Source organism: Pelobates fuscus, chromosome 7, assembly GCF_036172605.1.
Source record: "Pelobates fuscus isolate aPelFus1 chromosome 7, aPelFus1.pri, whole genome shotgun sequence".
Classification (NCBI taxonomy): Eukaryota; Metazoa; Chordata; class Amphibia; order Anura; family Pelobatidae; genus Pelobates; species Pelobates fuscus.
Window position 1 is genome coordinate 173,006,678 of NC_086323.1, and position 144,179 is coordinate 173,150,856.

The window sequence follows — 144,179 nt, forward strand, 5'->3', positions numbered from 1 at the left end:
CACTTTCGATGATGTCAGTGTACACTGGGTATAGCGTAACGTCACCGATGGTGATACGAGAGTCGTGGGGTACCTTGATCAGTGATACAGGTGCTGGTAAGGCAATTACTTTATTAGTCACCTGGTCCCTGCGAAAAACACTCATGTTTTTAAGACACGTGCTTACCAACCATTTATCTTTTACTAAGATAGCATGTACTAACGCATTACTGTCGGTTTTTGACATAGTCACTTGACATGTTTCAGAGCCATGTTTAAGGTACTCGATCCCACACACAGGAATGGTAGAATCGTACACAAAAGGTTTTCCATCACATTGGAAATTATTGTCTTTGAATTTTTCACAGTCATTCAAAATGGGTATTGAATACCAATCTGGTACCCACGTTTGAAAAGCCAAAACATCTGGGGTTTGGACTTTTACATGTATATTTTCCTTCCATGTACCATGTAAATTGTTTTCATTTGAAAAATGTTTTTAGGAGTTACATATGGTATGGCCAATAAAAAGCAAATCTCCATACGTTCCGGATCAATTAAGAGAGGTATAGCGCTCACCATCTCAAAGGCCAGACTTAATTGCATAGGCTCAATTGTTTCTCCATCCACATTGGCAAACATCGCATAAACAATATCCTTGGATAAAAAATACAGAGGTATACGTCCCCCTGCCAATTCGATCATTCCAGTTTGCACTTCGTCAAGAAAAGCAAGTGTGTGGAACAATATCGGGTCATGCAGAAATAGAAGTTCACGCTTAAATAAGTCATGACTTTGGTGCAACTCAGTGGATTTGGCAATTAACTCAGAATGCAAATTTGTTGTGACAACTGTGTCTTGCACAATAGTTAACACGTCTTGGAGAAGTGTTCTTTGCTGTTTTATCACCTGATGAATATCGTTAATGCGTTGCTTTAGCGCATAGATTTCCATATCCAGCTTTTGGACAGTAATAGAGTTGGCTGCAGACATTCCAGTTGCGACAACTGCACCGACAGTGGTACAAACTAATGCAACAATTATAGCGGTGAGGAACCTTTTGGGTCAGTTACTCATCGAAATAGAACTGGATACAAATGGTTTCCGGGCTTGCTCCAAGATGTGTCGCACACGGTCCTGTGCTCTTTGGAGGTGCATCTGGTACCAAGTCTGTAAGTCAGGAAGCTGCATCGATGAAATGTTGTACGCCTTCTCGATCGAAATCTTGGGGTCCAAGCTGACGAACACACGTCGGGTAAGGATCCTCTTCTCTGTTAAGATGAACCCTGGTGTCTCTTGAATCAGGATGCCGGAGGATGGTCCCATCTCTGCGATCGGGTTGGTCCGTAGCTCTTGGCACAGGAGCAGTACGATCCAGAAACACGCCACATCCTTCTTGGACATCTTTCGACAGTCACGGATCAGGAACTCGTTTCAGACTTATCTACTAATGATTCAAGGTTTGTTAAGTATACAAACTTATAACAGTATGACATCACTTGGCCTAGGACAACACATTATTACGATTTATCAATATATGTATTCTCTCTAATTCTATTTTTATAACTTCATCCCTCACTACATTTATTACTGACTCCTCAGCAATATGCCTATAGCAGTTAAACAAGCTAGTAACCTGCTTAGAAAATGTAGTTATTGGATGGCAAGGAAATGGTTAATGACATGAACATACATGAGATCATGGCACATCACAACATTTCACATCATACGATACCACGTGAATCAAGCATTCATCCAGGTTAGTCGTTCATCCTTCTGCATCCGAATCCACACCTACAATCCTTAATTGAGATTTAGGATGACAAGCACGCAACTGGTTAATGTGAACCCACTTTCCAATAAAATCACCATCCTTAGGAATTTTTATCTTGTACGCTACTGGGGAAATTTTGTCAATGATGACATATGGCCCTTTCCAAGAAGGTAAAAATGTATTTTCCTTGACTTGATTTCACGCAAAATTATACAGATAGACTTGATCTGTTATCTCATATTCCTTTTTCGTGGTTTTTAAATCGTAATAGGTCTTAACCCCTGTCGCTGCTTTTTCTAGATTATTTTGGGCAAAAGCAAACGCATGCTGTAAATGCTTGCGCAAATCTTCGATATACTGATGCGTAGTGGCAGCATTGATCAAATTATGATCCGAAGTACGATATAGTAAATGCTGTGGTAAAACCATCTTTCTACCTGTCATCAATTCAAAAGGTGACAATTTGGTAGCAGTGCTAGGTGTAGCTCTAATCGCCATTAAAACTAGGGGCAATTTAATGTCCCAGTCTTTACCAGACTCCTTAACGTACTTTTTCAGAATATTAACGATAGACTGGTTATATCGCTCAACCCCCCCCCCCCACTAGACACAGCGCGGTATGCAATATGTAGCTTTCGTTTAACACCTAGAATGTTCCACATCTTAGCCATCACTTCGCTGGTAAAATGACTACCTCTGTCTGACTCAATTCTTTGGGGCAGACCGAACCTGGAAAAGACATGGTTAATCAAAAAAGTGGCGCACACGGTACTCGTGTTCTATTTACAAGAAAAACATTCTATCCACTTTGTGTACATACATGTAACGGTTAACATGTATTTGTTACCTCTTGAAGATCTTGTTACAGGACCTATAAAGTCAATTTGGATATCAGACCAGGGTAATGACACCCCCCTCTTCTGAAGTGGTGCACGATGGGTTGGACCATGGGGTTGATATTGCAGACAAATCAAGCATCCCTGACAGTATGTCTTAACATCTCTTAACATGTGTGGCCAATATGCATAATCACGCAATATCTCATATGTGATCTTATCACCACGATGCCCAGATGTAGGTGCATCATGTGCGTGTTGGAGCATTAACCCTCGGTATACAGTCGGGACTACCCATTGTTGAATACCATGTTTAGAAGTTCTGACCAGCAACCCATCCATGATACTAAATTGGACTTTATATCTCATCAAGATTCGTAAATCTTCATTATCTTTGCAATCCTCATCTGTGATGGGATTGGCAGTAGGGTCTTCTATATGTTTACAGAATATACCTATGACAGGATCGTTCTTCTGACTGGTAATCAGGTCCTCACTAGGAGCTTCTTGACTCCATTGCATGACATTTAAGTCGGCATTATCAGGCATTTAAGTCTAGCCTGTCATCTAGTTATGGCTTCAACATGAATTGAACCCATAAGATCATTAATGTTTAGGGTTTCACCATTGATGGCTGCTTGTTTTGCTAGTGAATCGGCTAAGTCATTACCATCCTTGTCAATACCTTCTATTTTAGAATGGCCTTTGGTTTTCTTCCAATATATGGTTAAACCATGTTTCTTAACCAACTCATCAATTTTACAAAACAATTTCCCATGTTTAACAGGTTTGTTATTGCTTTTCAGCATTTGGTTACATTTCCAGCTAGGCAGATATTCAACGAAACTGTTGCGAACATAGTTGGAATCAGTTATAATAACAAATTCTTTGATACCATATTCTATTGCCATTTGAATGGTCTTATATACTGCACAGAGTTCGGCTATCTGACTGCTTTTGGGACCAATACTGTATCCTATAGATACATTGGGATAATCACCTATTGTCATGGCCGTTACTTGCACTGCCTGTCTCTTCCGGGTTGACGGACTGTAGCCACACCCCCCTCTGACGCGGTCTCATTGCGCTACATAATGCGACCGCGCCAGGCAACAGACGCTGGATTAATGAACAGCGTACCGCGGAATCATACCGGCTGCAACTTTTCTCTTCAAACTTACCTGTGTACCGAACCGGACTCGTAAACGACTATCCTCCTTCTCCTTCCTCGACCACGGCTAGCACTTGACTCCTCTCAACCTCTCTCCACGGAACCTCTCCGGAAGGCACTCTGGAACCAACTACAACTCCTCTGGAAGCTAAGTTACCTCGCTGTATTATACAAACTTTCCCTGACTACTGAGCTCAAGCTCATCCTGCTCACACATGCTCCTATCGTTATAGGAGTAATTCCTAATTATTTACCTTTCTACCTCCATATGAGTTGTTTTCTATCAATTAAGCTAAAACGAATCTCTGCAAGTTAAAGCTACATTGCTTCCTTCATATTATTGCTTCAATTCAATTGTATAAATTAATCTAAGAATCCACTCAACAACTTGAACCATTTAAAGATACAGTACCTGTGTTTATTCAATCAAGATTATTAAAGACACAGTATCAGTTAACTCCCTGGTGAACTGTCATCTCTTTATTCTCTCAACTCCTCACATTCACATCTAATTAATCAGAAATCTGCAGTTGAGCTCCTTCAAACTCTATGTGAACGTGACAGATTAATCCAGCCCTGTAATGGATCCAGCAGATTTCGATTCAAAATTGACGATGCTGAATCAAAGAGTCGATACACTTGCTCAAGGCATGCAAGATCTACAGGTTACAAATGAACGGATTCTTACTTATGTCAGAGACTTACAAACCCACACTCCTCATGCTGTTATGCACTCAGCCAGTGAACCTGCTGTCTGTAATCCGGAGAAGTTTTCTGGAGATAGATCAAAATATAGGGAGTTCCTAAACTCCTGCAAACTATTGATTGCTCTAAAACCCTGATCTTATCCCACAGAAAGATCTAAGGTTTGTTCAGTTATCTCCTTCCTAAGAGGTGAACCTATGGCCTGGGCCCACTCCTTCTTGGAAAATGATGATCCCATCTTAGACTCATTGGACGAGTTCTTTGAAGCTATGTCTCTCCTTTACGAAGATCCTAATAAACAGTCTACAGCTGATTTAACCATCCGAACCCTCCAGCAAAAGCATAGACCTGTTGAGGATTACATAGCTGAGTTCAAGAGATGGGCAATAGAAACTCAATGGAACGATATAACCCTGCGCAACCAATTTCAAATTGGATTATCCGAAGGAGTAAAAGATGAACTTTCTCAAACTGAACTCCCTGCTACATTAAACGCTCTTATTCAACTATCTATCAGTATTGACAGACGGCTTAGGGAAAGAAAGGCTGAAAGAGCTCTCTCAGGTTCATCAATTAGGAAACCAGCTGCTCCTCCAAAACCAGCTGAAAAACCTTCATTGCCTAACGAACCTATGGAAATTGGCACTATAAGAGGTCCTCTCACACTAGAAGAAAAATCTAGAAGACGACTACTTAACCTTTGTATGTACTGTGCCTCACAAGACCACTTAATCCCGGACTGCCCTCTATTGAAAAGACCACGGAGTGGTAAGCATGCTCATACCACTTCTATACTGAGTGCACTCCCTCCTAAATCATCCACTCAATTTTTCTCCATTTCTCTCATATTACAGTGGGACAAAGAAAGAATAACGACTGAAGCCATCGTTGACTCTGGGGCTAACAGAGTTACATAGTTAGATAGCTGAAAAGAGACTTGCGTCCATCAAGTTCAGCCTTCCTCACACCTGTTTTTTGCTGTTGATCCAAAAGGCAAAAAAAAAAAAAAAAAAACCCAGTTTGAAGCACAATTTTGCAACAAGCTAGGACAAAAAATTCCTTCTTGACCCCAGAATGGCAGTCAGATTTATCCTTGAATCAAGCAGTTATTACCCTACATTGAAAGATTATATCCTTGAATATTCTGTCTTTGCAAGTATGCATCTAGTAGCTATTTGAACATCTGTATGGACTCTGATAAAACCACTTCTTCAGGCAGAGAATTCCACATCCTGATTGTTCTTACAGTAAAAAAACCTTTCCTTTGCCTTAGACAAAATCTTCTTTCTTCCAGTCTAAACGCATGGCCTCGTGTCCTATGTAAAGTCCGGTTTGTGAATAGATTTCCACACAATGGTTTGTATTGGCCCCGAATATATTTGTATAATGTTATCATATCCCCTCTCAGGCGACGTTTTTCTAAACTAAATAGGTTTAAATTTGTTAACCTTTCTTCATAGCTGATATGTTCCATTCCTTTTATTAATTTTGTAGCCCGCCTCTGCACTTTTTTCTAGTGCCATGATGTCCTTCTTTAGAACAGGTGACCAAAATTGCACAGCATATTCAATATGTGGTCTTACCAGTGATTTATAGAGAGGCAAAATGATATTCTCGTCCCGAGAATGAATGCCCTTTTTCATGCATGACAATACCTTACTGGCCTTGGCCACTGCTGATTGACATTGCACATTGTTGCATAGTTTGTTGTCTATAACAATTCCCAAGTCCTTTTCGTGTGTTGTTATCCCTAATTCACTTCCATTAAGGGTATACGTTGCTTGTGTATTCTTTACGCCGAAGTGCATAACTTTGCATTTTTCAACATTAAATTTCATCTGCCATTTGAGTGCCCAGTCCTCCAGTCTATCTAAATCCTTCTGCAGCAAAGTAATATCTTGCTCACATTGTATTATTTTACAAAGTTTTGTGTCATCTGCAAACACTGAAACATGACTTTCAATGCTGTCTTCAAGATCAAGAGTGTTCATCGATTCATCCTTTGTAATCAAAAATAAAATTCCTTGTGTCCGTAAAAGCACTTCTGTCTCTGTCAGAGTAATTGATGGCTCCCTCATAGCCGCGGGTCCTATCACAAAAGAAACTATTCCTATACGAACAACTTCACTTAACACTCATACCGAATACCTCATTTTCGATGTTATCTCTTCTCCCCTTTATCCGGTCATCCTAGGGATCAATTGGCTAAGGGACCACGACCCTCAAATTACCTGGTCTCCCTTTTCTCTCGCTTTCAACTCTGTGTACTGTAAGGAAACGTGCTTACAACATATTCCACTCCTCCAAACTATCGAAGAACCATCTATACCTTCTTGCTATTCAGAATTCTCTGATGTATTCAGTAAAAAGGAAGCTGAGACACTTCCACCTCATCATCCCTACGACTGCCCTATCGACCTCATACCTGGTGCCCCCATACCTTTTGGGCACATATACCCTCTCTCTGAATCAGAATTAAAAATCCTCAAGGAATACTTGGAGGAAAACCTCCGTAAGGGGTTCATTAGACCTTCCAGCTCACCTGCGGCCTCCAGTATGTTTTTTTGTGAGGAATAAGGACCAGACCATCCGTCCCATCATTGATTACAGAGCTTTAAATAAGATAACAGTCAAAAATCGTTATCCTCTTCCCCTGATAAACGAGCTAATTGAAAGGTTAAAAACAGCCACTATCTATATTAAGCTTGACCTCCGTGGGGCATACAATCTCGTTAGAATCAAAGCCAACGATGAATGGAAAACTGCCTTCAGAACTAGATATGGTCTCTACGAGTATCTTGTGATGCCTTTTGGCCTCTGCAATGCCCCTGCCACCTTTCAACATTTCATAAATGACATCTTCAGGGATCTTCTGGACGTCTGTGTTATCATTTACTTAGATGACATTCTTATATACTCCAATACACCTGAAGAACACAAAAAACACGTGAGATGGGTGTTATCCAGACTGCGAACTCATAAATTATACGCTAAACTAGAAAAATGTCTCTTTAATGTCAACGAAATAACCTTCTTAGGTTACGTTATCACTCCTCATTCAATTGGAATGGATAACTCAAAAATCAGTTGTATCCTCAACTGGCCCATTCCTTCTAACGTAAAAGAATTACAAAGGTTCTTGGGCTTTGCTAACTTCTACAGGAAATTCATTAAAAATTACTCTGATGTAACTCATTCACTTAATTCACTTAACAGCAAAAAACATGCTTTCAATTTGAATGAAAAGGCCCAAAAGGCTTTCGATGAATTGAAAAGAAGGTTTACAACTGCTCCTATCCTTCAACTCCCTGATCCCACATGTCTATATGTCCTTGAAACAGATGCTTCAGAAACTGCTCTCGGAGCTGTCCTTTCCCAACACAAAACTCCTCAAGATCCTCTTCACCCTGTTGCCTTCTTTTCCCGTTCCATGTCTCCGGCTGAAAAGAATTACCCTATAGGAGAAAAAGAATTATTAAGCATAAAATTCGCTTTAGAAAACTGGAGACATCTTCTAGAAGGAACCCAAACTCCTATAATAGTTTATACTGACCATAAAAACCTTGAATATCTTCACTCCAACAAAACTCTGTCTGCGAGACAAGTAAGATGGAACCTCTTCTTCTCCCGGTTTAATTTTCAAATCGTTTTTAGACCTGGGGCAAGGAACTCTCCAGAATTCATCAAGAACCTGAAGTAGAAAACCCCCATACAGTCATCGGAATTGTCACATCCCTAATAGATGACATAAAAGGTCTTCATCCAGATGCTCTTGACCTTCCTAAATCAACTAAATTATCACTGAAGGACGGTCTCTATTATTTTCATGATAGAATTTACATTCCTCCCCCGTTTAGGGATAAAATACTTGAATTCATTCATGACTCTCCTCTGGCAGGTCATCCAGGTATTAAAAAGACCCTCGAATTATCCAAAAGATATTATTGGTGGCCGCGTCAGGACAGCACCATCGAATCCTACGTGAAAAACTGTTCAACCTGTCAAAGATCCAAATCTGACCATCATCAACCCTTTGGTCAGTTGATGAACCTACCAGTTCCAGAGAGACCTTGGCAATCCATCTCTATGGATTTCCTGGTGGAACTTCCCCCTTCTCAACACCATTCTACCATTTTAGTAGTAGTAGACCGATTCACAAAGATGTCCCATTTCATTCCTTTGAAGAAATTACCCTCATCATCAGAACTTTCAAAAACATTTCTCGATAACATTGTGAAACTTCATGGACTCCCAGATGAAATCATATCGGACCGCGGAACCCAGTTTACCTCCAAATTCTGGAATGCATTATGTACTTCCCTTCGTATCCAACGTAAACTATCTTCCGCTTATCATCCTCAAACCAACGGGCAGACTGAACGAGTTAATCAATGCCTGGAACAGTATTTACGTTGTTATTGTTCCCACCTACAGGATGATTGGATAACGTGGTTACCTATGGCCGAATTTGCTTATAACAACTCAGTTCATACAAGTAGCAAAATGACTCCATTCTTCTCCAATTACGGATTTCATCCCTCCTCATTTCCTTCTCAAATCATTCCCTCATCTAACCCCACTGTCTCGGATCAAATCTCTCATATGTCCTCCTTATTTCGACAATTACATGAAAATCTTGAAGTGGCATCTTCTAACCAGAAGAAGTTTTATGATGCTAAGAGACAACCTTCCCTTTCTTACAAAGTTGGCGATTTTGTCTGGCTCTCCTCAAAGAACATCTCCACCAACCGTCCCTCGAAGAAGTTGAGTTCCCTATTTCTTGGCCCTTTTCAAATAACGTCTATCATAAACTCTAATGTTGTGAAATTGAAGCTTCCACCTACTTTTAAGCTTCACCCTGTCTTTCATGTGTCCTTGCTCAAGCCCTATCATCCTGATCCTTTTCAAAGAAATGTAATCACTTCTCCTGATCCTATCTTGGTACATGGTACTGAGGAATACGAGGTCCACAAAATTCTTGATTCAAGGATCCATCGTGGCTCTCTACAGTATCTCGTTAGATGGAAGGGTTATGGAGTTGATGAAGATTCATGGGAAGATTCCTCTGAGATTCATGCTGATAGGCTGCATACAGCTTTCTACAAACGTTATCCATCCAAACCACGTGGATAGCACCCGGTGGGTGCTCGTTACAGGGGGGATACTGTCATGGCCGTTACTTGCACTGCCTGTCTCTTCCGGGTTGACGGACTGTAGCCACACCCCCCTCTGACGCGGTCTCATTGCGCTACATAATGCGACCGCGCCAGGCAACAGACGCTGGATTAATGAACAGCGTACCGCGGAATCATACCGGCTGCAACTTTTCTCTTCAAACTTACCTGTGTACCGAACCGGACTCGTAAACGACTATCCTCCTTCTCCTTCCTCGACCACGGCTAGCACTTGACTCCTCTCGACCTCTCTCCACGGAACCTCTCCGGAAGGCACTCTGGAACCAACTACAACTCCTCTGGAAGCTAAGTTACCTCGCTGTATTATACGAACTTTCCCTGACTACTGAGCTCAAGCTCAGCCTGCTCACACATGCTCCTATCGTTATAGGAGTAATTCCTAATTATTTACCTTTCTACCTCCATATGAGTTGTTTTCTATCAATTAAGCTAAAACGAATCTCTGCAAGTTAAAGCTACATTGCTTCCTTCATATTATTGCTTCAATTCAATTGTATAAATTAATCTAAGAATCCACTCAACAACTTGAACCATTTAAAGATACAGTACCTGTGTTTATTCAATCAAGATTATTAAAGACACAGTATCAGTTAACTCCCTGGTGAACTGTCATCTCTTTATTCTCTCAACTCCTCACATTCACATCTAATTAATCAGAAATCTGCAGTTGAGCTCCTTCAAACTCTATGTGAACGTGACACCTATCCAGGCGATTCCGATACCTGCAACTAACTTCCGTTCAGCACCAGCGACGTGGTGATATGAACAACCATCAATGTATACCCACGGTAGTGGTTGACAGTATTCCTCGTCATAAACTTTATAAGGGGATAACAATTGCTCTTCTAGGAAGTCATCTCCGGTGTCGTTATCATCCAGAGATGGAGCAGTACAATCATGTAATTCTGCTAAACCTTGGGCAACTGGGCTTCTCTTATTATGTTTATAACGGACTTCTAACGTCCATCCCTGTAAGGATAGAGTCCATGCAGTAATCCGACTGTTAGAGATATTACCGTCTCTAATTCTTTCACTCTGCAGATACTGTAGAGGTTGGTGAGCTGTTTCTACAATTATTTTCTCACCTTGGATATAGCTACGAAAATTTTGTAGTGCCCAGACAGTCGACAATAACGCCTTCTCACACGTGTTGAATTTAACTTCAACAGGTGACAAAGTCTTGCTAGCATATGCAATAACTTTGTTTAAACTGTCCTGCTTCTGATACAGAACAGCACTTATGCTTAAATCGGTATATCCTGTCTCCAGATAGAAGGGTTTACCCCCCTCTGGGTATGCTAAACAGGGTGCCTGAGTGAGCTTCCTCCTCAGTTCACTTACCGCTAGGTCCTGAGGATCCCCCCAGTTCCAGGTAGTTTCCTTTTTAAGCAGGTGTAAGAGTGGTTTTGTTATTTCTGCATACTTATCTATAAACTTACAGGAGTAGTTAGTCATACCAAGGAACGATCTTAATTCCCTGATGTTTGAAGGTGTTTTAGCCTTAAGTACAGCTTCAACCTTCTTCCTCTGGGGATTTAATCCTTCAGAGGTTACCTCATGTCCGAGGAAATTGACATGGGTGCGACACCATTGCGCCTTTTGTAAAGACAGTTTAATCCCTGCCTCTTTTAACTGAGTGAGAACATGTCTAATCTCTATGAAATGCTTATCAAAGGAAGTGCTTTTCAGCAAGACATCGTCGACATATGATAACGTTCCTCTCTCGAGTGTGTCAGGCATAGCTTTATGCATGAACACAGCGAATTCATGACCAGAGTTTATGTAACCGAAGGGCATACGGGTCCAGGTATACTGCTGCTTTCCAAATGTGAAGGCCAATTTGTATTGGTCTTCATTATGGACTGGTACAGTCCAATATCCCTGCGCACAGTCAATGGCAGTGAATATTTTGGATCCCTGCATTTGTACCAAACATTGGTCTATGTATGGCACTGGCCAACCAGACATATAGACGCATTTATTTAGCTGTCGTAAGTCAGCGCATAAACGCCATTGTCCATTAGGTTTCAGAATCCCCAAGATCGAATTATTATACGAACTGTGCACTGGACGTATAATGCCCCTTTCCTTTAAATTCTGAATGATGTCTTGTAGACCATCATATGACGCTAATGGGAGTCTATATTGTTTGATAAATACAGGTGGTAAATTTGGATCAATTTGTATTCTGGCTACGTGGAGGTTAGTTAACCCACAGTCGTAGGAATCTTTGGCAAAAATATCTTGGAATTCCAAAAGGATTTCCTTTAGCTGCTGTCGCTCAGCATCGTTGGAGCAACCGTCAGCTAAAGATATTTGCTCTTCTAGCCTTTCCTGAAATCCTGGAAAGATTTCAGGCTGGCCTATCTCATAAGCTTCTTCAAGCCTAGAAGTTAGGTCAGTTCAGTGTTTACTTACCTTTTATCTTTGGTCGTGATACTCTTGTGATTCCTGCTCATTGAGCAGATGATCGAAGGTGATTGATGCTTCTTCGATTTTACACGAGCCGTCTTCGATGTTAAAGGGATATACAGATAGGATATTCCATAATCCTTCTGGAGAGGAATGGAATATTTGATCGACAATTTCGTCCTCAGTTAAGTATTCTTCAGGGATGAGGCCTATAATTTGGTCTTGGAACCCAAATGTATAGTACTCAGCATCCAATGCTAGACCTAATAATGTTCCTTTTGGTAAAGTAACACTATTGGGTGTAACATTGTTGACCATTATATAGGTGGGATGCGTTACCACCATCCCTAATTGTTGTATCCTGTTGGATAAACAGATTAGGGCATCAGAGTTTTCTAATCTCTGACCCTCCTTGACCTGTAGGGGTAAAAGAAAATTACTTGTCCCTTGTGGAATGGTTATGTCATCAGGTACTTGGATACTTACCGCATATGGTAGTATTTGTCCTGATTTCAGGGTGTTTTCCTCGTGAAAGTATCCGCAAGGATTACCTTTTAACCTTGTCCACAAGTTGGAATTAATCAGGTCAAGGTGTATGGCAAAGCGATGTATGACATCATTGCCAATGTAAACCTGATAGCGAGGTTCGTCTATCACTAGGAATAAATGTTTAACTGTCTTATTTCCAATGTAAATATATAGTAAACATTTTGCTATCACATTGTGACTCTCTGATTCGCCATCCAGGTTCTGGATCCACCTGTCATGTGGGGAAGCGTACCTGATCATTTTAGGATTAGCGATCTGCTTTAACAGACTTCTGCTAATATAGCTGTTCTCACTCTGTAAGTCCAGCTTTGCATTCCTATTTCTTCCTAAGTCATTTATCTGAATAGGAAAGAATAAGTTATTATTAACCCTTTCAATTCTGACAAGGAATTGAGCATGACCTGCCAGATCAACAGATTCAACATAGTCCCTGTGGAGAGAAATGGTTAAAACATCACCTTCCAGAGAGACATTCTGGATCCTTTCTGGAGCAATTCTTACGGTATGCTCATCTACAGGTGCGATTGCATCATTCACCTGTAGGATAGTAACGTCAGGTGACTGACTATTCCTAAAATGTACCTCTATCGAGTCAGGTCTTTCTTCTATTACATGGCAGTTACGTTCAGATTGTACATGTGATTTCTCATAGGTTATTGGAACCTTAGCTTGTGACCATACAATTCCATTCACACAGTCAATAATTGTGTTAAGTCTTCTGAGTATGTCTATACCCAGAATCAGTCGGTTATAGGGGAGATCTACCACTATCACCGGGTGTCTAAAGGTTTTGTTACCTATTTTAAACTTTAACCAGGTATTGCCAATAACATGAAGTGCATTTCCTCCAACACTTAACAGAGCATTGGGGAAATCTCTTAGCTTCGGCTTATCCGTTGCTAAGTCCATTACCTGCTGGAAGTAGATATTGGATAAGATTGTGGCTTGTGAACCAGTATCTATTAACCCTTTGAAAGGCTGGGGTAGCGAATCCTGTATTTCTACAGACATGTAGTACCTTCCTTCATGTTCTTCTAATTCACATAAGAATTTAGAATGTGTCAACATATTACTTGTTTTCCATACATTACCGGTCACGGCAGTAGTTTCTACCTGTACTGAGGAATGCTCAGTCTTACCCACAGGCCCATCCTTTTTAGGAATATCTTGAACTGTCAAGCGGGAGCTAGTGGTCGGCATCTCATCAGTTAACCCTTTCAGGGCTGGATCCTTGAAACTAGTGGCTGCTGGGGCTATTTTAGCCTTTGGCTGAAATGAAACAACAGAGGAACACGTTGCGCCTCCTTCACCCGGAAGTGAAGTGACGGGATAGGCAATAGGTTTCCTAACACAACTATCGTTTATTTGACTGTTAGTACCTGGAAAGGAAACAGGGTTAGGCATTACATCTATTGACAACCTAGCCTGTTTAGTCACTGTAGCTATATTTGCTGCGGCACTTGTTGTTGCTGCTGCAGTTGCACAGGTGGCTCTGCAATTGGAGCTGTCCTTAAAAAAGGATTGATAGCAAAGACTCGGTTAATCTTTGTTATTTCCTCCATTAATTTGCCCATCTGGTCTGTCAATTGACCAACCTGATGACGCAAATTATTTCCCCCATTGCCGTTTTGTCTTTGCCCATTAGAATTTGGCTGGGATGGCTGAGACTGTTGGGAGTTATTGGAAGCAGATTGGTTGTTTCCCTGAGGATTCCTTCTCCATTGGGAATTGCCTTGGTTCTTATTAACCCAGGGGCATTTATTCCCATTGGTATTGGATTTTTCAGAGTTATTAGAGGAATTTGCCGAATTGCTTCTGGCGTTTTCCTGTTTCTGAGGTTTTGGTGAATCAAAACCTCAGAATAGGTCCTCTTTTTCTGTTGGGTTTCTAAACCTAACTGAATTTTAGTCTCTGACACCATTTTATCACCAGGTTTCTTAACCTTTGGCTGATTTTCGTCATGTGCATGGTGTATAGTATACAATTTCATGCACTGACTGACTAGCCATTCTAACGGTAACTTGCAATCATAATCTCTTGCGAGATTCATTTGTATTTTTACTGGCATGGCATGAAAATACAGATCTTTGAAATCTGTGCTTTCATACCTGGGTTTTCTTTGGGCCACGGAGTATGCATTTTTAAGAATTATTAAAAATTCCCTGGGGCTTTGATCTGGACGGCACTTTAAGTTATAAAGCGCCTTCTTTGCAGAAGCAATGGTTTTATACTTACCATATTCCATGATTATTTCATATTTCATCTTGGACCAGGGCCCGTACAACAGTGCAGATGACATATTAGTCACATGGTCTTCAGAGTGGACAGTGCAATCACTTTCACTCCCATCACTCTGAGCTTCTCGTTCACTGTCACAATTCTGATCGGCATCAGAATCCTGCCAGTGTACAGAACCATGTCTGTTTTCATTCCTATCAACCTGAGTCTGATTCCCTCTGTCAAGTTTGGCCAGGACAGTCTTTTCAAACTGTTCTGCCCAAGATTGCCAAGAATCTACAGGTGTTTTCCCAGAATTACTCACATCTTTTCTTAGGGACTGTTTTATGAAAACCTGGTTTGGTGTGTGAATATCAGGGAATTGAGAAGAATTACCTGTTTTTTTTCCCAGTAATTTTTCACTTTCCTTTTGATATTCATGTAACTGCTTCTGTATCTGTTTTATCTGTTGATCATAAGCATCCACCATTTTGCTCATTCCTTCCAGTCTATTTGAAAGGTCAGAATTTTGAGCTTGAAGGACATTATTTTCATCAGACAAAGTGTTGAACCTTCTTTGTTCGAGCATCAGGTCTTTCTGACACTCGTCCAATTTAAGTTCAATCTCATTATGCCTTTTTAATATGATTGAATAACCCAATATGAAAAACGGGCATGATTTGGTAACAGATCGCATTGAAGATTCTTCGTCTATGTTGCTAAAATATTTAACCATAGGTGAATCAGCCGATCTATCATGAATCGAATCATCAACCTGTTTTTTTATTTGGAGTATCCACTCTGGATAATCAATTTTAATATTTAGATGCTGGTATAAGATGCTTAAAGGAAAACCTTGTATTTCCGCTACCTTCTTCCCATTCTCTGATTGAGATGAAGCGCTAGATTCAGCCATATTTCTATATACTGATTTAATCTTAATACAAAACTATTTTCTATATCAAGATTAATATTTGCATGAATTACAAATATTATTATTTGTATATGGAATATAATTTCAACTTAAACGATCTCAGCAGTGCCTCCAATTTGTGGGGATATTTATGGGATAATAATAGTAAACAGAGAGAATTACCCACTATTTTAATTCTCAGATCCCAAAGATCGTATCGTGTAAGTGAAATGTATATCATATAATTAAAATCACAAATTGTTTATAAAAATAGATGCATTTTTATTTTTAACAATTTAAATAATAATAATGAGTAACATGCATGACAATAATCAATGAATATTCAGTATAATATGAATATGCAATACAATATGGTAATATAAACTTCCACTGGTTAATACAGTATAGAATCTACTACATAGCTGTCAAGACAGATTTACGATTGTCTTTCACAGAGACAAAGAAAACGTTTCACGGAGAGAAGAGAATTCCTTAGAGTGCAGCGTTAAGTCGTAAAAGCTTTAGCTGATAGAATAACCCTTTCAATGCTGGCTAGACCTCTTCTAGGCATTTAAGATCTACTCTTATGTAATTTTAAAATAAAATAACATTTAACCAGTCATTAGTCATTTCCTGGATCCATCCAATGAGAAATCTACATAATTCTACAAGCTGATATCTTATTAATTTGTCTAAACAGATATTTAATCTTATTTTATAGCAAATCAATACTGCTGTATAAATATCACATTAATACATACTTATCCCAATTCCATCTGCAGCATGGAATGGTTATAAATATATATATTTCTTAGTTAATTAAGATTTCTGAATATCGAAATCTGATCGTGATTTTATCCAGTCATATATCATGCTACTAGAAAATATTAATTAATGTAAATTAATTAATTGAAGCCAATATATTTACCAGTTAATAGATATTCTCACCAGATGTTCTCAGGTAGCTAAGTGTCCAGGAATGTTTCTCTGTCTTTTCTTTCTTAGCCTGCTTCCGACTCTTTTGCCTTGATCTTTGATTGCTCTGATTGGCGATTGCCTGATTGCCCTGATTCTCTGAATCTTTGAATGCCCCTCTCTTCCCTTTGTCTTAACTTTTAAAGGGACAGATTCACTTTTCGTCAGTGGCTAATACCCAAGGAGAACACTGGGGGTGTGGTTCCCTTCTAGATAATAAATTTAGTATTTGGACTATAGATGGCAGTCTTGTCCCACTAAACATACCTATCCAGGAAAGAGTTAACTTTTCCTGGTGGCTATTTTGACGTCATTTTGGCTTATCTATATAGTGCCATCATTTTATATTTTCTGTCAGATCAAGGGGTTTTCTTCAGACTAAGTGTCTCCATTTTCTGTAGTAACTTCTAATATGACAGTTCTTAACTAAAAATGACCTCAAAACTTACAATGGGACTTTGTACATATAGAAAGTAAAATTAAATTATTTAATCTTCTCTGTCACCTATGTCTGGGTTTAGAATTTATTCTATTCCATTAGCATTTAGACAGTCTCTTATCACTTGCTTTGTTTATACTATACATTCCATTAGCTCTGGCAAGTGGTCAGTTTTACAGAAGGGATTGAAATCTTGTGTCTTTTGTTAACTTGAAAATAATAAAATGGAGTCTGGTCTGTTCAAATTGACTCAGAATATACACTTTTAATTTCTATCATAGCACAAAATGTCTGCTGATATAAATACCCTGAAAGTTTCCCTCCCAAACTCCTCTGGGGCATCCCATCTAACAAATGTCTGCCCTAGGGTATCAGTCGGGGAATCGGGTCTTACCTGGGTCTCAGTAGCAGGTGGGCTGGTTCCAGCAGCACAGGTCTGAGCCTGGGTAGTCACTGGGTTGACATCAGCAGGTCCCATTGGAGCATAAGCAGAAACCAAAGGGGCCAGGTCATTCCCGAGCAAAACATCAGCAGGCAAGTCTTTAATAACCCCCACATTCACATGTCCAGAGCCCATTCCCCAATCCAAATGAACCCGGGCAACAGGTAGACGGAACACGGCGCCTCCTGCTACCCTCACTGCCACAGTATTTCCAGTATGCTGGTGTTCGTAAACAAGGTTCTTTTGGAGCAGGGTCATAGTGGCTCCGGTGTCTCTCAGACCAGTGACCACTTTGCCATTTAGTTTAACGGTCTGTCTGTGCTGCTGACGGTTGTCCTGCTGGGCTGCTTGCACTGGGTCTGCCTCGTGTAGTATTCCCCAAAATTCCTCCTGCTCAAAACAGTGAGCGGAAGGCTGGGGTGGCTGCTGATTTCCGCTGGCTGGTCTTCTCCATGACTGAGCTTGGTTGGCATTGTTCAATGGGCACTCCGGTCTCTTGTGCCCCAATTGTTTGCACTCGTAGCACCGGATAGGCTGGGAGTAATCCCGGGCATTGAACTGGGCTGGCTGAACATAATTGTTCGCTGGTGGTATTGTGGAGGGGCGTTGCACTGGGGGTGATATACAGTAGTGGTTGGAGGTGCTGCTGGTTTGTACTCCACTCGGGTAGGGACCTTGGCTGCTGTCTGGTCTAGCCTCCGTGCATCTGTGTACTCATCGGCCAGATGAGCAGCTTCAGGTAAGGTAGCGGGTTTGCGGTCCCTAACCCACTCTCTGACTCCTGCAGGTAAACGATCAAAGCAGTGCTCCAACAAAAATACTTGCAGCACCTCTTCCCCAGTTACCGCTTGGCACCCTGCCATCCAGTGGGCTGCTGTGCGGTGTACTCTGCATGCCCACTCCACATAGGAATCGCCATCCTGCTTGTTAATGTCCCGGAATCGCCGCCGGTACGCCTCAGGGGTGACAGCGTATCTGGCCAAAAGGGCATCCTTCACTGCCCGGTAACTTGTAATCTCCTCCTCTGGGATGGCCCGAAATGCCTCACTGGCCCGGACGGATAACTTCCCAGAGAGGATGGTGACCCATTCCTCTGTGGGTACCTGGTGTAAGGCACATTGCCTTTCAAAATCGGCCAGGAACCCGTCAATCTCTCCCTCTTTTTCGATAACATTTCTAAAAGCAGCAAATGGTACCTTTCTCCGACCAATATTATTACGGGGTACCTCTGCTGCTGCAGCTCCTCTTCCCTGGAGCGCCTGTTGTGCCGCCACTGCTGCTTGCACTTGAACCACAATATCTGCTGTAGGGTTGGGGCCAAATTGTGCCAGCCTTATCTGGACTGCCCGGTTAAATTGTATCTCCTCGGGTGTTAAATCCAGTATGCCAGGCACATTAGCTCTCTCCATTCCCTGTGCTGCATCCATCTCCAATAATATAGCAATAATCTCTCTTTTCTTGAGATTACTCGCTGATCGTCCTCTGCGTTCCAATATATCTTTAAGGGTAGCACGCCTTAATTCCTCATACTGCATTTCCACCCTGGGATTTGTAGCTGGCCTTCTGGGCGGTGGGATTCATCCCGTCGCTTGCCACCAATTGTTACGACACTCACCGCCAGGTAGATAAAGCCGCCGTTTAGTGAATAACCCCCTTCTCCAGAAATGCAGTTTTAATCCAGCTGATCATTAAACTCCCGAACGGAGCATACGAATGCGGCAACTCCCGATCAGCAATTCAGTCGAACTCCTTCCACAGCTAGAAATAACGAAAATACTGTCCCAATAATAAATCCCTCCACAAACGAGACCAAATTCCGTCTTGAAGGTCAAACAGGAATGTGTTTAATGGAGGCTACCTGCCCGGTATTTATGCGGGTCTCCACAAGGTGGACACTCCCCTAGGGGACCTTGTGGAAGACTGTAAGACATATTGGACAGTAGCCAATCGCAGTGGCTTCAATATAAGTCCTTCCCATCTTACCCATAAATCCTTCTTCTCTATCCCGGAGATAATTAGGAAGAAACCTAATTATCTCCCAGGATAGAGACAAACGCCATTTTTAAACACAATTAGAAAAATACAATAAAATACCGTATTTTTCGCTCCATAAGACGCACCTGACCATAAGACGCACCTAGTTTTTTGAGGAGGAAAACAAGAAAAAAAAATTCTGAATCAAATGTTGTACTAAACTATTTAATAAACTACCAGTATAAACTACCAGTATATCAGAATAATATTTCAACCATGTAAAGTGAACAGTGGCATTAAGTCAACAGTGGTATTAAGAACCATCATCACTGTCATTAACAAATGAAGAGAGACTTTAAGGTTTGAGTACTCTTCTAGTCTTCTGTGAACCCCAAGAACTCATCATTGCTAGAGTCAGAATTTAGGAAGCTCAGTTGCTCACAATCACTGACATCACTTTCTTCGCTATCTTCATATAAGATATCATCTTCATTTCCATCCAAAGCATTGCTAATGCCACATTTTTTGAATGACTGGACAACGATTTCCTCCTTCACAGAGTGCCATGAAGTTTTCACCCATTCACAAACTTGAGTGATAGTGGGCTTCTTCATTCGTCCAGCAGGTGTCAGATCATGATTGCCAGCAGCCATCCATTTGTTCCACTCTTCTCGCATAAAGACCTTAAATGGTTTGTTGATGGAAACGTCGAGAGGTTGCAACTGGCTGGTAAGACCTCCAGGAATTACAGCTAGATGAGTCTTCACTTCTTTAAAGCACTTTTTTGTAGTTTCACTAATATGTGCTCTAAACTGGTCAAGTACTAATAAGGCAGGTTTTTTCAGAAGCCCTCCAGGACGTTTGGACCACACTTTTTCAATCCATACTCTCATTCCATTTTCGTCCATCCATCCTTTCTCATGAACATGAACAACAACTCCTCTTGGAATCGCTTCTTTTGGAAACGTTTTCCTTTTGAAAATCAACATGGGTGGCAATTTGGTGCCGTCTGCACAGCAAGACAACACAACCGTGTAATGGGTTTTCTCATGTCCGGAGGTTTTCACGGTGATTGTTTTGGCACCTTTCAGATCAACAGTCCTATTAGATGGCACATCAAAGGTATCGGGACTTCATCTATATTCCCAATCTGGCCAATTTCATACCCATTTTTCTTCCTAGCATCAATGACAAATTTATGAAAAGAAAGAATCTTAGATTCATATTCTTTTGGCATTTTTGCGCAATTCTGGTTTTGGTGCGCATAGCAAGGCCACATCGCTTCATAAATCTGTAGCACCACGATGGTGATCCAATAAAATCGTGAATGCCTTTCTCTACAGCAATGCGTTTGGCTTCATATATTATAATTTTTGTAGAGACTGAGAAGCCATTATTCCGGTGATTTGTGATCCATTCTTTCATGGCCACGTCTAACTGTGGCCACTTTGCAGCATGTACACGAAGAGTGTGCTTACTTTTATCCACTTTTTGCAGCTGATCCTCCTGTTTCCTCCACTCTCTTATCATTTTTTCAGTTGGAGGTGGCCCAAAATGTCTCTCCGCTGCTCTGTTTCCATGCTCCTTAGCATACTTTACTACCTCTAGTTTAAAAGGAATCTTATATGCTAGTCTTTTCTGCTTGCTCATCCTTGTATGTAGAATGGGGGAAGGTTTCTGCAAGAAAATACAGTGATGAAGGAACTGTCAGTAATGTACCGTATCTCCAATGTGTACCACTGAGTGCTCACCGTACCTTTAAATAATGGCATCAGAGCAAACATACGTAGTACCGTAAGTGATATCTATAAAATTCCACAAGGAAAATAAATGTGCAAATTCAACTTGCACTTTTCAGAGAACTGCCTCATTAATCTGATCCCTGACAATTTAAATAAAATTAATATTATATTCAATATATATTAATGTACGGTAATTACCGTACATGTTGTAATATGTTGTAATATATTACAACATTTTGTGGGAATATAACAGTGTTTAACCCCTTAAGGACACATGACGTGTGTGACACGTCATGATTCCCTTTTATTCCAGAAGTTTGGTCCTTAAGGGGTTAATCAGCTATGGGTTTTGATCACTGCTAACAGTGCTGTTTAAGTGAGGAAAGCTAGGTGGCGATAGAGCTCTTACCTCAAATCCCAGCAAGACCACTGCTGTTGAAGTGAGGGAAGCTAGGTGGCGATAGATCCCAGCAAGACCACTGCTGTTCAAGTGAGGTAAGCTAGGTGGCGGTAGATCCCAGCTACGAGGGAGTGGGGAAGAAGCACGGTGCTGGACAGACGCAATACCGGAACCCCAGGAGCCTCCTCTCTGCCGCACGGAACCCCAGAAGCCTCTTCTCTTCCGCACGGAACCCCAGAAGCCTCTTCTCTTCCGCACGGAACCCCAGGAGCCTCCTCTCTGCAGCACGGAACCCCATGAGCCTCCTCTCAGCCGCACAGGAACCCCAGGAGCCTCCTCTCTGCCGCACGATCCACATTTCATCCCTGCACTCCGGCGTTTTGACTCAAGGTACCACACATTCGCTCCATAAGACGCACATACATACAAAAAAAGTGCGTCTTATGGAGCGAAAAATACGGTACATAATTTCAGAAATACCGAATGCATATGGTTCGTGTAATGTATCCCCAGATAGCTTGGATCTGAGTGCATATTTCTACTGAATAGCGCTCAGATCCAATGTACCTAGTTCAATCGCCATGGAGTCAAAGTCTTTCACAAGTCCTTCGGTATACGAATGACTCCATGGGACGGCTATCTGGGTAAAGTCCATACGAATGGTAGAAACTCCCGAACTGACCGGTGTTCGTACGCCTCGACGAAATAGAAGGCGGGCGATGACTTCCAGCGGTGTTCGGCAGATAAAGTATCCGTTTTTAGTTCCATAGGATTTGCACCGAACACCGCTGATTCTCCTCGTGTCCCAAAATGGCCGCCGCCTCCTGGTCGGCATACGAACGACGACCACCGTACGAATGGAATGAAGAGGTGTCTGCGGTTAGCTGCAACGTTCTAATTGAGGCCAATAGGTTAACCAGCAGCACACTCCTCTCCTGGGTGGCCGTTCGTTCGGTAGTTTCAATCGGTATTTGGGGAATCACACGAACAGGGGCATACGGACAGGAAATCCAGCGAAATTAAGGCAAACAGACGAACCAGCAATATAAGTCTATACAGATGGATCTGTCACAGGACTTTCCCATAACTTTTTAACCCCTGAACTGATTGCCCTGATTTTTGAGTATGTGTATATTTCAAACATGCTGATTCTGAAAATGTTTTATGTGTATGTTTATGTTTTTATATGGATTGATTGGTTGTTCTGTAAAACCCTGTGGGCAGTACTAAGTTTGTGGATTGGGAATAAAAGAGGCTGTATGTGCCAGTACAGTCAGTTCTGCTTGACCTCAAAACGAAGTGTTGTCTCGTTATTGGTGGAATTGGATTGTATGCTGATTGCCAGGAGTGTAAGCTGATTCAGCTGTTTACAGCATTCTAATGCTTGAGAGCATTCATATGCTTCTCCGGTTCGGTGGTTGTGGTGTCTGCTGCAGTGCTTGGAGTCCTCAGGAAGCGCTAGGAGCATCCATCAACAGAGGTACCCAGTCGGGGTGCCCGTCGATCCGTTACATTGGTGGAAAGTGGTGGGATGGCATCCTAGTGCGAGGTAAAGCAGCTCGAAGACACCGTTCGTGGAGTTACAAATTGAGGGCAACGCTAGCACTTGTGCAGCGCCCCTGGGAGCAGACGTATCCAGCGACTTGGAGCAGACAAGTATGGAAGTATGGAAGTCTGTGTGTGACTGTCTGTGTGACTGCCCACCTGTGTGCGTGACTGTCTGACTGCCTGTGTGTGACTGCCTGTGTGTGTGTGTGTGTGTGACTGCCTGTGTGTGTGTGACTGTCTACCTGTGTATGTGTGACTGTCTGCCTGTGTGTGACTCCAATTGTGTGTGTCGTTGTGTGTTTGTAGCTGTACCGTTGTGTGTGCCTGTGCCTGTATGTGCGACTATCTGCCTTAAACTGAGCGTGTGTGGGTGTCTGCATGTCTGTAACCAAGTGTGTAACTGTCTGCTTGTAATTAAGTATGTGTGACTGTCTGCTTTTAAATGTGTGCCTCTAACTGTGTGTGTGACTGTGTGACTGTGTGCCTGTAACTGTTTGTAAAAAGAAACAAAGATATAATTCCTGGCGAACCAGAAAAAATAAATGGGTGGATTGGCGCTATTCAAAGAGGATGCAGCTACTCCCAAGTGCTACAGAATCACCAAAAAAGCACAATAGACATACATAGAAAATAGCAAATTGGATTTTTGGGAGGTGCAACAGAAAATAAATAATAAACAGATTATACTTATATTCAGTGAATCCTGTTTTTGACCTGGAATTCAAGAAAAAAGCATAGTATAATACTGTTACATTTAATAAGCAGAGTGAAAACAAAGGTAATGGGTCACTCACAATCTGGAGAGCCTTAGAAAGCAGGCTCTGACTGTAAAGGCTTGTGAATAATGAGCTTATTCAGGCTATCTCCATTGGTTCTTGGTGATAAGGCACTTTCTCTCCCCACAAAGGACAACAGCAGAATAAAGTAAAGTAAAAAAGGTTTTACTGGTTAAAAATCAATAAGAGCAAAGGCACAACGCGTTTCGACCGTGACAGGTCTTCCTCAGGTGCATAAACCATAAGTTACATTTCATTCTGTTTTATACACATGAATTAATGAGACAATCCTAAACACATGATTAGTTGGAGGACCATATATGGTCTTTCCGACTCGCCTCCGCCATATTGGGAAGGTCAAATTAATACAAATTCATACATTCTACTAAAAACATTATTATTCACATTATAAACCTAATTGTGCATCATAAACTATATAAACATTTACATCAAAAGAATAAAAATACTTTGAGAGTCCCCAGTTCTCTTCAAATTTTTCGAAGTTTTCAGCACATTTTTCCTCATCCGGGATTCCAAGATGGCGATCGGGTGTCTGTAACTGTTTGTGATTGTGTGCCTGTAACTGTGTGTGACTGTCTGCCTTTAACTGTGTGTTTGGCTCTGTGACTGCCTGTAACTGATCATGTGTGACTGTCTGCTTGTAACTGTTTTGTGACTGTCTGCCTGTGCCTGTGTGTGTGTGACTGTATACAGGCTACTTGGACGGGTGGGGGGGGGGCACTGTGAAGACTTTTTCACACAGGGCGCCCTCCTGTCATTACTAAAATTAAGATTATAAGAACATTCAGTTAAAATAATCTACAATTTTATCACATGACAGCATGCTTCATATTTTGCATTTTTAGTGCTAAGGCAGTAAGGCAAAAGAAGCAGGACGAAAGGTATCTTCCCAGGACCAATCCGCGGGACGTATGATGTCTACAAGAGATGTACCCGGCGAGAAAGTTTGAGATGCAGTCGCATCCCATATAGAATGGACATCGAAATAGGAGTCCACTCTGACCAATGTCAGAAGCCAACTAACCGATCTCAATAGAGTAAAAGTCGGCACAGGGTTGTGTGGCTTGACATGAGAAATGAGCAGCTGACTGGTCGGTCAACAACATAGAGGAGAGGTAACCTTCACATAGGGCAATAATGTATTAACCAGGCAAATCAGAGGAGTCATTCGAAAAAAAGGGTAGAAAACCATCAAAGTATTTGTCTTAGTACGTCGCCAGACTGTAAAGGATGCCCCATCTTGTATAAAAGACAAAGCGTCCATGTCAGAAGCCCACATGTTCGTCACGTGAAACTGATACCGGAGAAACTGACGGAAGCCAAGCACAGAGAGATGGACACAGGTTTCTTCAGGAAGGAAGAGATTCTTTATTCGGTTCACCGATCGGGACTCAGAGGGACTAATGTCACCAAAATACAGCAAGTTCTGAGCCCCGGACAATAGTGCAGGCTCCTTATATAGGCACATAACTCCTCCCATATTAAGCTCCACCCGCACATTCTCTTGACCAATCAATACAAATAAGAATTAACTTCCTGCTTGACCGCATGGCCTGTCCAGCACAATGGAGGAGGGGAATACTACATCCTGTATTCTTGCACATGCTCCGTACACTACTGATCGTATCTTGCCACGTGCAACTAACTGATCGATACGTCAGCATATGCACGTACACATGCCACGTGGTAATCTCGGCCTACTAAATTTATTTTTACCGAGATTCCACCACATTCCCCTCTTTGATGCCTCTTGATATTTCACAATTACTTGAGGCATCACTTAACCTTGGTTTGCATACACCGCAAGTTACCATGAACCAGACCAGACTTGTCTATGATGTGAATCTTTCAACACTCATCTTCCTGCATTGGTTCTCCCTGATCTAGAGCCTTATATTTATAAATTGCCATTATCTGTGCAGCAGCCTTCCTCTCTGCTATATTTTCTATCAGGCTTTGCACAGACCTAACTACTAAGGGTATAAGACATGGCAGGAGTAGACACAACATTAAAATCAGTAGGACTCCACCTACCAATGCCTTAAGCCCTCCAAACTGCTCATACCAGCTACCAAACCAACTACTTGGATTATACCCTTTCCATACCTGAGTAGGCACATGTGCCAGTTTAACCATATGGCTAGTAAGCTCAGCTATTGCTTGCCCTTCGTCATCTATTTGAAGACAGCAATTGCTCAGGTTAAACTTACCACACACACCTCCCTCTACTGCCAATAGGTAATCCAAGGCTAATCTATTTTGGTATACTGCTGTCCTCATCCTGGTATTATGCTTCGCTAGAAGATTGAGCGCTTGTGAGGTCTCATTAGTAATAATCTCAACCACCGCCTGTAACCTTATAATGCGGTTGAGCATATAAATTGGGGTTCTATATCCAAAGGTACCATCCTCTGCCCACGTGGCTGGCCCATAGTAATCTATAATACACTGGGGAGGCCATTCATCATCTTCCCAGGCGCCTATCTCTATGGGTCCCCTTTTCTTCCTATGATTCACATCATACACTTTAACACCTAAAGTCTCACCTGTTTCGATAAGTAACAAGAAGAAGGATGGCTTGAGCATACACAACACACATGCCCCTTCCCAGTCCTGTGGCAACTCCGAATAGGCCTTCTTACCACAGATCCAGTACAAATTTGCTGGGGCTTTCCAACTAGATGTGATGGATAAATCAAACCATACGTCCTTTAAATTGGCATATCTTGCAAACGGGTTAGATTGTTCTGAGACATTTGAAGCCGACCACCAAGTTGTATTCTTTGTATCATCATCATAAGCTTTTTGCCCTAGACAAGTTAATTCTCCTACAGAAGTATTATACATCATTCCTTTCCTTGCTATGCAAACATAACCTATGATGGAGGTCTTTAATCTCCACTCAGATTTACCTCTAACACTCATATGATAATCGGCTTGTGAAGATATTAATTGTTCAACTGCCTCAGAACCGGACATTACCTCCTTTGCTTCCCAAGGCCATTGGTCTCCCATGTTAGTACCTCCACACACATAGCAGTTGGTAACATTAAGACTACCGGCAATACTTTCAGCTAAATCAATGAACAGGTTTTTAGCGTTATGGGGGATCTTATTATCTATACTCATCTCTTCATAAAAGGAATGGTATACCTGATGAGTTTGGGAGGTTACCGTATCAGTCTCTATCCCTATAAACAATACTGTCCCAGGGTCTAAACCCGGCCCATATATTTGAAACCCAAATAAATTACCATATTTATCTAAGAACTTGTCGGGGTTATTTATAAGTATATGGACTGGATTGCATTCCATAGACTTACAGTATGGATTGGTAGGCAACTTAGTCACAATCATGTCCTTGTCTGCTGTCTGTCCCCAAGTTGCCCACCCCACACAAGACCAACATGGGCAAAAGTTATAATCTCTATTTGGGCATCTAGGACTCACATACTTATTTTTACTGCTGGGACAAATATATTTATCGGTAGACCCATACGTTCTCTCCCATCTAAGATCCCCACATACATTCCACGGCTTTCTACCACTTGATATCGCCTTACATGCATCAAATAGCAGAACACCCGAAGAATGTACGGATTCTAATACCGTTTTGTTAATTAGGGTCCCCTGAGGATCTCCATTCCTGAGAGTCAACCAAATTGTACGGGGTTGATACTCTGCACTTAGGTTCTCCTACTCCTAAATGGCACACACTATATTCTATATTTAAGTATCTACATCTTGATACATCTCCTTTACACTCGAATGCCAAATTAGGGTCTGGGAAATATGGTTACCTGTTCTTGTAGTCTTAATGCATACCTCACAGCTAGGAGTGTCGGTACCTCTACCTTCCTGAATATAAAAATACACATATAAAAACATTATCAGAAACACATCTTTCGTCGTCATCCTCAGTCTTCGTCCATGCGATGGCACCTCAGCTTCCAGGGTGTAAGGGCTGCAGGGAATGGAGTTCTGCTCGTCTTCACAGGGGTCTCTTCGAGACTTTTCCTGACTTTTAAACTACACGTTGGTGAGCGGACAGGCTTTATTATGGCCTTCTCACTCACTTACCTATCTCTGAAACAATAAAATTTGTAATCCACAAGGTTCCTCGTCACTCCGACTGAGTCGTGCGCTTTAACCGGATCTTGCAGGGATTCTCTGGATCTGCTGTAGCTTGCCAAGAATCGACCGCTGCTGGTTTAACCCTGGAGTGATGTATCCACGGAGTCACTTCAGCCACTTTTATCGCTGTAGGCAGGGCCGGTGCAAGGATTTTTGGGTACATAGGCGAAGATGTATTTTTCCGCCCCCCCCCATTCAAAAATAACATCTTCACCTATGTGCCTCTTAACCAGCCCCTCTCCCCGTCCATTATTGGTCCCCTCCCTTCCCTGTTCCTTTGTGTTCTTCTGACAGTCACACACACTCAATGACAAACACAGAGACTCACTTATCTGACACACACACTGATTGACACTCATTGACAGACACACTGATAGTCACACACAGACTCAATGACAAAGATACTCTCACTGATTTGACAGACACTCACAAACACACACTGACAGACACACACATACACTGACACACTCATACACTCACATGCAACACTCATACACTCACTCACGCACAGACACACATACACTCACTTACGCACACACTCACAGTCACTCACAGACACACATACACTCACTCACACACAGTCACTCACAGACACACATACGCTCACTCACACACACACTCACACACAGTCACTCACAAACACTCACTCACACACTCACTCACACACACAGACACACACACACACACACGCTCACAGACACTCACTCACACAGAGACACATACTCACTCACAGACACATACTCACTCACAGACACATACACACTCACAGACACACAGACACTCACTCACACACACACAGACACTCACACAGACAGACACTCACACACACAGACACTCACACACACACACACTCACTCACACACACACACACTCACTCACACAGACACTCACACACACACAGACACACACACTCACTCACACACTCTCACACAGACACACACAGACACACACACAGACACACACACACACACTCTCACACACTCTCACACACACACTCACACACAGACACATCACATACATTCACAAATTATTTTAATAAATAAATAATAGCCACCCAGCCTCCCTACCTGGAGAGCTGGTGTGGATCATTCCCTGGGGTCCAGTGGGGCTGATGGGCGGCAGTGCTGCGATCAGGCGCGGCGAGGGAGCTCTAACCTCTTTGCTCTGCTCCCTCGCGGGCTGTCTGCTGATGCCGCGGGAGCCGGAATATGACATCATATTCCGGCTCCCGCGGCATCACTAGACAGCGCGCGAGGGAGCAGAGCAGAGAGGTTAGAGCTCCCTCGCCGCGCCTGATCGCTGCACTGCCGCACTGGGGGCGGAGATGGTGGCCGGCAGGAGGGAGAGTTTTCCCTCCTGCCGGTCACTGAAATCTTGTGCCCCCGGAGCCGGTGCGCCCTAAGGCGGCCGCCTGTGCCGCCTTATGGACGCGCCGGCCCTGGCTGTAGGGGTAGACAAAAGAACAACATAAGGACCTCTCCACTTGGGCCCTAACGGTACATTATTCCACTCTTTAATCCACACTTGGTCTCCTGGGTGGTAACTATGAACTGGGGGATAAATATTCACAGGTAATCTATCTTGTACCCATTTCTGTACCTCCTCCAGGTCTACAACCTGCTGCCGGGTAATTCCTTCTCCCAACTGACTCAAATCCCCCCTTAAGTTACCAAGTACGGGAGGTGGTCGCCCATACATGATTTCAAAAGGAGAGAGGCCCATCCTTCTGGTAGGTGTACTGCGGATTCGCAATAGAGCTATGAGCAAAAGAACGTTCCACTTAAGTTGGGTTTCCTGACACATTTTTGCCAACTGGTTCTTAATAGTTCTATTCATTCTCTCTACCTTACCAGAACTCTGGGGTCTATATGCCGTATGAAGCCTCCACTTTATACCAGGCATATGAGTCAGTTGTTGTAGGCACTGATGAACAAAAGCTGGACCATTGTCCAATCCTATAGAGCAGGGTAGTCCATATTGGGGTATTATTTCTCGTAGCAGGAATCTCACAACTTCTCCTGCTTTCTCTGTACGAGTAGGACATGCTTCTACCCAGCCTGAATAGGTGCACACAACTACTAGTAGGTAGCGATGTCCACCTGATTTAGGCATTACTGTATAGTCAATTTGTAGATCGGACATGGGGAGTCCCCCCCATAAACTGAACTCCTGGTGGCTTTACTGGTCCTTGCCTTGCATTATTTTTAGCACATGTTACGCATCTTCGTACAATGGCTTGAGTCAAGTTGGACAATCTTGGTATGTAGAAATGTTTTCTGAGAGATTCTTCTGTACTGTCTCTCCCAGAATGTGTCCCGTTGTGATAGTTTTGGACAATTTCTACCGCTAGTGATGCTGGAATAACTATTCTCCCATATTCTAACTGATACCATTTGTTCTCCAAATACTTTCCAGGTTCAGTCTTTAACCACTCCTCTTCTTGAGCTGTATAAACTGGAGTCCATTGAGACAGTGGAGTTGGTATAAGAGCAGCTATATGTTCCACATATTCCTGTCTTCCTGATTCAGCGGCACGCTTAGCTGCATTATCTGCCATCCGATTTCCTTTGGTTACATCACCATCTCCTCTCAGATGCGCCCGACAATGTATGATACCGACTTCTTTCGGTTCCCATACTGCTTCCAATAGTTGTAGGATTTCAGCTGCGTACTTGATTTCTTTGCCTTCTGAATTCAATAGTCCTCTTTCTTTATACAAAGCTCCGTGGGCATGAGTGGTTAAAAACGCATACTTGGAGTCCGTGTAGATGTTCACTCTTAAACCTTCAGCCAATTGTAACGCTCGTGTCAGTGCTATCAATTCTGCCTTTTGTGCTGATGTTCCTTTTGCCAGTGGCCGAGCTTCTATCACCTTGTCTATTGTTGTTACTGCATATCCTGCATAGCGGATCCCTTCTTTCACATAACTACTGCCGTCTGTGTAATATTGAACATCGGGGTTCTGGATGGGAAAATCACGAAGATCTGGTCTGCTTGAAAATACTTCATCCATCACTTCCAAACAATCATGTTGACTTTCAGTAGGTTGTGGCAAAAGGGTAGCTGGATTTAAGGTATTTACAGTCTCTAAATGCACTCTTGGGTTTTCACACAACATTGCTTGATACTTGGTCATACGGCTGTTACTAAACCAATGATTTCCTTTGTAATCCAACAACGTCTGTACTGCATGTGGGACTCGTACATAAAGTTCTTGACCCAGAGTGAGTTTATCGGCTTCAGCTACCAGCAGGGCGGCTGCAGCTACGGCTCTTAGACAAGGTGGAAGTCCGCTGGCCACTGCATCCAATTGCTTAGACATATAGGCAACAGGTCTTTGCCATGATCCCAAGTACTGTGTCAATACTCCCACAGCCATTCTTCTTTGCTCGTGTACATACAAGTAGAATGGTCGTGTGTGATCAGGTAGACCTAATGCTGGGGCACTCATCAAAGCCTTCTTCACATCTTCAAATGCCGTTTGTTGTTCTTGAGTCCATAAGAAGGGGTCGTGCTCTGTACCTTTGATAGCTGCATACAGAGGTTTTGCCAGTATCGCGTAACTGGGAATCCATATCCTACAGAAGCCTGCTGCCCCCAAGAATTCTCGCACTTGTCTTCTATTCTTGGGTATTGGTATTTGGCACACAGCTTCTTTTCTCTCTGGCCCCATAATTCTTTGACCTTCAGAGATATGGAATCCCAGATATTTGACATATGGTAAACACAACTGAGCCTTCTTTCTAGACACCTTGTATCCTGCCTTCCAGAGAATGTGTAGTAGATCGTGTGTTGCTTGCTGACATATTTCCTTTGTAACTGCTGCTATCAACAAGTCATCAACAATACACAACAATACACACTCTCCTTGGATGGACTCGAAATCCAGTAGATCTTGACTTAGAGCTGAACCAAATAGGGTAGGTGAATTTTTAAACCCTTGAGGCAGTCTTGTCCAAGTCATCTGGCGTTTCGAGCCCGTCACAGCGTTTTCCCAGTGGAAAGCAAAGATACATTGGCTTTCTGTGCAATTCGGAGGCAAAAGAAGGCATCTTTGAGGTCTAAGACTGTAAAATAGGTAGCCCCGCCCGGAATTAAAGCAAGCAGGTTATACGGATTGGGTACAACTGGATGTATACTAACAACCGCATCATTGACTGCTCTCAAGTCCTGCACAGGTCGATACTCATCTGTACCAGGCTTTTGAACAGGCAGCAATGGGGTGTTCCAGGGGGAAGTACAGAATTTTAGGATACCATACCGTATGAACTTATCCAGATAAGATTGAATGTTCTTCTTAGCCTTCTGCGGGATGTGATATTGTCTTAGGCTCACTGGATAAACCCCAAGTTTTAGTTCATCACTCCTAGGGTTTTGGCTAGTCAACGCTGTATAAAGTCGCCACTCTTCTTCCTTTGGTACGGATAATGTCATAATACCTGAAGGTCCATTAAACTTTAAGGATGTTGTTCCGTTTGGTAGGAACGTAATCTGCGCTTCTAATTTGGAAAGCAAATCACGTCCCAACAATTGGACTGGACATTCAGGCATGTAAAGGAATTGATGCTTTACTACGTGGCCTCCCAATGTACAGAGTCGACTTTTAAGAACCGGTTTTGCAGCACTTCTTCCAGTTGCTCCTATTACGGTAATAGTTCTTCCAGATGGAGGAGCAACTAGGTTAGTCATCACCGAATGTTCAGCACCAGTGTCGATCATGAATGCACTCCTTTTTCCCCCTATTGATACATCGACCATATGCTCCGCTCGACCAAGGGGGATGGAGCCCGGTCGGTATCAATAGTCCTCCATGACCGTGTCAGCCAATCCTACAAAGTCCCTACCTTCTCTATCGCGGGACCTGGATAATACCTTCTCTATCGCGCTGCTGGATAATACCTATCTTCTCTTACACTTCCTCTGTTTCCATTACTCCCTCTATTACCATTACTCCCTCCGGGGCCTCCTCTACCTCTCGCTCTGCCTCTAAAGTTTCCATAACCTGCCCTGGGTGGGTCTCTCTCGTACTGCTCTCTTTGCGGACACTCGCTTCTCCAATGCCCTTCTTCTCTGCAATACGCGCACTGATTCCTACTCAAGGGCTCCCTATTCCACCTACTATCGCCTCTATCTGGGCCCCGTCTATCTACGCCTGCGATCGCTACCGCTAGCATATCAGCCTTTTTACGCATCTTGCGCTCTTCCTCTTTCTTACTTTCTGATTCCCTATTCATGTACACCTTATTTGCTACCTCCATTAGTTGGGTGATGGACATTCCTGCAAACCCTTCTAACTTCTGTAGCTTGTGCTTAATATCTCCGTAGGCTTGGCTGACAAAGGCAGAGTTTACCATTCGGGAATTATCAGCGTCTTCCGGATTAAAGGGCAGTATACAAGCGGTATGCCTCCAATAATCGGTCATAAAAGACACTGGGCGCTTCATCACTTTTCTGAATCACCTCAACTGTCTTCGACATATTAATAGCTTTCTTCCCTCCGGATTTCATGCCAGCAATTATAGCGTCTCTATAGGCTTTTAGTTGACGCATGTCTGCGCCAACGTTCCATTCGGGATCGGTATTAGGATAATGCGTTGCGGCCCATGCTGCTGGATTGGCTTGATTTAAAGTACGGGCTTCATCCTCTAGCGCTTTAATGGCCGCTTGGTTAATCCTAGTCCTTTCCTCATTATTGAACAATGTCATTAATAACTGCTGGCAATCAGCCCATGTCGGATTATGTGTCTGAACTATCGAAGTGAACAGATCAGTCATAGCTTGTGGTTTCTCAGTGTACAAGGAATTGTGGGTCTTCCAATTCAAGAGATCGGTAGTCGTGAACGGGACATATACGAAGACTGGGTCAGCATATACCATTTGACCTGCGGCATCGAGATAGGCTGACCCAGGATTCAAATGAAGAGGCATCTGATAATGTTTGGGTTCTTGGGTACCGGTCAGTTGTCTGGTTAGTATAGGGGCGTCGGTTATGGGTTCCGGTCGGCGGGTAGTAAGGCGTGGGGATGTAGAGGCTCTATTGTGGGGAAGGCCGGTGAATAAAATATTCCGAGCCGAGCTAGAAGAAGCTTGACCGGAAGTTTGAAGTGGCGCCAAATCAGGATAATCGGATCTAACGGGGGTTGGTTCCGGAAGGGGAGGTTTAGTACGGCGGGGGGTGGATTCTGAACTGGAGGAGGAAGCGGAAGTGGATGGGGACAATGGGCGAGTGGGGGTGGAACTTCCTGTACTTGTATCACTTCCTTCTACAGGGAAGTAAGGGGGCGGCAAAGGGATCTCGGACTCAGGGGGCGTGTCCAAAATGGGCCTAACCATAGTCCTAGTGGACAAACAAGTTCTGGCCACCATGAGGCGACATTGCTCCTCGTGGCATATCCGAATCCATCTTGGCGAGTCGTTTACGGCCTGTCTCCAACAATCAATATATGGAAACTGTCCGTAAAGTTCAGGCCTACCTGATACAGCCACGTGTACACGCTGTACCAGAGTTGGATCCAAACTGCCACGCGGCCATGCCACAATCAAAGTAGGCCACTCCCTAGTGCACAAAGTGACCAAACGTACAGGGGACATTTTAACCCCAAAATCACATGTTGTAAATCCCTTTTTAAAATTCTTTACCATACAACCTAAGGGATCCAAAATCGTCGACTCCGACGCGCCCATACTTATCAATAGAGCGTCGTTGACAACGAATACTATGCACACGTTCTATTCAACAGTCACACCCGTTTCTTCCGGCAACAGCACCACGTGGTACAGTTACCAAGTGAAACGTACACAATAACACAATAAACACTCAGGGAATTCCCGTACACACACAGCTGTTACACCAGTCACTAAATAATCAATATTATGCCCTTTGGCGAAACTATACAGTCACCCACGCTATAATTCTCTATATATGAATTACCCGTCTATAACACACCCCGGTAACATCATCTTTTACAAACAGCGGTTACAGTACGGTTAGCATAGGTCAAAGCACAATTTAAGGTCACAATACAATTATTAGTGGTTATGGTGTTAAACATGCAATAAACGACAATGATTAGTACTTATATACAGTGTCAGTAAATATACAGGGCTATGGTACCGTGCACTATAATACAGCAACACACTATTAACACTCTCGCTAGACGGCTGAGCTTGCGCTATCTAACAAGATATACACTTTACTAACAATCTTTAACACATATACAATCCCAACTAAACTATTGGCCAGTACCTTGATGGACTACCTAAAACTATCTACATCCGTTTTGGTTAGCCACACTGCCCAAGCACCACATATAGCGAACTAGAGGGCGGAATTTACAACAGAACCCTTTTAGTCTTTCTACTCTATCAATAGTCTAGTGGGTTCCAAATTTACACGCCTTCCCACTTAGCCAAGATAGGTTGAGATCTAGCAAACGATAATGTACATCAGAGTCTGCTTAGTCTCCCGGTCCCTCCGACCTAGCGAACGAATTGTACACCCTAGAACGCTAGTCTAGACAAGACACCGGTGTCCGGCTAGGGCTATTTACACAGAACCCCGCCTGACTCCAAACCAAATCAAACGGTCTTACTAAAGAGCGTTCGATTGAGCGGTGCGCCTTCGCTCCTTCCCTCCGACAGAGGGGGCAGATTCCATACACAGATTTAAACCCCTTATGGGCCTACCGCACAATCGGTATACCCCTAGTGGGTCCGCCGTCTAAAACAGCGGTCGTCTTACCTCCTCGTTCCTGAACCTGAGTTCACACTCATCGACGGGGACACCCCAGCACTTCTTACGTAGAGGCCGATGATCTCCTGGACAACAGACCAGTGGCGCCGAGACGAAGGGAGGTCCACGCAGAAGTTCAGGGGTGCAGCCGTAGAGAACGTGGGCAAAGATAGACCGTCTCACGCCTCTGCTTCTCAGCTACCGTTGAACGATGAGCTTCCCGGCCAATGCACCAAATGATACCGGAGAAACTGACGGAAGCCAAGCACAGAGAGATGGACACAGGTTTCTTCAGGAAGGAAGAGATTCTTTATTCGGTTCACCGATCGGGACTCAGAGGGACTAATGTCACCAAAATACAGCAAGTTCTGAGCCCCGGACAATAGTGCAGGCTCCTTATATAGGCACATAACTCCTCCCATATTAAGCTCCACCCGCACATTCTCTTGACCAATCAATACAAATAAGAATTAACTTCCTGCTTGACCGCATGGCCTGTCCAGCACAATGGAGGAGGGGAATACTACATCCTGTATTCTTGCACATGCTCCGTACACTACTGATCGTATCTTGCCACGTGCAACTAACTGATCGATACGTCAGCATATGCACGTACACATGCCACGTGGTAATCTCGGCCTACTAAATTTATTTTTACCGAGATTCCACCACAAAACCAGACAAATTAAAAGCCTAAGTTTTGCTGAGAGTTGCCGCAGAGACAAAACCGTTTCATTGTCTGCCCAATCCCAAAGCCATGAGTATTTCAGTGTTAGGGTAAGACACAACAGAATACCATGAAGAAGCAAACAGATGAAAGGGTCCTTACCTACGGGAAGCCCCTGAACTGAAATCATTGTTCATGGAATGATACGAATGACCAAATGATGGGATCAGGTGCTGTAAAGGATTTGGAGCCTGTAACGGACCGCCTGCCACCCCGACTGGGTGCCTCCGTCCAGCAATGCTCCTCGTACTCGCCAAGGACCCTCAGCACCGCACTCTACACCATAACCACTGCCAACTCCATGAACCGCCGCAGATTGGTTGGGGTTTTGCCATCCTCCACCCACCCTGGGCCTAAGACCAGGCTCCAGTTTCCAGTGGGTGAACCTCTTCTTAAATCCAGAGAGCAGGAACAGGAACAAGAATAGCTCTTACAAGAGCTAGTGATTATACTCTGGGGAGTATAGTGATTATAGCAATCCCCAGAGTGTAGTTCTCCAATCCCCCAAACATGAGACAAGACTTCATGAAGGGGTAAGCAGGTCTGTTTTATGAGCACAAAGACATTTCTTTTATACACATTTTCCCCACAAGGTTACCACCCACATGGACCTTGTGGAGCACAGGACACAAAGGACACAAACCAATCAAAACAATAAAATAATGTCCGACACTCCCACATACAGCACACAAGCCCTCCCCTCTGCCTGGGATATAATTAAATCAGCTAATACAATAACCTAATTATCCACAGGCAGAAAAACACACATTTTCCCCAAAGTCTAGAAAATACCCCAAAATATAACACATTCCCATCAATTATACATCCCTGATCTGGCTGAACAACATATCCAAAAATCACCCAGATCAGAGCAAGGGTTCAAAAGTTCCATGGAAGTCTCTTTTGACCGACCGCACGCATGATTTCATGCCCAAAACAGTTCCAGAGAATTTGGCTGTGAGGCCGGTCTATTTCCGATGTTAAATGCAGTTCAAATAGACGAACGGCAACCGTTCGTGCACATGTCAATGTTAAAGTGCCATTCGAACTGTTGAACAGCATACGACTCCAGTCGAAGTGTTGAAGTTCAGAAAGGGTAAAGTTTCAGCGGTGTTCATGTCGTCGCATGTCCGATTTGAGTTCCATGAACTCGACAAACAAACACCGCTAAACGCGTTCGACTGAATTAAAATGTCCGCCACGTGTTCATATGTCGAATGGTGGCCACTTCGACTACTTCGGCACTTCGGCTGTATCCGAAGTGCCATTTCAAAGGTGTAGAACTGCTCCAATATAATTTAAAGAGGCAGTAACAGTACTTTAAAATCACATATGCCCAAATACAGCTTTTAAAGGGCAATACATGCCAGGGGCCATAGTCACAGGACTAGAGGCTGACAAGCAGGCCTCTCCAAATCCCAGTGACGAAGGTGCTTTCATCACAGAGCCCCTCTCCAAATCCCAGTGACAAAGGTGCTTTCATCACAGAGCCCCTCTCCAAACACCAGCCAGTCCAGGCGGATAGATAACTTTGCAGAGTGCCAGGTGCCCAGGAGGCCCTTAGTGGTCTGCAATAGGCCATTGACTGACCAGGATTCCCTGAAATCACCAAAGCTATGATGTCCAGTTGCTCTTGGAGGACAATGTGGTATTGATCACCCTGGTGATAGGATAGGAGTAGAGGGGATGACGGCAGGAGAAGAGGGTGTTTGTAGGACAATTCAATCAGATCCGGGAACCATGGCTCGGCTATAGAGGAGCAATGAGGAGAAGTGAAATCCCTTAAATACAGACCTGGTGGAGAATCAGCACCAACATTGAGAATGTTACGCCTCTACATGTGGCCAGGTCTGAAGAAATGCACCAACTGCCTCGTATCCTGGATCCAGAAGACAGCTAAAGAATTTGGGGAGTTGTCCGTGAGACAAAAAGATCCACTTGTAGAGGGACTCTGCAATTGAGTGGTCTGTGGAGGAAGGCTTTGTGCAGTAGACCACTGACGAGAGTACCAATCTGCCACGAGGTTGGAATTTCACAGGAGGTAGTCTGCATGTACAGTGATATTACAGGGGAAACAGAAGCTGTAGCTGCCCTTTGTCATTTCCGACAGTGCCTGTGAATGGGCCCCAGCCAGTCATTTTATATACTAGACTGCCAAGAAGTTGTCCATGCATAACAGTATGCAGCAGTCGGACATGTGCCGGGCCAGTCGGCAGATGGTAAAGGAGCCTGCTAGCAGTCCCAAGCAAGTCATATGCAAGCCGGTCTCCTCGTCCAACCATGGTCCTCCTGTGGATGATTCTGCACAATTCCACCACACAATCTGGTGAGGGAACAAATACAGCCTTCCTATTTCAGGCCTGCATATAGAATAGCCACCAATAGAGTTCTGTACATACATAGGGGTTAAGAGGCACCATCTGGTCATAGGAGAGGCCTGAATCTCTGTCACATTCTGTTCCTAGCTGCGGATCATTCTGGCAATGGCTTCTGGTATCCAGAACTCTTTTTACAATCTTGTTTAGGTTGTCTTGGTTTTTCTGATTTTCTATTCTATGTCTGGTTTTCTTTATGCTGGGTTTTCTGGGTTCATTCCTGTATTCCGTTCATGTAATTCCCAGTCTCTTGGATTCCTTTAAATGTTTGTTTTATGTTGCCACACCTGTTCCTTTTCCATGATTCCTTTTGTTTCAGTTTGTCCCTGCAGGCAGTTGCTCAAGTTCTCTGCATTTTCTTTCAGGTAAGTGCTGTATGTGCTTTATTATGGTTTATTTAGCAGACATTAGGCAGAGTAGGACCTGCCAAATATGGGGTACATTGGCGTTGTGTCAGGCTTATGCAATGTATGATCATATAATGTAACTAAATCCCCATAGTTTTTCACATATAGTACTTAGTTATGTCTCCTCTTGTTTTGCCTATTATATCTTGTCTTGTTTTATTTTGTCTTGTATTCCCAGTTCATGAACAGTCCTGTCCTGCCCTGTTCTTGTTTTCCTCATGTCTTGTGTACATGTTCTGGGTTCTGGGTTCTGCTTTCTGTCCTGCTCCGGTTCTAGGTTCTCCTAGTTTTGTCTTGTTTTCTTGTTTGGTGTCTATTCTAGTCTTGCCTTGTTTCTATACTGATACAAAAAGATAAGTCATGTGCTCACTCCCATCACTCCTGGGCGGCAGCTAGGACCACAGTACACATCAGCCCCAACATATAGTTAAAAACCAAAGAAAAAAAGTTACCTGCGCTCTCTCCTTATTCCCTATGTATATTTAGACAAATGGAGGTAATTTAGTTACTCCAATGGCCATTGGAGGGAATGCCCCCCCCCCCCCCCCCCCCAAGCGGGTGCAACACTGACCCTTCACCTTGCTTCCTTGAGCTTCTGGCAAAGATATCTCCACTGTCTATATAACAAATACCACTCTCTGTCTCAGTGGAGATATATTTGCCAGAAGCTCAAGGAAGCAAGGTGAAGGGTCAGTTTAGGACCCGCTTAGGGGTTGTTTTTTTTTGGTTTTTAACTATATGTTGGGGCTGATGTGTACTGTGGTCATTGCTGCTGCCTGGGAGTGATGGGAGTGAGCACAGGACTTATCTTTTTGTATTTGTATTCACTTTTTGTATCGCACAACTTTGTTACAATGCAGCCGCCCATCCCATGTGTTCCCTATTAAGGGTTGATAAGTATATAGGGGTGTATATAAAAATACCCCTCTATGTCTCAGTGGAGATATCTTTGCCAGAAGCTCAAGGAAGCAAGGTGAAGGGTCAATGTCTTGACGTTGGCACCCGGGCCTTCCCTCCAATGGCCATTGGAGTAAGTAAATTACCTCCATTTGTCTAAATATACATAGGGATTAAGGAGAGAGCGCAGGTAACTTTTTTTTCTTTTGTTTCTGTACTGGATACATTTCTACTGCAGAGCCTCCCTATTCAGCTCCTGGGAGGTCTGCTTCATTTCAAGCTCGTAGTTCCTGGGATCCGCTGAAGCTGCATCAGGGTCCTGGTATGTGGCCACACAAATGCTGGTGCTCAACACCAGGTGGCGTGAGGTTACCCTGCACCAGACCCTGCTAGTCCACTTCCACACTGTGACTCCTACTTTCAACATCAGGCATACTGGGTCCCGGTCGTCCGACTGCCGCCCAGACAGTGTCTGGGTCCCAGTCACTGGACCGCCACCCTGACAATCTCCTACTGGTGAGCCTTGATCTTCATGAGAGGCAGATGGAGTAAGCACGATATTGAGGGTATCTAGGAAGCCTAGGAACTGGACAACCTGAGATGGATCTAGACCTGATTAGTCGTGATTCACAATGAATCCCAGAGATTCAAGAAAACGTACAACAAAGTTTGTCTGATATCACAGATGAGAGGCCGCGTCACAAAAGAGTAGCAAGTTGTCCAGGTAGACTAGACACGGTACTCCCAGTGACAGTAGATGAGCTTGAAAAACTTGGTGAAGCACCACAGAGCCGAGCTGAGCTTGAAGCGAACACAGTTGAACTGGCATGGAAGACCCACCAAAGAAAGATGGAATGACCGACACTGAAAGTATGCATTTAAAAAATGGTTTCCCTTAACCACAACTATTACCTCTGACAATGGCTAGAAAATCTCCAATGATTACAATTTGCCCAGTTGTGCAGCTTTGTTAATTTGAGATAGCAGTTGCTCTTCCAACCAGTATTAATCGGTGGGTGCTTGTAACAGATTCCTACTATTGAGTTTCCTCCTTTGAAAATGTCTACCAATAAGGCTTTAGCTTCCTCACCTGCATCTAACTTATGTAGGAGTTTTACTCTTTCACTTGTTTTTGCAACAGTGTTTTTTTCAAAAACACATTAAATATTAAACAGAAACAAAAGTGCAGTTACAAATGTCACCAGCAGATGGCTGCAATACATTGAAGATGCATATGACAGAAGTTTTTTTAACATGAAGAAATGTAATATGTAAATTAATACAGTTTTAGCAAAACACATTCAAATGGGAATGTCCAACAAGTAGATGCTAGCCTTAAGGCTACAGGTCCACTTATTGCTGCAATTGCATAAAAATATATAATAAGATAAGACATTTTAATTTCTAATGACAAAATGTTGGCCAGTTAGCCAAGACCTGAATAACAGTAGTTTTCCAAATCAGTTGTTTAGACTAGATTTTGGAATTCAGATTTCAGCTTATTGCAATTCTGTATCTAATTAATGACTTTGTAAATGTTTGCTGTTAATTGTGTATCAAAGAGAGAATAAAGTGCGGACAACTAGTTTAATAAGAAAATTAAGCCATGTTTAATAATCTGTGGTTGTCCTACATCACAGGACAAAATCATGCCATAGTTTACCGGTAATATAGAACTTATCATTTAGTACATCCACTGAAAATAGTACTAATAGTGTCTATGTAAAGATACTATAAAATACAATTATAGGGGAGAGTGTCTGAGACAATGATGACACCAGATTCATGAGTCTATAGCTTCAGCTAAAAATTGTGAATTACCAAGTCTTTGCACTACAAACAACCAAGATCGAGAACTCCCAGGTCGTGATGGTCAACTATACGGTATACAAATACACCATGTATATCCGTTTATATCTTCTTCTCATTCTGTCTATATAATATATGTATACTAGAAAAAAAATATCAGGCACTCACTGCGATGAATCAAGCAGACTTATTGGACACAGCAACATGTTGATCTGCACCCAGGTTTTTACCAAACTTTATTGGGATGGGAGGTGTATTAGCTATGTGTGTATGAGAGCTTAGCATCATTACAGTGCAGTATGAAATGTCAGCTCTTTGTGGGACTGAGTGCTATAAATATGGGAGACTTAAAGATATGGGGTATAATAGGTTAGAGCATCAGTTACCAACCTGTGGCACCTTTACCCACATCGGTACAATCTAGTTTCCCCAGTGGAGGGTGAAAAGAAAAGTCATTAATGGCTGTTCTATGGGGGTGAGGGGAACCATCGGATAGCTCATGCACTTGAGGCCACCCAGTAGACTATGTGCCACCAGGGGCCAGGTCGTGCACTGCATCGCTTACAGCGCTTAACAGAGCCACCTGGACCCTAATTATTGACTGGGAGTGCTGGGAGGAACACTTCCTTCCAATGAACTCAGACAAAGCTGCAAGGGAAACAGAAGAAGGGAGCGGACTGGGAGAGGAGCAAGCCCGTAACTCCCAACAGCCCCAGCCAGCAGAAGCCATCCTCCTGCACCCAAGAGTTAGTAAAATAGAGGGTGTCTTTTTTGTGTGTTTTATGTGTCTGTTTCTGTATGTATGTATGTAGTGTGTGTATCTGTATGTGTGTAAGTGTGTGTATCTATGTGTGTTAGTGTTTGTATATGTGTGTTTGTGTATCTGCATGTGTGTCAATGTTTGTGTCTGTATGTGTGTCAGTGCTTGTACCCGTGTGTATGTACATCTGCATGTGTGTCAGTGTGTCTGTATCTTATCTGCATGTGTGTCAGTGTGTATATCAATGTGTCTGTGCAACTGTATGTGTGTCAGTGTTTGTATCTGTATGTGTCAGTGTTTGTATCTGTTTATATGCATGTGTTTTAGTAGGTGTATCAAAGTGTCTGTGCAACTTTATGAGTGCCAGAGTGTGTATCTGCCCATCTACATGAGTGTCCGTGTATGTATGTTACATAGTTACATAGTTACATAGTTAGATAGCTGAAAAGAGACTTGCGTCCATCAAGTTCAGCCTTCCTCACACCTGTTTTTTGCTGTTGATCCAAAATGCAAAAAAAAAAAAAAAACAGTTTGAAGCACAATTTTGCAACAAGCTAGGACAAAAAAATCCTTCTTGACCCCAGAATGGCAGTCAGATTTATCCTTGAATCAAGCAGTTATTACCCTACATTGAAAGATTATATCCTTGAATATTCTGTCTTTGCAAGTATGCATCTAGTAGCTGTTTGAACATCTGTATGGACTCTGATAAAACCACTTCTTCAGGCAGAGAATTCCACATCCTGATTGTTCTTACAGTAAAAAAAACTTTCCTTTGCCTTAGACGAAATCTTCTTTCTTCCAGTCTAAACGCATGGCCTCGTGTCCTATGTAAAGTACGGTTTGTGAATAGATTTCCACACAATGGTTTGTATTGGCCCCGAATATATTTGTATAATGTTATCATATCCCCTCTCAGGCGACGTTTTTCTAAACTAAATAGGTTTAAATTTGTTAACCTTTCTTCATAGCCGATATGTTCCATTCCTTTTATTAATTTTGTAGCCCGCCTCTGCACTTTTTCTAGTGCCATGATATCCTTCTTTAGAACAGGTGCCCAAAATTGCACAGCATATTCAATATGTGGTCTTACCAGTGATTTATAGAGAGGCAAAATGATATTCTCGTCCCGAGAATGAATGCCCTTTTTCATGCATGACAATACCTTACTGGCCTTGGCCACTGCTGATTGACATTGCACATTGTTGCATAGTTTGTTGTCTATAACAATTCCCAAGTCCTTTTCGTGTGTTGTTATCCCTAATTCACTTCCATTTAGGGTATACGTTGCTTGTGTATTCTTTACGCCGAAGTGCATAACTTTGCATTTTTCAACATTAAATTTCATCTGCCATTTGAGTGCCCAGTCCTCCAGTCTATCTAAATCCTTCTGCAGCAAAGTAATGTATGTGTCTGTATCTGTATGTGTGTTGATGTTTGTGTATTTGCATGTGTGTCAGTGTGTGTATCTGCAATGTATGTGTATATATATATATATATATATATATATATATATATATATATATATATATATATATATATATATATATATACCCAAATACATCTGGAGCAGAGAAATGCAGCAAAGAAAAATATATACATTTGAAATAACAGCAACTATATTTATTGCAAACATTTTGCTAATATGAGTGGTACAATTTATGAAAATGGTTTGCAAAGGGATACACTAATGAAAATACTTTGGGAACCACTGGGTTAGAGGATACTTAGGATTATGGCTCCTAAGTATCCTCTAACCCAGTGGGATAGGGTTAGCGCTATGTGCTCTCAACTTGCTCTCTACTATAACTATCATTATTATCATTGTGATGGACATTATAGCCCATAGTATATCCAGAATGATACACTGTGGTGTCACATTTTGTACTCTGTCTAGGTCTGTGAGCTTTAGGAGTTTCACCACTTTGTGAATTTGGTAAATGCATTGGGTACTATGACACTCGATTTATAATTAGTATTTAAAAGTAAATCTGAAAATTGCACACACTAACACTTATTACGTTATTGTCAACCATCACTTTAATCAACCAATCTGAATTTCATAAGAATGATTAAGAATCTCAGTCTGCAAATATATTTGGTGAATTCACAGAGAGTTTATTCACATATGTAATACAAATACAGTGCATTAAATCTTACTAAAATCTGCATAGTCTATCAAATTACAAAACTCTTCAGTGCCAGGGCAAAATAATTCAAAATATCTTTTCTGTGCAACCTAATATTTACTAAGAAATCTTTAAATATATCTATTTTGTTCAACATTATAGAGTCTAGACTAGAGAATATTACCAACTGAGTCTCATAATTTCATAATTCCCAGCGGATGTTAAGCACTATTTATGAACTCAGTTCCATTCTAGACACTAAATTTTAATGGCTGTCTCTGTTATACCAAAACTATACCAAAACGAGTTTAAGGAACTCTTAGTACAACCACTATAGCAAAATGAAGTCAGGTAGTAAAACTGTTAGAAATTATCTAGGTCTTTAGGGTACTCTGCAGAAGAAGCCAAATGTCTAAATAGCTTACTACAGGGATGTGTCAGCCAATGAGCACGGTTGCTACAGTTGCCCACAAACTCTCAAAACACTCTATAAAAGAAAAAAAAATGTGTATGTCACTACATATAAAACCCTAAAATAAATCTCAAAGCATAGTAACTATAAAAAAAAGCAGACATAAAAGATTTAAAGAAATGAGTATGTGTCATTCAACTGAATAATTTACATAACAGAAATAAACCCTAAAAGCTGAGGCTTCAACCCAAAGGGCCATCACACATATATTAACTGTCTGGATACAAATCTACAGTACAATAGACTTAGTGTATAAATTTTTGGGCATGCGCATCAACCTTCGTGTGCAATAAAAACAAATTGGAAAACAATATCAATTAACCAAAATTGTTCTGCTAATTCTAAAAAATAATACCGTAACGGGACACTCCACTGGCCAAATACAAAGTGAATACAAAAATATTGTTCCGTCGCTATACACCCAATGAACACATACATGCATTTAATTATACATTTTTCATGGGAGTATATCTAAAAACAGACCACAAAAGCTGCACATTCTTGTCTGCAGCCTTTGCATGCCCCCTTTTCTAAAGCTGTCCACACTTTCTGTCGCTGTCCAAACTTTCCAATACAGCTTAATGAGACGTCTTTGCAAGGCGTGTGCTTTGGTCAGTTGCCTGCCTCTTGAGGTTAACTCGACTGAGCTAAACAAACCAAGAAGTAAAAGGACTACTTGTCTGATTGACAGCCAGTGGGATGTAACAAGGTTAATATAAAAGTTCCAATTTTGATTTTAGTCTGTAGTTTCTGTAAATAGAAAAAAACAACACATTGTTCACACATAAAGTACTTCAGCCAGCTGAAGCGTTTAGGAGTCTGGACAAACTATCGATTGTTGACATAGCATGTCATAAAACATGATTAGGTTATGGCTGCAAGATAAACTCTTCTTTTTACACCAAGACCAGTTAGTGGAATATGCAGATGGTATTTGGACATTGCAACTGCTTGTGTAACTGCTTATCTGCATATTCATAATTGTAAGTATGTCTTGAAGCAACAGTTGACATACAGGAAGTGATAACATGTATCAGAGTTTCTCATTTGACGTCTATAAATATACTGTTTATATTTATGTGCATATAAAATGATCTGATGATGAAAAAGAAGATACACCTCTTGCACTATGGACCAATTGTTATTTTCTCAAAACAAAATTCCACAGAATTTAAAAAAAAAATCTTCTTAAGAAAATTGTTTTATTTGGAACAATGGTCACTTCCTGTAGCCCCAAGAAGAAAGCGCAGCTTAGCAGAGGGGGCCTTGACAGGGCTTGGAGGAGGGCTTAGGGGGAGTATGAAGGGATTGGTGGATTAAGGTTCAGGGTGGGGCTGATATAAATGTCGGCAATTTTAGAAATCCACATTATTAATTGACTTAGCAGGCTGAGTTGGTCCCTCCCTCCCTTTAATTGTGGGTTATGATTCACCCACTCGGTCACAGCTACGGGCTAGTAGAAGGAAAGTTAAGGGGGTAACGGGCTTGCTTAATGAAGAGAAGAGCAAGAGTAGTGTGCTGGATGTTTAATATGGACTGGTTACCTGTTGGTAAGATGTTGGTGGGTTTCGAGCTCGTTGGTATCTCAGAACCCGAGTGGTGTAGGGGTATCAAGGTATACCCCTGCCAGGATCGTGTGGAGAAATGTTGGATCTTGTTTATGTTATACTTATGTATTGTTATACCAATGTTATGTTATATATGATGGGTCATTGCCTTGTGATTTGATATGTGGGGAATTGATAATGTTGGTTGGCTGAGGATTTGGGGGTGGGCAATGACTTTTAATGTTATTTATTTGTTATTGTTATTACTATCATTATTATAAATAATAAATAAAAGCTGTGGACAAATTGACCCATACCCAAAGTGTCAGTGTTTCATTGGGGTGGGGTGGTTTAAGGTAATAGACAGCTCCTCCAGCCCATATGGCGACAATGCACCTGTCATGTGTGAGTGGCCTCATGAAGAATCAATTTGGCTCTGCAAAGGTGTAACCACAGTAGTTCTAAGATTAGATGTCCTGTCTAAATATGCCTCTTTCTCCTCAGCAGAGTACCTCTCCTTTCTCAGTTTTGCCCTAGTGCCAAAAGGCTCAACGATATCTTGCTCTTCCACATGTGATCTGGTACCAAGTCTACCTCCTTTAATTTACCTTGTAGCCTGTGACTGTCCGCCCACCTAACATGACGAAGACACAAATTGCCTTACTCACCCTGGTATTCTGAGATCTAACTAATAGTGACCTCCTATTCCCATCTACCTTTTCAAACATGGTCGCTCCTATTGCCCATCCTATAAATACTCTGTTGCCTTCCTCCAACCCAATCAATTCCCCTTACCCTCCCATCCATCCCAACCCTCTCGTTTCACACAACCACAATCCCTGTGTACCTAAGTATTCCTATACATTTATTTTTATTCACATAGTCAAGCTTGCATTGCCTTCTTTCATGTATTCTACAACTAATTTCCAACACCATCTACATTGGCACCTATTCTACAACTTCAGACTTCCAATGCAACTAGCCTATCAGGATTCTCGGCTGCTACTTTCCCTAATAAAAGGAATAAAATATAGCAGAATGAGTTAAAGTAAGGAAGATGAGGATAAGAATTCAAAACATAAAACATTGTGACCTTGGTTAATAGGATGGGAACAGTACTACAAAGTGTGCATTTTGCTTTACATGTTAGTCAATAATAGGTTAACACTAATACGGTATCTGTAGGGGCAGACATTATTAGTGGTAGACTGCAAAACATGGATGTGGAAGTTAGAATAATAGACGGTGGATGCTAGTAATAACACAGCTTGCAGCTGATATTAAGCAACCAAATAAAAAATCAGCACTTAGTTTAAAAATTCTGCCATAATCAATGTAACTCAAGTAAGCTGAAAAATTGTCATCCCTCTTCACGAGTGAGAAATGTGAAAGAGAAAATGTGCATGCTAAAAACTAATTATAGACCTAGTCATTAGAGGAACCCAGCTTACATTCCAAAAACAATGAATATTCCATAATATTACCGTATATACTTGAGTATAAGCCGAGTTTTTCAGCACATTTTTTGTGCTGAAAAACCCCAACTCGGTTTATACTCTAGTCAATTGTCTGTATTATGGCAATTTACATTGCCATAATACAGACAATGGGGCTGTGTAGGAGGGGGGCTGGCAGGGAGCTCTAACTTACCTCTCCTGCAGCTCCTGTCAGCTCCCTCCGCCTCCGCGCCGGTCCGTTCAGCACCTCTGTCAGCACCCAGTGTAAGTCTCGCGAGAGCCGCGGGGTGATAGTGGGGCCGCGAGACTTACACTGGGACTTACAGAGGGAGCTGACCGGACCGGCGCGGAGGAGGAGGGAGCTGACAGGAGCTGCAGGAGAGGTAAGTAACAGTAACAGGTCTGCCAGCCCCCCTCCTACACAGCCCATCCACTGGACCACCAGGGAGTGAGAGCCCCCCTCCCTGCCATGTATCAAGCAGGGAGGGGGGACGAAAAAAAATAAAATAATAATAAAATAAAAAATAATAATTAAATTAAATAAAAAATAATAATAAAAAAATTAAAATAATTAAAAAATAATAATAAAATTGCCCACCCCCCACCAAGGCTCTGCAACACACACACACTGCACTCATACACACACACTGCACTCATATAAACACACTGCACTCATATACACACACTGCATTCATACACAGACTGCACTCATACACAGACTGCACTCATACACACACCCTGCACTCATACACACACTGCACTCATACACACACACTGCATTCATACACACACTGCACTCATACACACATACTGCATTCATACACACACACTGCATTCATTATATACACACACTGTAAATAAATATTCAATTAATATAATTTTTTTAGGATCTAATTTTATTTAGAAATTTACCAGTAGCTGCTGCATTTCCCACCCTAGTCTTATACTCGAGTCAATAAGTTTTCCCAGTTTTTGGGGGTAAAATTAGGGGCCTCAGTTTATATTCGGGTCGGCTTATACTCGAGTATATACGGTACTTATCTCACTAAATAGCTGATTAATATTCAGATTATTCATCCTTGATACTTTGCAACAAAAACAGAGAACATTAGAATGGACCAAAACCAAAATGCCAGCACATTCTTTCTGCATGAGAGATATTGCAAACAAAGACAATCATTTTAGCCTTCTTTAGACCTTATCAGCAAGGTGTTACTGATACCCTTCTAGTCAGAGCGAGCAAGTCTGGATTAATGCATTACAACAAAAACAGTAAAAACTCTAAGAATGGACAACAGTTGCATTAACTCAATAGTTTGCCCTTCAGTAAATCCCCACTCAGGTCTCAAAATCATTTTTGCTCACTTGTGCCATTAGAGAGAGAACCTATACTAGAATGATCCCACCCATAAGGGCAATCCAGAACCAAAATCCTGGCAAGTTCTCTCTGCACAAGAGATACAGAAACCCAGGATAATCTTTTCGGCCTTCTATTGGGCTCTCACAGCATGAGAGATGGGGCAACGTGATAAGTGAGCAACAAAAAATTTTCTAGATCTGAGTGGGGTCTAACTAAACTGCACGTTTCTCTAAGCTTTTGCCCATTTTTAGAGATGTTCTCTTTTATTGCATTCAGGGCCGGCCTTAGGGGTGTGCGAGCTGTGCAGCCGCACAGGGCGCCATGGAGCAGGGGGCACCCTGCGGCCGCATAGCTCACACGGCAGGGACGTATTAGCTGCGAGGCAAACAAGGCATTTGCCTTGGGAGGCATTTTCCAGGGGGCGGTAAAAAAAGCTGCTCCCAAATGCCCAAGGCAAATGTCTTGTTAGCCTTGTGGCTAACAGACATGCTGGGCTGCTGGGCGGTCGGGCGGCGCTGGTGGGCGGCTGGCGAGGGAGCACTTCCTCTGAGCTGTCTGCTCAGCTCCCTCGCGCGCCGCAGAGTGAGGCTGGGAGCCGGAATATGACGCCATATTCCGGCTCCCAGCCTCACTCTGAGGCGCGCGAGGGAGCTGAGCAGACAGCTCAGAGGAAGTGCTCCCTCGCCAGCCGCCCACCCGCCCGCCAGCCAGCCAGCCAGTCCCGCTCGCCCAGCAGCCATTGGACCACCAGGGAGGAATAGACATGCCCCCCCCCAGCATTCCCAAAGGTAAGGAGGCTGGGGGGGGGTGTTTAAATAAATCTTAAAAAATGTGTTAATGTGGGTGAGTGTGTGTGTGTTTGTGTCTGTTAGTGTGTGTGTGTGTCTGTTAGTGTGTTTCTGTTAGTGTGTTTCTGTTAGTGTGTTTGCCTGTGTGTGTGTGTGTGTGTGTGTGTGTGTCTGTGTGTGTGTGGCTGTCTGCCTGTGTGTGTGTGTGTGACTGTTTGCCTATGTGTGTGTGACTGTCTGCGTGTGTGTCTGTCTGTGTGTGTGACTGTCTGTCTGTGTGTGACTGTCTGTGTGTGGCTGTCTGCCTGTGTGTGTGTGTGGCTGTCTGCCAGTGTGTGTTTGACTGTTTGTCTGTGTGTGTGTGTGTGGCTGTTTGCCTCTGTGTGTGTGGCTGTCTGCGTGTTTGTGTGTGGCTGTCTGTGTGTGACTGCCGGCCTGTGTGTGTGGCTGTCTGCCTGTGTGTGTTTTTGTGTGTGTGTGTGGCTGTCTGCCTGTGTGTGTGTGTGTGTGTGTTTGTGTGTGTGACTGCCTATGTGTGAATGTCTGGGCAGACTAGATGGGCCGAATGGTTCTTATCTGCCGTCACATTCTATGTCTGTGTGTGTGTGTGTGTTTGTGTGTGGCTGTCTGTGTATGACTGTCTGAGTGTGTTTGTGTGTGTGTGTGTGTGTGTGTATGGCTGTCTGCCTGTGTGTGTGTGTGTGTGACAGGGTGTGTGGGAAGGGGGAAGGAGTGGGGGAGAGGGGGATGGGAAGGGGGGGCGCTGTGAAGATTTTTCGCACAGGGCGCCCAAATGCCTAAGGCCGGCCCTGATTGCATTGCATTTGCTTGGTCTTTCCCTAAGCCATTCCCATTTTGGAGATGTTTGTCTAGCAATCACTATGTGGCCCTTGTGCAAGTCACTCAGATCTTTTTGCTTGCCAATTCTTCCTGCTTCCAACACATGAAATTCAAGAACTGACTGTTCAATTGTTGGCCAATATATCCCACCCCTTGACAGGCGCCTTTATAATTATGTAATAAATCTTATTTACATCACCTGTCTGTGGTTTTAATGTTGTGGATGATCAATGTATACATACATTATGTATATCTTGACTAAAGACTCTTTGGATCTATATTCTTGATGGGGATAGGAACGCATATTTGTTCCTTTGAGCACTGTGATGCCTTATATTTTGTTAATAGTTTTGTATTGTTTATTGTTTCTAATGTTGTTCAAATCAAACAATCTATACTATTAGTGTTTCCATTTTTATCTTGCACATTTACACATTTGGCAAGAGCCAAATTATTTATATCGACAGGGATTGTTCCGCACAACATGTATAATTTGAGCTTGGAAAAGCTCAACTAAATGTGAGTGCATAACTATATTATGCTGGTACCCCTCAGTGTATATGTACTACACCAATAAATAATCTATTTTGTACCTAATCAAGATTTCACAACCATCTCCAGGTGAGGATTGTATCACCTAAGCTTACTACACAGAGCTTCATAAATATAGTATAAGTGTAAGTAGGCTTTGTGGTTCTGGTAGGTTTTGTGGATACTTTCTAGTTTAACAATTTTATCATTACAAATAGTTGTAGTAGTAGAGAGAGTACAGAGATGAATATAAATGTTGTGATTTTTTTGGGACTATGTGCCAATTTTCATGGAAATTGCACTAATACTGTAAAAAGTGACCAGTGTATAATTGACTAGGACAAGCATAAAAACTTTATTAAAACTCTAAATGTTAAATTTGGCAGACAAAGTGAATTTTATGGGACAAAAATAACCAGCACAAGTTTCTAATATAGGCTTCAATTTAATATGTAATTAGTTTGGATACGCTTTTCAAATAGTCACAATCTGAAAACTTTCCAAATGATTTATCCAGCAGACTGTTTTAATTTGAAAATCCTAACCATAATTAATTAACTGGAGGCTATAGGAAGAAAGATAATATTCAAACAGAAACAGGACAACAAAATACAAGTGCTATGGATACACTTTTCAAATAATTTATCTATAGCAGTTACCATTAAAGTCAATGGACAACAAAAGAGAGAATGTAGCGCTTGTTTAAATACAGATGAAACAAAATGAATCACCTGTTTAAATTCTGGTAGAAGTTTTCTCTTTTAAGTGAACGAAATATGCGTTGATATCTATAAAAAAATAATAATCGAACATAGTGTAGATTATACAAAATAAATTATTAGATCCTAGTGTTGAGAAGTATTACACTCACAAACAGAGAGCTGTCGACCCAGCTCTAGTTGAAATCACTTCTGGGTCAGTTTAGGCGACCCACCCCTATTATCGATGTAACTTTTCTTTCTGTGTGAGGAAATAGAAATACACACAATTGCGCAGTATTACTGGTACAATGCCCAAAATTAAGGAAATCCCAAGTGGGTACTTACAAATCTAGAGTCATCAAGTAATGTTAAGGGACTGCACTCCCTTCTTTTAGAATATAGAAGGCTGGGAACCAGGATACGAGATATAAATTTAAAAAATAATAAATTTATTCACATGAATTAAAATTAACAAATAAAATTGCAACAATGTGCCAAAACTGGATTTGCCCATCACTGTAAAATGTTGTTGTCATGGCTTCCAAGCTTGCACTAGCTAACTGGGGTATTTGCCAGGAGATTTCAGTTAATGATAACAGAGGTATTTGCAATTGGCTGCGGGGTGAGATAAGTCATTACTATTATTAGTATTACTTGGGTATTATTATTATCATTATTATTATTATTTATAAAGCGCCAACACGTTACGTAGCGCTGTACAATGGGTGGACTAATCAGTACATATTTGTAACCATATGAGTTGGACACACAGGAACAGAGGGATTGAGTGCCCTGCTCAATGAGCTTACATGCTAGAGGGAGTGGGTATGCCAATTACTCAATATCTAGTTGACTTCACAGCATACTGACGGGCTGCTAATATGAATAAGTTAGCAAAGAAGTACTGCATGTTTAAAATCCACTTTTGATTTCATTATGTGATCTATGTGTTTGACAACTATTTAATTGCCAAAAGACCACATTCTGACAAAAATAAGTTTAAACAGTTCGGTTTGAAAACCAGATACTGCAGGGGCTTTCATTCAACTGGTAAATGCTAATTTACACTGTAACATATTTATTGCCAGAACGGTATAAATATGCAAGGAAATTCTCAGGAGATTCAGACATATGCTTTAAACTAATTTATAGTGCATTAAAAAAAGTCTGCATGATTATTTTATTATTTTCTTGATGATTTGTTATTGATACTACAAAACAGAATAATTTGGTATTCAAGAAGAAAAATAAATATTTATTAGCTAGCATCCTAATATATCTAACCAATCTTCACGGTTTATAGTGCAGAACTCCGTGGGTAACAGAACAGGAAGATGTACGATATTAGCAAATAAACAGTAAGACATGCTTGTAATAATCAGTAAATATTGGATTCTCCGCTAAGTGGATCCTCCATTAAAATCCATTCAATGTAAAAAGAAAAGCAAAGCCAGGTCTCATTATCTTGCAATAACAATATCACCAGGGAATAAGCTAACTTTGCTTGTCTTTATTTATAAGAAAATATTTCCGCTTATTGCAGTATCTGGATTGAAGCCAAATGATCTACAGGTGAAGTGGGAATTAAGGCTTTAAATCTATTTAGAACAAGCTTTATAGGAGGGGCTGATGAAATTAGTGCCAACATTTACCTGAAAGCTTGAGAATGATTCCCAACTGTCCATCCTCAATCTCTCTCGCTCTTTTTTTTAATGAGATATTAACATAAATAACTTTTTTATTTATTGTAAAAAAAGATTTGCTATAAAACGAGCCACCAAAAAAGGCTTTTCTACTGAAACATTGTATACATAGAAGTTAGTTGCATGGCTTAGCAGCTTCTGAATGAGTTCCAAGATGCCCTGCTGGCTACCAATACAATCCACTGCAAGTCAGCAGATACTTAGGGTTGGATTAACATGTCAGGTACTTTTAGGCAAATAATTCTAAGGCGCCCTCTGCTCCCACCACCAAAAAAAATGCAATAGAGTTAGTTTAACCCCTTAAGGACACATGACATGTGTGACATGTCATGATTCCCTTTTATTCCAGAAGTTTGGTCCTTAAGGGGTTATGGAATTTATAAACTGGTCATTGCAGAAGTAAAATAAATATTTTCAAAACATATGGAAAAGTTTAACATTTTAATCTGTATGTATGTATGTATGTATGCATGTGCATATTCCTGCTTGCAATGTAGCCCATGAAGCAGTGTAGCTAGAATGGGCCTCGACATGTTAGGAAGCAGGCATAGAATGTTGGTAGTGTTGGTGATTGAGTATGAGTGCAGTGCAGGCAGGGTTTGTCATAGAGGTATATAAAGATATAAAACATTTAGAACAGTGGCCATCTTAATTTATTCCTACCTTACCTATTGTTGTGACAGGTGTATGTGGTTTCTCTTTATTCTGTCTTTCATGTGAATTCTTGCTGATTTAGTAGAATGGAGGAGCTGCTAGAAGGAGGTCGGGCTGCTATGCAGGAGAGAGGTGTCGCCTGGCTTCAAGGGTGGGCAAGTGGAGGACAGCTTTGAGGGTCTTTACCGTGAGTGGGCGACACGCACCGCACTCGGAACATGAGCATCATCCCCGCGGGGTTGCTGATAGACATGGGCAGGGCCAGCCTTAGGTGATCAGACGCCCTGTGCGAGCCCAACATATGGCGCCCCCCCTTCAGCAAAACCCCTGCCCCTTCTACAATAGCCCTGTTCCGCCTACTACAAAACCCTTCCACAAAACCCCCACCTCCCTTTCTACAAAAACCCTGCCCTCCTTTTTACAAAACACCTGCCCCGTCTACAAAACCCCTGCTCTCCCTTTAATACAACCCCTGCCCACCCTTCTACAACGTTTTTTCTCCCCCTTTAACAAAACACATGCTATCATTATATGTATCAACTATACAGCAATGTACACATAATATCACTAAAAACCTTCCCCCTCCACCAAAACCACTGCCACCCTCTACAAAAGCCCTGTACTCATTCTACATAAACCTCTGCTCCCCTTCTACTAAACCCCTGCTCCCCTCCTACTAAACCCCTGCCCCCCTTATACTAAACCCCTGCCCACCTTATACTAAACCCCTGTCCCCCTTATACTAAACCCCTGCCCCCTTATACTAAACCCCTGCCCCTTCTACTAAACCCCTGCCCCCTTCTACTAAACCCCTGCTCCCCTTCTACTAAACCCCTGCCCCCTTATACTAAACCCCTACCCACCTTATACTAAACCCCTGCCCCCCTTATACTAAACCCCTGCCCCCTTATCCTAAACTCCTGCCCCCTTATACTAAGCCCCTGTCCTAAACCCCTGCCCCCTTATACTAAACCCCTGCCCCCTTATACTAAACTCCTGCCCCCTTATACTAAGCCCCTGCTCCCCTTATACTAAACTCCTGCCCCTTATACTAAACCCCTGCCCCCCTTATACTAAACCCCTGCCCTCTTATACTAAACTCCTGCCCCCTTATACTAAGCCCCTGCTCCCCTTATACTAAACCCCTGCCCCCTTATACTAAACCCCTGCCCGATTATACTAAACTCCTGCCCCCTTATACTAAACCCCTGCCCCCTTATACTAAACCCCTGCCCCCTTATACTAAACTCCTGCCCCCCTTATACTAAACCCCTGCCCCTTATACTAAACTCATGCCCCACTTATACTAAGCCCCTGCCCCCTTATACTAAACCCCTGCCTCCCTTATACTAAGCCCCTGTTCCCTCTACAAACTCCCTGCTCCCCCTTCAACAAAACCCTGCTCCCCTTCTACTAAACCCCTGCTCCCCTTCTACTAAACCCCTGCCCCCCTTATACTAAACCCCTGCCCCCCTTATATTAAACCCCTGCCCCCTTATACTAAACCCCTGCCCCCTTATACTAAGCCCCTGCTCCCCTTATACTAAACCCCTGCTCCCCTTATACTAAACCCCTGCCCCCCTTCTACTAAACCCCTGCCACCCTTATACTAAACCCCTATCCACCTTATACTAAACCCCTGCCCACCTTATACTAAACCCCTGCCCCCCTTATACTAAACCCCTGCCCCCTTATACTAAACCCCTGCCCCCTTATACTAAGCCCCTGCTCCCCTTATACTAAACCCCTGCCCCTTTTACTAAACCCCTGCCCCCTTCTACTAAACCCCGCCCCCTTATACTAAACCCCTGCTCCCCTTCTACTAAACCCCTGCCCCCTTATACTAAACCCCTACCCACCTTATACTAAACCCCTACCCCCTTATACTAAACCCCTGCCCCCTTATACTAAACTACTGCCCCTTTATACTAAGCCCCTGCTCCCCTTATACGAAACTCCTGCCCCTTATACTAAACCCCTGTACCCCTTATACTAAACCCCTGCCCCCTTATACTAAACTCCTGCCCCCTTATACTAAGCCCCTGCTCCCCTTATACTAAACTCCTGACCCCCTTATACTAAACCCCTGCCCCCTTATACTAAACTCCTGCCCCCCTTATACTTAACCCCTGCCCCTTATACTAAACTCCTGCCCCACTTATACTAAGCCCCTGCCCCCTTATACTAAACTCCTGCCCCCCTTATACTAAGCCCCTGCCCCCTTATACTAAACCCCTGCCCCCCTTATACTAAGCCCCTGTTCCCTCTACAAACTCCCTGCTCCCCCTTCAACAAAACCCATGCCCCCTCCACAAAATCTTTTCCCCTGCCACTTCACCAGAAATGCCTGCCCCCTCTTCTACAAAACCCCTTCCCTACACCAAAACCCTAACCCCTTCTATAAAACCTCTGCTCCTCCCTAAACCAAAACCCCTCCCCTTCTACAAAACCCCTTCCCCTAAATCCCAGCCAGAAAACCTCTGCTCCCATTCTGCAACCCCCCCCCCCCACACACAAAAACAACAACCTATTTAATAAAAGAAAAACAATAGTTACAAAAGGAATAAGCAGACTCACATTAAATCTTGCTGCTCCCTGGACCCTCCTGACAGTGTCCCAGTCTGCCGACCTTGATACCAAAGCACTGACGTCCTCCCTCACACTCACTGCGCGGATCCTTCCGCGAATGACTGTGGAGGCGGAGCATGCTCTTCCTCCGTGCTCCTGACCTCTTCTCTCTCCCGGCCGCTGCTCTCTTCATAATTTGCAAGTCAAGTGCACAGCACAATGCACTTGACTTGCTCTGCACATGACTTGGGCCGGCCTGTGAGTGACTGAGTGTGAGCTGTGTCGGCCGCCCGGCGCCCCTGTTGCCATGGCGCCCTGTGCGGCCGCACAGCTCGCACACCCCTAAGGCCAGCCCTGGACATGGGTCACAGTTCCGATTTAGGAGTGGCCACAGTAGACGAGTGTGCAACAACAGCAGGTGGTCACCTGATGCCAGTCTCCAGGAATATTGTTCTAATTCCCATGTTAGGACTACAGGACGCAGGCGTAGCAGATCCGAATCCTCTAGTGGGAGTTCTCAGAGCAGATGCAAAGAGAGTACATCTGGGCATGTTCACGGCCATAGGGATCATAATGCCAGACATAGCAGGGGGAGATCACTTTACATGTTTCATTGAGAGGTCAGACAGGTCAGGAATCATTTGGATGGCCTACCCAGGATGTGTTCTTGTTCTAAGTCACCAAGACAGTCGACCTTGGAACGGGTGAGACCGTAAGATCCGTAGATACGGCTGGAGGCGCCATTGCGCCCAAACTCTGGAAGCAGTCTAACAGCCTTCAGGAGGTGCGCATGGCTACCACAGGTGTTTCAAGCAATGTAAGGCTTGATCGGCAGGAGGGATACCCAGCACAATGGTTGCACTGGGGTTGTCGCAGGTAAAGTTTGGTGTGATGTTAATGCTAAACAGCTACTATAACCAGGATGATGTGATGCTATTAAGGGACAATTTCACAAAGGGTTTCGGTATTTCGTTCAGGGATCAGGTGGTTGTTTGTCGTCTTCGCAATCTGAAGTCGGTAAGGGAATTTCCTGATGTCATACCTGAGAAACTACTTAAGAAGGTCCAATTGGGTAGGATGGTGGAGGCCGTTTGATGAATCCCTGCTGATTGATCTGCGGGTTTTACCATTGGGGTTGTGCCAAAGAAGGAACTTCATTTCCAAAAGGATTGTGGGTAAATTATGATATTGACAAGGCTCTTTGCTCTGGTTTGCAAGCATCATTCGATTAAGCTGTCAAGTTGGTTCAGCGTGTGGGCCAATGGGGGTTGTTGGCATTTCGCTTATTGCTGATACACCCTGATTGTTGTAATTTGCTGGGCTGTTTTTTAAAAGGAAGTATTTTGTCAATCTGTTCCATCTCCTGGTTTGGATGTATGCCAGATAGGTTTGAGGACCTTGGAATTGGTTGTGCAGGTATTCAGAGTGCACCTAGCAAGCAACAAGACTGTTGACCCAACTACTTGTTTGTTTATTTTAGGTTTGGACTTTGATTCGTGAATGCTGTTTACCAGAGGATTGGTTGCTTTCTCTCCAGCGGAGGTCTAAGAAGGTTACATTGTGGGCTTTACGGCTTTAATTGGCAGTTTAAATTTCATTTACCAGGTAATTGCAGTTGGTCACGTATTTAATAGATTCCTAGCTAGGGCAATAAGTGGTGTTGCATCCCTTCACCATTTTATTCGGGTCTCAATTTCCATGAAGGCTGATTTGGAGGTTTGGTTGTTTTTCTGCAAGATTTCAATAATTAGCGGGGTCAGGTGCTGTGACAAAATGCCTTTTGTCACTGGATTTTTATATGACCAACTGCCCTTTGCCCTGGTTGTTGGAGGAGCCTGATTGCCAGCCTCCTCCCTCATGACTATGGCCCTGGGGTGTATTACCATTTAAAAAGACTATTTGGGGCTTATTGGCTTCTAAAAGACTGTTTCTGCCCATTTGAATCAATGGGAAGATGTGTCTCTTCCCCTCCCCCGTTTCCTGTCTATTGTTCCAGCAGGGCGTTGTCCCAGGCACACTGCCAGACCAGTTGGAACTTGCTATTTTGCCCCTCCTCAGTCTCTCATCAGCTCTTGCTATGTTTTAACTCCGTGGCGATTTGACTGTGTTTTGTAATCTGAGCGCTGTTCGGATATAGTGAGCGCTCAGATCCAAGCTATCTGGGGATAGGTTGAATGTGGAGGTTCTGTTAAGTATAATAGGAATTGTGTATTTTTATGTGTTTTTATTGTTGTTGTGAATAGAGCTATTTTCTGTATGCTGGAGATAATTGGCTTACCACACCCAAACCATGCTTGCAGTCGGTCTAAAAGGACCATTTTTCACACACAAACGGCACTTTCACTGATGATTTAAGTGTTGCTATACGCTTTACGGGGTCAAATATAAGGCCGTTTTTTTCACATTGAAATTTGCCAGATTGGTTATGTTGCCTTTGAGAGTGAATGGTAGCCCAGGAATGAGAATTACACCCATGATGGCATACCATTTGCAAGAGAAGACAACCCAAGGTATTGCAAATGGGATATGTTCAGTCTTTTTTAATAGTCACTTAGTCACAAATACTAGCCAAAGTTAGTGTTCATAATAGTTTTTTGCATTTTTAACACACAAACAAATTTAATTTTTGGCCAGTGTTTGTGACTAAGTGGCTATTAAAAAGACTGGATATAACCCATATTAAATACCCTGGGTTGTCTACTTTTCAAAATTATATAGTTTGATGGGGGTAAATTATATTGGCCGGCTTCAAAAATGTCCGAAATAGGACACAGGTGCAGGATGACGAGCTGTGAATATTACAAGTTGGAAAACTGGAATGTGCAATCTCCAAATAAGGTATTTTAGCCCCCAGAGAACCCGACACACCTAGAAATCCTACCTACATGGGTGGTATCACTGTACTCAGGAGATATTGCTGAAAACATATTGGGGTGTTCTTTGGTAGTAACCCTTAAAGTTCTCAGTACATGTATTCTTAAATTTCTATGTGTGTCAAAAACAAACAAACAATTATTATTATTATTTTTTCTTATTTGGCATAGATTGGTGGTAAAATGGTTGCAAGAAAAGAGCCAAAATAACCCAAGTTGAAAACCTTAGGTTGTCTTTTAAAAAATATATATACATGTGAAGGGTTATTCAGGAATTCCTGACAGATATCAGTGTTACAATCTAACTTGCTTTAATTTTGGAAAAATAAATGGTTTGGAAATAGCAAAGTGCTACTTGTACTCATAGCCTTATAACTTTCAAAAAAAAAGCTAAGAACATGCTAACATTGGGCATTTTTAAACTCAGGCCAAAATTTAGAAACTATTTAGAATGGGTGTTTTTTACGGCTGTAGATGCGTAACAGATTTTGGGGGTCAAAGTTAGAAAAAGTGTTTTTTATATATTTTGTTCATCATATTTTATAATTATTTTTATAGTAAATTATATGATATGATGAAAATAATGGTATTTTTAGAAAGACCATTTAATGGTAAGAAACACAGTATATAATATGTGTGGGTACAGTTAATGAGTAAGAGGAAAATTACAGTTAAACGCAAACACCACAGAAATGAAAAAACAGCCCTGGTCCCAAACGGTAAGAAAATTGAAAAGCGGTCTGGTCACTAAGGGATTATGGAGTGAAAACTCACAAGATGTCAAACAGCCTTTAGGGTGCCTTCCTACATTGTGGGATGCGACCTTAGACCCTCTCTCCACTTTCCAGTAGTAGCAGTGGAACATAGCAAGGATCATAGGAACTCAAGCAGGGTGGATAATAGCAACTTGCCTTTATTTTAAATATCTTTTTCCTAACTTGCAAGGGACATCCTCAGGGGCCAAATCAAATTTTAAAAACAGTAAATAGATAAAATCAGCAACCAATAATCATGAAGAAAGCTGGACTGGGCATCTATAGATGGTGTCATATCGCAAAGTGTGGGAAAGGTTCACATAACATTATGGTTCACATAACATTGGAAAGCCTATATAAGGTATTTCCCTGCTACCAGCACTGCAGTGACCCCTCCATGGGTGAAGATGGATTAATTTTAGCTGCGTAGTGTTTTTTTAATAGATTTTTTTTGCAGTTGGAGATGGTTTTATTGGCCTCCGCCAACGGATGCTCCTAGAGCTTACCGAGGGCTCCAAGCATTTCTCCAGACACCATCATTACTGCAGACCCCACGAACCGCAGCAGCTTTGTTGGGGTCTCGCCGTCTCCTACCCACCCTGGACCTACGACAAGGCTCCAGGTTCCAGTGGGTGAACCTCTCTTCCTCCAGAGAGCAAAGCAGGAACAGCTCTTACAAGAGCTAGTGATTATTCAAGGGAGTATGAAGAGCATAGCAATCCCTTGTAGCAGTTTCCCCAAATAAGAGACAAGACTCTAGATTGAGGGTAAATCAGGAACAGAAAGTTTAATGGCACACACTGGTCTTTAATACAAGTTTTACAGCAAAGGTGATGCCCAGGTGGACCTAGTTGGGCACCAAATACAAAACATACAAGCCAAGGTTTACATTTAGACACTCCCATACAGTGTACACAATCCCTCCCCTCTGCCTGTGATATAATTAACACAAACAATGGACTAACTCAATTAACTCTAAGCAGAAAAAACATACATTTACAAACCCCAAAAAGTACCCCAATATACAAAATCACATCCCCTGATAGCCCCGATCTGGGTGAACAACATATCCAAAAATCACCTAGATCGGTTCAGGGGTTCAGGAATTTCCTGGAAGTCTTATTTTTGTTCCACCGTGCACATGGTCCCATGCCCAAAACAGTTCCATACACTCAACGACAAAACACTGATGGACAATTTAAGATGGCTGCCGCCACATGTTTGAATCTGTTCCAGTTAAAAGTTCAAGGGGCAGAAACAGTACTTTTTGAACATGGGTTATCACAGGGCCCATAGTCCCAGGGTAGGAGGCTGGCAAGCAGGCCCCTCCAAAAACGCATGGCAAATTCCCTTTAAAAGGGGAGTTTATCACAGCCTCTATCACTATTATTAGGGTAAGGGGGTAGGTAGTGTGACGAGACCAATCTCGACACTGTGCATTGGAGGAGCCTGGTTGCCCGCCTGCTGCCTTTAGACTATGGCCCCATGTTGAAACGCTTGATTTTCCCCTGCAAAGACACAAAAGCCGGGTCATTCGGTGCTTGCCCTGTTTGAGCGGTGATACCCTAGATAGCTATGCCATGGAGCCCATTCGTATAATGAAAGACTATGGGAAAGACTTTGGCTCCATGGCAATTGAACTGTATGTGTGTGATCTGAGTGCCATTCAGTAATAATGTATGCTCAGATCTGAGCTATCTGGGGATATGTTGAATGTACCTGTTTTATACAATGGCTGCACAGTTATATATTTTTATGTATTTTATTGTCTTTTGCTGCCATGTGTTCAATGGAGTTTTGCCTCTGTCCTTGGAGATAATTGGATTACTTCTCAATTATCTTCAGGATAGAAGACTCTGCGGAACTGGTTTTGGGCAGAAAAGCCATGCTTCATTTGGTCACAAAGGACTTCGATCTATCTTTTGAACCAATGGACCAATTTGGATGATTTTGACATATGTTTGTATTTGGAGTATGCTGATTCTGAAAATGTAAGTTATGTGAATGTGATGCATACTTTTAAAGTTATGAATAATGTGGAAAAACTGTATTTCTCTGCCTGTGATAATTACATTAGCCATTGTGTAAGGTAATTGTATCACAGGCAGAGGGGAGGATTTTGTGTGGGAGTGTCTGAGTGTATTGTACGTGTTTATTGGTTGTTTTCCAAAACCCTGTGGGCAGGGCCGGATTTTCCTATAGGCTAACTAGGCTTCAGCCTAGGGCCTCAAAATCAAGAGGGGCCTACATTCAAATTGTTAGCAAAATTAAAATTACACTATTCTAAAAACAGTGAACATTAAAAACACTGAACCGAAAATAAGGAGAAATTCTACGCATATGGTATGACCAGTGGCATACTAAGAGGGGGAGGGGGGGGTGGTCCGCCCAGGGTGCCACTTACTAGGGGGGTGCCCGGGGCAGACTGCAATGCCCCTCCTGCTGCGATCGCCGAGACCGGCGTTCTGCAGCTCCGCAATGTGCAGAGCTGCAGACCATGGAACTCACGTGCACTACCCAATTAGAGCGTTGCCGCGGGTTACCACGGGAACACTCTGAATGGGTCTAGCGGGATCCATGGTTTGCAGCTCTGTTTGATCCATGGTTTGCCACCGGACCACCAGGGACCCCACCGGACCACCAGGCAGCCCCCACTGGACCACCAGGGATTTAAGGTAATTTTTTTAGTCACCCCCCCTCTCCTCATCACCCCCCTCCCTCTCACAATCACCCCCCCTCTCCTCATCACCCCCCTCCCTCTCACAATCACCCCCCTCTCCTCATCTCGACTTTGTCTTAATTTATTATCCGTGCCACATTTTTTATAAAGGTTAGTACCAATCACAACATGTTTCATTTAACATATTGATATATATCACAGTAATGATGTATTTTATTGTCTCTCATGTAATTTACAAACTTAAAAATGGGAGGTGAAAGGGCATAAGTGGAATAGCCTAGGGCCTCTTTTCATCTAAATCCGGCCCTGCCTGTGGGTGGTACTAATGTGTAAGAATGTGTTTATAAGAACAATAAACCCACAGCTCTGTCTGTTCCTGCTTGATCCTCAAAATGGGTGGATTTATTGTATGCTGTTCCAGTTTGACTGCTAGGAGTGTAAACCTATTCGTATGGTTTTTCCTATTTGACTGTTTACAGCATTCGTATGGTTCCGGTTCAGTTGTTTACGGCATTCATATGGTTTCCTGTTCGGCAGATTGGTGTCTTTGGTAGCTGCCTGTGTCTCTGGAATGGGAAGATCTTCCAAACGGCGGTTTAACCCCTTTTATGCCTGGTGGTGCCGGTACAGGTAGGCTTATATATTTTTATTGGGAGTGTCTAGAAGATTGGGGACCACTAGCTATCTGGAGTGAGGGAAAGTAGGAGGGACATAACACTGTGGAGAGGTGGACAATGGCATGTCCCCCCCATTTGTATAATTAATAAGGGCCTCCATCCATCTCTCATTGTTAAGGGCAAGGGGAGGTACAGTAGGTTATTCCCCTTTTAACATAAGGTCCCCATAAATTGTCATTCATTTTTCATTCATTCTGTCAGTGCACTGTTTCATGTCTTTAGAAACTGTAATGTTCTCTGTATTTATCAATTGAAAAATGCACCTACATAGTAATTTATTTTCTCCATTTTATATTTTCACTTTGCAGTTACATAACATTACTTAGATGGGAACATGATTTATCTTGTTTGGAAAAGTGCTATTTCATTTTTTTTCCATTAACAGACTATTTTCATATTGAAACAATGGATCAGCTAAACAAAATAGAATGTATGGTCAGGGGAAGTCAGGCAGGAATTAGTGATGGGGAGGGGGGACCCCTAAATTATGACAAATGAACACAAATAAGAGAACAAGAAAACCACAGCCCTCAATTAAGAGACTCTAAAACATAATTTTTTTTTTTTTTAATTCTTTATTTTTGCGTGCATATGGTTAACATCGTTGTAAACTTAGCCACAACAGCTCACGTTCACGTTTTTCATTCTTCACATTCGAAACATGGCTATTACGTCAATGCACATTTTTATAAAATATGATGAATACTTTTCAACATTAATTACAGTAGGGTTTCCTTATGTTTGTTAGTCTCTAGCTAGAAATATAGAATGCAATTATATCTAAACAGTAACAAGGTTAAGTATCGTGGTTATCAAAAGATGCATGTATCAGGACATTGCTTATAAACTAACAGGTATCTGATATGCATAAAAATGGTAAATTTTACAGTTCTTTCTGTTTTAACACGTATAAAATAAAACATGTTCAATTGTGAAATAACAGGAGAGTAGTTCCACGGGTCAGACTAGATCATTGTTACTCAGGCCCACAACACTAGCACAACTAAAGTGGGCAGTTATTCTAGCATTATATTACATAGGTTAGGTGTAAGCTGGGTGTGTAGTTAGTAAGATCCTGTGGGAAACCGACATGTGTACAGGCGTTTTTATCCAGTAAATAGCTTAGCTAGTACAAGTATTCCAGTTGAAATGGGCTTAGAGAAATCGAGACTACGCTACAATTGGAATATGGTAAGCCGTTCACAAGTTGTTGAGAGACGCTACTACAGCTTGTTGAACGGTGTTGTAAGGCTAGGCAGTGGCGTAGGAGATTGCACATTTTATGTAATGAGAATAACCTTGGCTAGACAGTGAGATTATTAGATCAAAGTAAAACCAAATAAAAGATAACAATGTCAACGTTAAACATTACTAGATTAGCTATATCAGCATAGGTGTAGAGTGGTAATGCGTGGAGTCGTTTAGCTAGTCGGGAAGCATGCCGTATTATCCCCCCATCTCCCGGGGCCAGTCTGGTGTACTCTATGCAAGAGTCTAGTGTATCTTCGAGGACAGTTTATGCTGTGCCCCAAAGAGTCCATGGCTGTGGGCGGCATGTAGTGGGGCTACGGCCAGAGAAGTGTCAGGCTTATGTATGATATGTGTGTGTTGCTTGCGCTGCACGTGTGGAGGTTGTTGTGTCCTGAGACTATGTGAGGCTGCTTCGCTACGGATGCTAAATATATATACCGGCTATCCTAGCTATCTTAATCGTGAGTAACTAAACATAAAACATAAAACATAAAATTTTGCTTTGCCATTACCGTATATACTCGAGTATAAGCCGACCCGAATATAAGCCGAGGCCCCTAATTTTACCCCCAAAAACTGGGAAAACTTATTGACTCGAGTATAAGACTAGGGTGGGAAATGCAGCAGCTACTGGTAAATTTCTAAATAAAATTAGATCCTAAAAAAATTATATTAATTGAATTTGTATTTGCAGTGTGTGTGTATGAGTGCAGAGTGTGTGTATGAGTGCAGTGTGTGTATATGAATGCAGTGTGTGTGTGTGAATGCAGTGTGTATATGAGTGCAGTGTGTGTGTGTGTGTGTGAATGCAGTGTGTATATGAGTGCGTGTATGAATGCAGTGTGAGTGCAGTGTGTGTGTGTATGAGTGCAGTGTGTGCAGTGTATGTATGAGTGCAGTGTGTGTGTATGAATGCAGTGTGAATGCAGTGTGTATATGAGTGCAGTGTGTGTGTGTGTATGAGTGCAGTGTGTGCAGTGTGTGTGTGTGTGAATGCAGTGTGTATATGAATGCAGTGTGAGTGCAGTGTGTGTGTGTGTGTGAATGCAGTGTGTATATGAGTGCAGTGTGTGTGTGTGAATGCAGTGTGTATATGAGTGCAGTGTGTGTGTGTGTGAATGCAGTGTGTATATGAGTGCAGTGTGTGTGTGTGTGTGTGATGCAGAGCCTTGGTGGGGGGTGGGCTTTTTAATATATTTGTTATTATTTTTTTTTTTTTTGTTATATTATTATTATTTTTTTATTACTCTTTTTATTATTATTGTATTATTATTATTATTTTTTTTGTTATATTATTTTTTTTATTACTCTTTTTATTATTATTGTATTATTACTATTTAATTTTTTTTGTTATATTATTTTTTTTTATTTTTATTACTATTATAAATTTTTTTTTGTCCCCCCTCCCTGCTTGCTAGCGTTCCAGGGAGGGGGGCTCCTTCCCTGGTGGTCCAGTGGGATTGGTAGTTCAGTGGGGGGGAGGAGGGGGGCTGTGAGAGATGTTACTTACCTCTGCTGCAGCTCCTGTCAGCTCGCTCCTCCTCCACGCCGTCCGGTCAGCTCTTCTGTCAGCTCACAATGTAAGTCTCACGAGAGCCGCGGCTCTCGCGAGATTTACACTGGGAGCTGACCGAGGTGCTGAACGGACGGCGCGGAGGAGGAGAGAGCTGACAGGAGCTGCAGGAGAGGTAAGTAACATCTCTCACAGCCCCTGTCTGTATTATGGCAATGTAAATTGCCATAATACAGACTATTGACTCGAGTATAAGCCGAGTTGGGGTTTTTCAGCACAAAAAATGTGCTGAAAAACTCGACTTATACTCGAGTATATACGGTAAGTAGCTGGGCACAAAACCTGCAAGAGCATCGTGGAGCAGTCTATGCTTCAGAGGTCACGTGTATTAGAGGGGGCTAGGCTATACATGCCTACAACAGCAGGAGTGGAGTTTAAGGTTGTGGTTGTTTGGCATTGCATTTTCAAGAGATTGAACCTTTGTACCGCTTTAGGCTGGTTAGCCTTGCATTGTGTGGGTGTGCTGCGTTTGCCTAATAGCGTGTTTTTTAGTGAAATGTTTTTAAACAGGCTCGTACATGCTCTTCTATTTACTGCCCTCATTAGTATTAGTGGACGGTTGGTTAGGGCTCATAGTGTAAGTAACTAGCGAGGTAATAGCATGTATAACGTGATATACCACTGAATATACAACATTACAAGTGAGGGTGAATGTTGGCTTGGGATTACACATAGTAATACATATCGAGCTAAAATGAAAAAATGAAAAAATGAGAGTCCGTAAAGTTCAACTCTGAAACATCCATGTTGCGGCTGTTAATACAAAAGAAGGAAGAAAAAAAAAATCAAGTGTAAACAATTTACAGTGGTGTCTCAAAAGAAGAAGCTAGTATCCTCTTGACTCCACCAATATAGCAGAGCTTCTCCATGGGACACAGATGATTATTAGATAATGCTCATGGAGCTTATCACCTCATGGCAGGATCAACTAAAAGGTTAACTTTTACCAAAGCCCTAACAGCCCTCAAAAGATTTTAGGCGTGCGATGTAGGCATTTTTAAATCTGAACATTAATGGACAGATAAAATAATAATAGAAAATTAAGAATAAAACTCAAATGTAAAGCCCAAACTCTTTTTTCAGTGTCTCAGCCGTTATTAAGTCAGTAATGGCTTACTGTGGTCACAGGCAAGGACTGGTACGGTGTTTGCATAGTATAGCAAGAGTAAGCCTGGTGGTTACGTGGAGCTCCTTCCCCCGAACAGAAAATGAGAGGGTATGCGGCAGGATACTTCTGCAGGTAAGTGGCTTGTGGTCTTAGGTTGTGACCGCGGCATATGCATCAGGTGTGGAGTGCTGGGGGATGAATGGAGTGATCCGTTCTGGATTCCAGGAGTGGGTGCAGGTTGGGGAGCTGTTATTGTTACCTGCCAGTCCTTCTGGGGGTAACGAGTCCTGGGGCAGGTCCAAGGATTTCAGCATGGCCGGAGCGTCCTGGATGTCTCGGATGGTATATATGTTCGGTCCTCGTTGGACCGTCAGTGCTCTGGAGGGGCGCCAGCGGTAATCAATCCTGTGTGTGCGGAGTACTGAGGTGAGTGGTTTGAGCGATCTGCGCCAGGCCAGGGTGCCATTGGACAGATCTGCGTAAAACGAGAGATCCATGCTCTCGAAGCGGTAGGGGGTTCTGCCGCGAAGGGAGGCCATGATTGCCGCTTTGTCCCTGCCGCTGCGGAGGGTGACAATGACGTCCCTCGTGGCTGTGGGCGGTGCGCCTTTCGGTTTAGGGACTCTGAAGACCTCTTCTGGGGTGGTTGTGGTGGTCTGTCTGTTTGGCAGGATGGTCAGTAACAGGCGCCCCATTAGTTCAGGCAGTTCGGTCCCTGGGATGTCCTCAGGGACCCCCCTGATCTTGATGTTAGGGCTCCGCCTGGCATCCTCCAGTTCAGCGAGGCGGTGTTCGCATTGTTGGGTGTGCTGCTTCAGGTCTAGCATATTGTGTTGCAGTGTGGTGATGGTTTGGGCCTGTGATTGTGAGGAGCCCTCCAGTTTAGTGATGCGGCCTGTCAGGCCTTTGAGGTCTGCACGGAGCGCTGTGACATCGTCGTGGAAGCTTTTCTTCAGATACGCTAGCAATGTTTTCATGATCGCTGTGGTAATCGGTTCTGAGTCTGCCTCCAGTCCCCCTGTTCAGCGCGCTGGAGGCCGAGGGGACCCGACATCCCCAGAGGAATAAAGTCAGCCACCCACCTGAATCCACAGCCACCACGCACCACTCCTGGGTAGCTCGACCTTGCCAGCTCCCACTATCACCTACTGCCACGACTAGCCAGGGCTGGATTGACCCTTCCTGCTGATGCCTGCTGCCCGCCTCTGCCTCCCGGAACCTACGAGGAGCAGGTTTGACGTATAGCTCCACTCTCAGGTACTCTGAGTTAAAGTTTTGGGGCTTGGGGGGGGGGGGCATGGGTATGTGGACACGGGCAGAGGGCCTGATCACCCCTGAGGCATGTGCAAGGAACCTACAACTGACTCATTTGCATCGATCAATCCCAGTTATTTTATTCTAGATAATTTACATGTCTGAACAGGTTGACTTTGCTTTGGGGTGGGGGGAATGGGGGTGCCGCAGATGTGGTACACTCATGGCCCTGCGGCTGACTGTTACTCAGCATGTAACCCTGGTCACAGCTACCTGAAGGTGGACGTTTCTTTATGGAAGAGGGTCTTGCTTTGGCCTGAACGAGCTTAGAAATATTGACTTTCACTCGTGGAGGGGGACCAGGGGGGAGGGAGTGTGGGGGCGGGGGAGGATACCATTGAATGCCTTGATCAGGGGAGGGCTGGCAGCCTTAGGCCTGGGGGGCAAAACCAGTCAAGTGGCCCATTGCGCCACCAAATCAGTTCACCATCCATGCCCACCTTTTTCTGGTTTTATAACGGATATTGATGTTATGCTAATCAGTAGCTCTTTGCCATACCCGCTCCTTCACGGCTCTGACTTTCAATGTTGTCAGAGCACAGGCTGAGAATCTCTGAGCCTGTGCTCTGACTCACTAACTGAGCGCCGGAACCACGAGGGAGAGGATTTGATCTGACTGCACCTACTGCTGATGCGCACCAGTGGACCACCAGCGAATCGTTTAAATTAAATATGCTGGTGTACCCAACTTGTGAGCTGTGTTGGCTGCCGGGCGCCTCTGTTGTCATGGCACCCTGCGTGACCGCACAGCTTGCCCACCCTAACGGCTGGCCCTGCTGACACACACTGATGTTACTACTTAGACATCCCTCAATATTAATACAGAGATGAGAGTAAACACCAATAAACTGTGGAAACAGAGCTGATCCCCCCAAATTTATAAAGGTTTGCTTAGAGGATTTATTCAAGATTAAATCATGCCTCCTCCTCTCTCCCCCATGCGCTGCTCTGTAGGCTGGGAGGAAGTGAAGAGTAATCACAGTCTCCCAGCACAACGCCACCTGTGGCTGCATGGGGAACAGCTGTTTAATGTAATGCTTGCAGGATGGCCAGCTGCCGCAGAACCTCTTTGTTTCCGTCTCTGCAAAGGGCTCTAGGCACTGCTTGTTGTGAGTGTGAGCCACTGTAAATTAGGGGCAGAGGGCACTTGCACTGTGGTCAAGACGGGTCTGGGCAGGAGGAGAGTGCAGTGCAATCAGTGCACTCCCCTCCTGTGGGTCACCAGTAGACTGGTGCACCTGCCCAGGATCAGGTGCAAGGATTTTTGCCGCCCTAGACAAAATATAAATTTGCCGCCCCCCCCATGTGACATCACAATTCCCCACCCATATGATCTGCCATATGAACTAACGCCAGTGCTGCACACAGTGTGTGTTTACATTAAAAAGCCTGCAGGGACCAGCTATAGACACCAGAACCACTTCATTAAGCTATAGTGTCCCTTTAATGTGAGGTAAATTATAGATTAGTGTCACTAATAATATACTAGATTGCCTACTTACAATTAGATGAGGATGATGATGGGCTGCAGTTTGGCTCCACTGGTCTGGTGTAGAACAGGACCTCTGGAGGCTGTTTGCAACTGTGGTCACAAAATTCAACGTTCTGGGAGAATTGGAAGCAGCTCCATTTTTGGGGGGCCTCTTACACAGCTCAAGGTCTGGGCCCCAGTGCCTGACGGTGAGTATGCCCATAAGGCCCACTCATAAGTCCACTTATATGTTCCACCCACCCATGAGCTCGCTCACAGGGAGTGGAGTGTGTAGGGGATGTGTTATGTGTTATCTCATATGTGTGCTTATGATATGTAGTGTATAGGGATACCAGTTTGTGCAGGTGATGCAGTGTGTTTGTGTGTAGTGGAAGCAGTGTGTATTTGTGTATAAGGGATGTATTATGTGTTTCTAGTTGTGTGTGAGGGATGCATTGTGTGAATCTGTGTTTGTATGCATAAGGGATGCAAGGTGTGTGTCTGTATGTGTGTGCATTGAGTGTAAGAGATGCATTGTGTTTCTGTGTGTAAGAAAAACTGTGTGTGTTTGCATGTGTGTGTAAGGGTTTGCATTGTATGTTTCTGTGTATGTGTGCAAATGATGCATTGTCTTTGTGTGTAAGGGTTGCATTGTGTGTGTGTGTAATGGATGCATTGTGTGTTTCTCTGTGTGTAAGTGAAGCATGTTCTGTTTCTGTGTATGTATAGGGATGCATTGTGTGTTTCTGTGTATGTATAGGGATGCATTGTGTGTGTGTGTGTGTGTGTGTGTGCGCGTAGTGTTATAGAGCTCCCTGTCTTGCCCCCTGTCCTAATAGAGCTATCCCTTCTGTCCCTTAGAGCTCTCCCCTGCCCCTTAGTGGTCTCTCCTCTCCCCCACCCTCCCCTAGCGGTCTCTTCTCACACTCACCCACCCTCCCTGTGCTCTTCTCATCCCCCCTCCACCCTCCCTGTGTTCTTCTCACTCCTCCCTCTGTGTGTTCTCACCCCCCTGTGTTCTTCTTACCCCCCTCCTCCCTGTGTTCTTCTTACTCCCCCTCCTCCCTGTGTTCTTCTTACTCCCCCCCCCTTGTTCTTCTTACCCCTTGTTCTTCTTACCCCATTCTTCTTCTTACCCCCTTCTTCTTCTTACCCCCTTCTTCTTCTTACCCCCTTCTTCTTACCCCCCTCTTCTTCTTACTCCCCCCCTCTTCTTCTTACTCCCCCTTCTTCTTCTTACTCCCCCCCTTCTTCTTACTCCCCCTTCTTCTTCGTACTCCCCCTTCTTCTTCTTACCCCCCTCTTCTTCTTACCCCCTTTTGTTATTCGAGGGGCATGGCTACCAAGCAGATTAGACTTCTTCTTACTCCCCACTCTTGTTCTTACTCCCCCCTTCTTCTTCTTACCCCCTCTTTTTCTTATCTCCCTTCCTTACTTCCCCCTTCTTCTTACTCTCCCCCTCCCCTCTTCTTACTCTCTCCCCGCCCCTCTTCTTACTCTCCCCCCTCCCCTCTTCACTTCCCCCTTCTTCTTACTCTCCCCCCCCGCCCCTCTTCTTACTCTCCCCCCCTCCCCTCTTCTTACTCTCCCCCCCTCCCCTCTTCACTTCCCCCTTCTTCTTACTCTCCCCCCCGCCCCTCTTCTTACTCCCCCCCCTCCCCTCTTCTTACTCTCCCCCCTCCCCTCTTCTTACTCTCCCCCCCTCCCCTATTCTTACTCTCCCCCCCTCCCCTCTTCTTACTCTCCCCCCCTCCCCTCTTCTTACTCTCCCCCCTCCCCTCTTCTTACTCTCCCCCCTCTTTTTACTCCCCCTCCCCTCTTTTTACTCTCCCCCCTCCCCTCTTTTTACTCTCCCCCCTCCCCTCTTCTTACTCTCCCCCCTCTTTTTACTCTCCCCCCTCCCCTCTTCTTACTCTCCCCCCTCCCCTCTTTTTACTCCCCCCCCTCTTCTTACTCTCCCCCCTCCCTCTTTTTACTCCCCCCTCCCCTCTTCTTACTCTCCCCCCCTCCCCTCTTCTTACTCTACCCCTCCCCTCTTTTTACTCTCCCCCCTCCCCTCTTTTTACTCTCCCCCTCCCCTCTTTTTACTCTCCCCCCTCCCCTCTTTTTACTCTCCCCCTCCCCTCTTTTTACTCTCCCCCTCCCTCTTTTTACTCTCCCCCCTCCCCCCTTCTTCTTACCCCCTCCCCTGTAGGTGGCCGAGCTGCACTCCGGTCCGCGGTCCCGGCTGGAGTGATAGGAAGGTGCTCAGTGTGCACCTTCCTGTCAGTCCGGCCGGGTACAGGAAACAGAAACTCCTGTTCCGCGCGGAACAGGAGTTTCTGTTTCCTGTACCCGGCCGGACTGACAGGAAGTGCACACTCAGTGTGCACCTTCCATCACTCCGGCCGGGACCGCGGACCGGAGTGCAGCTCGGCCACCTACAGGGGAGGGGAGGGAAAAGCAGCTGCAGCCGCCGAGCGCTCTTTACAGAGCGCTCGGCGGCTGCATCATTTAAAGGGCCGGCCCGCCGCGGCCGGTCCTAAAATAATTTCGGGCAGCCTGGGGGGCAATTGCCTCCCTGCCCCCCGGCCCAGCCCGCCCCTGGCCTTGATGTATATTATTGTACTCTGACACTAACCACCGTATGCCCCACTTTTACGCCCACTCTCACACGCAGCTGCACATAGGTAACTACAGGCGGACACACAGGGTCACCGCTTGTTTGAAAACTGAATTCACTCCCACTATGTTCCCGACCCCTAGAAAAGCTTGAATGGGCACGCACATAGCCGCTTGATATACACTGGGCCCACCGGCCGACAATTGCATATACACACGCTCGTACTTAGAATTAGATACATAGAGGTCTCGAAGTCTTGGACGCATCTATCGGGTTATTGCTGGCATCAGCACACAGGGGGTGAGGATCACACTAGCTAATGATCACTCATGTTCGTGCCCCCCCCCCCCTGGATATCCTCCCCTCCCACGTTGAAGCTGACGGGGCACTCTCGGGGGATGTACTGCTACAAATAATGGCAATAGGCGTGGGAGCTTCCTGAGCAATTCCAAGATGGTTCCTGGGTATATACGCGGGTCGCGACACCACATTTACACTTATGGTAGTTGATGCCTATAGACACACTGGACGCGCAGATTATCCCGGGGCGGCGGGGATGGGTGGACATAGGCAGTTTGTAGCTTATTAGAATGAAACATACGGGGAATGACGGGACGCACAGGAATATGGATCACTGACGTGGGCTCCATATATGTATTTATATTGTTTGATGTTAATAATTATATGCTTCTAATGTGATTGCGCACTGTTTGCATGTTGCTAATGCCTGCTTAACTCTGAACTGGGGGATTATGGTGGAGCGGAAGACCTCACATCTGACCCATTGACTCTCTGACACTTTACTTGGCTGGAGCTCGAGCCGCGTTCCCTGCCACACACACTCGCGCTAGTTGGCTGGTGACCAGACGGTGGAAACCTAGACTCCTGGGCTGGCCCCGGAGCAAATTCATGCGGAAACTGGTCGCCGCGCGAGTCCCCCTCACCCTGTAGAGGGGTTCTAAATCCGGGACCCTACCGGTATCTGGGGAGTTACCTACACACGGGATACACAACTCCCTTTACACACGCACGACACATCTGGCCCCGACCCTCGGGTGCCGAGCTCGGATCACCTGCTGCTGACATCTGCTGTTACCCCTTCCCCTTTACCCTCCCCTCCCTCCCCCCACCCACCTCCCCCCCTCTTTACTATAGCGCGTTGGCCTGCCTACGCACCGGGCCCGTGGATCTTCCTGACATACAGGACTACTGGTGGAATCCCCGGACCTTACATCGGTTGGGAACTTCAACCATCACGTATAGTAAGTATGGCTTACCAAAGCACACCCCTGAAGTTCCTTACTCAGAACTGCAGAGGGCTCAACATCCCTGAACGACGGACGCACCTGCTGCGGGAATTGAGGAAAAAACGCGTTACGATCGCTATGCTACAAGAAACGCACTTTAAGGAAGGGTCAACCCCTAGACTACGGAATAGGCACTTCCCTAATAATTACTTCTGCAACCACCCGACTGCGCATAAATCTGGAGTAGCTATATTATTGGCTGCGGAACTGGACTTTAAAGAATTGGAACGTGTACAGGACTCGCAGGGAAGGTATCTCTTCCTTAAAGGCACCATAGCGGACAACATACACGATACACGATAGCGACTCTATATGTCCCCAATAAGAAGCAGGCCCCATTCATCCACAATACCCTGCACCAACTGCAAAACTTCACAGATGGGATACTAGTGGTAGGGGGCGATTTTAACGCCCCACTTGACCCAACACTGGATTCCTCCACAGGTCATAGCTGCCTACCGCAACGCAGCATTAGATCCATCCGACAGTTGTTTGAAGCCCTGAGACTGGTGGACTGTTGGAGGACCCTTCATCCCTCTGCGAAAGATTTCACCTACTACTCGGCTCTTCATAACCGTTACTCACGTATAGATTATATCCTCATTGCACAGGAAGGCCTCTCTCACCTATGCGGCGCCGAAATTGAGACAGCCACTTGGTCGGACCATGGTTCGTCGGGATATAACTGAATTCACCCCTATACAGGCCAAAGAACTGGACCTGAAGACTTAATCCAACTCTACTACTTGACCCAGACACCCAGATGCAGATCCAACAAGCCTTAGAACAATATTTCAGAGAAAATGACACCCCAGAGTCCTCCCCAATCACCATCTGGGAAGCTCACAAAAGTGTGATTCGGGGCACACTCATACGCATTGCTTCCCAGAAGCGTAAGGCTTTCATGCATGACATGGTCGAATTATATAGAACCATCTCGAATCTGGAACGCCAACATAAACGCTCTCAGCTAAACGCGATATACGGTGAATTAATGGAACAAAGGAGGAAACTTAAAGACCTTATTTTGAAAAGACATCTCCGATCGGTGCAACGCACAAAGGGCTTTTACTATGCACACGCCAATAAAGGGGGCAGGTATCTGGCAAGACTACTGAAAGGTCCCCAACCCCATAGGCAAATACATAACATTCGTCTGACCTCGGGGGAGGTTTCCCCGTTCCCGCAGAAAATTGCGGAGGAGTTTCGGTTATTTTACGAATGCTTATATAATCTTTATGAGCCTAATGGAGATGCTGAAGCCGCGAGAGAACACGCCAAGACACAGGATTACCTGTCTGACACGGTCACCAACACGATCAATCAGGACTCGGCCACACTGTTAGACGCCCCGATAACCGTGGAAGAATTAACCGCAGCACTTAAGGCGTCCAAAACTGGCAAAGCCCCTGGCCCGGATGGTTATTCCACGGGGTACTACAACAAGTTCTCGGGTATATTGTTACCTTGGCTTACCAAGGCGCTTAATGCTGTCGGCGAGGGCGGTACCCTGGGGAAGGAATCCCTAGCAGCCACCATCACGGTCTTACTTAAGCCAGGGAAGGACCCACTACATTGCAGTACTTATAGACCGATCTCACTGTTCACGAAGGTCCTAGCAACTCGACTCAAATGTCTACTCCCAGATCTCATACACACGGATCAGACGGGCTTCATCCCGGGTAGGGAGGCTTGGGATAGCACGCTGAGACTCTTTTCCATCCAGCACCACGCGAGAAAATTGGGGACACGGTTGCTCCTGTTATTAACCGATGCTGAAAAAGCATTTGACCGTGTCAACTGGAAATACATGCTGGAAACTCTGCGATGGCAAGGATGTGGTCAGAGACTTCTTACGTGGATATCTGTGACATATAGTAGACCATGCGCGTCTGTAAGGATTAACGGGGCCACGACTGAGGATTTCGCAATCAACAATGGAACCCGGCAGGGATGCCCGCTCTCGCCCTTACTGTTCGCACTGTCCCTGGAGCCCCTGCTACAGGCAATTCACCAAAACCCGGACATACAGGGATACGGCTGGAAGGGGGTGCAACACAAAGTGGCAGCGTATGCTGGCGATCTCCTTTTCTTTGTAAGTAACACTGCCACTGTCGTGCCACCTCTTGGAATTTGATAGATTTGGACAGATATCCGGATTTAAGCTTAACGTCTCGAAATGCGAGGTCCTGAATATAACGATCCCCACAGAGGAATTCCGGTCTTTGGAATCAGAGTTCGTGTTTCATTGGTGTCACCATAAAATGAGATATCTGGGAGTCTGGGTATCTGAGGCTCCGAACAACATATACCAACACATCTTTACGCCCTTATTAAAGGCTGTACTCTCAGACCTCTCCAGATGGGCCCACCCACATATAACGTGGCATGGAAGGGTTGCGGTAATTACAATGAATATTCTCCCGAGGATCCTGTACCTCATGCAGACTATACCTCTCGCTCTGCCATCGGCTTTCTTTTCCACCCTGAAAACGGCGGTGCTCAAATTTATTTGGCGGGGAGGACGATCTAGGATCCGACATGACATAATTTGCCGACCTAGAATTCACGGAGGACTAGCGGTACCTGACTTTAAGAAATACTATCAGGCTGCAATCATGCAACGTATACTAGACTGGCACACGACACCTTCAACTAAACAATGGGTAGAGCTTGATAGAGGTCTCATCGGACCAACGCTGGAGGCGCAGGTCTGGGGTCACTCGAGACGATCACCAACTCATCATACCAGGGAAGGGTTGACTCTACAGACCCTGCTGGGTTGGATGTCTGTAAGACAGCAGGACCACATTTCCCCCTCTCCCAGCCCGATGATACCACTTACACATAATGTGACCATAGGTGGGGGACTCCCCCCTGGAGCCTGGCCTTTGCAAGAGGGTGGGGCGTATATACCTATACACAAGGCTCTTGAGGGCGGAAGGCTACGGACTCTTCCCTCGATGTTGGGTGACAGAACACAGACGCATCTCCACCGATTCCGATATCTCCAACTGAAACACTTCTACGAATCACTACCGTACACAGACGGATTGCATAGAGATCTCACGTGGTTCGAGAACCTCTGCGACGAGGCACCACTATAGAACACGCTATCTCTGCGCTGTATCAACATCTCCTGACCGGTCAAACAACAGCGGCTACAACGTTCAAACGGCAATGGGAAGAACAACAAGGAAAATCCCTTTCGACACAGCAATGGGATACGGCGTTGCTCTGGCAGCATAAGAGTTCGATGAGTTCTTACTATAAAGAAATGAACTATAAACTACTCTCTCTCTGGTATAGGACACCTGCCTTACTACATCGTATATTCCCTTCAATACCCCGGTGTGCTGGAGGTGTCAGGAGACACGCGGAACGGTACTACACATCTGGTGGGAATGCGGGAAATGATCATGGAAACAATCATACTTATCCTGGGGGACCTCCCGGACTGGAACGCGGAATTGGCGTTGCTACACATCACGTCATTATCTATATCATCGTATAAGAAATCGATACTGCGGCACTTGCTTAATGCCGCCAAAGCCAACATCCCAGCTCATTGGAAACAAACTGACATACCTACCAAAAAAGAATGGATCCATAGGGTGGAAGAGATCCAAGGAGCAGAAGCAGCATATGCTACTTTAACGGGCCAGGAAACCAGGCACACAGAAATGTGGACGCTGTGGTTCTTGTACATCTCCCGCTACCGCGGTGTTGGGAATACACCGGACCTGCGGCGGGGGCACGGCCCAGCGCGAACTAGGCCGGAGGGATCACACCCTGTGTAACTTGCTTACCCTTTACCCCTTGCTTTTCGCCATTCCCTTACTCCTCTCATCGGCAGTTGTGGGCCCGGGCTCGGGACCGGATGGGTCTACTAGGAGTTCATTGTGAGACAACAAATAACACATTACACCGGGAGAGTAACAGGGAGGACTGGAACTTACACCCGCTGATATAACATGATACACATAAGGACATTTCATTGTAGATATGAGGCACCTGGATATCAGGTGAGATGGATACCTGACGAGTAGCGGGACTATACCTCACATGACGAACACCCCAGACCGGACAGACACATGACTCAGTTCATCCTTGTACAGGAGCAGCACCCTCATCACACAGCATTTGGACACTTCTCTCATGATACACAGGAGGGGGAAGTCCCAAGCGCCTTCCTTCGGGTACAGGGACACATGGACGCCGTACGAGCTCAACCAAGAGTCACGGTCGAGGGGAAAATCAATGTGTCAGGTGCGGGGCTCAGGTTGGATGCTAGTTCCGACTCCCACATTAGCCTGGTGTTAGGGGTATCCATCACGTAGCATGTTGCTACATTCACCGTAATTAGAGTTATACATAGGTATAATTAATGCTAACCCGCCTCATAACAAATACCTCACCTATGAGATGGGAAATATATATGGGCATTTTCTACAACAACTTCATATATCGGAATATGTATATAATGGCGGATGTAACTCCAGACATACTTCTTCTATGTGCATTAATCACGAACCACGAATATAACTAATGGTGTAGTTTGGTATATAAGGTTACCCACGTTTATCTATGATACTCTGCTGAAACTAAACTAACGGACGGATGGGTCTAGTTACCCTGTTGATAAGTGTAATCTCTATCGCGAACAATATGTTAACGACAGCTTAGTTATAACATACTTATGCTTTATTGTTTTACTTACATACCTAGACCTGCGTGTCTTGCTTTGTTACTATTGATGAATATGCATACTCCTCAATAAACAGATTTTCAAAAAAAAAAAAAATTAACATGTAAACAAAGTAACAAAATACCAGTCCACATGCATCAGTCTGCTAACTAAACCCCCCCACAAAAAAACAACCTTGGTGATAATGATTATATGTATATATTGTGACAGATCCATCTGTCTTGGAACTATAGTTATATCCCGTTTGATTTGTGTGGATTTGTGTAATTGCCTGTCCGTACTTCCCCGTTCGTTTATTTTTTTTATTTTTAATTTTTTTCGTTTTATACTTTATACAAAGTTAAACAGGAGTAATTGTATAGCGAGAGTACAACTCCGATATTTCACAGTTTTAAACAGTACAAAACAGGTTTTTACAGAACATTACCTACATCAAATGGTATAGAGTAGAAGGTTAGCTGTTCGTAATTGAGATAACATATTCTCGTGATAGATTGTAAAGTTGTCTATATATGTAGATTTACTTATTTTCCAATAGATTATGTTTCAGCGTATTTTGTATATAAGGTAACAGTTCAAAAATCAATACTATAATATAATAATAGGTAGTTGAAAGAAACAATAAGCAGGTTATATATAACATTTCATGTTGATATTGGTACGTTTCTCATGTAGATGAAACGTTTCTACTATGTGTTGGAGAACCAAGACTTGGTAATGAGTGGCTAGGAGGTGGATGGTGGAGAAATAGAGGCAGAGGTAGAGATAGATGGAGCCTATATGGTTGTTGTGGACATAGAATTATGGAGAAGAGAGTTGCTATGGCAGAGGTTATTTGCTGTATGCATGTTTATTCCAAAGATCCCAGATGGACTTAAATTTAGCATATCTCCCTTGTTTAGTTAAGGTAATTTCTTCCATCAGTCTAATATCTTCAACTCTCAGTATCCATTCTCGAATTGGAGGTGGTTTAGGTTGTTTCCAATATTTTGGTATTAGTTGGGAAGCCGCCATGGCAAGGGGACGGAACAGGGCTACCTCTTGTGCCGTGAGTTCTCGGGGGGTTAGCAGTAAGATGTAGTGTTCAGGCGCACAAGAGAAGGATTTGTGGAAAATCAGCTGTGTAACGGTGTGAATCCTCCTCCAAAATTTGTGTATCATTGGACATTGCCACCAGATGTGTACGTGATGGGCATTTGGATTATCACATCTCCAGCATAAATCTGGCGACGTGTGGTAGAATTTGTGAAGTTTAGAGGGCGTGTTGTGCCAGCGAGTTACTCGCTTAAAGTTACATTCCTATGTATAGGTTGAGATGGAAGATTTATGTGTGGAGATGAAAATGTTCCTCCATTGTTGTGAAGTCAAGTTGATTTGTAATTCGTCTGTCCATTTTAGAGTGAAATTAGGAGGGTTTTGTGGGTATGCATCTCTGAGTATTGAGTGTAGGGTGGAAAGGGTCTTTATTTTTGGCGGGTGTGTAGTGCATAGATGCTCAAATTTAGTTAGAGGCCCGATTCCTTTTGGTAATAATGATTGCGTTTTGATAAAGTGTTTCAGCTGGTCATGGAAGAAAATTTGGACCCCTGTGTGGGTATCTGAAGAGGTAAGGTCTTTTAAAGATTTCAGGTTATCTCCCTCTATGGCATTGCCCAATTTCAAGAAAGGGCCATTGTATCTAAGGCCGAATTGTTTCCCTGAAGTTCCTTGGTGAAAGTGAGGATTTAGGGTTAATGGATAGATAGGTGAGGGGAAAGACAAGATATTCGTCTTCGCCCTAAACTTGAACCAGACGTGTAACGTGTTTGAAATTCTTGGATGTTTATTCCATTTTCCCATGAGTTGAGTGTCATTGTGGAGCCAAGGATAGGAATAGAGCGGATAATCCATAAAGTTGTTTTCTAGATCAACCCATTGGAGTGTGTTAGTAGGATTTGTCCATTCGTAGAGTCTTTGTAAATGTATCGCTTTGTGATATGTGTCTATATCTGGAAGATTTAGACCCCCTTGATCTTGTTTTTTAATTAGTATTTGGTATGCTTGTCTTGGGGGAGAGTGAGCCCAAATAAATTTCCAAAAAATTATTTAATTGTATTAAATAATTTAATTAGGATTTTGACTGGAATTGTCTGAAGAAGGTAAAGAATAAGGGGAAGGATGTTCATTTTAATTATGTTAATCTGGCATATCAGACCAAAACAAGGTTTGTGCCATCTTTTAAGATGGAGTCAATTAGAAGAGGGAAATTGGTCGCGTAGGTAGATTATTTGTAATGTGTACCCCCAGATATTTAATCGATTTATTTGCCCAGTTAAAGGAGAAGCTGGATTTGATCTGATTATTCAAAATGTCTGTCGTGAAAATTGGCATTAAGTCACACTTTGTGAGATTGGCCTGGAAGAATGAGAGTTTACCATATGTTTCCATTTCAGAAATAATGATGGGGATAGCCGTGAGGGGGTCTGATATGGTAAAGAGAAGATCATCTGCAAATGCCGTAACTTTATAGTTCTGTCCCCTGATTTGGAGTCCCTGAACTAGTTTGTTATCTTTAATGCCCTGGAGAAAGGGTTCTAAGACTAAAATAAACAAAAGTGGTTATAGGGGGCAAGCCTGTCTCGTGCCATTCGAGACAATCACTGAGTTCGATAATTGGCCATTTATTCTCAGTTTTGCTGTTGGATTCGAGTAGATCGTATCTATCGACTCCATCCATCTAGGGCCAACATTTAAATATCTCAAAGTGTGTTTTAGAAGTGTCCAATTTACCCTATTAAATGCCTTTTCGGCATCTATAGCCAGCAGGGCACTTTGGATCTTATGTGTTTGGGCCCAGTGATGATGTTAATGATTTTTGTGGTGTTGTTTTTGGCTTCCCTGCCTAGCACAAAGCCTGCTTGGTCTGGGTGGCCATTATTTTAGTCAGTATCTTCAGATCAATATTTATAAGTGAAATCGGTCTGTAGTTTCCACATATGGTTGTGTCTTTTCCAGGTTTCGGAATGATCGAAATAGTTGCTTCGAGGGCTGAGTTTGGAATGTGAGATGAAATATGTCTCATATTGTAAGCATCAATAAGTGGTTGAGCTATAATGTTTGATAGTTCCTTGTAATACTTCCCTGTGAAACCATCAGGGCCTGGGCTTTTCCCTAGAGGTAAAGACTTGAGTGTGGCGTGAAATTCTTCTAGAGTTATTGGACTATCAAGAAATTTAGTTTTGTTTACAGGGATAGTGTGCTTTACTCTTGGCTTCAGGAACTCTAATATATCTTCAGCTGAGGGTTTGGTATTGGTCATATTGTATAGCTTTCAATAAAATTTATGAAAGGCCTCTAATATATCTGGCATATGGTATGTTAGGGTGCCATCGTCTTTCTTAATTTCTGAAATGAAAGAAGAATGTCTTTCTTGTTGTATGGATTTTGCAAGAAGTTTTCCCGCTTTACCCCCTTGTGTGTAGTATGTGTTTTTTGTTAGGGATAGTTTACGTTTGGCATGTAAGTGTAGAATGGATGTCAGTTCAGTTAGTTCATGTGAGAGTAGTTTATGTTCTTCTAATAAAATGGTGGCTTTGTGTTTACTTTCCAGGTTTTTGAAATCCCTAGTGATTTCTTCTATTTTCTTTTCCCTATTTCTTTTCAGGGCCGTCGCCAATTTGATTAGTTCCCCTCTAAGGACTGCTTTGTGTGCTTCCCAGGTCATGATTGGTGTCGTGTCTGGGTGAGTATTTTCTTTGAAGTAATTTGATGCTAATTCTCTAATCTTGGTCAAGGTTCCCCTGTCGTTTAGTATTAAGTCATTGAGTTTCCATAGAGAGAATGGAGTAGATATGGCTGGAATGGAGAGGGTCAATGTCAAAGGGGCATGATCCGACCAAGTGATTGAGCCGTAATTAGCCGAATGTATTAAGGAGAGATATCTATGTTGCAAGAAGATGGTATCAATTCGACAGTAGGTTCCCGTAGGGGAGGAATAAAAGGAGTAGTCTTTTTTTGTGGGGTGAATGGCCCTCCAGCTATCATATAGCTGGGCATTGTATAGAGAATTTTTAACGAGAGTCCGTGTTTGGGATTGGTATTCTCTAGTAGTGGAAGTGGTGTCTAGGTGTCCATCTAATGCAATGTTGAGGTTGCCTCCCACAATGAGAATCCCTTCTTGGAACACTGTTTGCAAAGGATTTTGTTTAGGGAATGGTTTTGTTTTTTGTTTGGTAGGTATATATTTGCTAAAGTAATCTGCGTTTTAACTATTTTACCCTTAACAAACACAAATCTACCCGAGTCATCCACTAATTGTTCTTGATATGTGAATAGCGTGTGTTGTCCTATAAGTATCGCTACTCCCCTAAATTTTGCCTCAGAGAAATGACTGAAGTATCCCAGTGGGTAGTCTTTGTTCCGCAGTTTGGGAGGGGAGTTTTTCCTAAAGTGAGTTTCTTATATAAACACTATGTGTGCTTTGTTTCTTTGGAAATCTGTTAGTGAAATCGAGCTTTTTTCAGGAGAATTTAGTCCCCTCGCGTTTTGTGTATGGATGATTAAGGTAGTCATATTGATGACCGTAAAGGCAAGAATGTCTTAGTAAAGGTAGGGGGAACTTTAGCGGTTCTTACCTGAAGCAAAGGCTGTCTATGTTGGTAGTCTTTATTGAATAATGTTGCAGTTGATATAAAAGGTATTAAGTTGGAAATGTTAGGTTTGTTTGAAGAGAGCTTGGGAATATCTTGTAATTTAGTCTCTGTTGTAATAATAACGGTTCTCTAAATAGATTAGTTGTGGGTTTATTAATGTTAGTGCAGCTCCTGTTTATCAATTAACTGTGATTATCACCCCAGAAATAGTTGGAAAACGTCTAGCAGGGTTCGAGATCTTGGTTTTCCAAAGTTTAGGTTACTATCTGAGCAATCTGTTAATATATAACAATAGATTTGGGAGCAGTTATACAATAAAACAATTATACAATAAAACAAAGTAACACATGTACTGTGTAACACAATAAACAATTACTATGATATTGAAATACCTTTTTGGCTGAGTCTGAATTTGTTTTGTATTAGGAAGAGCTATTTCTCAGCGTAATATGTTGAGAAGAATCTAGGTGTCTCACTAGTTAAGATTTCAGTAAAACCTAGTACTTAAGAAAAGTCGGGAATTAAGTGGGGGAAAAGTGAAACGTGTGTAGGGAGAGAGGAGGAGGGTAGAGGAAAAGGGAGAACGTAGATTAGAAAGAACAGGAAGAGTTTTCCCCTATGGGGAATATAGTTCAATCTCAACGCTAGAGAAAGAACCAAACGATACTTGGGGTCGTGGACTTGCGCATAAGCCTATGGCCCAAGTTACAATCCAATAGTTTAACTAGTTTTATTGGAGAAGTAGAGGTGTGAAAGAGTTATTCTCTGCTTGGTGCAAGTTGTCCTTCAACTGCTAGCCTTTTCAGAATCAATAGTGGGATCTTGTATCTATTAGGTCGAAGTCATCTATAAGCAACATTGAAATAGTGTTATGTGATGTGTAGTGTCGCAGTAAGTGACCCCTTTTTTTTTTTAACATTAGGCACGGTGTTTGGCTGGTAAATGCACCTTAGGTTATGTGTGTTAACTGTGGTAGGATATGGGGATCAGTACAGTTTGATATCCTTACGGGTTCATGTTAGGTGACGCTAAGACCTCTGGGACCATATGAGAGTTGGCAATTCAAACTCCATTAATAGTCGGGAGTAGTATAAGGAGCTATATGCCAATCTCTTGACTAATTGCTACTAAATTCCTGGTAAGTGAGCATAGTAGAGTGTCGCAGTTCCCTCATAATCATTTTACGTCAGGTAGTACAGTAGATAGAGGGTGATAAAAAATAACCTCTATTTGAGTAGTGTTATTCTACAGCATAATAGTCATTTTAAAATCATTTATCATTGCTGTCTCATGACATCTTAGCTAAGGTCAATACTAGGCATAAAACGAGCATTAGTATGTGAACATACGACCTGATATGTAAGGCCATTCCGGACCTCTTCGAAGTGGATTCAAAAAATAAGTCTTTGCAATCAGCGTCACTTGCTTATTATATGATAGCAGATTTACTTGTTTACACCTTGTTTAGGACTTCCACAGAACGTTTGTGGTTTCAGAAGAGTAAAGATTGTCTCTGTGGTGTTTCCACCATGTTGATAGAAGATTCTGTCTAATAGACCTAGTTGAGGCATTGCAGGAACAGAGAGGTTGATACTGGTATGGAGTAAGATGTGTGAAAGTTAGTTCGGACGGTTGTCCTTCGGGCGCTGTCTCTGGGGAGTGCCATCTGCAGGAGTTTTAACTTGCCTTTGGTTTGGAGATTGGAATCTCTGGTCTGTGCGTCTCTTTCTAGCTGGTGTGGACCATTTCTGTCGCTGAGAGGGGAGTAATGAATCATGATTAGGTGGAGGGGAGTTCCAATCTATGACAGGAGTGACCGGTAAATCCAGTGCTCTGAGGAAAGGTGGAACATCTAAGGCCGCTGAGATAGAATGAATGTTGCCTTTGGCTGATACTATCAAAGCGAATGGGAATCCCCATCTGTATCTTATGTTACGTTGTCTTAGGAGCTCTGTAATAGGCTTGAGTGCCCTTCTCGCCTGGAGAGTGTACAACAATAGGTCTGGAAAAATCTGAATTGGACTGTCATGAAAGAGTAGTGGTTGATTAGTGTCCCTTAGAGCTTTAACAATGTTGTCCTTCTCGCTGAAGTAGTGCAGTCTACAAATTATGTCTCTTGGGGCATCTTGTGTTAATCCACGCGGGCGAAGCAATCTGGGAGCTCTATCCAGTAAGATTGGGTTTTCATTAGGATTTCCCAGCAGTAAATTAAAGAGTTCTGTGAGAATTAAATTAATATCCTCACCCTGTGATTCCGGTATCCCTCTTATTAGCAGATTATTTCTGCGTCCCCTATTATCGAGGTCATCAATATGTCGTTGTGTGGAAGCCCAGTTTAGAATTTGTGAGTCCAGAGTCGTTGCGATATTAGTGATTTGTGCCTGTAATACATCTTTTTCTTCTTCCAGGTCAGTGATCCGTAGTTTAAGTTGCTGGACATCAGTGCCCATCTCCTCCATTTTGGATTGGAAAGAAGATTCAATTTTGCTGAGCATGTGTTGGATGTCTGCTTTAGAAGGTAAGTTTTTAATCAGTTGCCGGATATCTGTGTCGTCATTTTTATCAGCAGATTGTGAGCATTCTGAATAGCAGGGGCTACGGGGTTGTGAACCCGAGGAAGATTCTATATCTACCATACTTGAGGCCTGTCGTGCGGTCCGAATTTTCTATAAAATAGCGTGTTAAAGATCCCGATTTTGCCGTGGGTGTCTTCCCTTGTTGTCCTTGGGAGTTAGGATGCTTCTTAGGGTTGCCCATGATGTGTATTTTTCTCCGATTGTGGTGGATTTTAGCTAGGCCGGTAGGAGCAAGTTTAATGTGCGTCCATTTAGATCGGCAGTTAGCCACGCCCCCTCGTTTATTTTTTTTAATCTACCGAACAAACTGCCGAACGGCCGGCCACCCAGAAGAGGAGTGTGCTGCTGGTTAACCTATTGGCCTCAATTAGAACGTTGTGGTTAACTGCAGACCCCTCTTAATTGAAACCGTATGCTGGGTGGTCGTCGTTCGTATGCCGACCATGAGGCGGTGGCCATTTTAGATGCACGAATACACAGCGGTGTTCGTCAACAGACTTATGGAACCCAAAACGGACACTTTTTCTCCAGAACACTGCTGAAACCGCCGACCTCCATTCTTTGGGACTTTTATTTCCCGAATGGACTTAACCCAGATAGCCATCCCATGGAGCCCTTCGTATACCGAAAGAACAGTGTGAAAGACTTTGGCTCCATGGCGATTGAACTGTGTGTATTGGATCTGAGCGCCCTTTGGTAATAATGTGCGCTCAGATCTAGGCTTGGGGCCACGTTATATGTACTGAATACATTCGGTAGTTTTACAGTTATGGAATTTTATGTATTTTTACTGTATCATTTAAAATGGCGTTTTGCCTCTATCCATGGAGATAATTGGATTTCTTCCCAATTATCTCCAGGAGAGAGAGGAGGGGTTTGCTTGTACCAGGGGGAGTGTTTATGCCTGAGCCACTGTGATTGGCTAATGTACCATACTTGTCCCAGTCTTCCATCTGGTCCCGCTAGGGGAGTGTCCACCAGGTGGGAGACCTGCATAAATACCGGGCATGTAGCCCTCAATAAATCTGATTCCTGTTTTACCCTCAAGACTGAGCTTGGTCTCACGTGTTCAGGGGGATTGCTACTTTGGAGTATTCTTATGCCTGTTCCAGGAGAGAAGGAGTTCGGATGATTCTCCATTCGGGAGTTTGGAGCATTCCCTTGTATTCAGTTCGGGAGTTTGGCGGTCTACAGTAACTGTGCCTGTGTCTCTAAAAGGGGGAGATCTACTAAACGGTGGTTTCACTCTTTTATGCCGGGAGTGTCTTAACATATATATTACAGTTTATTACCATAATAGACTGAGTGACATACTCATTTAATCCTTGTAGCCCTCTAGGCTATCTAGACTGCACGTTGTATGGATAATTGTTTAGCAGACATTCCCCCTTCCCTTTTTTTGATTCTAGTTCTTTACTCCATTGCTCAGCCGGCTGTAACGTTGGTGGTGATTTTTTTTTTTTTTAATTAGCAGACTGATGCATGTGGACTGGTATTTTGTTACTTTGTTTCCTTTTTATGTGTTTATGTGTTAATTTCTGTATTAGTCATTTCTACCTTATACTTGAAATGAAGATTCTAAGTATATAGCTACCCCTTTTTGTCTAGGAGAATTCATATTATTTAATTTTGGTGGGTATTTTTATTTTCCTCATTAGAAATGTTTATTTTGTTTGTTTGTATGGGTTTTTTTCTGCCCATATCTATGCCTTTACTGTTTTATAGATATGCACCTTTCTAATAGTCCACTGATATCTATTTACCTATTATTTGTATACATTGTTTTTTTCTTTGCTTATAAGACTTCTGATTGATATCTATAGAATTCTACCTCGTTTTTGCAGTTCAACCTATAACTTTATGTATTTACATTCATGTTTGATATCCTAATGGCTTGACTTGGGACCCAAACACTGTTTGTTTGGCATTTTTTTTCACTCTCTCGTCTTCTTCTTCTCTGCCCCTCCCTTCCTCTGCATGAGGTACTGGAGGAGAGAGTATGGGTTGGTGCACAAGGGCCATGACATTGGCCCTCCCTGGGAATTTGAGTTTGGTGGTAGCCAAAAGACAACTCTGTCTTTTGTGGGATGGGGCAAGACTCTAACTCTTACTAATTACATTAGCACGCCAAGGAGGCACATCAAATAAGAGGCATACTGATATGTGTGATGACGCTCTGATGTTTTCAATTCTGTGGTTTTTACTTGTTAAATATGTTGCCTGCACCTTTTCTTTTCTGTCTAAACATTGTTGGAGATTTGTGCATCTCACATCACTGTGTTGGAGACCAGCGCCTCACTTCTTTTTTTCTTTGCATGGGAAATGTTCTTAATACAAATAAATTTACACATGCAAAAAATATATATATATATATATATATAAACATAGAAACATAGAATGTGACGGCAGATAAGAACAATTTGGCCCATCTAGTCTGCCCAGTTTTCTAAATACTTTCATTAGTCCCTGGCCTTATCTTATAGTTAGGATAGCCTTATGCCTATCCCACGCATGCTTAAACTCCTTTACTGTGTTAACCTCTACCACTTCAGCTGGAAGGCTATTCCATGCATCCACTACCCTCTCAGTAAAGTAATACTTCCTGATATTATTTTTAAACCTTTGTCCCTCTAATTTAAGACTATGTCCTCTTGTTGTGGTAGTTTTTCTTCTTTTAAATATAGTCTCCTCCTTTACGGTGTTGATTCCCTGTATGTATTTAAATGTTTCTATCATATCCCCCCTGTCTCGTCTTTCCTCCAAGCTATACATGTTAAGATCCTTTAACCTTTCCTGGTAAGTTTTATCCTGCAATCCATGAACCAGTTTAGTAGCCCTTCCTTGAACTCTCTCTAAGGTATTAATATCCTTCTGAAGATATGGTCTCCAGTACTGTGTACAGTACTCCAAGTGAGGTCTCACCAGTGTTCTATACAATGGCATGAGCACTTCCCTCTTTCTACTGCTAATACCTCTCCCTATACAACCAAGCATTCTGCTAGCATTTCCTGCTGCTCTATTACATTGTCTGCCTACCTTTAAGTCATCAGAAATAATCACCCTTAAATCCCTTTCCTCAGATGTTGAGGTTAGGACTCTATCAAATATTCTGTACTCTGCCCTTGGGTTTTTACGTCCAAGATGCATTATTTTGCACTTATCCACATTAAATGTCAGTTGCCACAACTCTGACCATTTTTCTAGTTTACCTAAATCATTTGCCATTTGGCTTATCCCTCCTGGAACATCTACCCTGTTACATATCTTAGTATCATCCGCAAAAAGACACACCTTACCATCAAGACCTTCTGCAATATCACTAATAAAAATATTAAAGAGAATGGGTCCAAGTACAGATCCCTGAGGTACCCCACTGGTGACAAGCCCAAGCTTCGAATATACTCCATTGACTACAACCCTCTGTTGCCTGTCACTCAGCCACTGCCTTACCCATTCAACAATATTGGAATCCAAACTCAAAGATTGCAGTTTATTGCCTTCTATGTGCAACAGTGTCAAAAGCCTTACTGAAATCTAGGTAAGCAATGTCTACTGCACCACCCTGATCTATAATTTTAGTTACCCAATCAAAAAAATCAATAAGATTAGTTTGGCATGATCTCCCTGAAGTAAACCCATGTTGTCTCTGATCTTGAAATCCATGTGTTTTTAGATGTTCAACAATCCTATCCTTTAACATGGTTTCCATCACTTTCCCCACTACTGAAGTAAGGCTTACTGGCCTATAGTTGCCCGACTCCTCCCTATTACCTTTCTTGTGAATGGGCACAACATTCGCTAACTTCCAATCTTCTGGGACTACTCCTGTTAACAATGATTGGTTAAATAAATCGGTTAATGGTTTTGCTAGTACACCACTAAGCTCTTTTAATAGCTTTGGGTGTATTCCATCAGGTCCCATTGACTTATTTGTCTTTACTTTTGACAGTTGAAATAGAACCTCTTCCTCTGTAAACTCACGTGTAATAAATGACTCATTTATCCTTTTTTTTAACGGAGGTCCCTTTCCTTAATTTTCAGCTGTAAATACCGAACAAAAATATTCATTGAGGCAGTCAGCTATACCTTTATCCTCATCTACATACCTTCCTTCTTTGTTTTTAATCTAACTAATCCTTGTTTTACTTTTCTTTTCTCATTTATGTATCTAAAAAAAGTTTTGTCCCCTTTTTAACTGACTGTGCTATTTTCTCTTCTGTGTGTGATTTGGAAGCTCTTCTAACTTGCTTAGCCTCTTTCTGCCTAATCGTATAGGTCATTCTGTCTTCCTCACTCTGGGTTTTTTTTATAATTACTAAATGCTAACTTTTTGTTTTTTACTAGTTTGGCCACATCTGCGGAGTACCACAGTGGTTTCTTGAATTTTTTGCTTTTACTGACAAGCCTAATGCAATTTTCTGTTGCCTTCAGTAGTGCAGCTTTTAAATAATCCCATTTCTTTTGGACTCCATTTAAGTTGCTCCAGTCTGATAATGACTCCTTTACACATATTCTAATTTTAGAAAAGTCTGTTTTTCTAAAGTCTAAAACTTTTGTTTTTGTGTGGTGTGACTCAGTCACTGTTCTTATATTAAACCACACTGACTGATGATCACTGGATCCTAAACTTTCACCTACAGTAATATCTGATACCAAATCTCCATTTGTTAACACTAAATCTAGTATGGCCTCTTTACGAGTTGGCTCCTCAACGACTTGTTTTAGAGACAATCCCAGTAGGGAGTTTAGAATATGTGTGCTTCTGGCACAAGTAGCTATTTTTGTTTTCCAATTCACATCAGGAAGATTAAAGTCACCCATGATGATAACTTCCCCCTTCATTGTCATTTTAGCTATTTCTTCAACTAGTAGATTATCTAACGCTTCAATTTGTCCTGGGGGCCTATAAATCACACCTACACGAATTACTGTGTAATTACCAAATTCTAACGTAACCCAAATGGACTCTATGTTCGTCTCACTAACCTTTATTGGGCTAGATTTTATGCTATCCTTCACATACAGGGCCACCCCTCCCCCTTTCTTGCCTGCCCTGTCTTTTCTATATAAAGAGTACCCTGGTATTGCTATGTCCCAGTCATTTTTTTTCATTATACCATGTCTCAGTAACAGCGACTAAATCTACACTATCAGTTGCCATTATTGCCACAAGTTCATGGATCTTATTCCCTAAACTGCGGGCATTTGTTGACATGACCCTAAGCTTATAATTTTTTAACACACTTGCTACAGGCACCTTCTGTCCTTGTTTTGGGGGACAATTGGATTGATGTTTTATCACCCTTTTGCCCCCCCCCCCCCCTCCTAGTTTAAATACATCCTAGCAAAACCTCTGAACTGCTCACTGAGAACATTTGTTCCCTTTTGAGAAAGATGCAAACCATCTTTTTGTACAGTTTATTTCCATTCCAAACAGAGCTACCATGAGCAATAAAGCCAAATCCTTGCTCCCGACACCATTCACCAAGCCACAAGTTAAAGTCCCTAATACGCATCCGCCTGTCATTCTGAGTGTTATGCACAGGCAGAACTTCAGAGAATGACAGTGTGGAAGCAACCTGCCGTATATCATTGGCAAAAACACTAAAAACTTCCCTCTGAAACCTCATTGCAAGCCAAGTCATTTGTCCCTAAATGGACAAGTACATCCAATTCCCCTTCCTGCTTTGCTTGCTTAACAATATTACAGATACGTCTCCTGTCTCTGTGAGCAGTAGCTCCGGAAAGACACCTCACAAGACCACCATTGTCCATCTCCACACCTCTTATGATGGAATCCCCCAACAATACCTGCTTTCTATTAGGCCTCACCATAGTCTTCAAGCCTCTCTGCACAACACCACTAGCCTCAGTGCCTCTCTGCACAACACCACTGGCCTCAATGCCTCTCTCCACAACACCACTAGCCTCAATGCCTCTCTCAACAACACCACTAGCCTCAGTGCCTCCCTGCACAACACCACTAGCCTCATTGCCTCTCTGCACAACACCACTAGCCTCAGTGCCCCTCTCCACAACACCACTACCCTCAGTGCCTGTCTCCATGACACCATTACACTCTGAAAGTGCAGAAAATGAATTATGTAGAGCAACAGACTGTGCAATATGCCTTTTATCCACAAGTCTACCAGATCCTACAGTAATCCATCTGCCATTCCTAGTATGTCTCTGCGGCAGTGGCTTTGCAGCAGTTCCAGCCTGAGTTTGTTTACCAGATAATTTACAAATCTCAGACTTCAAAAATACAATCTCCTGCCGCAAGATAGAGAACTGTCTACAGATTAGACAACAACCAAACCTCCAAAAAGTGGAGCGCGAAACAAATGCATAGCAACTATTACACTGAACTAAGTCTGCAATTCCAATGAGATGAATTATTTAAATCAAACGAATCTTAACTTTTTATTTATCCTCCTGAATACCTCAGATTACCTCCAGTTTATCTCCAGAATATCTCCAACCACACACACTTAGAAGCAGCACTCTCCAGAATATCTCCAACCACACACACTTAGAAGCAGCACTCTCCAGAATATCTCCAACCACAGACACTTAGAAGCAACACTTAGATGAAGCAACCAAGCTATATTAGCCAAGCTAATGACAACAACCCTTACATACTCATAAAATCACCTCCCACTAGGAATGTTTAACACCTGGGTAGGCCTCTGCTTATTTGAAAACAATAGCTAATTTAAACAGCAATCAATAGCAAGTAGCTAACTAATCAAATCAAATGCCTTATAATTACCAACAGGAAATCAAACCTTGTGCAATCAGTAACCTTTTCCTACAGATGAATCTTACCTGTAACAGTAAAAAAGAAAACTCTTAGCACAACTCTTAGACAGTTGAAGCTTCTGTAAAACTCTCCAGAATATCTCCAACCACAGACACTTAGAAGCAACACTTAGATGAAGCAACCAAGCTACATGTAAACAAAGAGAAAACATCATAGTGTAATATATTAAAATAAGGAAAAAATTGTGGAGTAGGTTGAAGTAGTTTGCACTCACATTTAGTAGAGCTTTCCAAGAGCTCTACCTTGATATGGCTTGGACGGAATTATCCCCGTCTAAGGATTTATGTCTCAGCGGATACTTCCAAACTTTCAATATTGGTGGTGTTTGTAAGAGAAATAAAAAAGAGCTCCAATGGTATAGTATATACTGATAAAGTGTATAGAAATATAAATGGAGGGTATAGTACTCACATTTCCTAGAGTAGAAACTTGCTCTAGTGTAATCAGCTTAGGTGGTACAATCCCCACCAAGGATATGATAACCAGGAAGTGAAATATAAAAAAGGTATATATAGCTTTAAAATATAATTTTAATAACACATATATAAAATAAAATGGCTATATATATAACATAAAAGAGTCCCACTTAACGCGTTTCACCCGTCAGGCTTCTTCAGAAGTGTAAGAGAGGGTCTTCATGGGTGTCCTTTTTATAGGTAATATAATTAAACAATGACTTCCTGGTGTGTTCGGTGAGTGAGACGCGCGCGTCATACCAGAAATGACGTGGCGTCGTCACATGGAATAATAATATGCGTGCAGTGTGGAACGCATCAGTGGCCGTGAACGGAACATCTGCGTCGTACCGGAAATGACGCGACCACTTGTAGACATTATGGGTGAGAGATTTGGAACGCATCGGCGGCCATATTGGGACCGTGTGCGTTCCATTTTGGGAGAAACCGCACGGCAGTAGTATATCAAATATGATCGTGCGAATTAGAACATAAAATAATAATAGTTCAAGTTATTCAAGTCCATACTTTAAAGTCAAATAGAGAAAATATAATAAACATACAATCTTTTCTTCTTTTTTCCTTCTTTTGAGTCCATATAGAGTAGTACCATTTGAATCTTCTTAGTAGGGGTGAAACTCAAATGGCAATGTTATTTCAGCCATATTGGTTAATGGCAAGATTATGAAAAAAACATAAAAGGACATAGAAATAACAAATCAACATTGGTCTATATATGATGGTACAATATTTGTACATATAAAACCTTGATAAGTGAAAATAGTATAAAAACCTCTATAAAGTATGTAAATGTATAATACAAAATTGAATAGTGTGTCGCGGCATTTCTAAAAAAATGTATAAGGAAAAAGCTTTTAAAAAAATGCAAACATATTAAAAAATACAAACATATTAAGATGATTATGCGTAAAAAGACGTGAATAATAAAATGAGGTGATGCTAAAAATAGGACATGGAGAAAATTAAGAGATGGAGTGAGAATAATGGATTGTAAAGATTAATAGTTCTTTTTGGATATTCACAGAAAATTGAACAAATCAAATTCAATATTTAAACCTTTTGGGTTTAAAATATCTAAATGATAAACCCATTCCATCTCTGTCTGTCCTATTTTTTTAATGTGATCACCTCCTCTCCAGTGATTTTTTACGGTGGTGATCCCCATGAAAGTAAGTAAGGTGATCCCCAAGGAAAGTATTATTATGAGTGCAGAAGTGGGAAGAAACAGAATGGTTCTTGTAGCGAAAGCCACTCCGCCACTGTGGTTTGGAGGGGGCTGCTTGCCTGCCTCTTACCCTGTGACTACGGTCCCTGGGCGATTTGGCCCTTTATGCACGGTATTTGGGCATACTGTGGGTTATTGGGCTGCCCCAGGATTATGGGCCCTCTCATCAGCCCATACGAAACTTAAACCCCATGGCGTTTGAACTGTGTTTGTGGCATCTAAACGCTGTTTGGATATGTTGAGCGCTCAGATCCAAGCCATCTGGGAACTTTTGAACCCCTGGTCCAATTCATATGATTTTTGAGTATGTTGTTCCCCCGAATGGATTGATTGTGTATATGTATTTTTATGCGAATGTGATGTATATTTTGGGAGTTATGAATGTTGTGTAAAAACTGTATTTTCCCTACCTAGGATAATTGTATTTTCCTGTGTGTACAGATAATTAGTTTACAGGTAGAGGGGAGGGCTATGTGTGGGATGTAACTATTGTGTGATTGGTTAATGTATGTTACTGTGTGTGTCCCTCCCCTTCATGGGAGCACCTAATAAAAAGGGCTGCAAGCTAGCAGCCAGAGAGTTCTATTTTTACCCTCAACTTGAGTCCTGTCTCTTATTGGGGGAATCTGCTACAAGGGATTGCTATGCTAGGCATATTCCCTTGCTATAATCACTGAGCTCTTGTAAGAGCTTGTTCCTGCTTCGTTCTGAAGGGAGATAGCTGCAGCCTGCGGTGCTTATGGTGTCTGGTGGAGTGCTTGGAGTCCTCTGGAAGCGCTAGGAGCATCTTTCAACGGAGGTACCCAGTCGGGGTGCCAGTGGATCCGTTACATTGGTGGCAAGCGGTGGGATGGCGTCCTAGTGCGAGGAGAAGCAGCTCAGAGACACCGGTAACGTGTGGAGTTGTGCAGCGTCCCTATCTTCAGCAACATAATGGAACCAGCAGTGGCTACAGCAAGCATGGCGTATAGCTACTCCGTACTAGAGTTTGGCACGATGGTAGGGTTGCACCTGAAGTTTTACGGACCTAATCCAGAGGAGAAATACGTGCGGTTCGTGTGGGACATGGTGACCCGGAACCTACAACACAGGGCGTTGAGGGAAGGCCAGTGGGCACGTTGGGAGAAACTCCAGCCACAGGTAGAGTGGGACCAGGAAGAAACCAAGGTGGCCGGTGGAGATGGGACCGAGGTCTCTCTACCGGCCCTACAGGGATGCTGGGCACCCGGCCCAGATCCCCAGCGGCAGTATGTTTTACAGGGAGGAGAGACAGTCGGTCTCACTCCCCAGCGGCAGAATGTGTTATTGGAGGAAGAGACAACCGGTCTCCCTCCCCAACAGCAACCAGAGGTACCCGAGGTAGAGGACCTCATAGACTGGTCCTGGGAGGACCCCCTGCAGGCAGGTGGAGATGGGACCGAGATCTCTCCACCGGCCCTACAGGGATGCTGGGCAACCGGCCCAGATCCCCAACTAGAGCTGGAGTTACAGAAAGTGGAGAGCATCAACCTCCCCCCCCAGCAGCAGCCGGAGTACCAGGGGGAGGTAAGTGATATTTCTCCTCCCCAGTCAACTCCTTTGTTCCCTGACCCCCCAGCAGAAGAGCTGGCAACTGGGCAGAGCGCCGCTGGCCTCTGTCCTCCCTTGTTTCCTTCCCCTGAGCCTGACTTTCTACAGGCTGCCTCAGCGGAAGAGCTGGCAACTGGGCAGAGCGCCGCTGGCCTCTGTCCTTCCTTTTTTCCTTACCCTGAGACTACCCCAGCTCTGACCCCGGAGCAGAGCACATCGGGCATCTGGCCCCCAAGTACTCACAGCCATTTGCCCAGCAAGGCCGAGGGTGCCACAGTTTCACCCCACAACTTGGGACCTACAGGCCAGTATGACTTATTGTTGGGGGGCTATTCTGTGAATTCTTTATTGTGGGGGGGCTACACTGCTAAATTTGTTTTGTGGGTTAGACCCTCTGTGAACTATGTACCGTGGGTGGGCCATTCTGTGAATTCTTTATTGAGGGGGGGCTACACTGCTAAATTTTTTTGTGGTTGGGCTACTCTGCTAATTTTGTTTTATGGGTGGGCTGCCCGACTAATCTAGGTACTGACCGGCAGAAGGTCAGGTACCTGGTTAGTCTACCCCCAAATGGGAAGATATGTAGTGAAAGCCACTTCGCCACTGTGGTTTGGAGGGGGCTGCTTGCCCGCCTCTTACCCTGTGACTACGGTCCCTGGGCGATTTGGCCCTTTATGCACGGTATTTGGGCATACTGTGGGTTATTGGGCTGCCCCAGGATTATGGGCCCTCTCATCAGCCCATACGAAACTTAAACCCCATGGCGTTTGAACTGTGTTTGTGGCATCTAAACGCTGTTTGGATATGTTGAGCGCTCAGATCCAAGCCATCTGGGGATGGGTTGAATGTGGGGGTTCTGTTTAGTATAACAGGAGTTATGTATTTTTATGTCTTTTGGTGGTTGCTGGTAACATGTGCTTAATGGAGGCTGTGTTTGTCCCTGGATATAATTAAATCAGCTTCTCCATTGTCTCCAGGATAGAGGATTCTGGGGAACTAGTTTGAGCTTCTAAAAACCATGCTTCCAGAAGGTCAAATGCACATTTGTACTAACTTTTGAACCCATGGTCCAATTCATATGATTTTTGAGTATGTTGTTCCCCCGAATGGATTGATTGTGTATATGTATTTTTATGCAAATGTGATGTATATTTTGGGAGTTATGAATGTTGTGTAAAAACTGTATTTTCCCTACCTAGGATAATTGTATTTTCCTGTGTGTACAGATAATTAGTTTACAGGAAGAGGGGAGGGCTATGTGTGGGATGTAACTATTGTGTGATTGGTTAATGTATGTTACTGTGTGTTTCCCTCCCCTTCATGGGAGCACCTAATAAAAAGGGCTGCAAGCTAGCAGCCAGAGAGTTCTATTTTTACCCTCAACTTGAGTCCTGTCTCTTATTGGGGGAATCTGCTACAAGGGATTGCTATGCTAGGCATATTCCCTTGCTATAATCACTGAGCTCTTGTAAGAGCTTGTTCCTGCTTCGTTCTGAAGGGAGATAGCTGCAGCCTGCGGTGCTTATGGTGTCTGGTGGAGTGCTTGGAGTCCTCTGGAAGCGCTAGGAGCATCTTTCAACGGAGGTACCCAGTCGGGGTGCCAGTGGATCCGTTACAGTTCTTATATCCCTTTTCTATATTCCTGCAGTGTTCAGCCACCCTTACTTTTAGGGGCCTAATAGTTCGTCCAATATATTGGAGGCCACACGGGCACTCCAATAGATATATTACGTTTTTGCTGTTGCATGTGATAGTTTCTTTGATATTGTATATTTTACCAGTATTATTTGATTTGAAAGTAGTTATTAATCTGGATGTTTGTTTTGTCTTTTTGCATGCTGCGCATGTGTTGCATTTATAAAAACCTTTGGTGTTGTTTAAAAAATTATCTCTTGGGGGCGGAGCCTGGCTGCCATGCCGAGCGGTAGCACTTCGTGAGAGCTCCGTGCTAAAAAACTCAAAATAAGCCATAATCACGGCAAAAACTTCAAATATTACTGGCTCACAAGACCCAGAAACGGAGATACACAATGGCAACACAAAGTGAATGTTCCTGCAACCTAAACTGGCAGATCCATCCCCGGGTTAGACCTGAGGCCTATAGGAGGCTCAACCGGACGGCGCGGGGGAGACGGCCGATCCTTCCGCTTACTGGAGCCCACCAGCCTGAAGGTCCCCCGACACACTCTTTCCACCCCCCCCCTGCCGGTGAGGGATATCCCGGCAACTAAAGCCTGTAACCCAGCAAAGGAGCCTCAGTGGGAACGAAGCTTCACTACCGAGCCGGAGGGGAGAAACATGGCGGACGCCACGTGTGACTCACAGCCTGCATCCCCTCTGCCCCCTCTGGAGGAGAGGCTCAAACGCATATTCACTGCCTTCTGGGCCAAAATAAAGGCCCGCGGGGGCACCGATAATATGGCCCTGCCACCCACAACCCCACAGGTACCTACACAGCGGTCTGCAGCACCTGAGCAGGTCAATGGTGCGGCCTGGAGGGCGGGAAGAAGACGGAGAACAATCCGGCAAAAGCCTCCAAACCACAGGCCCCGACCAACGCCGTACCACAAACCACTCAAGCGGAACTACCCCGCCGCTACTACAGACAGGAGACGGCAACATACTGGTAGACCCCGAGCTCGGGCGGCAGTTGACAGCTCAGGTGATCGTGAGAGCGCTGGGAGCAGGGACGGGTGGGGAGACCACATAAGAAGCCCTCTCCGTGGATATCGAGCCGACTGCCGCACCCAGACAAAGAACCACGCACCCCTAGCGCTTCTCCCACTCAAGCAACTGGCACAAGCCTGCACTCTGCGAACCTGGCCCGCTATGCACCCGAACCCCCACTGGCTACCACACCAAACACCGGCACTGAGGCAGACGGGGATCGGCTAAACTACATAACCTCAACTGCACGGCACATAAAATGGACGCTACACCATCTTCCTAACAGAAGGTGTACACTCAACCAGTGCCTGCCCCGTTGTTTGCATACCCTATTGTGCACTGAGCTCTTATTATTTCTTCGCTATATGCATGCACAGTGCACATACCTTAATCGCTACTGTTAAGCTATTTCAATAACCTATCACAGCAATACCTATAAGTACATATAGAGAAATAGGAAGCAGCACCACAAGAAATGTTAGTCTGGCCGTTATGTACCTGCTGCATACCATCTATTATTGTTTTGTTTTCTATTACTGGGATAGTTTTTCAATCATTTCCTGCACCCATATTGTCCCTGCCTCATCTAAACACCCAGTGGCAGTTCAACATTTATACTTAATCACATGTCACACAAAACATGTCGTCTAGCTGACACACTCACACTGTCTATTGCATGCAGCCAACCTACATCAAGCTTTCTACTTTAAAGCCACTTAACCCCCCAGATAATATCTACTGCCACACACATGGCACAGGGCAACTGTCATACCCACCGTAGCAACGTTCATACAATTAATAAGCCCTAGGGGCATCGCTATTCCCGCAGGCGTAGACTATGCTTAGTCCTTAAATGTTCCTGATATTACTAGACATGTCTATTTTATTTCACGTAATTACCAGCCTGGATGAATCTAAGGTTATAGACAGTTCTTTTTAGCCTGACTTCTCTTGTTATATAAAAAAACTGTGCTGTTAATGATTGCCATGTTATTGATAACCTTGTTTTATTCCATCGGCTTATATCTGCTGTTGTGGCAAAATAAGCGTGTTTGTTACTCTAAGCACAATAAAAATAAAGAATTAAAAAAATAAATAAATAATTATCTCTTGCTTTATTTTCTATCTTTGTGTAGTTTTTTGTGAGGTGCATCTTTAAGTTGGGTGCTCCCCTAAATACTATTTTTGGTTTTGTTGGAATTAGATCTTTGAGGATGTTGTCTTCTTTTAATAAGTGCCAATGTTTGTTTATAATTTTTCTAAGTTCTTTATTTTTATTATTATAGTCTAATACTATTGGGAGGGATATGTTTTGTTTTTGAACTCTTTTTTTTAGATAATAAATCCTTTTGGCTAATAGTTAATGTATGTTCTAATGTGGATTGAATGATTTTGTTATCATATCCTTTTTGTAAAAAGCTATTTTTCATTGTTTCTGCTTGTTGTTTAAAAATAGTTGTTTCTGAACAATTTCTCCTAAGTCTTAGCATTTGGCTTTTTGGTATACTGTCTAGCCAGACTTTATTATGACAACTATTAGTGTCTATATAGTTGTTTACATGTACATCTTTAAAATGTGTTTTAGTATTAATTATGTTGTCTTTAATATAAATATTAAGATCTAAATAAGTGATTTGGGTCTCACTTATTTCTGAAGTTAAAAAAATTCCTTCTTGGTTGGCATTTAAAAAAGAAATAAAACTTTGTGCTTCTTCTATAGATCCCCTCCATATGAATAGGAGGTCATCTATATACCTTGAGTAGGACACCAGTTTTTTTGCCCAGCCATGTCCACTCCATATGTATCTATCCTCCCATTCGGCCATATAGAGATTGGCATAGCTGGGCGCAAACCTGGTGCCCATAGCTGTGCCTCTCTTCTGCAAGTAAAAACCATCTTTGAACCAAAAATAATTGTTTAAAATTAAGTTTATACCTTCGATTAAAAACTCTATTTGATCCTGGGGCATTTTATTTGTTTTTTCTAAAAAATTTCTTACAGCTTTGCATCCTTGTTTGTGTTGAATAATAGTGTATAGCGACTGGACGTCGCAAGTAATCAGTTTAGAATCTTTCTCCCATTTTTTTCGTATCACAGAACGAATTATTGGAAAAAATCCCCCCAAAAATTCACAGACCGACATATGACCACCAACACTATGAAATCACATACCCACACTAATGAAGAACACAGCAGATTTAAACAAACTTACAACAAACCCTTTGAACAAAAATCAAAAACACAAACATATCGAATAGAAAACAATAGAGATCAGAGAAAGGAAAAAAAAACTAATTCAAATTGAATCACCATTAGTAGTTAGACCTAAGACGCACAAATTCACTTATGCACCAATTTCTCCACAACTCAAACCAAGAGATAGACAATACTCTTGGGAAAAAGTAAATTATAGAAAACAAAAACACAACACCAAAGATCACAATTCTCCAAATGAAATCACTACTAAGAATAGATACCACGTTCTGTCTTTCTGTGAACAATTTGACGAGACCTATTTTTTAGAGATCCCGTCCAATCAAGAAAGAAACACAAATTGTCTCAACATATCACCTATAAAAAGCCGAAAAATAATCCTAGAGGTAGAAGAGCAGGAAGAAGAGAGCAAAAAAGGAAGATTTTAAAATCAAAACCCCAAACTCCTCCTATAGGTATATTTAATCTTTCACAAAAAACCTAGACAAAACACAAATAAACATCCTTAAAAAAGATTTAAAATTTGCCCCTACCAGACCACACAACTCATTTCTCACCTACATGGATATTAATAAATTTGTGAGAAATGCGACCCTCAAAAGATTTTTCATTGCTAAATCACAAAGTACATCCAACATACAAGAGACTACACAACAAACTACAAACATAGACGATAAACAATATATAAGAAGTAATTTAAAGAAAAAATCAACATTCTACCCTACTCACCACAAATCTAGCGCACTAGATAGGTTTGAAAGAAAAGTGTGCAAAGACTTAAAATATTTAGACAATAAAAATAGAAAAAGACCTACAGATAGACCTAACCTAAATAAAAATGAAAGACAAATCTTAAAATACCTCTATAATGACGATTCGATTGTAATTAAATCAGCAGATAAGGGAGGAGGCCTTGCCATTTTATCTAAAGAACAAAATGAAAAAGAAGCATACAGACAACTCAATGATTTAGATACTTATAATAGACTCCCGAACAACCCTACATCTGAATTAAAAAAAATATTTCATTCTTTTTTGGAGAAAGGTATGAAATATGGAATTTTAAATAAAAATGAATTTCAATACATTAATATACAACATTCCAAAATTCCGGTTATTTACTTTCTCCCTAAAATTCAAAAAAGTCTCACCAATCCCCCTGGTCGCCCGATAGTATCTGGTATAGGGTCCCTCCTTTCAAATTTGTAGGAATATATCGATATTTTGCTACAACCCTATGTCATTAATACCAAATCATACCTTAAAGATACAATAGACCTTTTAAACAAATTAAATAATATTAAATGCGAGAAAGATTATAAACTGATTACTTGCGACGTCCAGTCGCTATACACTATTATTCAACACAAACAAGGATGCAAAGCTGTAAGAAATTTTTTAGAAAAAACAAATAAAATGCCCCAGGATCAAATAGAGTTTTTAATCGAAGGTATAAACTTAATTTTAAACAATAATTATTTTTGGTTCAAAGATGGTTTTTACTTGCAGAAGAGAGGCACAGCTATGGGCACCAGGTTTGCGCCCAGCTATGCCAATCTCTATATGGCCGAATGGGAGGATAGATACATATGGAGTGGACATGGCTGGGCAAAAAAACTGGTGTCCTACTCAAGGTATATAGATGACCTCCTATTCATATGGAGGAGATCTATAGAAGAAGCACAAAGTTTTATTTCTTTTTTTTTTTTTTTTTATAAATTTTTATTGAAATATTTTCCTTTTTCACAGTAAGAGACAATTATGTTGGGCCTAAGAGAATCGATTCATGTACAGTGTTACAAACAAATAAATATATATTAGAATAAATTATTGCACATTATTTGACATTGTACAGAAAGATATTGTCACAATGATCCCATAGGAACCAGCATAAATAACGAAAATAAAAAACAAAAAACCATCACCAAATTTTAGAGCAGATAATTTAGAGCACATAATCGATTTTTTTTTTTTTAACTTCCCAAATTAGTCTATATAGATCCACATCTATTTTATACTCTATTTGATTTATCCCTTAGTAAGGCCAACAAATACATCACAATAGAATACAAGTATAACAAACTATCTAAATAGAAGGGTGTCCAAATATGCCCTTGTATTTTTTTAACCACTCTATGTACCATTGTTTTATTTCTTTTTTAAATGCCAACCAAGAAGGAATTTTTTTAACTTCAGAAATAAGTGAGACCCAAATCACTTATTTAGATCTTAATATTTATATTAAAGACAACATAATTAATACTAAAACACATTTTAAAGACGTACATGTAAACAACTATATAGACACTAATAGTTGTCATAATAAAGTCTGGCTAGACCGTATACCAAAAAGCCAAATGCTAAGACTTAGGAGAAATTGTTCAGAAACAACTATTTTTAAACAACAAGCAGAAACAATGAAAAATAGCCTTTTACAAAAAGGATATGATAACAAAATCATTCAATCCACATTAGAACATACATTAACTATTAGCCAAAAGGATTTATTATCTAAAAAAAAGAGTTCAAAAACAAAACATATCTCTCCCAATAGTATTAGACTATAATAATAAAAATAAAGAACTTAGAAAAATTATAAACAAACATTGGCACTTATTAAAAGAAGACAACATCCTCAAAGATCTAATTCCAACAAAACCAAAAATAGTATTTAGGGGAGCACCCAACTTAAAGATGCACCTCACAAAAAACTACACAAAGATAGAAAATAAAGCAAGAGATAATTTTTTAAACAACACCAAAGGTTTTTATAAATGCAACACATGCACAGCATGCAAAAAGACAAAACAAACATCCAGATTATTAACTACTTTCAAATCAAATAATACTGGTAAAATATACAATATCAAAGAAACTATCACATGCAACAGCAAAAACGTAATATATCTATTGGAGTGCCCGTGTGGCCTCCAATATATTGGACGAACTATTAGGCCCCTAAAAGTAAGGGTGGCTGAACACTGCAGGAATATAGAAAAGGGATATACGAACCATTCTGTTTCTTCCCACTTCTGCACTCATAATAATAACCCCCAAAGACCCTACTTTCATGGGGATCACCACTGTAAAAAATCACTGGAGAGGAGGTGATCACATTAAAAAAAATAGGACAGACAGAGATGGAATGGGTTTATCATTTAGATACTTTATACCTAAAAGGTTTAAATATTGAATTTGATTTGTTCAATTTTCTGTGAATATCCAAAAAGAACTATTAATCTTTACAATCCATTATTCTCACTCCATCTCTTAATTTTCTCCATGTCCTATTTTTAGCATCACCTCATTTCATTATTCACATCTTTTTACGCATAATCATCTTAATATGTTTGTATTTTTTAATATGTTTGCATTTTTTTAAAAGCTTTTTCCTTATACATTTTTTAGAAATGCCGCGACACACTATTATATTTTTCATTATACATTTACATACTTTATAGAGGTTTTTATACTATTTTCACTTATCAAGGTTTTATATGTACAAATATTGTACCATCATATATAGACCAATGTTGATTTGTTATTTCTATGTCCTTTTATGTTTTTTTCATAATCTTGCCATTAACCAATATGGCTGAAATAACATTGCTATTTGAGTTTCACCCCTACTAAGAAGATTCAAATGGTACTACTCTATATGGACTCAAAAGAAGGAAAAAAGAAGAAAAGATTGTATGTTTATTATATTTTCTCTATTTGACTTTAAAGTATGGACTTGAATAACATGAACTATTATAATTTTATGTTCTAATTCGCACGATCATATTTGATATACTACTGCCGCGCGGTTTCTCCCGAAATGGAACGCACACGGTCCCAATATGGCCACCGATGCGTTCCAAATCTCTCACCCATAATGTCTACAAGCCGTCGCGTCATTTCCGGTATGACGCAGACGTTCCGTTCACGGCCACTGATGCGTTCCACACTGGAACGCATATTATTATTCCATGTGACGACGCCACGTCATTTCCGGTATGACGCGTGCGTCTCACTCAGCGAACACACCAGGAAGTCATTGTTTCATTATATTACCTATAAAAAGGACACCCATGAAGACCCTCTCTTACACTTCTGAAGAAGCCTGATGGGCGAAACGCGTTAAGTGGGACTCTTTTATGTTATATATAGCCATTTTATTTCATATATGTGTTATTAAAATTATATTTTAAAGCTATATATACTTTTTTTATATTTCACTTCCTGGTTATCATATCCTTGGTGGGGATTGTACCACCTAAGCTGATTACACTAGAGCAAGTTTCTGCTCTAGGAAATGTGAGTACTATACCCTCCATTTATATTTCTATACACTTTATCAGTATATACTATACCATTGGAGCTCTTTTTTATTTCTCTTACAAACACCACCAATATTGAAAGTTTGGAAGTATCCGCTGAGACATAAATCCTTAGACGGGGATAATTCCGTCCAAGCCATATCAAGGTAGAGCTCCTGGAAAGCTCTACTAAATGTGAGTGCAAACTACTTCAACCTACTCCACATTTTTTTCCTTATTTTAATATATTACACTATGATGTTTTCTCTTTGTTTACATGTTTGAGGAAAAACAAGAATTGTTTACAATTCCTATGTACGTATATTTTATATAATTATCACCATTTGGGGCGCGGTTCCTTTCCTTCTTTTCTGTAGCAAAACCTCTGAACTGCTCACTGAGAACATTTGTTCCCTTTTGAAAAAGATGCAAACCATCTTTTTTGTACAGTTTATTTCCATTCCAAACAGAGCTACCATGAGAAATAAAGCCAAATCCTTGCTCCCGACACCATTCACCAAGCCACAAGTTAAAGTCCCTAATACGCATCCGCCTGTCATTCTGAGTGTTATGCACAGGCAGAACTTCAGAGAATGACAGTGTGGAAGCAACCTGCCATATATCATTGGCAAAAACACTAACAACTTCCTTAACCTCTGAAACCTCATTGCAAGCCAAGTCATTTGTCCCTACATGGACAAGTACATCCAATTCCCCTTCCTGCTTTGCTTGCTTAACAATATTACAGATACGTCTCCTGTCTCTGTGAGCAGTAGCTCCGGGAAAACACCTCACAAGACCGCCATTGTCCATCTCCACATCTCTTATGATGGAATCCCCCAACAACAACTGCTTTCTATTAGGCCTCACCATAGTCTTCAAGCATCTCTGCACAACACCACTAGCTTCAGTGCCTCTCTGCACAACACCACTAGCCTCAGTGCCTCTCTGCACAACACCACTAGCCTCAATGCCTCTCTCCACAACACCACCAGCCTCAGTGCCTCTCTCCACAACACCACTAGCCTCAGTGCCTCTCTGCACAACACCTCTAGCCTCAGTGCCTCTCTGCACAATACCACTAGCCTCAATGCCTCTCTCCACAACACCACTAGCCTCAATGCCTCTCTCAACAACACCACTAGCCTCAGTGCCTCACTCCACAACACCACTAGCGTCAGTGCCTCTCTCCACAACACCTCTAGCCTCAGTGCCTCTCTGCACAACACCACTAGCCTCAATGCCTCTCTCCACAACACCACTACCCTCAATGCCTCTCTCCACAACACCACTAGCCTCAATGCCTCTCTCAACAACACCACTAGCCTCAGTGCCTCCCTGCACAACACCACTAGCCTCATTGCCTCTCTGCACAACACCACTAGCCTCAGTGCCTCTCTGAACAACACCACTAGCCTCAGTGCCCCTCTCCACAACACAACTAACCTCAGTGCCTCTCTGCACAACACCTCTAGCCTCAGTGCCTCTCTGCACAACACCTCTAGCCTCAATGCCTCTCTGCACAACACCACTAGCCTCAATGCCTCTCTCCACAACACCACTAGCCTAAATGCCTCTCTCAACAACACCACTAGCCTCAGTGCCTCTCTCCACAACACCACTAGCCTTAGTGCCTCTCTCCACAACACCTCTAGCCTCAGTGCCTCTCTGCACAACACCACTAGCCTCAATGCCTCTCTCCACAACACCACTAGCCTCAATGCCTCTCTCCACAACACCACTAGCCTCAATGCCTCTCTCAACAACACCACTAGCCTCAGTGTCTCCCTGCACAACACCACTAGCCTCATTGCCTCTCTGCACAACACCACTAGCCTCAGTGCCTCTCTGCACAACACTAATGTAGAATTATTAAAGGTTTATTAAACCTGTGTTGAATTTTTGTACTAACTCCATTTTAACCTCATTAGATGACAGATTCTCCATTTTAACTACATTACATGACAGAATCTCCTAACAGCATTTAGTATAATGAATAGAGACTGTATTTTCTAGAAGGACATGACTAACACCGGAATTATCAAAGTTCCTGTAACATGCAACAAAGTATACTATAGCTAGGCCATGAGAAGCCGCTTGTATGAAATGTTCTTTCATAAAAAAGACCCTGAACCTGACCACGAGTCTGACATCACTAACTACCGAAAATGACGCCCAAGCCCCCTTCCCACCGAGTAAGCCTCGTGCTGGGTAAAATGGCGCTTGAGCCATCTGTCCACACCCGTGTCCAGAATAACGCCACCTCCCGGTGGGAGGACACCTAGCTAACCACTTAGTTCTTTAGCCAGTTAATAATATTGATGGGTGGACATTGACATAACCACTTAACACTTAATCCAATTAACGATGTTTATTTGTTATTATCTTGATATCCAATGATGATGCAATTTCGCTCTTATAAGGGTCTGCGAGCCCGCTTTTAATCAGATGCCATTAAATTTCCTCGAAGTTATTTTAACCTGAACTCCGTGTGTCAGTGTGAATTTACTTCTGCGTATATGCGATTTAATCATCTCAGATTTGGACAGGAGCAGATAGACATTTAAACATATTTGTTTATTTCTAAATTAATCTACATCAATTTGGCGCCCAGAACGTGTGGCACCAGGCTATGGCCTCTGGCCAGTAAGCCGTCCTAAGGAAGACGCTGTTGGACGGAGGAATCCGGGGGGACGGAAAGAGACTGATCACCTCTGAATACACGGTAGAGACTACTGCAGAGCCTAGCCGGTATGTTCCAGCCCCTTTGATTGACCCGTCCAAGTGTCTGTGACTGCTACCGGGAGGACATCAAAGACAGGTAATATCTTGCCCGGTGTCTTGTTGTTACCCACTTGTTTACCTGCATTTAGTCTATCTGTTGCCTGGGTGTGTTTGTATTGGTGTGTCTGTAGCTTAAGTGCCCGGGTAGAGTGTGGTAGTTTGCCTGGGGGTCCTCTGTTTGTCTGTTTACCCCTTTTGGGATAAAGGGGGGTGGACCTGTGGGTGTGTGCCTGGGGGTCCTCTGTTGCCTGTTTACTCCTTTTAGGAGCCACGTGGCTGTGGCTGTAGGGGAAAAGGGGGGTGGACCTGTGGAAGTTCTCCTGGGGGTCTTCTTTGCCTGTTTACCTCTTTTAGGTGCTGGGTAACTGCAGCAGTAAGGAAAAAGAGGAGGGGGGAATCTGTGGACGGGTGTAGACTCATTGCTACCTGTGGATTCCCCATGGTGTCACTTTGATAGCCTAGCTAGCCTCATTGTGCACATCACTCTGCTTGCAGAGAGGTGGTACCCTCCAGCTTCGAGTGCTGAGGCTGGTGGCATTCCAATTTTATTTGTGGTGCGTGGATTTGGGCAGGCATTGCTGTCTCCATCACCATGGGGTAGTGAGACTTACGGGTGGGTCCGTAGGGGCGCTACGAGGGTGAGGATAGTGGTGGCCACACTTAGTGGACTGCTGTAACGAGGGAGGCATATGGATTTCGGGCCGGTGTTAGCTGTTATCCTTGGCCGCTGGTAGTGAGACTTACAAAAGTTGTTCTCCGAGCGGGGACACTACGAGGTTGAGGGAGGTGGTTTTGGCCACATGAGTAAAGGAAAGGGATTACTGTTGAATTTATTTGAACTGTGATGCATGCACTGTATTTCCATTGAATTGTTGTTTTAAATTGGGAGTCATTCAAACTCCTGTGTCTGTCTCTACTTTCACTTTACTTTTACTTTTGACTCTACTTCCTGTGTTATTTACACTTTCCACTCCTATTTCTCTTGTGAGAGAAGTGATTGGTCACACACTTCTCACCTCGCTCCAATCCGTGACTACCTTGGGTAGGCGGAATTAGTGACTAGTCTACGTTTTGGGAAGACGCACTTGGGGGGACCCACCCTTCCGAGTGGCAGTCGAGCATTGTAGACACTCTGTTTCATCTTCCTTTCCCTATATCTGGGACGCCTTTTATAGGGGGATATGGGACAGGGATTGGGTATGCCCGGTAAGGGCTGGTTAGCGTGTGATCTAGTTGAAGATAGAGAGGGTGAAGAGATGGTTAAGGGAGTTGAAAAGATTGCTAAAGTGTGTAAAATTGCTGTACCTTCATGTGGTAGATTGCAGCCAGAAAGCTGGCGTAGATTACTGACAGAAAAGAAAGGCAAGCTTACAGATAATGATTTATTACGTACTGCAGAGGCATGGTATAGAGTAGCAAAGGCTATTCAGCAGGAAGGTTGGGTTGAGGAAGAAATAGATCACAAAGGTGTAAAATTGTTTGTATATCATAATAATTATGTTACTGGGGCATTCCCTCAGCCAGCGCCCCAAAATGGCGCCCAGGGAGTGTCCATCCCCAAGGTTCAGTCAGCAATAAGTGACAGCCAGCTAACCATGTTCCCCACTCCCAATCCTCCCATCACCCATCCCGTCATTTCCCCAGTTTGTCCGGTCCTGAATTCTGATGGATCTTTGTTTTCCCCCACATCATCCCTAACATTCCCATCATCCTCATCCATCCCTGCACTACCTTCTCTGTCTAATCCAAACATTTCATCCGCCATTCCTTACCTACGCTCTCTCTCCGTCAATAATCCTACCCTCCCACTTGCATCCACCCAGTTCTCTAACCCCTCCTCACCCGCTACTGTCAATCCCACTACACCCACTCCGGCTCCTCCTACTACACCCGCCTCTGCTAATCTCTCTCCGTTCTCTCCCCTTCCCACTCCTCCCACAGCCCAAGTTCCTACCCCTTCAGTTTCATTCCCGTACCCCGGATGTCCCACCTCCTTCCCTAATCCCTGCCCAACTAACCCGCCCTCCCCAGGTTCCGCCCAAATCCCTACCCAGATGGCCTGGCCATACCCCTTCCCTTACCACATGACCCTGCCCTATCCAAACCAAGCCTACTTCCCTTCCCAAGCCCACATCCAACATGGCCGCCACTTCCTCCCTTAACCCTAACACAGCTTCCTTTCACGCCTCCAATATGGCGGCCCCCAGTAATTCATCACCCTTAATGCCGGTACTTCCCGGTGACTATTCACCCCAAGCTCATAATCCACTAGCCACCCCAGCATCTGGGATCCCCACACATCCCCCGGTCCTGACACCACAAGTGATCCCACTGTCCAGAAGGGCCCAGGTCACGGATGAGGATGATTATGGGGAGACCGGCTCTGATGATGACCAGGGCTCACAGGATGCCACAGGGCCTCCGCCTCGCCGGTCCCTCGATGATCCTTTCGGACATGCGGGCCGAGGGGATCAGGCCCCTCCTAAATATGTTGCTTTTAATCCTACTCAGGCTAGTACTCTGATGAAATCACTCCCTGACCCAGAGAAGCAACCTATGCCTTTTTACCGAGGGTTAGTTCAGATTCAAAAGACTTATTCCGCCGCATGGCGAGATTTACTAAGCATTTGTGCTATCAAAGCCGGAGATGCATACTGGCCCAGCATTGCCCGCCACCTCAGTACAGATTTGCTTACAAGTGACATTGATTACCCCTCCGGAGTAGCATTCTGTCACCAGCTAAAGGAATGGGCTAAGGACAAACTTGCAGATCAGGCTGCTGGCCTTACTGATATTGTACAAGACAAAGGAGAATCAGTGGAGAGGTTTCATGCAAGACTGTTTCAACTGTTTACAGATTTGGGATTTGATCTAAAAGACAAGATCCATTCTCAAATGCTGTCTGGTGCATTTGTCCAAGGTGTTAAAGACTCCATACGCAAGGGAATCATTGCTGCACGCCCTGAATATAAGGTAGTCCCCCTGGATACCTTACTCTTAGTTACTAGAGGTCTGGAATCTGCCCAGACTCCTAGAAGGCCCAATTCAGCTCCTCTCATGGTGTCCCGCACTGGACCTGTCCCAAAAGGCACCAAACCCGAGGATGGATATTGCTTTAATTGCAAAGCTAAAGGACACTTCAAAAATGATTGCCCAGAACCCAAGAAGGTGTCCAAACCTACCCCTAGACCCAAGGCCACAAAAACAGTTCCAATAGTTGAGGAACCTGATGATTAGGAAATTGGCAAGCCTGTGTCATTAACCCCTGTCATGGCAGTGTCTTCAGGGGATAAGGGGGGGCCACTTGCCACTGTGACTCTACCAATTGAAGGACAACCTACTACATTTCTTGTTGACACAGGTGCAGCCCGAAGTGTTCTACGAGAACAAGATCTGCCAGACCCATCATTTCTGTCAAATATTGATGTCTCTTGTGTAGGAGTGGATGGCCAACCAAGACACAATCCCTTAACAACCCCATTACGAGTTGGCAACTATCCTAGCTTGCTTGCTCGTTTTGTAGTATCCTCCACATGCCCCATTAACCTGTTAGGCGCTGATGTCCTATCACGCCTGCAGGCATCTATCATCTTCACTCCAGATGGACAAGTGGAGTTATCTACCCCTCTATCTGTATCAGACACCTCAGCCTTGTGCTCCCTGCCTCTGATGCTCCATTTAGAAGAACCCCATGGGGAAGCAAAGGAACTGAGGTCCAATTTCCCTGATTCACTAAAGACACAAGTACCTGCAAAGCTGTGGTCCTCAGGCCCAGAGGACATAGGACACCTAAAGGTCCCTCCTGTGGTGGTAAAACTCATTCCAGGAGCAAAACTACCAAGGAAACCACAATATCCTTTAAAACCAGCTCAAGCTGCAGCTATTTCAATTCAAATCAAAGCACTCTTGGAGAAGGGAGCTCTGGTGAAATGTGAATCAAAATGCAACACACCATTGTTTCCTGTAAAGAAGAAGACTCCGAAAGGTGAACCAGAAAAGTACAGAATGGTTCAGGATCTCCGTGCTGTGAATGAAGCGACTGTCCTGGACACCCCTATTGTACCAAATCCACACACTCTGCTCTCTGGGGTCCCACCCTCTGCAAAATAGTCATTGATCTGGCCAATGCCTTCTTCAGTGTACCCCTGGATCCAATTTGTCAATACCTGTTCGCCTTCACACATGAGATGCAACAGTATACATGGACTGTCATGCCCCAAGGGGCACAAAACTCTCCAAGTCAATTTGCAAAGGCCATGTGCTCTATCCTTGATCCATGGCAATCAGACCATCCAAATGTTGTCCTGCTCCAGTATGTGGATGATTTACTGCTCTGTGGAGATGACATACCTACAACTGAAGAATGTTCAATTAGTCTCCTTTGCTACTTAGCAGACCAAGGATGCAAAGCTTCACTTCTTAAGCTGCAATTCTGTCAATCTACAGTAATCTTCCTTGGACATTGTCTATCTCAGGGTACCAGACATCTCACTCATGACCGAGTTAGAGCAGTATTGGATATTCCACCACCAAGGACATCAAAATCTCTACATGCCTTCTTAGGCCTCATTTCCTACTGCCGAGCATGGATCCCAGAAGCCTCTCTGCTCATGCAACCACTCTATGATGCACTCAAGTCAGACCCATTCTGCCTGACCAATGAAGCACATGACAACTTCTGCACACTAAAACGTGCCATTGCATCTGCTCCTGCTCTAGGCCTACCAGACTATACCAAACCCTTCAAGTTGTTTGTCTCTGAAAGACAAGGCCACGCTACAGGAGTCCTTACCCAAACAAATTACTTAAGAGGCCGTCAAAGGCCTATTGGATTTTTCTCCTGCCAGCTGGATATCGTGGCCAGAGGGACCCCTTCTTGCCTTCGGGCTGTTTTTGCAGCAAGAGAACTGATTGAAAGAACTGCAGACCTGGTCCTTGGCCACCCTCTAGTTGTCTTGGCACCTCATGACATTTCTGCCATCATCAACCAAGTTCAACTCAAGCATGTGTCTCCTGCAAGACACCTACGTCTACAGTGTCATCTCCTGCTACCTGACAACATTACCATACAAAGATGTCAAGTTCTCAATCCGTCCACTCTTCTCCCACTACCTGAGGGAGGTATCCACTATGGGTTTATCATGGATGAAACCTACATCTACCTTCTTGCTGGTACCATCAAAAGAATGCATCCTGATTTATCCTTTCATGATGAACAAACTCCTCTCTGCGAGGGACCAGGATATGCCTTCTGTACCATGTGGTACAAGCCAAACATCACTCCTGAACCTTGCTACGAAGATGAACTTTATCATCTGGTGGAGGTGAAACTCACTGCACAAGACTTCTACTGTGACTCTGAAGGCAACAGCATGGCCTTGATTCAACTACCTTCAGAACTCAAATACTTGTACCGTCATTGGGATACTGCCATTCCACATGTCCCTGTCACCAAGTTGAAAACAAAATCATGGAATGATCTTGGGCCCATGGCAAAATTATGGGCCACCATGGATGAATCACAGCTACAGGAAAATGGCATTGTCAAATACCCAACAACTGACCATCTTGAAGCATGGCCACGCCACTTCCTGGAAAATGAATTTCAAGATCTGGTCATAGTGAATGATTATGACCCAGAGGCACCTCATGACTGTTTTGAACAGATGAAAATGGAGACAATACATCTACCAACTGTACATGAGAATCCATTAGCAGATCCTGATTTCACTCTGTTTGTGGACGGTTCAAGGTATGCTGATGAAGAAGGAAAATACCACACAGGATATGCCGTAACCACAACAGATGAAGTTATCAAATCATTATCTTTACCACCAGCAATGTCTGCACAAGAAGCTGAATTGCAAGCCCTGACTTCAGCATGCAAAATCTCCGAAGGAAAACATGCCAACATCTACACAGATTCAAGATACGCTCTGGGTGTGGCACATGACTTCGGCCTAATTTGGAAAACAAGAGGATTTCTTACCACTGCCGGTACACTAGTCAAACACAGCTCTGCAATCAAAGAACTAATGGATGCCCTCCTACTCCCTGAAGAAGTGGCCATCTTGAAAGTTAAGGCACATGGGAAGTTGGATACAGATGAAGCAAATGGCAACCACTTGGCTGATCAGGCTGCTAAGCAAGCAGCAAGAAAATTGCAGGAAGTGGATGAAGAAGTGTCCGGACACGAAGAAATTCCTATTTTTACCTTGCAGACTCTTCCTACTGACCTAAGAATCTTACGGGAACAGCAAGCTACAACTGCCCCCGAAGAAATACAGAAATGGAAGAAGAAAGGAGCAGTCCTAAAGGATGGAGTATACTACAACAACTTTAGATTCTGCCTTCCTAAGAATTTATATCCAGCAGTTGTCCAATGGGCACATGGACCTGCACATCTGTCAAAAGACTTAATGGCCGCCCTCATACAAAAGTATTATGAAGCACCTGGAATCACAACATTGGTCAACAGCTTTTGTAGGGCCTGTGTCAGAAAGTCAACCAAAGTGCTTGAAACACCTGGCTAAGCCCATGTACCCATTCCAGAGAATTCAGATTGACCACATACAAATGCCCAAGAGTGGGCCTCATGAATATGCACTAGTAATAGTGGACATGTTTTCAGGCTGGCCAGAAGCCTACCCAGTGGCCAATATCACTGCCAAGACAACAGCAAAACGTCTACTTGCAGATATTGTATGTAGATTTGGACTTCCAGAAGTCATTGAAAGTGACCAGGGCACAGCCTTTACAGCAACAGTGACTAAAGAAATTTGGACTGCTCTGGGAGTGACCCTAGCTTTCCACACCCCTTACCACCCACAAAGTAGTGGCAAAGTGGAACGCATGAATGGCACCCTAAAAGCCAGAATGTTAAAAATGTCACAAGAAACAAAAATGCCCTGGCCAGAAAGTCTGTCAATAGCTTTATTCAGCGTTAGGCACACACCTAGAGGGAAGCACTCACTATCCCCATATGAGATTCTATTTGGGACTGCACCTAGACTAGGTTGTTATTACCCTCAACAGCTACAGCTTCAAACTGATGTTTTAGTAGATTATGTAACTGAACTTGCAAGTGCTTTGAACAAAATACATGCCCAAGTTTTCTCTTCAATTCCAGATCCCGATTTTGATACGGGTACCCACAACCTGCTTCCCGGAGATTGGGTTCTGGTCAAGAGATTTGTGCGGAAACACACCCTGGAACCAAGATTTGACGGACCATTCCAAGTTCTCCTGATCACTTCAACCTCCGTCAAGTTGGCCGGCAGGCCGCATTGGATCCACGCTTCCCATTGCAAGAAGACTCCTCCCCCAGAGGAAGCAGATACTGCACAACCATGTACCTCTGGTACATTATCTCCTTAATTAGCCTAATTAAGGCCCAACAAGTAGCCATTACTAAAGATGCCAGTGGGTATACCTTCTGGTACAATTCTTCATGTACCCGTGTGGCTACTTACACTTTTGATTACTGTGACATTGTAGACTGCCCATTCCCTACGTCACAAATTCAAAATATCTATAGAGATATCCCACATGTAAAAGACCCCTATGTTTGTGTAGTTGACAAACAATGGGGGCATAACTGTAACCATTGGGGGGCTGCAGGGTGGAATGCTGGGCCTGCCTGGGGTTACAAACCCAAAAGTGCCTTATCTAAGGTAGATGACCATGGTAGATCCCTCCTCCAAAGAATGACTCTAAGGAAGCCTGGAGGAGGTACACCCATGAAATTAATCCTAAATATTGAGCATCCCAGCCCAACAGATGCAGACCAGTATGTAATGGGAATGTATTGGAAGAAAGGTTCCTATAACAAATTAGGGCACTTCTACCTGAAAGATATGTGCCACTCCCCTGAGTGGCAAGGGGCCACCCATATGGTCTCAAATCCATTAAAACCACACATCCAGTCCTTTAAAGACATGATGGCCATTGCTAACCCCACCTTTGAAGATACCATGGCCGCTGAAACAGGTTTTAATGATGTTAATTTATGGTTAGAATGGATGAAATATAATGCCAACAAACATAACAGAACTGCATGCTATGTGTGTGGTGGTGCCCGGCCTCACCTCGGCACCGTACCTTTAACCTTGCCAGTAGATATAGAAGAATGTGTTCTGAGTCTTTTTGCCTACCACTACAACTTCAATAGGTCCCTCTGCAAAGCATGGACAGTAGAATACCCTCTCCTAACCAAGGATGTCAAACCCCCAGACGGTGTTACAGTTTATAAAGGTAACTACACCTGTTATGCTAATTATGATGGAATTGGTAAATTCTTGGGTAACTTCTCCAAAGGGTATTGTGCCACCTACAGAACTGTCCCTATGCACCTGTTACAATTCCATACTAGGTCATTGGGGGATATTTACTGGTTGTGTGGGGATTTACAGCTAAGATCCAGGATGGACAAGGAATCATGCATGACAAGGAAACAAGCCATCATGCCTATACATATTATCTCTGACACACACCCTGACATACATGAGTCCATACACACACCAGCCAAGGTTAAGCGTGAAGCCCCAGTAAGAGGCAGTTTTGACCCCCACATTTACATTGATGCCATTGGGGTGCCCAGGGGGGTGCCTAATGAATTTAAAGCAAGAGATGAAGTTGCTGCGGGGTTTGAATCACTTTTTACCATAGTTACTGCAAACAAGAATTTAAATTGGATAAATTACATTTACTACAACCAACAACGCTTTGTTAACTACACCAGGGATGCCCTCCAGGGTTTAGCCGAACAGCTGCAGGCTACATCTCAAATGTCCTTCCAGAATAGAATGGCCTTAGACATGATTCTAGCTGAAAAAGGGGGTGTATGTAAAATATTGCCAGACACTATGACCAGTTGTACTTACATCCCAGAAAACACAGGTCCTAATGGTAAAGTCACCTTGGCCATAGAGAAATTAAATGAGCTCTCTGAAGAGTTAAAAAGGAATTCTGGGATAAAAGATCCCTGGGAAAGATGGCTTGGTTGGATGACAGGATGGCAAAAAGCTTTAATGCATATTGGTATGGCAATACTAATTTCTCTTTTTATTTTTGCTCTTCTCGTTTGTTGTGTCCTCCCTTGTCTGAGAAAATTCCTACAGAAGACTGTAGACCAAGCAACACCAACTTTTGCACATCTGACAGTTGATGACCAAGATTTCCAAGATCTCAACTCACCCTGTATACCGCTGCAAACTATCCCTTTTACTGATAAAGTGCAAGAGTTTTAGGTAGGGAACCAGCTTAGGGACAGCGTCCGTCTCTATGGAACTGACTGCCGTGCGGAGAAGTGGTGGACTAGCCACCATGGGCCACCAGCGGAGTGAAGAGATTTCCTGACCGTATTGACGGATGTGCTGCAGCCTGTCAAGGAAAGGAAGGGACAGAATTGCACTTCGCAATAACACCTAGCTAGCGGTCACGGGGTTTCTGTGCCTTTGGGCTAACACGTCTTCTGGTATTAACAAATAAAGTTTATATTTTTTAGAATCTAACATTTCATAGGGGGGACTGATGTAAAATTATTAAAGGTTTATTAAACCTGTGTTGAATTTTTGTACTAACCTCATTAGATGACAGATTCTCCATTTTAACTACATTACATGACAGAATCTCCTAACAGCATTTAGTATAATGAATAGAGACTGTATTTTCTAGAAGGACATGACTAACACCGGAATTATCAAAGTTCCTGTAACATGCAACAAAGTATACTATAGCTAGGCCATGAGAAGCCGCTTGTATGAAATGTTCTTTCATAAAAAAGACCCTGAACCTGACCACGAGTCTGACATCACTAACTACCCAAAATGACGCCCAAGCCCCCCTTCCCACCGAGTAGGCCTCGTGCTGGGTAAAATGGCGCTTGAGCCATCTGTCCACACCCGTGTCCAGAATAACGCCACCTCCCGGTGGGAGGACACCTAGCTAACCACTTAGTTCTTTAGCCAGTTAATAATATTGATGGGTGGACATTGACATAACCACTTAACACTTAATCCAATTAACAATGTTTATTTGTTATTATCTTGATATCCAATGATGATGCAATTTTGCTCTTATAAGGGTCTGCGAGCCCGCTTTTAATCAGATGCCATTAAATTTCCTCGAAGTTATTTTAACCTGAACTTCGTGTGTCAGTGTGAATTTACTTCTGCGTATACGCGATTTAATCATCTCAGATTTGGACAGGAGCAGATAGACATTTAAACATATTTGTTTATTTCTAAATTAATCTACATCAACACCACTAGCCTCAGTGCCCCTCTCCACAACACCACTACCCTCAGTGCCTGTCTCCATGACACCATTACACTCTGAAAGTGCAGAAAATGAATTATGTAGAGCAACAGACTGTGCAATATGCCTTTTATCCACAACTCTAAGTCTACCAGATCCTACAGTAATCCATCTGCCATTCCTAGTATGTCTCTGCGGCAGTGGCTTTGCAGCAGTTCCAGCCTGAGTTTGTTTACCAGATAATTTACAAATCTCAGACTTTAAAAATACAATCTCCTGCCGCAAGATAGAGAACCGTCTACAGATTAGACAACAACCAAACCTCCAAAAAGTGGAATGTGAAACAAATGCCTAGCAACTATTACACTGAACTAAGTCTGCCATTCCAATGAGGTAAATAATTTAAATCAAACGAATCTTAACTTTTTATTTATCCTCCTGAATAACTCAGATTACCTCCAGTTTATCTCCAGAATATCTCCAACCACACACACTTAGAAGCAGCACTCTCCAGAATATCTCCAACCACACACACTTAGAAGCAGCACTCTCCAGAATATCTCCAACCACACACACTTAGAAGCAGCACTCTCCAGAATATCTCCAACCACACACACTTAGAAGCAGCACTCTCCAGAATATCTCCAACCACACACACTTAGAAGCAACACTTAGATGAAGCAACCAGGCTATATTAGCCAAGCTAATGACAACAACCCTTATATACTCCTAAAATCACCTCCCACTAGGAATGTTTAACACCTGGGTAGGCCTCTGTTTATTTGCAAACACTAGCTAATTTAAACAGCAATCAAAAGTAGCTACCTAATCAAGTCAAATGCCTTATAATTACCAACAGGAAATCAAACCTTGTGCAATCAGTAACCTTTTCCTACAGATGAATCTTACCTGTAACAGTAAAAAAGAAAACTCTTAGCACAAATCTTAGACAGTTGAAGCTTCTGTAAAACTCTCCAGAATATCTCCAACCACACACTTAGAAGCAGTACTTAGATTAAGCAACCAAGCTATATATATATATATATATATATATATATATATATATATATATATAGTTGCAAAGAACTGCCGCTCACCGGTCTTATAAAAATCCAAATTTTATTGAAGTTAATTTAAAAGAGAGACCAACGTTTCAGTCCCAGCTCGGGACTTTCCTCAGGGTAACAAAACAAATTGATTGTTTTGTTACCCTGAGGAAAGTCCCGAGCTGGGACTGAAACGTTGGTCTCTCTTTTAAATTAACTTCAATAAAATTTGGATTTTTATAAGACCGGTGAGCGGCAGTTCTTTGCAACAATATTTTGAATGGAGTTCATGCCATGGCACCCGGCGAATTGGATACACAATAAAGCGTGAGTGCGGGGGATTTTCAAGTTTTTTTGTTTTTTTTATATATATATATATATATATATATATATATATATATAGATATATATATCTATATATATATATATATATATATATATATATATATATATATATATATATATATATATATATATATATATGTTTTAGATTCTCTTAATTGAGTGCTGTTTTTTTCTTGTTCTGTGTTGATTATTTCATGGTAAGAACAGTTTTTGTAAAATCATGCTTTGAATTTTAAAGTGTATCTAAATGTTTATAAAACGTTAGAAAGAAACAAACATAAAACTTTCTAAAGAAATGTTATATTCTTCATGATGCTTCCAAGAGAAATTCTCCATATTTTACAAGATGAAACATTCATTTCATATTCAAGCAAGGTAACAGCTGTGCTGAAATGTATCCTCCAATTATTCAGTAGGATGATAACATGCTGAATATTAGATTGCAGCATCAAGAACTAACATTTCTAAAGTCTGCAAGCAAATTAAATTGTACCCATTCCAAAACAAGGGTAAAACCTCACCACTTGAGGAGTTGGTTAAACTTATGACATATCCCAGCTGTCCACAATATGAAAACAATGAGGCAAGTAGAACCCTATACAGAGAAAACAACTAATTCCTGGACCTTGGAGTTTCTAAGCTTAATGTATGAGGAACATATAGTATTTAGAGTAATCAAATACAGGCCCAGGTCAAGGGTTGGAGAACATCAGATAATCATGAAAATCAGAGCCATGGGTCAGGAATTCCAGAAATCAGAGTAAACATAATATAAAGCCAAGTTAATACCAGAGACACACAACTAATATAATGTATAAGGATCTCTTGTGCTAATAATACTATTACAAGAAAAGGAAGAGAGTTCCCATGAGCTATAAATCAACCCCGGTGGTCTCCTATAGCGTTGCATCATGTGTGAGCCAAAAAAAGTATGCAACCCTCATTTTGTGGGCATTGTATATGGGCCAGGCTCCCACACAAGATGCAAGTTGTGATGAGGATAGAGGGGAACAAGGTCCAGCATCATCACATCCGGCTCTGTCCACACCATGAGGATATCCAGATAGCAGTGCAGGTATGATGGAAGCTCTTTCAAGTGTCATTCTAAGAACCATAACAGGTTGAATCATTGCTAAGTTGATGAAGCTGAGAGTACCCTGCACCATTTTTTTTAATTGAAGAGTGGCTCAGAACTGTAGCCTTTTTTTTTTTTTTTGAACTCACTGCACTCCAGTTTTCATTGAAATTTACACATTTTAATGCCCCAAAAGACTTTGATATGAAAACATAGAACAGAAAAAAATTGAAGATTTAAAAAATAACTCATGGATCATCATGTTTAATGACCGAAACAATTCTACATTTTTGACTCATTAAAGTAAAGTTTTTTTCCATGCTGTTTTTTTCCATGCTGTTCCATGGATACCACCGCCAAACACGCTGTTGCTTCCAACCCTGGAACGGGTCCTGGATCAGTCAGGGTACCAGATGGTCTGGATCCAGTACCCCTTTCCAGGGTTGGAAGCAACAGCGTGTTTGGCGGTGGTATCCAGTCGGGGTACCAGATGGTCCAACAAAATCTTTCCAGTGATCATAGCTCTCTTGCAGAGAGTACAGCTATGTAGTGATTATAGCTTTTATAGCTTTCCCCCTCACAGACATTAGCCGAGACTTAATGCTTGGAGTGAACTGGTTTAATGGGGCATGGTACAGGCAATTTATACACAGACCCCCAGCAGGGGGTCTCCATACAATTCAATACAGACTCCTCCCTGGAGTCTCTGTGTCTGGGAGATAATTGAGTATACCCTACTTAAACTAATTATCTCCCGGGCACAGAGGTACAATGCACAAAATATTAAACAACCCATAACACACACAATATTACAGGGGACCCCCACAAGTCCTATATCCCCAGATAGCCTGGATCTAAGCACCTAACATATACAAAAATGCTCAGATCCCACAAACACAACCCTGGATCTAGATCCAGGACCCGTTCCAGGGGTGGAAGCAACAGCGTGTTTGGCGGCGGTATCCAGTCAGGGTACCAGATGGTCCGCCAAAATCTTGGCATATACCAATTGCTTTTGAAAAGTCACCAACTATGGATCAGGAAAAGGAGCCCCAGGCCATCATACTACTTCTCCCATATTTGACAGTTGGTATCACTCCACGAGGAACCATCCTTTCACCAACTCAACATGATACTAAAGCCCTCCATGATTAACCAAATTGTATACATTTAGATTCCTCTATCTATCTTTCATCCAGTTTTCAGTAGTTTACTGATTGTAATTTATGGCCTCTTTTCTTTATTTTGCCAATTCATCCATGCTTTCTTACTGCTACTTTATCTTTCAAATCTGCAGGTTGATGTCGTCACAGTTAAAAATAGGACTTGCTTGCTTTGATTAACGGTAAACTGTACCAGGAGATTTTTCCTTGTAAGCCACCTTTCACAAAAGCTGTTGACTTTCAAAAACTTGCCCTTTATCTCTTGTGATTTTGAGTCAGTCAGACCTCTTCTCTCAGAGTTTCCTCCAGGTTCCAATGACTTTTTATGGTGTAGGATACCCCTCTCACCGACAACTTGGCAGTCTTTGCATTTTTTTTGCATGGTCTGCCTGTCTTCCTTTGTTAACTGCCTTTTGCATGCCATTATGAAAGCAATATATAATACAGTTCAAATAACACTTTAAATTGTGTTTTTTTGTCTCCTATTGCTGCAGAACAGCTCTAAGATTTCAACCTATTCCACGAAAAAGGCCTTTGTTTATAAATCTGAAATGTACATTCCTTTTCAGTTGTGGTAACCTAAACTAATTTCTTTAACCTCTGGCAGTTTACCACCTTAACTTTGTAGTAATTCAGAATATTAACTGAGCTTGAAACACTTTCACAAAAATAAAAAAGAGGCTTTCTAAAACTTCTGACCAGAAGTGTAAGTTTGAGATAAAATGTTATAATAAACTAGTTTATTTTCTAACAAATAAATCCTGTAATCTGAAAAGGATGTGTATGGGGTAAAGTCTAAATATTGCAAGCATACATAGGCGTGCGCACAGGGTGTGCCGGGTGTGCCTGGGCACACCCTAATCCCCGCGGCACGCCTATGTATTGAGACCGGCAGGGGAGATCTCAGGATCTCCCCTGCCGGCTCATGCAGAGCCGGCGCTATCCGAGCGCCGGCTCTGCTCTCAGCCTCCCCTCACCAGCTCAGAGGCATGGAGGGAGGCAGGAGAGGACCCGGGGAGCTATTGCCAGCAGCTCCGCCGGGTTCTCGCGAGATCTGAGCGTTGCCCTGCGGGGCTAGAGTTCACTCTCCACTGGACCACCAGGGATGGATGGCAGCAGCAGGATACATAAAGTAAGAAGGGAGACCAGGGAGGGGGGATATTAAGTAATGTACCCCCACCTCCACCCCCCACAATCACCCACACACATACACAGCACCCACACACATACACAGCACCCACAGACATACACAGCACCCACCGACATACACATCACCAACACACATACAGCACCCACACACATACACAGCACCCACACACATACAGAGCACACATACACAGCACCTACACACATACAGCACCTACACACCTACACAGCACCCACACACATACAGCACCTACACACATACACAGCACCAACACACATTCAGCACCCACAGACATACACAGCACCTACACACATACAGCACCCACACACATACAGCACACACACACACATACAGCACACACACACACATACAGCACACACACACACACACATACACACATACAGCACCCACACACATACAGCACCCATACACACATACAGCACCCACACACATACAGCACCCACAGACATACACACATACAGCACCCACAGGCATACACAGCACCCACACACATACACAGCACCCACACACATACACATCACCCACACACATACACAGCACCACACATATACAGCACCAACACACATACAGCACCCACACACACATATAGCACCCACACACACAGCACCCTCACAAACACACAGCACCCTCACAAACATTACACAAACAGCACCCTCACACTCACACAGCACACTAACAGTACCCTCACAAACACAAACAGTACCCTAACAAACACACACACACACACACAGCACACTACCAGTACCCTCACACACAAACAGCACCCTCACACACAGTACATTTACAGCACCCTCACAAGTGCACACACACACACAAACAGCACCCTGACACACAGTACATTCACAGCACCCTCACAAGCACGCACACACAAACACCCTCACCCACATAGTACACTACCAGCACCCTCACACACATCACACTAACAGCACCCTAACAGCTTTGTGTGTGTGTGTATATATGTATATATATATATATATATATATATATATACACACACATCTATACATACATACATACATATATATATATATATATATATATATATATATATATATATATATATATATATATATATATATACGCCATTTGTGCTTGTGCTTTAGGGTGCACACCCTAATGCAATAGGCTGCGCACGCCTATGCAAGCATATACAAAGTGTGATTTTGTCAGGACAGGAAGATAATAGAGCACACTGAAATCAAAATAAAATAAAAAAAAGAGCTAAATTTTAAGTGCAGCAGTGATGTAATGTATTGGTTGAATGCACATTGAATATATTATAGCTGAGAGAAGGGGAAAGAATTGTGGAATTTTTTTATTTTATAAATAACTCTTGCTATTAACCCCTAAAGGACACAATTTATGGAATAAAAGGGAATCATGACGGAATATTTACGTCATCTGTCCTTAAGGGCTTAAATGCTATTTTTCCAGCAGCTATAAACCACTTAACCTCTTAATGACAGAGGCAGTTGTCCAACTTGAACCAAAACAAAATGTGAACCAAACCAAAACATAGCATTTGCATGTGTTTGTTCAACTGTAATTTAAGAGTTTCTCTTTCAGTGCCCCTATACATGTTATATAATGTTTTTTAAAGGATATAAATGGCTTTCTTTTAATATACTATATGTATACTTAACACAACAATAAGTTACATAGTTACATAGCTGAAAAAAGACTTGCGTCCATCAAGTTCAGCCTTCCTCACATATGTTTTTGCTGTTCATCCAAAAGAAGGCAAAAAACCTAGTCTGAAGCGCTTCCAATTTTGCAACAAACTAGGAATAAATTCCTTCTTGACCCCAAAATAGCAGTCGGATGTCTCCTTGGATCAAGCGGCTATTACCCCACTAATTAGAAAATATCCCTGTATGTTGTGATTTTGCAAGTATTTATCCAATTGCAGTTTAAACATCTGGATAAAACCACATCTTCAGGCAGAGAATTCCATATCCTTATTGCTCTTACTGTAAAAATGATTGACTTAGATGAAATCTCCTTTCTTCCAGCCTAAATATGTGACCTTGTGTCCTATGTATAGCCCTGTTTATGAATACATTTCCAGATAACGGTTTGTACTGGCCCCGAATAGATTAGTATAATGTTATCATATCCCCTCTCAGGCGCCATTTTTCCAAACTAAAGGGATTTACATTTTTTAACCTTTCTTCGTAACTAAAATGTTCCATTCCTTTTTTCAATTTTGTAGCTTGTCTCTGCACTTTTCTAGTGCCATGATATCCTTCTTTAGAAAAGGTGCCCAAAATTGCACAGCATATTCAAGATGTGGTCTTACCAGCGATTTATAAAGAGGCAAAATTATATTTTCATCCTGAGAATTTATGCCCCTATTTATACATGACAAAACATTACTGGCCTTAGCCTAATTTGTTGTCTATAATAATTTCCAAATCCTTCTCGTGTGTGGTTATCCCTAATTCACTACCATTTAGGTTGTAAGTTGCTTGTGCATTCTTGACCCCAAAATGCATAACTTTGCGTTTCTCAACATTAAATTTAATCTGCCATTTTAGTGCCCAGTTCCCCTGATCTATCCAAATCCCTCTGCAGCAAAGCAATATCCTGCTCACATTTTATTACTTTACAAAGTTTTGTGTCATCTGCAAACACTGATACATGACTTTCAATGCCTATTTCAAGATTATTTCTAAATATGTTAAATAGAAGCGGTTCCAAAACAGAACCCTGAGGGACATCACTTACCACTTTTGTCAAGCCTGAAAATTTACCATTAATGACAACTCGTTGTACTCTATCCTTAAGCCAATGTTCTACCCAAGAACAAGAATATATAGACCAATTTATTTTAGTTTGAAGGCTAACCTATTGTGAGGAACTGTATCAAATGTCTTGGCAAAATCCAAGTAGATCACATCCACTGCAAGACCCTGATCTATACATCTACTTACTTCTTCGTAGAATGCAATTAGGTTCGTTTGACATGACCTATGTTTTATAAAACCATGCTGATTATTGCTAATAACAAGGTTCTTCCCAATGATGTCCTGATAGTCCTTCAAGTGTGCATAAAAAAAACAAAAACAATTTTGTCCATTTCTGCTCATAATGTTACGTAAAAGAGTTAAAAATAGATTCACACAGTCTTTTTTTAATGCACCATTTGTCTAGATTATATTTATCATGCTCCACCACCTTGTATATCTGCAAACCCAATTGAAGTGATTCAACCTAGAAGCCACGCAAAGCAAACAATCAAAGCAAGGAAATCTCTTTGTGTGATCCCCATAAGAAGACACACCATTTCCAAAGTACAGAGCAAGAACTCAGAACCCCAAGACTGTCCTTTCAGTTCAGCCCTGTGCAATGCCAGATCAATAAGGAATAAAACAGCTATTATTGCTGACCTTATGGAAACGTGATTAGCGTGCATTACAGAATCCTGGCTAGATCACAATGTGGGGCCTATTCTGGAGGCAGCTGTTCCAAGCAATTGTATTCCACTTCCCAAGACAAGATCACAAGGGAGGTAGAGTCCCAATCTTTTCACACAATCACACACCCCAATATTTCAAATGTGTAGCTGTGTTTCAATTGGTAGATAATTCCGGTTGCTGTTACCATACAGACCACCAGGAGATGGGAAGAGATTTCTTTGAGAACTCTCAGACCCTTGACTGGTTTAATCCTTGAATATAAGATGGCTTATATTGGAAGACTTCAACATTGATGACACCCTATCCCAACTTGGGCAGGATCTTCTCAGCTTGATGAATGCTCTGGACTTTATACAAATCGCCAATACTTCTACCCACAGAAAAGGTCATACACTTGGTCTAATGTTCCCGTCTGGACTAGAAGTGTCGCCAGTAACTGTAAATCCAGTTGTTTGGTCAGAACACTACTCCATACACTTCTCCATTGTATCACACTCAGTCAGACCCCAGTCTCAGATCCTCAGAACACGCATACACACTGTCAAAACTCACAATAATCCATCAAGGTTTGATAGCATCATCAGAGAAATGAAGAGAACAAGCCATAAACTAGAGAGAAGGTGGCACAGGACAAATGATCCAGAAGATAAAGCCATTCTAACCAAACTAACCAAAAATCTCAATAAATACCAATTAAAGATTCATGTCATGCTAAATTACACTCTTTCACAATAGACACAAGCAACTGTTTCGCACAGTAGAAAGGCTCTGCAAACCAGCATGCATGCATGTTCCAAACAACTTTTCTCAGGATAAATGTGAAGAATTTGCCATCTTCTTCACAGAAAATATTTCCTCCATCCGAGCCATTATCACAGCAGGCCCACCAGTTATACACCAGAACAACTACAGTGGAATGCCAGATTGACCCAGTTTATGGTCAATGTTTACAAATGTGATTATAGAGGAAGCTAAAAGAACTGGACAAAAAGTTGCACCCCATCATGTGTGACCCTTCTCCTGCTCATCTTTACATCCGCATGCATGGAAACACTCACCCCACAAATAGTGGGCTTATTGGCTATTGTTACTTTTATATATTTTTTACTTCTTGTACTTTACAATAAATGATTTTATTTTCACCTATATTCTGGACTTCTCTTGCTCCTGGATCAAGCTGACAGTGAGAGTGAGGAGGTCCTTCTAGCCCTCATTGACACCAGGAGAGGCACCCTTAAGGCTATTCACAACCAATATATATTACACTATGTGTTTGTTTAATGTTTATTGCAGATTGCACAGTTTAATCCCTTTTACATATATACATCCTCACAAAAATAGTGTTCATTAAAATCTGGAAACTTACTGAATCTTCTAAAAGAATCAGTGGCAAAAAACCCCTCCTAAATAAACCTTTACTAGACTCAGGTTGCATGGCAATTTACAAACCAATCTCAAACCTCCAACCATTTCTAGTGAAAATCATTAAAAAAAAGTAGTGGCAATCAGTAGTGGCAATCATCTAAAAAAGATGCTGCAGTATATGCTCAGTTGCACCTTGTGGGATCATTATAGGCTTTTGCACACGCGTTGGCAGCGTGTCTGCCATCTTGAGGGGGTCCACAATGCCCAAGACTTGTGCTGGTGCAGATGCTCGGAGTCAGTAGAAGTCAGTAAGGCTCACCAGTGGGGACCGGGACCAGACGGTCCAAGGGCGGGGGGGACAGCTCTGCACAGGTTTCACTGCAAAGGTAAGAGAACTGGGAGAGCATCCATCTCTACTCAGCTCAAACTTGAGTAGGCCACAAGCCTCGGTCCAGGTAATCCAGTGCTAAACAAACTCGAGTAGGGTATCCACGGATGCACCGAAGTACGAGCATTTGGCTCACAGTTAGACCCAGGTTTTCATTACCAGACGCAGGAGCTCTCACAAAGCATGTCTGGTCTGCTTAGCAGTCAGGCTCCGACCCCTGAAAACATATTTTTCAAATACAAATATTGGTATTTTCCACAATATAGCAGAGCAGTTGCCCTCATTACAATTTGATGCAACAATGCTTTAACACATCTAATTATTTCATATAACTATTTAGCATTGTTTTCTACTTAGTAAAATGTTTGTTTTGTTCTTAGAATACTATTATGTACATTCAACATGCTATACTTTAAGGGAAAGCTAAAAATAAAATCAAGCTAGCAGAATTTAACATTCTCTAGGCACCCTAATCACTTGGCTGATGTTTCCTGGCAACACAAGGCCACTCGACATTTCAAATTCAGTTTTTCCAAATAACACCACGGAGGTTGGACAGAAAGGCATGCATGCATTTTATTTCCCATTCAGTGATATTTTCTGACCGGTGCTTTATTTAATTGATCAAAACTACGTTCCTCCAGCATTTTCCATTGCCTGTTGTACTGCTATAATTTTGACTCCGTGTTCCCAGAAGACAAAACAGCACTTAAGAGAACATGTACAAAGAATAACTATGTATTGAATAAAGTGTTTGCATCTGTGCATTTAAAGAGAGTAACATTGATTGAGATAGTTATTGTAAATGTTGGTCATTCTGATACTCAATCTAGTTAATGGTGACTATTTAAAAATATTATTTTGAATTTGTCACCAGCAGCATTACAAAACCTGAGCTCAGATAATGGCATATTGGATTTTGTGTGTATTTTGCAGGAGATTTTAAACAATATGTAGAGTAATTACAAAATAAATTGGGTAATTTCTCATATGTTAGGGTACTGGCTGAAAACAATTTTATATTGTGCAGGTAAATAAAGATTGCTAAAGTTTTAAATAAAAATCAGAATGTCTTAAATAGTGAAAGGGACACTCTGGACCCTAAAGCACTTTAACTTGTTGAAATGCTTTATAAGTGAAGGGTGTGTCCTCTTCTGTCCATTTTATGAAAGGTGGAGATTTTATGTTTAATATTTATTATGTATTTTGTATAGAAGTACAAAGCAAGCACAGGGCAATAGCAGCATGGAATTCTGAATAAGTGTACAATTTTATGTATGTGATAAAACAGGCTAAGCAAAAATAGGGTAATATAAAAGACAAAGTAGGTAATCAGCCTAGGCATATGTGTCCATGTGATACTCAAGTGTTAAACTAGTAGATGGAGAAACACACAGAACAGCATAACACCCAGGAGGTTCCCTGGGCAGTATTTTACCAAGAGGCAACATAAGAACAGCATATTTAACTACTGGAGTATGTTGAAATAGTAAACAAACTGTAAAATAAAAGGACGAAGATGGAGGTGGAGATTTTAATAGAAATTGACGCTTTTATAAATCAACCTGGTTACACCCTTTGGCTTTCAAGCAGACAACATGTTTTCGTCTAAACTGCTTTGGGAAGTTTGTGATTGGACAGCCACAGAAAGTCTGGGCGGGGTTAGAATGGGAGGGCTTGCAAAGGCAGCAGACAAGAGATCTGCAGCTTATGCAAACTGTTTTTAGATATACCCCCAATGGGAAAAAAAATTACACCCTGTTCCAAAAATGTTTGGAAAGCACTGCCTTAACTATTAAATTAAGTTATTACTATGTAACTAACAATATAGTTGCTCGTCTACTGAGATATAGCTGTGTGTTGTACCAGAGCGTCCTTATCTCAAAGGCATACTGGGCAGCTGCACTGGGACCCCACAGACTTTAGTAATAATACATCATTTATAGTAATCATACTATGCCATCTCCCTCTGTACGATTTACCAACTGAGTACTATTTATATGTTGAATTGTTCTTCAATTTCAAGGCCCATGTTAAATTGGCCAAACATTTGTGTGGATTAATCTCTGCAAACCAGTTTGTTTTTTTAATGTTTTAACACTGATTTAATTTTAGGTACCAATAAATATTGGCTTAAATTTACATTTACATTTTTCTTCCTGTGAGTGTTTTTTTAGGCAGGGCCCCAGTGCACTGATTTGCTCTGGGGCCTATACACCCTGTTCCAAATTATTATGCAAATTATATTTTTCTCATTTACCTAAATAATTGATGTAAATAACAGTCAGCATAATTCTCATGTTATCAACTATTAAGAGTACAAATGTTATTGAACAAACCTCCTAATGATAACAGTATTTGTTTTAAACATAAAAAAACTTACTATGCACTGTTCCAAATTATTACACACAGTAAGTTTCAAAACACTTTATAGATTGTAAAGAACTGAAAATTGTAATTTGTTGTGTTTGCAGCATATTTTCTGAAATCAAAAGCTATTTCAATCAAACTTGTAACATCATTTTAACTTTTTAAACATTTTAACAGGTCATGTTGTATTTTAACATAGGACTCCTTATTTGATAGCAGCTTCACAAGTCTTGCATCCATTGAACTTGTGAGTTTTTGGACAGTTTCTGCTTGAATTTGTTTGCAAGATGTCAGAATAGCCTCCTAGAGCTGCTGTTTGGATGTAAACTGCCTCCCACCCTCATAGATCTTTTGGTGTCCGAGATTGTTTTCAGTGATCAAAAGAGCCCCGAGACACAATGCCATCCATGAGTTAAACTGAAAAACAAAATATTTAATCTTTGTGAGAATATAGAATAGAATAGAATTTGCATAATAATTTGGAACAGGGTGTAGAGTGCTTCATCATTCACATACCTAAACATCAGCCAAGACTTGATGAAGGGTACAACAGGAATGTTTTATTATGGCCAGATGGCCCACTTTTATAAACAGACCCCCAGCATGGGGTCTCCAGCAAAAGTATAGGAAAAACACACCCAGGCGTCTGTGTGTCTGGGAGATAAGTAAGATCACTTTACTTAAACTAATTATCTCCCAGGAACTAGAGGTACAAAGAATAAAACATAAAACATCCCAAAACAAATATAATACTAATAGGAACCCCACAAGTCTTATCTCCCTGGATAGCCTGGATGTGAGAGCCCAAAGTGTTCAAATAATGCTCAGATCCCACAAATACAGCCGACTCGCCACCGGGGTAAAGTTTTGACAGACCGCAAACGTGACGGCTGCCCAAAATAGTTCCATTACAAAAAGGGTAGTGGTCGGTCACTTTCAGGAGTCCCAAAACGAATAAAATACTGAACGGTTACCCTGGCTCATAGGCCGCCATTGTTTGTCTAGTTTGTGCATATCTTTCCACCGAATAGAGATTTCATGGCTTGTCAGGAATAGAAGCAGGCGGTGGTACCAAGTTACCGGTGTTTGCGAGTTATAGTGTCCGGCTTGGAGTTCCAGACATTCCACGACCAATCACCGCTGCCTGCGTTCGAGAGACAAGATGGCACTTAAATGGTTCCTTTGAAGATAATGAGCCAAGGGTGGTCTGCATTCGGTAGATAGATCCACCAAATAAAAGGAAAGTAACTAGGGCTAGGGAAATCACAGGGTTTTTTAGTGTAGATTGTCATACCATGTCTTCCCTAGTAAGGGTTAATAAGGGTGTATGGGATTAGAACAATACCCCTCTCTGTCTCATTAGAGATTTTACCTTTTAGCTGAAAGCAGCAAGGTGAATTGATAGTGTAGGACTCATCTAAGAGGTTTTGCCTTGACGTGGCAGGTGAGCTTACACTTTAATGGCCATGGTGGTACTAAAAAGTGGTACTAAAAAGCCTCCAGTTATTTAAATGTGCATAGGGATATGGGATAGTGAGCAAGAAACTTTTTTCTTTGGTGTTTATTGTATGTATTGGGGCTGATGTGTACTATAGTCATTGCTGCCACCCAGGAGTCGTGGGAGTTAAAGTGCACGGCTTAATTTTGTATGTTTATGCTACATAATGAAACTAAAAGTTTATCTGTATTTTAGTGCCTTTAGAATAATAATATGGCATTATTTTCCCGTAATTCATGTTTCAGTTGATACTTATCCTTTAGAAGATGCCCAGGTATGTGTCCTTGCTATAGTTGTGCCTGTAGACACAATTTTATTCTGCTTGCTAGTAAATCTAACCCTACTTCACTTGAGTGATCATGGGTCTTACTGGGTTATTATGGTGTTGGCTTTTAATAAGACTCCAGTGTGCTACTAGCTGTTCTAGTGAATTATCACAATTCTCAGAATAACTAACCCACATCTCTCTCTCACCTTCAGAGTCAAATATTAAAATCTACAGGACTACATAGTTATTTGACAAAAGGTCCAATTGTCATGGTACCCGTGGTTTTTGGGCCAGCCAGGTGCCATCTTGACCCATTGGAGCCTACTACTCTATCTGGCATAGCCCCTGACATTGAACGCGCCCATTTTCTTATTGTGCTGTGCTCGAGTCACAAAAGTAGCTAGACATGATCAGTGCGTGTTCTAGCATCACACCTATGATGCAGACCAATGAGAGACCATGACACCTATGGCGCAGACCCTGTGCCTATCCAATCCTTGACCTGTTATGTTTGTTATGTTTCCCTTGTGGTTAATTAGAGAGAACATTCATTTCTTGTCTTGATTCCCGGTTACTGACTCTGTCTTGTAATTGACTCTTCTTCTTTCTTTACTCCTTGATGCTGGCTTGTGTACCTGTTATTAGTCTTCTCTTGTCCCAGGCCTTGGCTCGTGTTTCACTATTTTATATCTGTTCCTCATGTATTTTATTAAATTTGTTATTAGCATTAAGTCTGGCTATCCCTAAGGACTGGCAATACCACTCTGTCAATGTATATTTCCTATCCAACTAGGAGAGACCTAAGTTCTGCATGTTGTATCATACCACCAATACTACCTCCCTCCCCCCCCCTCCAAAATAATATACTAACACCAAAAATGTTGATATGTGTCTAGGCCACAACTTTATATTACACATAAGAATCAAATTTTAGTTTGCAGTTTCAACTCTTTTCCAGTGCACTTGATATCCTTTGATCACTCTCTTTGTGATTATAAAAGAGAATAAAATAAACAGAAACTCCAAGAAGAAAAAAAATAACAAATGGAAAACCAATATGAAAGAGTTGTTATTTTCTGAAAGGTAAGACCAACTCTGTTGTCCAAGGATTAAAGAAGGATAGTCCTCCCAAATGTTTCAATGTACATATTACATTCCACCAATCCTCATAACATTATATTATAGTAGATTTAAAGGTTTGTTTCATTCTGAACTCTAATTCGTCTGAATTTGGGATGATCAGGTGATCCAAACTGCCAAATAAATTAATCACAAAACAAATGATTCATTTGATTCTGTCATAAGTGATCCATGTTCTGGATGTCCCCTGATGGTCCTGGGTGCTCTCTGGGTGCTGCCAATTCAGCGATTCCTCTGCCAGACATGTTGCTGTGAAACTCTTTGCCTCCTTCTCTCTTTATCCAAATTGTGAACCGTGTCATGTGTGGGCACCCTGCCAGGAAAAGTTGTCCACACAACATTAATCATGTTCATTTTGGGTAAAGAAGTGACGCAAACCAGATCAGATCCGACAGATATTAAGCCCTTGTGACCTCTCTTCATTGTCCTGTCATGGATTTTGCTTGCCTAAGAGTATTCGTGCATCTTCGTCTTGATATACTGGTCACTGATTTAGCTTTGTTAACCCCTTAACGCCGTTACGGCGTGCTATGCCGTCACGGGTTAAGTGGGCTTTAACGCCGTTATGACGGCATAGCACGCCGTAACGGCTTGCAGCCCCAGGAGGTAAGTTATACTTACCTCCGCCGCGATCCGCTTCGGGAGGACTGCCTCACAGCCCAGGCAGCCCTCCCACAGCAAATCAGGCCCCCGGGGGCCATGTGATCGCTCTCAAAGAGCGATCACATGGCCCCCTATAGCTGGCTGTGGATATGCCAGAAGGGGGACTGTTTGAAATATCAGACAGTCCCCCTGCTGGTGGGAAGTATACAAAATAAATAAAAGACAAGTGTAAAAATAAATTAAATATATTTTTATATATATATAATATGTATATATATTATATATATAATATATATATACATATTATATATATGTAACGTCATACAAAGTGTATTTTAATATTAATATAAGTATATATATTAATATTAAAATACACTTAGAATGACGTTACATATATATAATATGTATATATATTATATATATAATAGATGTACATATATATATTATATATAAATACGTATAATTAAAATAATAAATAAATAAAATAATAAAATAAATAAATAAAATATTGAAACAAAATTTAATATAAATTATATATGCATATGTAATTTCATTCTAACTGTATTTTGTTATTAATATATATATATATCGGTAACAAAATACACTTAGAATGACATTCTATATATATCTATATATATATATAAAATACAAATAACCGCAAATATATATATATATATATAAATACATATAATTACATAAAAGATTACATTAGTATACACGTAGAATTTAAATACCTATAAATGCATATATATTAAAATTCTACATGTATATTTAAATAATCTTTTAACGTAATTATGTGATTTGATTAATTAAAATTTGATTGACATGCCTGACAACACAGGGAGAAAGTGCAGAGAATTTAATTTGCAAGCACTATATTTGACCCTGTAACTCTCCAAGACACCATAAAACCTGTACATAGGGGGTACTGTTTTACTCGGGAGACTTCGCTGAACTCAAATATTCGTGTTTCAAACTGGTAAATTGTATTACAACGATGATATTTTAAGTAAAAGTGAAGTTTTTTGCATTTTTTACAAACGAACGGCACTTTTATGGACTATATTATTGTTGTAATATGTTTTACTGTTTTAAAACACTAATATTTGTGTTTAGTGAAGTCTCCCGAGAATAACAGTACCCCCCATATACAGGTTTTATGGTGTTTTGGAAAGTTAGAGAGTCACATATAAGGCTTGCATTTAATTTTTTTCACATTGAAATTTGCCAGATTGGTTATGTTGCCTTTGAGAGCGTATGGTAGCCCAGGAATGAGAATTACCCCCATGATGGAATACCATTTGCAAAAGTAGACAACCCGAGGTATTGCAAGTGGGGTATGTCCAGTCTTTCTTAGTAGCCACTTAGTCACAAACACTGGCCAAATATTCGTTTTTTGCTTTTTTCACACAAAAACAAATATGAACGCTAACTTTGGCCAGTGTTTGTGACTAAGTGGCTACTAAAAAAGACTAAACATACCCCACTTTCAATACCTTGGCTTGTCTACTTTTTCAAATGGTATGCCATTATGGGGGTAATTCTCATTCCTGGGCTACCACACCGTCTCAAAGGTAACATTACCAATCTGGCAAATTTCAATTTGAAAATGTAATGTTCTATATTTGACCCTGTAACTTTCCAAAACAACATAAAACCTGTTAATGGGGGGTACTGTTGTACTCGTGAGACATCGCTGATTACAAATATGTGCATTTTTTTTGCAGTAAAACCTAACAGTATTATGACATTCACAGTTAAAATGTCAGACGGAAATGCAAATTTAAAAAAAAAATCTTATTTTCTCACATTTTTTTTACTTTTATTCATAATAAATGATGTTCCATATATGAATAGTTAATGATAGATTAAAGCCCTGTTTCTCCTGAACAAAATGATATATAATAAGTGTGGGTGCATATAATTTGAAAGAGGGGAACTACGGGTGAACAGACATATAGCGCAAATTCCAGTTTTTGTTTACGTTTTGTTTTGATCAGAACGTGCACTATTGACTCCGTCCTGAAGGGGTTAAACTGTTTATTGTAATTACTGATATTTCTGACCTTTGGCTCTGTTATACATGTTTATCCGTCTGTCTCCTATCCTGACCTTGGCTTGTTCCTGACATGCTAAGGCCCATTAATAAGTCTGTGTGGTATAATATTAAGCTTGCCTTACTGTTTGTGACTTAGTGTGCCTAACACGGAGTGATTTGTGATATAGAGCTTAGTCTGTAGCACCAAAAAAATTGATGGGAAAAAAGATGATTGATGGTTATCGACAGCAACTAAAAGTTGCTTTATTCACAGATCAATAGAATTGTCCAATACTGTGAGAAATAAAGGAAGAGCAGCAAAAAAAATCCATGTTTATACATTTAATATTTACAAAATACAGATTTATGACTGGTCCTTCTTTCCATTTTATTGGTTACTTTTTGTAACATGATCTGTGAGCCAAATGGAGGGAAAGTATTTATAATAGGAGAAAAACCCAGCAGGGTGAGTAATTCCCAAGAGATTACTTTTTGTATAGAAGCCACTTCTCAAAGGCTTCTATACAATAAGTAATCTCCCGGGAATTACTCACCCTGCTGAGTCTGTCTCCTATTTTTTGTTCCAAATGGTCCAATTAGGGTTAGCCCCTTATGAGATTACTAGGTAACCAATCTTGAGACTTCCGCATATAATGTATGTGTGGTAGTCTTTTCTTTATCTATAAGTATTTATAATATGTATATCATTTCCAATTAACTGATTGGCCCATAGTTGCCCTATTTTGGATCAACTGACACGTTTTCCTGAATTCTCTTCAGGGGATGAAATTCTGACAAATGTACGTCCACATGCATAAATTCTGACGTCCCATATTTTTTTTTTATTTTCAGAAACAAATTGTTCTGCCATGCACAAATCTAGAATATAGTCAGCGGATAAAGTAACACCATTCCTATACCCATTCCATAAAATATCCAAGGGAAAGGTAATATTAAAGAAAACATCCAGTGTTGTGATCTCATGTTATTAATTATTTAAGTATCAAGTAGGAAGTAATATTTATTAAACACTGAATTATAGCAAATTTAAAAACAAATTGAAAAATTTAGAAAAAAAAAAACTGATCTGGAAACATGTTTCCACTAAGCAACAGTCACATTCTAACTATTTAAGCATACATTTTTTCAGCTAGGCACTATATTATGATATATAACAAATAAACTACAAATAGTAAAAATCTATAAAACAAAGGATTCAGACTTTATTTTTATTCTGTAACAGTCATGCAAGGAGGTCACTTTAAATTGAGCATCAGATGAAGATTTATTACTAGGTTTGTTGGATTCATTTAAGCTACCGTGTTGCGGTTTTGCTGAGTTTCTGCTGAAACACACACACAGTAAAATTGTAATAAATCATCTTTTCAAGAGAAATCCAAAGGTGTTTATCATTCTTTAATAGGGGCTATTCTGAACCTTTATCCCAAAGGGTTCATCTTGATTCACCCATGCGAAGAGCGAAGAAAACTATTTGCTATTAAATTGATTCAGCTCTCCCCTGATTCATGGTTATATCTTGAGGATAATCACAGATTCTATCCAAAAAGGAGCAATGCAAAAATATACATTCAACTAAATGTCATACAGGCATGGAACATGTCAAACTTGTTTTCTCTAGCTATTCTTGCTTTAATGCCGAGTTATGGATTTGCACTTTGATGTTGAAAGAAAAACGTGAATTTTATTAAAGACACGGAGGCTCATATTATGCATAACTCTTTCTTTATTTCCTCAGCAGCAAAGATAGAGGAATATAAATATTATCAAAAAAATGAAAGAAAAAACTGTACAGGCATAACAGGTAGCCAATCACATAATAGAGGAAGTAGCTATATAAGTCCTGTGTCTCCCACAATCCCCCTCTTTCTTTGCTGCTTCCTCAGACAGCTAAGTATTTTACTTGAGCTCTCCTACTCATTGCATTTTGTTTTTGTGATGTTTACTTGTGATTCATGTTTCTGATTATACTTATGATTATTATTATTGTTGTTTTTATTCATTGTTAATATTTTCTGGTACCTACATCGTTGGTGTATTTGGGGGTTCCCCTGGGACTTTGCCCGCCGCCGCGGGCTGTTTTTCCCCTCCTTCCATCCCTGTTTGCCGCTTCTCGGCGCTATCTCGGCCGCGTGGTCCTTCTCTGTGACCGCGGCTGAGTGTGCTCGTTTCCCCTCTCGTGGGCTGCCCGCGCGGGTAGGTGCACGCGCCCCTTCCCCCGCCGGGAGCCGGTCCGCGAGCGCACTCTGACACGTGCGGCGGCCATTTTGGGCGGTCATTCGCATCACCCTGTTCTGCCGTGCGGTCGGTTCCTCTTCTCCGGGTCCCCCTGCTACACCAACGATCAGGTTTAGCTTATTTCTGTTCTACTGGGTTAATCAACCCATTTCTAGTGTTTTCATTTTTGGCTTCTATTAGTGCCCGTTTTTTCTATTGTGCCTAGGATAGTAAGGATGGGCCTACTGACCCCTCTGGGGATTTCCCAATAGATAATCCTGAGGGTGCTATGGCCTCTCAGGAACTCCAGGCCTTATTAGAAGCTACTATGGCTTCCTCCCTTCAAAAGGCTATTGCCTCCGCTATGGGGGCTGTCTCATCCTCCTTTACCCAGTCACTTCACTCTGTGTTTTTGCCTTCCATGGCTGCCCCTAACCCCCTGGGTGTGGGGTCCCCTTCCCCTGCCCAAACTGTGCCGGGTGCCCGTAAGGCGAAGGCAAAGTCTCGACACATCGGCTCCCACTCCTCGATGCAGGCTTTGCCTGCCATGATTGACACGCCTCTGGCGGTCGCAGATAGCGCGCATCCCACGCGCACAAGAGCCCCTGGCCGGGCTAAAAAGGCTAGATTGTGGAAACGGGCTAGAGCCCTGGATGATGGGTCGGATACCGACCGGAGTGTGGAAGATGATTCCGATATTATGGAATATGACTCCTATGTGGAGGACAAGTCAGGCGAGGATCAACCCCTTACGGGTGTAACCCCTTCTGGGTCCTCTGCCGTCCCCCGAGGAAAAGTGCCAGACCCTGCTGGGGATAATAATAAAAGGGCTTTTAGACCCACAGGGTAACCCCCTGTTTGACCCGGACGACCTGCGTCACCCGCGGTCTGCTGAATGGGTCCCTCCGGACCATATCGCCCAGTATGTGGCTAAGAGGATACGCACGCCTCTGTCCAGGGAAGGCCGCAATAAATTGCGTGCCGAATGCCCACGACCTTCCCTCCCTGGCGCTGCCTGTAAGACCCCAGACGTTGACCCTCAAATTGCCCAATTTCTAAATAAGTCTGGGTGGAAGCCTAAAAAGGGTCTTGATCACTCCCTGAAAGGGTGCCAAGATAAAATTCTAGATACGCTGGGCCCCCTGTCTAAGCTGTACGAGCTTCTTGAGGCCGCTCGTAATGGTGACTCAGTTCTGGATATAGATGTGGCCATCGGGTGGGTCCAGCGAGCTATCTGCCTTTTGGGGAATGCCAACACGGCTATGTCCTCCGAGAGACGCAAGGCTATTCTTTTGAAAATAGACCCTAAGCTGGCTGCTATGACCGTAGCTGAGCCTGACTCAGCCGATGAGGGGATGTTGTTCGGCACATCCTTTGTGAAGGACATGGGGTCCTATGTTAAAACCTTTACGGCTATCGACAAGGCGCAGGCAAATATGAAGCACGTCTTCACGCCCAAGGTTTTCGGTGGGGCCGGGCGTTGCAGGAACTGTCCACCCGGCCGTGGTTTCCGAGGCTCATTCCGTGCCACCAGAGGTTCCTTTTTCCCCTCTCGAGGGTTCCAGAATCCGAAAACGCCTCCCTTCTTCCCGGCTAGAGGGAGATCGTGGGGCTCCAGATACCCCCGTGGTGGGTCTTCGGGCAGACGCCCTTATGGTGAGTACCCCTTCTTCCCTTCTCGATCAGGTTCGGGTGGAGGGGAGGCTGGCCTTATTCTACCCAAAGTGGGCAGTTATAACCTCAGATGCTTGGGTTCTGCAATGCGTAAAGGGTTACCAACTAGATTTTGTCTCCTTGCCTGTTCAAACGTATACCCCCAGGGAATTGTCTCTCCCACAGGAGCAGGACGCAATGATCTCCGCTGAAGTCGCGGACATGTTCTCGAAGGGCGCCATCGAGGAATTGCCGTTCGCCACTCCAGGCTTTACGAGCAATCTCTTCCTTGTACCCAAGAAAGGGGGCGGTGTCCGCCCAGTGATAAATCTTTGCCCTCTCAACGCCTTCCTGCGCTACCAGCATTTCCAGATGGAAGGCATTCATTGTCTCAGAGACCTTCTGAGACAGTCGGATTGGATGGCCAAATTGGACCTGAAGGATGCGTACTTCACGGTTCCAATAGCAGTGGAGTCCAGGGACTACTTGCACTTCACCTGGCACGGACGGCGTTGGCGTTTTACATGTCTGCCGTTTGGTCTCTCCTCGGCCCCTTGGTGTTTCACCAAGGTAATGAAGCCGGTGGTGTCGTTCCTCCGTACCCGAGGGGTTCGACTGATTATTTACCTGGACGACATCCTAATCATGTCCCAATCGTTGGAATGCCTGAGGTTGCATTTAGACTGGACGGTCAACCTCTTACAGAACCTAGGTTTTCTGGTCAACTGGGACAAGTCGGTCCTGAAACCCGGCCAGTCTATGGAGTTTTTGGGGTTCCAGGTGGATTCCGTACGGCAGTTCCTGTACTTGCCGGAGTCCAAGATAAAAGCCATCCAGAAGGAGCTTCGTCGAGCTCTTCGTGCTTCGGACTTGTCGGTCCGGCAGCTGGCAAGGATCATCGGTCTGCTGGCCTCCTCCATTCAGGCGATATTCCCAGGCCCTTTGCATTACCGGGCTCTCCAGCGGCTCAAGGGGTCACACCTATGTTCGGGTCGATCGTACGAATCCCGAATTTGTCTGGACGAGGAATCCAGAGACGAGCTGGTATGGTGGTTGGCGCACATGGAAGCCTGGAACGGAAGGGCGATCTTCGGTTCCGTTCCGGACGTGATCATAGAATCAGATGCCAGCTTGCACGGCTGGGGGGCTCGTTGTGGCGACATTTCCACGGGGGGCAGATGGTCCGACGCAGAGAAGTCGTTACACATCAACTGCCTAGAACTTCTGGCGGGAGCCTTTGCGATTCGCAGCCTTACCCCTGGAAGGGCGAACTGTTGTGTTCTCCTCAAGTTGGACAACGTATCGGCGGTCCGATACATAAATCACCTGGGCGGCACCAAGTCCAAGATGTTGGCTCTACTGGCGAAGGACTTTTGGCAATTCTGCCTTCTCAACAACGTTTCGGTGACGACGGAACATATTCCGGGTCTGGACAATTCCGGTGCGGATTGGAACTCCAGGCATTTGAGAGACTCGGGAGACTGGCGATTGCACGCCTCGGTCTTCCAAGGCCTAACCAGGCTGTGGGGACGGTTCGAGATGGACCTGTTCGCCTCTCGACTGAACACTCAGTTGCCGAAGTTCTACAGTTGGAGACCGGACCCGGCGGCTGTGGCGACGGATGCCTTTCTTCAAGAATGGCCTCCGGGCCACCTGTATGCCTTTCCTCCATTCAACATGATTGCTCGTACGATCTCGAAGCTGGTTCGTCACGACTGTTGTCTAGCTCTGATCACCCCTCTGTGGAGATCCCGTCCGTGGTTCCCTCGTTTGATGGAGTTGTCCATAGACTTCCCTCGTCTGCTGCCGAACTTCCAGAACCTCCTTCTGGATCCGGATGGGAACTCGCACGAATTGGTGCTACATGGTTCCTTTCAGGGGACGCTGGCTTGTCCCTGACGTTCCACAGTCAACTCTCTTGCTCCTCGATAACGCCTGGGCTCCGGGCACGCGATCAGCTTACCGAGCTGCATGGAAGTCTTGGTCTGATTGGTGCATGGAACGGGCAGTGGATCCCGTATCTGCCCCTCTCCATTTGATCCTGGGGTTTCTCACAGCCCTGTTCGACTCAGGCAAGGCGTACAGGACTATCAATGTTTTTCGTTCGGCCATATCTGCCGGGCACGGAGGTTTGGAAGGTTTACCCGTCGGCAAACATCCTTTTGTATGCCGTCTTCTCAAGGGTATTCGCTTCGTCCGTCCACCTAGGTCGCGGTTTTCGGCATTTTGGGACGTCAACATAATGTTGCGGTTTCTGTCGGAGTGGTACCCTAACCATGACTTGACTCTTGAACAACTATCCTCCAAGATGGTTATGCTGTTTTGCCTGGTCTCTTGTAAGAGAGTCTCCGATGTTAGGGCTCTTGATTGGGGTGCCTTTGTGTTTACTCCTGAAGGCGTTACTTTCAACATATCTAGGAGGACTAAGTCGGCATCCAAATCCTTCGTATATCCTAGATTCTCGTTATGTCCGGCGCTCTGTCCGGTGGATTGTTTGAAGGCCTATCTGGATGCTACGCGAACGTTGCGTTCGTCTGACCGACATCCCCTATTCATTTCCTTTAGGGCTCCTCATCGCCCAGTCTCGACACCGACGCTGGCGCGTTGGATTCGTTGGCTTTTATCCCTAGCGGGTATAGACACGTCTGTCTTTACACCTCATTCTGTGCGAGGTGCTATGGCCTCGAAGGCATCCACAGTTGGCTGCCGCCTGGAAGACATCATGCGCGCAGCAGACTGGTCCCGAGAGTCGACCTTCAGGGACTTCTATTTCAGACCTATTGAACACATCGCATCTCATGTGATAGCACAGCTTTGAACTTGCATAATATGAGCCTCCGTGTCTTTAATAAAATTCCCAGATTTTACTAGTAACATGACGTAAAGTCATGATTTTATTTAAG